We start from the raw sequence: 133,194 nt of genomic DNA, 5'->3' as shown, positions 1-133,194 counted from the left end.
CCGTATGTCCTCCTTCAACTGCTGGTTGTCTAGATGGTGTCCAGCAAACAACGTGGGCTACATAGATAATTGGCAATCTTTCTGGAGAAAACCTGGTCTGATGAGGAGAGACGGCATCCATCCCACTTTGGAAGGAGTTGCTCTCATTTCTAGAAATATGGACACATTTATTTGTGCTTTAAAGCCGACTGCAAGAAAGCTGGAGAGACAGTGGCGTTCCTCTAATTTACAATTAACACAAAAGGAGCAAATCCTCCTAATATCCTAATATTCTCCTGTCAGTTTGGGAGGCAGAGCCTTCAGTTATCAGGCCCCTCTGTGTGGAACCAGCTGCCAGTTTGGGAAACAGAGCCTTCAGTTATCAGGCCCCTCTGTGTGGAACCAGCTGCCAGTTTGGGAAACAGAGCCTTCAGTTATCAGGCCCCTCTGTGTGGAACCAGCTGCCAGTTTGGGAGACAGAGCCTTCAGTTATCAGGCCCCTCTGTGTGGAACCAGCTGCCAGTTTGGGAGGCAGAGCCTTCAGTTATCTGGCCCCTCTGTGTGGAACCAGCTGCCAGTTTGGGAGACAGAGCCTTCAGTTATCAGGCCCCTCTGTGTGGAACCAGCTGCCAGTTTGGGAGGCAGAGCCTTCAGTTATCAGGCCCCTCTGTGTGGAACCAGCTGCCAGTTTGGGAGGCAGAGCCTTCAGTTATCAGGCCCCTCTGTGTGGAACCAGCTGCCAGTTTGGGAGGCAGAGCCTTCAGTTATCAGGCCCCTCTCTTGTGGAATAAGCTGCCAGTTTGGGAGACAGAGCCTTCAGTTATCAGGCCCCTCTGTGTGGAACCAGCTGCCAGTTTGGGAGGCAGAGCCTTCAGTTATCAGGCCCCTCTGTGTGGAACCAGCTGCCAGTTTGGGAGGCAGAGCCTTCAGTTATCAGGCCCCTCTGTGTGGAACCAGCTGCCAGTTTGGGCGGCAGAGCCTTCAGTTATCAGGCCCCTCTCTTGTGGAATAAGCTGCCAGTTTGGGAGGCAGAGCCTTCAGTTATCAGGCCCCTCTGTGTGGAACCAGCTGCCAGTTTGGGAGGCAGAGCCTTCAGTTATCAGGCCCCTCTGTGTGGAACCAGCTGCCAGTTTGGGAGGCAGAGCCTTCAGTTATCAGGCCCCTCTCTGTGGAACCAGCTGCCAGTTTGGGAGGCAGAGCCTTCAGTTATCAGGCCCCTCTCTGTGGAACCAGCTGCCAGTTTGGGAGGCAGAGCCTTCAGTTATCAGGCCCCTCTCTTGTGGAACCAGCTGCCAGTAAATGTCCGGGAAGCAGACACCCTCTCTACTTTTAAGACCAGGCTTAAAACTTTCCTTTCTGATAAAGCTTATAGTTAGGGATGGCTCAGGTGATCCTGAAACATCCCATAGTTCTGCTGCTTTAGGCCCAGACTGCCGGGGGAGCTCATCTGTCACACCAGGGTTCTAGCTAGCGCAAACTTGCGTCACGGCCCGCTACGCTATAATTTTGGACCACTACGCTTATTTCCAATACAGCATAATGACATTTTGTCTGTATTTATTTGTACAATAACGCCAGATCAATGCCATTTTCACCTTTCTGACAAACTTGACACATTTTTCGCGAAGGCAGCCAAGATGGGTTGCGCTGCCTGTCAGTACAACCGCAGACGAAACTGTAGCTCTAGGCAGAGGCACTCCGCGTCCGCGGCTCCTAGAATCTCTGGTAAGAGTGCTCCGTACCCATGGTTACTCACACACGCAGAAGCGCACATGTAAGGGGATTCGGCAGAAATCATGTTAGAATAGCTGTAGCCTATTTTAACTCGTCCCTATTTTAAGTAACCAAAAACGGTCAAGGTTGCTGTGCTTTTTCAAAGCTTCTTACATACAATATGTGATGAGCTGATCAGGTTATCATTTAAGCTGAACGTTATGTCTAAGTTTTAATGTCTTCTGACAAGGTCCGTTATGAAGGTAACACACTGCCAAAAGCAAAGATGGGAACATCTCCCATTAAGACTTTATTGTTTTTAAAGTACAATTTCTCCCTTTGGGTTTGTGGATAACAGAAAATATTGGATATGTAAAGGAAACTGAATAATGAAGCTTTCATGAGACACGTCTGAAGAGGACAGTCAGACTGTCTTTTAATGGGCTTCTGAGTGTAAATCTGAGAAATCAGACACTGATACTGAGGAGAACTGGATTTCTACTTAGGGCTGTCGCGATAACCGCAAAATGCAATCACCGCGGTGCTGAGAGGACCTCCGCGGTGCGTGTCCAGGCCACCGCCACCACCGCCCACCGCACGCCCCCTTGCACGCGCAGAACAACTCGAGAAACTAAAAGAGTTTTTAAGACTGCACAGTAATAATTATACATTGTATATTCCCCGCAAGGCAGGAGAAACACATTAACACAGCGAGGTGCCGCGTCTCTGTCGTCATCTTTGCATATAGGCACCGCACACGCACACACGTCTGCATGCCACTCGTTGTGGTCTCATTCTCCCTCAGCAGCTGATATTACAAGAATATGCCTACTCAGTGTCGTAGCAATAGAAGTTAAAATAAAATGCAGTGGCCTACCTTTATCTCGGCTTTACTCCTCTGCCTAGTCCGGACACTTTATGGCTTTGAATCTTCCCTTATTATCCATGTTTAACGTTGTGCGACCGTCTAATATCAACAAAAAACTAGCTTCCACAGAACCACAGCTTGGTGTGCACATTTGCTGTTGGGAAATACCTGATCATTTCAACAAAACTGTGTAGGTGAAACGTATTCTCAGAGTAGTTTGTGAATTGTCTGTTCGCGGAAACAGTTAAAGTTCAGCTTGGGTTGGTTGGACGGCGGGCAGTCTGTTTAAAACAAAAACTGTATCCCGGACACGTGAGCTCAACTGCTGCACTGATCTGCTTCGTTTTTCTCCGTCATTACTAAAGGAAACGTGCGCAGGTCTGCAACAATGTTGATATTTGCCATGTGGCACTGGCAACAGAACTGGGGTATGCGCTGCTTGATCTCTGCTGTGTTGGTCTGTGAGCGAGTAAATGACACGCAAAGCAAAGTGAAATGTCAGAATCGCTGGGGAAAAAAGACGGATTATGCGCTCAATTTTCATCTAACATTGCATGTCGTGGAAAGTAGCCTAATGAACAAAAATGCGATATCACCGCATACCGCGCTGTTGAGCGGCTATGAGTCACCGCGGTGGGAATTCCCTCACCGCGACAGCCCTATTTCTACTGCTCCTGTGATACTTTCCTGGATCACCAACAAGTCTTTATAATAATGCTATGAGTCCTCTTCACACAACTTAAACTCTTAATGTAATTAAAGTATTTATATTGAGCCTAATTAAGTCATTTTAAGATCTAATCATGAAATATGGCACATTGTGTACGTTAAACACATCAAATCACATGTTTTGGCTGCACATTTCTATCAAAAGGCCAAATAATACTCAGATAAGTCTGGAAAGAACCATTCTACATTTGACATTGATCATCAAACTTTTTAAATCACAAAAGAGTTCAGCAAAACTGCAGAAAGAAGTGAAGAAAACTGCAGCTTTAGTGGACCGGAACGATTTGCTGAAAATAGAGGCTGTGGACATAATGAGCTACCTGGTTCTTCAGACGTCTTACTACACCAAGCAACAAATGAAGGCCCACAAAAGTTTGGAGGCATACAACTCTTACCACAGCGGACGGATCAGCAAACTGGGAGTAAAACGTCTACAGAATGATTGTGTTTTGGTGTTGGCCAGGGTAAGCTTGTTTTCTGTGTTGTTTATGGTGCATTATCTCAATGGGAAATGCAGTGTGTAGTGCAGGGCTGGGCAGTAAAGCAGAACTTAAAGGGGATAGAGAATCAAAATCGTCTTTTTCCCGTTTTTGGTGTTAGTTCTGAGTCTCCCCGCTGTGGGGAGTACACAAGAAGTGCCAGCAAGTGTCAGGACCTCTGTTTCAAGTACTCCCCTTTTTAATATATATCCCCCCATCCGTTTTTGTGAAAAAGTGACGTCACTTTTTCAGAAATCCCCCCCCCCCCACACCCAAGTCCACAGACACTCCCCTTCGGCGAGAAACAGGAACTGGTGTGCCTTCCAAGGCTGTGAAAGCGGACTACGATCGTTAAATATTCTTCCCCCGGAAAGCAATGTTCGCGATCAATGGCTTTTATTTATTTTTAACAGCATCCCCAACCGCCGACTTTTCCTTTGCGCTGCGCATTTCACAGACTACAGTTTCACAAAGCTCCCGAGCAGCTCATGGTCAGCGAGCTGACTGCAGACTGCAGCGAGCTGCGCGCTCGCTGCTGTCTGTGTCTTGCTCCGGTGATCAGCTGCACCTCTCCAGGACTATGGGGCGAGCAGGTCGGATCACAGCTGACCCTTCTCTATTTGCACCACTCTCCTCGGGCAGGAGGCTTCGGTCCATTCGGACCAGAACCTCCCGTCACAAAACCAGTTTTTCCCCCTTGCAGTTGGACTTATGAACACTTCCTAATCACCTCATAACCTGCCCCAGTCACTTTACCATCATTAAAATTGCACTAATGAAGCTGCACTGTTGTTGCTCTGTATATTGGATACTGTGTATTGTTGTACACACCTTGTACATTTTGTATTCATATATTTTTATTCTTTATTTTTTATCCTATGTTACATGTTTGAACCTTACGCCGCAGCAAATTCCTAGTTAGTGAACACTGTTCACTAACAATGGCAATAAAACTTATTCTGATGAGCTTTCTTTTCAGTCGGTGTATTACTAGCTCTGTTTTCAGTGAGAGCAAGGGCAGCCAATCAAGCAACGGCAACCTGCATTTCATAATGAGGTTGCCAGATAAGCTCTGAAACATGGAAAAAGACGCATTCTAAACACAGCATAGTAACAGCTGTTTCAGAGAGCCTTTTAGGGAGGTTCTGAGCCATTACAGACCCAACCAATTTTTTTGGGGCTACATATCACATCACAGAACAATGATTAAAGCTGCAACTCTTTTTCAAGCATAACGCCTGGAACTGTCCGGGGATTCTGAAAGTAGTACATTAAATACCCCAATACAAAAAAAAATGTAAAGGTAGGCTGTCCCCACGCTTATTTATCTGGACTATTGAACTTCATTTCGGGCTAGTCTACTTACTGTGTCTTCCATGATCGCAAATGACAGGTGAGTTGATGAATGAGGAGTCGTGTAGGCGCATCTGGCGTGCACGTCTACGTGCACGAGTTCTCATGTGTTTTGAAGGGGCGGGACAGGAAGTTGAATAACTTTTTATTTTTCGGTTAAAAAATAAGCATTTCTTGCATTTTGCGACTACGGAGGTCACCGTTTTCAACTTCAAGCGTTCTGATAGATCATGTAAACTCTTAAAATGCCAAAAAGTAGGACTTTACGTATGACAACAACAAATCTTGCAGACTGCAGCTTTAATGCCCCATTCAACCATTCTCTATCACCTTTAACATGTTGAATGCCGAGCTGTGAATGTTGGCACTCAAATAACAATAAAAAATGTTTATGTTTTGATAAAATGCCGAGATCCAAATATCCAAATGCTGACATTGTGTCTTTGTTAGCCTAATGCACGAGGCAGAGAGAGAGAGAGAGATTCTGTTGTCAAGAACTTGGGAGCTAATGTGCGCTGTTAGCACTTAAGCACTTCGTGGATACTACTGAAACGTGAAGATTGTGACGACGTGACAAATTTGTTTTGTTTAGATCAGCCACTCTCAGAGATCGCATGAAACACCGCTGGCGGTGTCTTAGCTCTGTGTTTGGGTAACCCAGCCTGACCGTCGGAGCCCAGTCCACTGACTCAGTAGCTAACAACACGCTGGGGCAGCCTTCAAAAGAAAGCCCAAACGTAGCCCGTATTACATTACTGTTGATTAACAACATAATACTTTACTGCACTACTACTAAACAGTTAGATTTCGCACATACCTTTGACGAAGTGGTTACCGCAGACACGAGCATTTGCAGATTCTGCCCCTCCAGTCTGTAAACGTAGGTTAGCTATCCACTTTTTGCGTTGTTGTTCTGTGAGTTTTGTAATATTGTGCTAACGTAATATATGAACGGACACACGGTTGTGACCAAACTCGTTCACTTTGCTTCCAGTTCTTCTTCTACGAACACCTCAGCAGGTTCAATACACAAACACTGGTGACAGACTCCCCCTACTGGTCGGAGTCACAACATACATCACATCTTTCCCCCTAAGATATTCTCCATAACCAATTTACTCAACACTTTCTACTTATTAACTTTACGGTTCACAGATTAACAGTATAAACAACTGCTATGAAGTAGAAACATTTTTTTTTATAGCACACTTTTCTAATGCAATATCATTCAAAACTGTACATTAATTAACAAACCAAAGTTAACTTAACGTGCTTCATTTATACTCATAACTACTTCAAACAACTTAGCAATATTTTATGTCTTTCTTGGTTTAAAGCAAATTACTTTAAATTCCAAATGAAATGCTGCTCATCACTGACAGTAACGTTTTGGTGTTCTAATTAACCTGCCACACCTCGACCCCTTAACTGTTTCTTCTCTGTGCACAGTTGGTGTCACAGTCAGTTTCTCAGGTGCTGTCACAGGGGACTGTGCATGTGATGGCATGGGCCTTTCAGTCTCTGCAGGTGGACATCTCCAGGGCATGGTTGTGTAAAAGTCTCTTCTGGGGTTTTCAGCAGATGCCGGCGGTTTCTCCTGTAGGTGTTTCCATCTCCTGTTTGGATTATTACAGACCGGGGGTTGTCATGTCTTCTCACGACGACTGCTGGCTGCCAGTTGTCTTTGATTCTTACTCTTACTTTCTCCCCTTCCATCAGAAGTGGCAACTGTTTTGCTCCTCGGTCGAAGTACTGCTTTTGTTTCCGCTGTCTCTCCTTGATGCTGTGGTGCACATTGTCAAACAGCTGGGACTTCAGCAGCTGTGCTGATGTTGGCAGTTTGGTTCTCAGTCTCCGACCCATGAGTAGCTGTGCAGGGGAAAGTTTCACTCCATCCAAAGGTGAATTTCTGTATTCCAACAAAGCAATGTACGGATCACTCTGACTCTCTTGTGCTTTCTTCAGTAAATTTTTTACAGTCTGGATTGCTCTCTCACTTTGTCCATTAGACTGGGGGCATCCCGGGCTGGGCGTGGTGTGTACAAACTACCAGCTCTCTGTGAATGACCGCAACTCAGCACTTGAAAATTGAGGACCGTTGTCAGACATGACCTCGTCCGGAATCCCATGTCTCGAAAACATAGATTTGAGTGCTGTTACCACTTGTCTGCTGGTCGTCCCAGTGAGTTTAGCAATTTCCGGATACTTCGAGTAGTAATCCACACACAGCAGATAATCACCTTGCTCATACTCATAGTGGAATAAATCTACTCCAACTTTTGCCCAGGCTCTCTCTGGAATGTCATGGCAGATGAGTGGGTCTTTGGTGTTGCTCCGCCTGAATGTGTTACAGACAGCACACTTTAAAACAAAATCTTCAATCTCTTTAGCCATGTTGGGCCAGAACATGATGTCTCTCGCCCTTTCCTTGCACTTTACAACTCCAAGATGAGCTTCATGGACTCTCGCAAGCATTTCTGCTCTTAGTGTACTTGGAACAACAAGTCGTGTGTTCTTGAAGAGTAAACCATCAAAACATGTGAGTTCCTCTCTGAATGTCCAATATTTTCTGATGACTCTTGGTACCTGTCGTATTTCAGCTGGCCATCCTGCTTGGACCATATCCATGACTCTCTGCAGTTCCTCATCAGCTGCTGTTTGTGTTCTGAATGTGTTCAGCTTCTCTTCTGTGATTGGCAGTTGAGCTGTTAGCAGATGGACCTGTTGGTCATCCTCCAGGAGTTGTTCTGCTTTTTCTTTCAGATAGGCTCGACTCAGCGTATCTGCGATGTAGAGCTCCTTCCCAGGCTTGTAGCCGACCCGCAGATCGTAAGGTTGAAGGCTCATCAGCATCCTCTGGAGTCTTGGAGGAGCCTTCTGGAGTGATTTCTTGAACACAGTCTCTAATGGCTTGTGGTCTGATTCCACATGCACTGTCTTGCCATAAACGTACTGCTTGAACTTTTCACAGCCATACACAATTGCTAAAAGTTATTTTTCAATTTGCGCATACCTTTTCTGGTCAGTCAGCGCTCTCGAGCCATAGGCCACCGGCTGTCCATCCTGGATTAACACTGCTCCCAGCCCTTCAGAGCTCGCGTCGACTGACAGCGTTGTGTCTTTTTTCACATCAAAATATCTGAGAACAGGGGCTGTGCTCACAAGCATCTTCATCTTCTCAAAGCTTTGCTGCTGCTCAGCATCCCAATGCCAAGCCACATCACTCTCCAGGAGTTTCCGGAGCGGCGCGCTCACGTCAGAGAGGTTTGGGACGAACTTAGCCAGATATTGAAGCATCCCTAGAAACCTCAACAGACCTGCCTTGTCTTCTGGTTCGGGCATGCTCTGTATAGCTCTGACCTTCTCCTGGTCTGGTTTCACTCCTTCTGCAGACAGAATGTGACCGACGTATGTGATCTCTTTCTTTCTTATTTTACATTTGTCTTTGTTCAACTTCAAGTTGATGCTCCTGATCCTGTCCATCAGCGCTCTCAGCCTCTTGTCATGCTGTTCCTCATTTTCACCCCACACCAAGATATCATCCACTATATTCACAACTCCCTCCAAACCTTCCAGTCTCTGTGCAATGCACTTTTGAAACACTTCTGGAGCTGACGACACTCCAAAAGGAAGTCGCAGGAAGCGGTAACGTCCGTACGGGGTGTTGAACGTACATAACTTGGAACTCTCCTCGTCCAACTGTACTTGCCAAAACCCGTGATTGGCGTCCACTACAATGAAAACCTTTGCATCTGGCATCTCTGCGGCGATCTCTTCAACCATGCGTAGTGGATAGTGTTCTCTTTTTATAGCTTTATTGAGGTCTTGGGGATCGATGCAGATTCTCAGTTTGTTGGGCTTCACCACAGTAATCATGCTGTTCACCCAGTCTGTGGGCTCAGTCTGCTTTACTATAACTCCAAGATCCTCCATTCTATCCAGTTCCGCTTTTATTCTGTCCTTTAGTGCTATTGGCACTTTCCTTGGTGCGTGGATGACAGGGTTGACATCTGGGTTGAGCTGGATGTGGTGCAGTCCTGGCACGCACCCTAGCCCAGTGAACACATCTTCATAATCACTCAGAATGTCAGCGTTGTCTTTGTCATTTACACTGTACACTCTTCTGAGTAATCCTAGCTCTGTGCAGGATTCTCTTCCAAGGATAGCAGGTGAGTCTCTCTCTATGATCTGGAATTCTAACTCGTATTCATTGTCTTTGAAATCACATTTGAGCTTTGCCTTGCCTTTTGTGGTGATCATGTGGGCGGAGTAAGTGACGAGCTTACATCCTGACTTCTGTAGCACTGCGTCCTCTTTTGTGATTTTCTCAAAGTCTCTCATCGACAGCACGTTGCACTCTGCTCCTGTATCAAGCTTCACAGTTAGCACACTGTTGTTTATTTTGAGCTTTTGAGTCCATTTCTCATTGTCATTGTTCATTGTTGAGACTGCATCCAGTTGCAGTTCTGCACCTGTTTGCTCACTTTGTCTGATCTCGATACATTCCATAAACATGACATCATCTTCTAGTTGTTGTTCTATCTCATGTACCTTTTTCTCAGTTTTCCTGTGTTTAAACTGTTGTTTTTATGACCTACACATGCGACTGAAGTGGTTCTTTAATTTGCACTGGTTGCATATTTTCCCATATGCTGGACACTTCTTTGGCTCGTGGATGTAGCCACACCTGTTACATTCTCCTTTCTCTTTGTCAGTGTCAAACTGCTTGTTACTCTCTTTCTTCACTTTGGTAACTTTTATTTTATTCACGGCTACATCAGCTTCCTTGTGTAGTGCTTTCATGTGACTTTGTGTTACCTCACTTGCTCGACAGATTCCCACAGCCCTTGTCCGGTCTAAATCCGTTTCCCTGAGCAACCTTGCTCTCACAGCGTCGTTGTTTATGCCACAGACTACGCGATCTTTTATCAGTTCATCTGTTAGCTGTGCAAACTCACAACCCTTTGCTTTGTTCTTGAGGTCCGTCACATAAGCATCAATTTCATTCGGTCCTTGGACTCGGGTAAAGAACACGTGTCTCAGGTAAGTGATGTTCTTCCGTGGCTCACAGTAGTCTCTGAACATTTCTTTCAGTCCGCTAAAACCGTCCACATCTTCGTCAAAGTCCATAGTATTGAATACCTTTATCGCTTCATCTCCAGCCACGTGAAGGAATGTCGCACATTTCACCTTCTCACTCTTCTCCTCGATGCCCGTCGCAATGAGATAGAGTTCAAACTTTTGAATCCACGTTCGGCAGTTTTCTGCCAGATTTCCCTCGAAGCTCAGACTGTTCGGAGGTTTTAACTGCTCCATTTTTGACTTCTGACACCATGTAATATTGTGTTAACGTAATATATGAACGGAGACACGGCTGTGACCAAACTTGTTCACTTTACTTCCAGTTCTTCTTCTACGAACACCTCAGCAGGTCGGAGTCATATATACAACATATATCACAAGTTTTTTCCATTTCTCACCTCTATGGGCGATTACCTTAGGTACTCGATAGTAACCCTTTCCCTTCTCTCGGTTAGACCAATTGCTAGTGATGTTACCTCCAACACCGAAGCTCCGAAGCACGCTTCAAACTCGACAGGGTAGTTATAGTGAAGCAGTGGGCCGGAGCTTGCTTCATGTGACGTCACTGATGACGTTTGAACCACTTCACTGCTTCATTCAGACCGAGTCAGCTGACTGCTTCGAGTTGATAGCGGAGCTTTGAAAATTTGCCGCGATTCAGTGTATTCAAGATGGCTGAAGCCCCGGTTCATGTCCCCGTTCTACACGTATTATACGTTATGAACAGCTCTCGTTTTTTGATATTCAGAATTTTGGATTATTCTCTCATGGAGCAACCATCGAGGAAGCGTTCTAAAGTGTGGGAATATTTCCACCCAAACAGTTCCTTCAGCACACCAGCCTCCTCTGTTCCCTGTGATAGAGTATTTTCCAAAGCTGGAGAAATTGACTCAAAAAAAAAAGAAACTGTTTGAGTCCTTCTACTGTGCAAAAACTACTTTTCTTTAATAAAAACACCTGAAGTAACACAAGCACCCTCTTTATTACACCAAGCACACTCCCAAAGAAAATATGAATGACAAACCAAAAATTTTCACATTGTTTTTAAATTATTATTCCATCCATCATCTTCCGCTTCTCCGGGGATCGGGTCGCGGGGGCAGCAGCTTAAGCAGAGAAACCCAGGCGTCCCTGTCCCCGGCCACTTCCTCCAGCTCTTCTGGGGGGACCCCGAGGCGTTCCCCTGCCAGAGATCCAACGTGTCCGGGGTCTTCCCCGGGGTCTCCTCCCAGTGGGACGTGTCTCACCAGGCGTCCAGGAGGCATCCTAACCAGATGCCCGAGCCACCTCATCTGACTCCTCTGGATGCAGAGGAGCAGCGGTTCTACTCCGAGCCCCTCCCGGATGACCGAGCTTCTCACCCTGTCCACCTACTGTCCTGGCGGTGAATCGCCACGCAGCACACGCAACCGCCGGCAAAGCAAAATGAAGCATAAACGTCTCGAGCCATTAACACAAGTGCAAGACGCAAACGCAAGAGCAGTTAAAAGAGGTATAACTCAGCCTTAAGGGAGAGCCCAGACACCCTGCGGAGGAAACTCATTTCGGCCGCTTGTATTGGCGATCTCGTTCTTTCGGTCACTATCCACAGCTCGTGACCATAGGTGAGGGTAGGAACACAGATTGACCGGTAAATCGAGAGCTTCTCCTTCTGGCTCAGCTGATGGCGCACCGATCCGCCTGTCAACCTCCCGCTGCATTCGTCGCTCACTCGTGAACAAGACCCCGAGATACTTGAACTCCTCCACTTGGGGAAGGATCTCATTCCCGACCCGGAGAGGGCAAATTATTATTTCATGGGTAAATTAATCAATCTTTAATGAGGTACTACAAACCCATGTACAAACCTACAAAATATGTACAACACACATACATACATAAGTGTTATTATATGCATCACATTCGCAGGGCTTCATAAGGTGCAACAATCGCTACGCCAGTAGATGTCACCCAAGGGAACTGAATGAAGCTTCGGGTAGTGAACCACTTTATGACACAATGATTAAAAAAGATTCAATGCTTCAAAAAGCCTCGTTTTGCCATCATTACAAAACAACCCTCAATAAAACATAAAAGAAACTTACCTAACTCTGACAAAAGAAACAGATACACAATCCTACAAAATAACCCCTCCTAACAAACACCAAAACAGGAGAAAACCAGAATCAAACAAACAGTCTGACTAAGTTTCACATATACAACAAGTCAAGGTGTATGACAATCAAGTGGCCAAAGGCACTGAAATGCTGCTCCACAGCCATTAAATAACAGCCAGATGATTGCTAATTGGATGCCTTCTGGGGGGAAGCAGCAGCCAGGCTTGGAGGAGGTGGAGCCTACAACAAAGCAGGACATTACTTCACATCATGCAAACAACATTCACACTGGGTAATGTAACAATGATAATAATAATAATCATCATCATCATCATCATCATCATCACAATAATAATAATAATAGCTTTAACAAATATGCCACAGTTTAAATAATGGGCTATTAGGGCAACATGACTGAAAGTGTTGTAACATGGAAATGACTTATTGGTAAAAAATAATAGCTATCTTAATACCTGCTGATTTAGTACAAACCGCTTAAAAATAAAATGTGAACAGTTTTTAAGATTTTTCAATAACATTAACCCAAAGGAGCAGATCAATAGCATACAAGGCGCTAAACAGTTAACGTGATTGTGACCATGACTCTGACCTTTCATCATTTGGCTTTGCTTTCATCCAGGAGAGCAGAGAGCTGCTTCCCTGGGCTGCCTGCTGTAGCTCCTTTACCTTTTTCTCTCTTCAGCCTCTCCTTTCTTGGCATTGTGCTGCAATTAGTAAATCAATATACAGACAGAGACAAAGACAATAAAGAGACCAAAAAGTACGAGAAGGAGTTATAGGCTACTGACTGTTGTCATTACATGAAGGCAGATGGGCATTTTTTGATTTGGGCTAGAGCGTTAAACTAGTTTATCAGGTGACCAGTCGGCTAAAAATGCTTATTTGTTTGGTGCTGTATGAGACATTTTACTGCACAACAAAATGATTACACGTTGGGCTTAGAGGGCAAACGGTACGATTTTACTTGATCTGTATGTTACCTGGCTGGTGGGGCACGGGAGAAGAAGCCTGCCTGCGACCTGCCTGCTAAGCTGCTAAGCTGCTGCAGCGCATCTGGTGCGCCCTGCAAACGACCGCGCGAGTTCACGTGACAAAGGAAGAGAGATAGAGGTCGGGTGTGCGTGAGGAGGTGGCTCATTTCGGGGCATTGTTTTCAGTCGTTTTTAATCGCTCAGGTTTTCAAAACATCATTTCAAAACCGGACTCAGTAAAATGTTAATAATAATAATAATTAAAAAAAAAAAAAAAAAGTTTCAAAAGGGGGTATCGTTTTGCTATATGTGGCACGCGGCGCTCATATGACATCTAAAGTTGCAAACCCTGGCTCTTTGGTCTAGGGGTATGATTCTCGCTCTGGGTGCGAGAGGTCTCAGGTTCAAATCCCGGACGAGCCCTTCCCTGGTTTATTAGCCTTGTGTCTCTGCTTTGCTGTGAAATCAGAGAATGATTGAATCAATGACGATAACATTGAATGCATTTGGAATCAAAGCCCCAAATAGGGAAATACAGCTCAAACCTCCATCACTCATTCTGAAGTTGCTTCAAGTCCTTCCTTTTTTTTAAAAAGTATTTTAAAAGGGAAAGACACGCAGCACAGAGCCACTCGGTGCGGGAGTCGAGCCAGGGCCAGCTGCAGCGAGGACTGTAGCCTCTGTACATGGGGCGGCTGCTTAACCCACTACGCCACCAACCGCCCCTACTTCAAGTCCTTCTTAAATGAATTTCTTATCTGGAATTTGAAAGACAGATCCACGCATAAATACCTGTATCATGTTAGCACACCCTCTGCAGTATTATCTAAAGCAGTTTTGGTATTTGTTCTATAAATCCAGATTGAAACGCTTTCAAGTCAATGGTAGAGAAATGGAGATATAGGCCTGTTCTGTCTTAAAGTTGGGCTTCTTCATAAAATGTGATGTGAATTGGTGGAACCTGGCGGTGAGTATTGACTCATTGGTCTCAGGAGTTTTTGTGGGCTGTTCAGTGTATGTGCCTAATAACTTCACTCATGTTGAGTGAAGGGAGAGCCAACTCCAAACAATATAGGCTCATTGCTCTGGAAAAGTCAAAGAAGAAAGAAAGCAATCACAAATTCCCAGGATTCCATGGCTACGTCAGCTGTCCGCGCGCTCTCACGAAACGCAAAAAGACCACCTTTTGGCTCGTTGGTCTAGGGCAGGGGTCTCCAACAGGTCGCTCGCGAGCTACCAGTAGCTCGCCGCCCCTTTCCAAGTAGCTCGCCAAAGGGCCAATGAATCATACATTAATTTGAAAACTTAATTGGTCTCTCAGCAAACCAGCGACTGGTCACTGACCAGCGACCGCAAATTGAATTTGCTCCCGGGCTAGTCTAGTCACTTGTGGTCGTTTTGCGAGGCTGAAAATCAAAACTTAATCAGGCCAATCAAATCGTGAGGAGCGGGGTCGGAGGCCAGGCTACCCAGTGACGACAGAGGTGCTACGTTTCAGTGTGTAGTTCCAGAGAGAGGTAAACAGTGGCTGCGCCCAGCGAACAGGCTTTCGAGTTGGCTTTGGTAGCGACTCTAGAAGATTTTAATATAAAATTTTCTTTGCGAGACGAACAGATAACTGCACTTAAGTTTTTCTTGAAAAAAAAGGACGTTTTCGGAGTTTTGCTCACCGGGTACGGTAAAAGTTTAATTTACCAGCTTGCTCTGTTGGTGGGACGACGCTCTGATTGGTTGTTGCGCCATCCTATTGCGTGGCGTTGAGTGCAGACGCAACTTGACAGACAACCGTTTATCCCGCCCACACTGCTATCCAGCGTCAATAAAAGCTGTACAGGTCTGGCTTGCTAGGCCAGTGAGAAGGAGTTTACGATGGCGACAACATGATCAGTGTTGTCGTTCAGTGCAAAACTGTCATTGTACATTCAGCAAGTGAAAAGCAGAAGATTTCAGCACTTCCCCTCGATCTCAAAGATGCTGGACAGTCACACAGGTGCAGCCAACGTTTTAAATGTGTCCAAGTATTGTGACCTCTTATCAAGGCTTGGACAGGAGTTTGCTGACAGATTCAGTGACTTTGAGAAACTTGAGCCCTGTGTGACATTTATGCCCAACCCTTTCATGAATGTGGACATAAGTGAGATTTCAGGACAGATGGCTGAACTTTTCTGAGTCGATCCTGTGGAAATGGAAATGGAGGTTATAAACCTTCAGAACAATGTGCAGTTAAAGTCTCAGCAGCATTCACAGCATTTCTGGAGGTTGGTAGAGCCATATGATTATGAAAATCTTCACCAAGCAGCTCTGAAAATGTCTGCTTTGTTTGGGTCTACATACCTCTGTGAGTCAGCTTTTTCTGACATGAATGTCCTGAAATCAAAGCTCAGAACGAGACTGACCGATGAACATTTAAATGACTCCATAAGAGTGAACTTAAGTGGATACACTCCAGCATACACCTCTCTTGTTGACTCCTTGCAGTGTCAGTCATCTCAATAGCTAAAAAGGCTGAACTTCTGAACACACACACACACACACACACACACACACACACACACACACACACACACACACACACACACACACCTTCACTGCTCAATATTGAACTGAACTAAATGGTTTTTATTGTGAATGCAATTTTTGTTCTTTATTTTTTATGTTTTAATACAGAATGTGAGATGTGGACAGTAACATATTGCAAATGTTCAGGAAAAGAAGGCTTATTGAGTTTGTTTGTTCAAAATGAGCGATGACAATAAATGTTACAAAACACGAGTAGCTCTCGGCCATTTTTATTTTGTGAAAGTAGCTCTCAGAGGGGAAAAGGTTGGAGACCCCTGGTCTAGCGGTATGATTCTCGCTTAGGGTGCGAGAGGTCCCAGGTTCAAATCCCAGACAAGCCTTCCTACTTTAAGAAACCAATACAGAAAGCTTGATGGTTAACTTTGGGTACCTTCCTTGATCTCAAATGCGTCTCTCTTTGCTCACCCAAATTGTTAATTAAGAGTGCTGATAACAATTGCAAAAATGTCCTGTCTTACTATATTGTTTGGAGCTGGAGCAGCTGGCTCTCCCTTCACTCAACATGAGTGAAGTTATTGAGGACATAGACTGAACATCCCCAACATTAAAGCCACTGACAGTTAAGTGAACCGCTCATCTTTTTTTACAATGCAATTTTTAGCTAGACAAACCGTTATCCCGGCTTTTACTTGGAGTTTACGTTGACCCTCCACAAGTTTACACTCACAGCTGGGATTTGTAGTGTTACAGATTCATTTACACATACTTTTGGCAACTAATCTCCACTTTAGAATAAGAGAACTTTGAAATAAAAAAGATGGAAGCAACACTGACAATGAGTGAGCTGAACTGAAAGTTGTAGGATGTTTCTATTCGATGATCGAATGTACCTTCCGAGGATATCGTTTTGCTATCTGTGGCCTGCGGCGCTCGTACAACGCCTAAAGTTGCAAACCCTTGCTTGTTGGTCTAGGGGTATGATTCTCGCTTTGGGTGCGAGAGGTCCCGGGTTCAAATCCTGGACAAGCCCTTCCCTGGTTTACTGGCCTTGTGTCTCTGCTTTGCTGTGAAATCAGAGAAGGATTGAATCAATGACTATAACATTTACAGTAATGCATTTGGAATCAAAGCCCCAAATAGGGAAATACAGCTCAAACCTCCGCCACTCATTCCGAAGTTGCTTCAAGTCCTTCTTAAATGAATTTCTTATCTGGAATTTGAAAGACAGATCCACTCATAAGTACCTGTATCATGTAAGCACACCCTCTGCAGTATTATCTAAAGCAGTTTTGGTATTTGTTCTATAAATCCAGATTGAAACGCTTCAAGTCAATGTTAGAGAAATGGAGATATAGACCTGTTCTGTCTTAAAGTTGGGCTTCTTGATAAAATGTGATGTGAATTGGTGGAACCTGGCGGTGAGTATTGACTCATTGGTCTCAGGAGTTTTTGTGGGCTGTTCAGTGTATGTGCCTAATAACTTCACTCATGTTGAGTAAAGGGAGAGCCAACTCCAAACAATATAGGCTCATTGCTCTGGAAAAGTCAAAGAAGAAAGAAAGCAATCACAAATTCCCAGGATTCCATGGCTACATCAGCTGTCCGCGCGCTCTCACAAAACACAAAAAGACCACCTTTTGGCTCGTTGGTCTAGGGGGTATGATTCTTGCTTAGGGTGCCAGAGGTTCCAGGTACAAATCCTGGACAAGCCCTCATACTTTAATAAACCTATACGGAAAGCTTGATGGTTAACTTTGGGTACCTTCCTTGATCTCAAATGCGTCTCTCTTTGCTCACCCAAATTGTTAATTAAGAGTGCTGATAACAACTGCAAAAATGTCCTGTCTTCCTATATTGTTTGGAGCTGGAGCAGTTGGCTCTCCCTTCACTCAACATGAGTGAAGTTATTGAGGACATAGACTGAACATCCCCAACATTAAAGCCACTGACAGTTAAGTGAACAGCTCTTCTTTTTTTTTTACAATGCAATTTTTAGCTAGACAAACCGTTATCCCGGCTTTTACTTGGAGTTTACGTTGACCCTCAACAAGTTTACACTCACAGCAGGGATTTGTAGTGTTACAGATTCATTTACACATACTTTTGGCAACTAATCTCCACTTTAGAATAAGAGAACTTTGAAATAAAAATAAAAGATGGAAGCAACACTGACTGAACATAGACTGAACATGCCCAACATTAAAGGAGTCTTGGCCCTGTGGTGAAGTGGTGGTTGATTGACGCTGTGACGCTTTGCTTTGCGGTAAGACGTATTGCATCACTTCCTGTTACCTTGCTTGTGTACTGTGGAATTTATTTCTCCTCTTGGACTACTGATAATCACTTTATTTCTACCTATAACTTACACAATTTTGCATAGTTAACTCTATAGCTTACCATTCTTTTCTAACACACTCCTACAGATCTTTAATCTTTATTCTCACTTTTTAGTGGTGTGTCTGGCTCTCTAGCTTAGCATGGCTACCAGTTCTCTCCCTTCATCTCCTGCTTTCACCTGCTCCGTGTGTCAGATGTTTAGTTACTCCTCTGCCTCCTTTAGCGATAATGTACATGTAACAAATGTAGTCTTTTTGTAGTTTTCGAGGCGAGGTTATCTTAATTGGAAGCTCGGCTCTGCACTGTTGAAAATCAACCGATAGCGAGCCAGGTCCCTTTAGCCAGTGTGGAGCCACCTAGCGTAGCTAGCTCCATTAGCCTCCCCCTAGCAGAACCTGAGCAGCCGGGATTACACGGTGGCTGGGTGACTGTCAGGAAGAGGCATAGCTCTAAAGTCAAGCCCGTTGTTCACCATCACCCTGTCCATGCTTCAAATAGATTTTCCCCACTCAGCGACACACCCGCTGAGGACAAAACCCTGGTAACTGGCAGCTCTATAGTCAGAAACGTGGCATTAGAGACACCAGCGGCCATAGTCAAATGCATTCCAGGGGCCAGAGCGGGCGACATAGAATCCTATTTAAAACTGCTGGCTAAGGATAAACGTAAATACGGTGAAACTGTTATTCACGTCAGCGTTAATGACACCCGGTTACGCCAATCGGAGGTCACTAAAATTAATGTTGCATCGTTGTGTAATTTTGCCAAAACAATGTGGGACTCCGTAGTTTTCTCTGGACCCCTGCCAAATCTGACCAGTGATGACATGTTTAGCCGCATGTCCTCCTTCAACCGCTGGTTGTCCAGATGGTGTCCAGCAAACAACGTGGGCTACATAGATAATTGGGAATCTTTCTGGAGAAAACCTGGAGAGACGGCATTCATCCCACTTTGGAAGGAGCTGCTCTCATTTCTAGAAATATGGACGTGGTGTCCCTGCAGAAAGTCTTTGAAGCAGGTATGGCTTATGTAGCTCTCAGCAGGGTGACGTCTCTCAGCTGCATGTGTTGTGAGGCCCTGGGTTTTATGGACAGTGAAGGAGAACGCCAGCCTCACAGGAAACTGTCTGCGTAGCACTCCGTTCTGTTTCAGCTTCTCCTCTGCTCTCTCCATGTAAACCAGATTGGCAGATTCTGGAGCTCCACTCTGGATTCTTGCTACACCTGTCTGATTATCCATCCTCAGGCCCAGCTTAGTGATGTGTTGATCATCCTCAGAAGTCACTATGCACATCAGTGTGGCAGAAGCACCGTTAACCAGACCGTTCTGAATGTCAAAGTTTCTGGTGAGCATGACACGAGCCCCTGCAGCAGCTTTCAGAGTGTGGGCTAAATCATTTCGGCCTCCCTTACATGGTGTGTCTTTACGGGCCATTCTGCCTGTTCGGGATCTTTCTGGAAGTCATCTGCATCCATCGTGATAATGTTGGAATGGAACAAAGCTAGTGCTGCTGAGTTGTGTTCATCAACCAACTTATTGGTGGGCAAAATGTGCAGAAGCTCAGTGGGACAAAGAGCTGGTTCAGTGATGGCCTGTGACAACAAATCTCTGTCAGCCTGAGACAGCTCATCTGCCTTTGGTTTCACCCCAATCCTGTTCAGCACGTCTGCAAAGGCAACATCATCCTTCTGTCTCATGATCTCAGTCAGAGTGATCATCTGAAAATGTTCCTGCCACAGGTCAGTATCTGCTGGGTCGTGTACACACAGAGGTTTAGACTGGCGCACAGGCGGCAGCTGATAGAAATCTCCAACAGCTAAAACTGACATTCCACCAAACGCTCTCTGATTGCCTTTGATCTGTTTCAGTCCTGCGTCCACATAAGCAAAAAGAGGCTTTGAAACCATGGAGATCTCATCGATAATGAGGATTTGAGCATTAAAAAGTTCAGATGTGAGTTCATCCAGTTGGTTAGCGAGTCCTTGGATTGGTGCTTTCAGACTGCGTGGAAGCTTCAGCAGAGAGTGCAGTGTTGTGCCACAGATGCTGAAAGCTGCAGTTCCAGTGAAAGAAGAGAGTAAAACAGTTGGCTTTGATATGTCAAACTCCTCTGCATGTAGCTGCAGTTTGCTCAGTATCTTAGATGCCTCTGAGTAAATGCATTTCATCAGGTGGGACTTTCCTGTTCCTGCACCACCGTTGACATAAAAGAAAAACTGCTCTGGATTTAGGCCACACACAAGTTTAATGCAGCAGTCTCTGATAGCATGGAACACACAGGCCTGCTTCTGCTTCAGGTTCTGATACATCTGCCGCCGCACAGCTGGATCCACAGCTGGGGGTTCTCTGATGGCTCTCATTTCTGTCACAGCAGCAGACTGAGGACAATAGTCGGGCACATTTTCCTGCTCATCGTCTGGCTCTCTTTGCTGCAGCTCATCATCACAACTTCAGATTCAGGAGCCAGATTACACCATTCATCCATCACATGCTCTCTGCTCTCCTCAAACTCTACAAGTGCATTCTCAATCTCCTCAGTGTGTTTCTCATATTAGTCTCTGTGTGTTTGTGTAATGTTTTTCACGCTCTCAGGACGGTTTGAGCCTGGGAGCTGCACCCAGCCAGAGTTGTACAAAGACTCGTAGGTGGGAAGATGGGCACTTGGTATTTCATACTCGGATCGGTGAGGAAGGTACAGTCTCAGTAATCTGGCATAAAACTGCTCGGGGTGCTTCTCCTTGGAACATTGGTTATATCTGATGACAGAGGGCTTATCATTTTTCCGCCTTTGGACAAATCCCAGCTCATTCAGAAGTGGTGAAACACCATCACGCTTTGAGTGGTCTGCACTGACAAACCTGCAGCTAGCAGCAAAATCAGCCGAGCACATCTCCTCATACTCTGGGGTCTCGGGTCTGGCTTTGTATTTGTCACTCAAACTCGTCATCCAGACATTACGAGACTCTGACGGGGTGTCCTCCAAGAATGACATGGGGCGACTCATTTTCACTGGACTGTCATCAGTAGGAATGAACACAACACTGCGTGAGCACTTCTTCATCTTTATTGATATATGTGTAACCTGGACATCTTGTAGCTTTTATTTAAGAGTCGTAACCTTTCATTTTATCACAATAACATGGTGTGTTAGACTTAAATGTTATAAAATGTAATCTCAGCAAGAGACATTCTTAAAACTTTAATCAGAGTTCCCCAAAATGACTAATACGGTGCATGATTCTATCATAAGTTCAATGGATACAGTCAAATTTGCATGAGCTATATACTGACCAAGGGAACGGACCTGTCCTGCATAATGTTAATCTCAGCCTTTTGTGTAAATGGCAGAGCAGAGCCTTCCGTTATCAGCCCCTCTCTGTGGAACCAGCTGCCAGTTTGGCTTCAGGAAGCAGACACCCTCTCTACTTTTAAGATCAGGCTTAAAACTTTCCTTTCTGATGAAGCTTATAGTTAGGGATGGCTCAGCTGAGCCTGAAACATCCCATAGTTCTGCTGCTATAGGCCCAGCCTGCTGGGGGAGCTCCCATGATGCACCTCTCCTCTCCATGTACATGTGACATCATTGTTGTCATTAACTTGTTCCTCTCTCAGCAGGTGTCCCTGGCCTGGTGTTACGCTGCTTGTTGTCCCCTCTTTTCTGTCCTCTCAGCCCCAGCTGCTCCAGGCAGATGGCCGCCCTTCCTGGTTCTGGTTCTGATGGAGCTTTCTTCCTGTTAAAACTCAGTTTTTTCTTCCCACACTTCTGTGCGTGCTCGGGATTGAACAGAAGTTACGGTGCATTTTGTAGGATTCCTTAGCTAAGCTACTTCTTTTAATTGTGTCTGTGTTAATAAAACTGAACTGAAATGACAAATAAATGAACATGTACATCTGTACTGTTATATGTTACGTTAAAACAGAGTACTGAAATATATCTTTATTGAATAGATTAATAAATCTGAAGTCTGATTGTGTCCAGGGTTTCTTCCAGGTGTCCTCCCTCTGTCACCATCTCACATCTGAAATTCCTGTCAGTAGCATTTCAGAGCTGAGCCTCGGTTGGGAGAGTTTTTATCTTCACTTCATCTTCACAGACTATATTACCACAGCAATACAACTGAGCCAAATGCTGGATTTAAATTCATTTTTATTATATTTTCAAAGAAACGTCATTAATAAAAATAGAACATAAAACAATATTAACTATGTGTAAACTATATACATATATATGAAATTTATTCTGCCAGAGGGCAGGGTCTTTCCACTGCCTCAATGTTAATGATTTTTTTCCCAATATATTTTATATTTAGAAAGACTTTACCCTTTTCAAGGGCTCCCACAAGTCCTGGGAAATATAAAATACTTCGGTGCTGGACATGAGGAGCTCCAGCTCTCCCCTTGTGCTGCTCTCCATCACGCCCATCACCTCCACTCCAGCTGCCTCATCAGTCACAATCAGCACCTGCCAAAACAAACAGCACTTATGTCCCATAATACCTTGCAGCTAGATATTAAACCCCTTTCTTACTCCTTGTTTATTTCTTTAATCTCTTTCTCAATTGTGTCAGATCATTTGCCATTTCATGTCTGTATAATATACACTAGATTGCCAAAAGTATTCACTCACTCATCCAGATAATTAAATTCAGGTGTTCCCATCACTTCCATGGCCACAGGTGTAGAAATTCAAGCCCCTCGGCATGCAGACTGCTTCTACAAGCATCTGTGAAAGAATGGCTCGCTCTCAGGAGCTCAGTGGATTCCAGCGTGGTGCCATGATAGGATGCCACCTGTGCAACAAGTCCAGTGGAGACATTTCCTCGCTCCTAAATATCCCACAGTCAGCTGTCAGTGGTGTTAGAACAAAGTGGAAGCGACTGGGAACGCCAGCAGCTCAGCCACCAAGTGGTCGGCCACGTAAAATGACAGAGCGGGTTTGGAGGTCTGTAGCAATGGACTCTGCAGAAGGTTGGCGACCTTTCTGCAGAGTCAATTGCTGCAGACCTCCAAACTTCATGTGGCCTTTTACATGTTTAAACCAGAGAAAACAACTCCTTGTATGTGCCTACCGACTTGGCAAATAAAGCTCATTCTGATCCTGATTAGAATGTGTTTTTAGATTAGATGAATTAGAATGCTTTTTACTTCTACATTGCTGTAGGGTGTTGTGTGCAGGAAGTCCCCTCCTGCATCCATGTTGGACTTTAAGTGGGTAATCCTGCACTGGCTGCCGAGGTCCAGCTCCTGGACTGCAGCTTCCCGCCACAGCGTGAGGGAGGCAGAAGCTTTATCCTGTACAGAACACAGTATGAGATGTCAGAACTATAAAGGCACCAGAGATTACTCTGTAATGTGCAGCCTACAAGTGACCACAGTAAACATATAAACAACCAGCGCCACAGAAAGAGACAGTTAGCACACTCCCATAGACTACTAAGGTACTCACAGAATATGAAAGTTATCTTATTTTATCTTCCCTTATCTAGAAACCACAGAGGTTGTCCCTCCTCTCCAATCCTCCCGTTCTCTGGTCTTACCTGCTGCAGCTTCACCTCACGCAGCGGGACCTCCTCTCTCCCACTGCGGACCTTTTTCACAGCTGAGAGCTAAATAAGAACAAGTTCAGTCACTTAGTGATCTAATTAGACCTAAACATGTCATTGCAACAGCTTTTCTGTAATAAAACATTTCAAATACTGGTAGGCATTACTTTGTCTACCTAAAATGTTTGTATCTCTGAATTACAATTAAGCACGGTAATTTATCTGAGTGTATTAGTGTGTTCTTCTGATGAAGACAAATCAACATACCTGAACAACTTTGCCCTCCAGTGTGAGGAGGCCCTTTGTCCCCTTCACATTCTTTATAGTTGTGTGTAGGGACGGGGGACAGAGGAGGGCTTTCCTGCAAAGGGGTCCATCCTGCAAACCTTGCAGCACCAACCCCGCTCCATGCTGTCAGAGGTGGAGAAGATCATTAGGCTTTCCCTTGCCCTGCCCATATCTGTCAAAGCATCTGAGCGCTCTTTCTCAGCCTGAAAACCTGGCTGCGCAGCACCATGACGCAGGAGAGACTAATACATTTGGCCATTATGAACACTCACAGTGACCTTACGGATAAATTGGCTTAAACAATTTATCAAGAACACATCTTCAATTTGGAACTTTATACCGAATTTAATTTTCTCCAAATTAGGAGGCCTAAATTTCTTTTTACTTTGTAATTATAATGTTGAAAAAATCCCCTCAAAACTATCCTACTTTCATAAACAGATGCTTCTTTCTTGGTCATTGATCTACAAACATAATTTTCCCCCACATAGATACTACATATGGAACAATATTGGTATGAAGTTCCAAATTTAAAATGGGTTCTTGATAAATTGTTGCCAATTGCCAATTTATTTTGAAAATAGTAATACCACCTCAAACCAACTGGGTTATGTGTCGCACACGGAGCAAGACACCTGAGCTCAGCCACTCTGCTGGGAAATAATATGGGCACGGAGCGCAAAAAGAGCGAGATGAGGAGGTAACTGGGCTATATAGTCCATCCCACCAGCAGTAAATGGCTATTTACCCTTATTGCGGTGTGCAATTAGGGCCGTCATGACTCATAGGATGCGAAAGCATCTATGCTACTACACCAGCCTTCACCATTTCCCCAAGGAAAGACAGCGCCAGTGCATTATGAACCTCATTTATCCTCCTCTCTGCATCAAACACATTCATGCTGCCTTAACTGAAAACTGTCATTTCCACGTTGCAAATTTGAAAGTCAGGCCAAAATGCCATCGCTGTCAATTTGGGGAAAACGGAAAACTCATGCTACAACATTTCAAATGTGCGACTTTCAAAGTAATTAGGCTTTGGAACTTTTCTAAGGTTTTAAGATAATCACAGGACTGGGAAACCGCCCAAACTCGCCTTAACCATGGCCTGAACAGGCTAACGTTATGCCTGTTTGGTTCGTTAGCTAGCTAACTAATGCTAACGTTAGCTAGTGAACGCTAACTGTCAGAGCAGTAATTAAAACATATTAACAAACATACTTGCTTGATAACTTACCTTATTTATTCTTCTTCAAAAGAATAAAAAAAAGTGGACTCAGCAGGCTGCCCTCAGTGCCCCGGCCTGTGTGCTGGACTGCTGCGTTGCTGACATAGACCTAATATACTTTGCTGAGCGGGAGAGACTGAATGTTGCACCATGCACACTTCTTCTTCTTTGAATGCGCAGTGGGAGTGAGACTGTGTTGCTACTTATTGTTGAATGAGCTTCACTCTAAATAAAGTCATCTTCCCTCTAAACACTAAGTTTTTTGCATTTTTCACCATGCAACTAACTTTTACTTCATAAAAATCAGTCATAAGTGCATATGGTAATTAACCTAGTAAAGTTAAGGAATGTATGTATGTCAGGACAGCTATTGGACTTTACAGTGAAGATGTATTGTATATAGATAATCCATGAGCCTAGTCAAGCGGTGAAGTTGTAAAGCAATGAGATTGCTGAGATTTTCTCATGAGAATGAGAAAAAAGTGATCAGAGCTTCATCCTCTGTGGCTGGTTGACTGTTAGAGCTTCCAGCTGCCTCTAACTCCCACACCTCAAAAAACAAATGTCCCTTACAGGGTAGACATCTCAGGTGATGTTCTGACTGGGGTGGTTTATATAATCTATGTGTAGAACTGTTTGTGTTCTACCACCCAGGTATAGACAATAGTGATCCATCAGCTACTATTTCTAACACTCTCATGCTCTCTCCTTCACAGTGACGGTGCTGCTGTCAACACAAATAATTATTAACTTCCGTCACAGAAATGGATGTTAATGACGTGATTTTTATCCACAAGGACAATTCTTTCCAATTCTTCAAAAAAATACAGTTATATTTACTTCTGCGTCCTGCATGTCTTGTGTTGAAAAATTTGCCGATCACCCCATGACACACACACACACACACACACACACACAGACACACACAGACACACAGACACGAGGAAGTTAACCAGCTTCGGCTGCTGCTGATTGGTTGGCAGACACCTCTGTTTCTATTGGCCCTCAGTCTCCATGTTTCTGATCCTGGACCTGCTGAGATGTCCCAGGCCATTGTTGGTTTTGATCCTCATACATTTAACTTTGTCCTGAGCGGGCGGGAGTGCAAAGTTGTACCATCTGAAACGGCTGAAGAGTGCTCACTGCAGCGGGTGGGCGGAGGTGCAAAGTGACGCTTTGTAGGCAACAAAAGAGCACCGCCACAAGTGCGCATTGTGCCAGGAAGGGCTCTCGGACGTGAAACAGTGGAGGGTTATCGCTTCTCGGCCTTTTGGCTAAGATCAAGTGTAGTATCTGTTCTTATCTAGTCAGTACCGGGAGCAGTACCACGAGTGGCAGACCCTTCAAGACTTTAACGATACACGTGCACACTGGTGGGAAATGGTGAAGGAAAAGACCCAGACTTTCTTTAGACAGGCAGGTAGGAGAAAAAAGAATAGGGAAAACAGACGCATGATGGGACTGCAGAAGCGACTACAGCGCTATTTTAAATTAAACCAACAAGGGATGGATTTTAATGATGAAATAAAACAAGTGAAAACAGAGATGTCGATTTTAGCAGATATTAAAAGTAAGGGTGTCATTTTAAGAAGCAGGGAACGAGAAATAGAGGAAGGAGAGAAGTGCACAAGGTATTTTTTTAAGAAAATTGTGAATAAAGGGGGGGCCATTTTAAAGCTAACAAAAGAGAACGGGTGCACAGTTGATTCAATGGAAGAAATTAAACAAGCTGTTGAACAATTTTATCGTGAATTGTACGAACAAAAACCTGTTGAAATGGACACCATGACAGAAGTTTTAAATTTCATAGAAAAAACAGTAAAAGACAGTGTGCTTTTAACCCAAGATTTTACAATTTCAGAGTTAAATAAATGTTTTACAAATTTTAAGAAAGGGAAGTCCCCAGGACAAGATGGACTTCCCTTGGAATTTTATTTGACCTTTTGGGATATTTTAGCACCTGACTTGTTTACTGTTTTTATGGAATTTGAGCAACTTGAGCGACTTCCTGACAGTTTTAGAGCAGGGATAGTGACTCTTCTTCACAAAAAAAAAGACAAGACTGACTTGAAGAATTGGAGACCGATTACACTTTTAAACTTTGACTGTAAACTTTTTAGTAAACTTTTAGCTTCACGTATGTCCTTGTTTTTAGAAGACCTGATTCACCCGGATCAAGCCTGTGCCATCCCGGGGAGGAAGATAACCGACAGCCTCGTACTGATCCGAGACACCATCTGTTATGCGAGAGACAGAAACATTCGGCTAGCAGTCCTAAATTTAGACTTTGAGAAAGCCTTTGATCGGGTCTCGCACCAGTACCTTTTCCAGGTACTGCAAAAAATGGGGTTCCCAGAAAGGTTTATAGCTTGGGTGGGTCTGCTGTACCGGGGCATTACCAGCAAATTCCTTGTTAACGGGCATCTGACAAAAGCAGTAAACATCCACTGCGGTGTCCGTCAGGGTTGTCCGTTATCTGCCCTCCTCTACATCATCTGTGTGGAACCACTCGCACAGAGCTTGAGAAGGGACCACCGAATCAATGGGGTGAGAGTCCCGGGGAGCGGGGGACTATCGACAAAGTGTGTTTTATATATGGACGACGTAAACATTTTATGTACAGACCTAATATCCATCAATAGGACTCTGGACTTGACTGACTGGTATGGACGGGCCTCTGGGGCAAAACTAAACAGAAACAAGACCCAAGCCCAATTTTACGGGCCATGGACAGCGACTGAGACTGCAGGACTCCCCGTGACTATAACCCAGACCAAACAGAAAATACTGGGGATTAATTTTGACAAGGAAGGGGGAGGGACATCAAACTGGCCAGACGTGGTAGGGAAAGTAAAGCAAAGACTAGGATACTGGGGACTTAGAGGACTGACCATTGAAGGAAAGGTTTTAATCATCAAAGCCGTGATTTTACCTTTGCTTTTACTAATCAGTTCTGTTTTTATCCCACCTAGAAAAGTGCTTTTAGACCTGGACCGAGCCATTTTTTATTTTCTGTGGGGCTCCAAGTGGGAAAGACTGAGGAGAGATGTAATGAAGAAACAAAAAGAGAAAGGAGGAAAAGGAGTGCCTGATTTTTATTTGTTTTTAGGAAGCAGATACACTACACTGCACATCCTACAGGCCACAGACCCATCCGGAAACCCCAAAACTAAAGCAATGACACGATTCTGGATGGGTTCTTACCTCAGAAGACTGAAGATTTTACCCACCGACCTAAAAGTGCCTGTGTCTTTTAGCCTGCCACCATCCTATGCTTTTATCCAGACGTTCTTAAAGCATTTTAACTTGGAGGCAGAGGAGTTGCATGTTTTAACAAACCACCGCTCTTTGATTTCTGTTGTGCAGGAGCGGGAACCAGTGAGTCCAGTGCGTGGGCTCGCGTTCGGCGAGCCCTCAACAGTTTGGTGCAACGTCAACCATTCCGCTCTCCCAAACAGACTCCGGGACCTGTCGTGGATGGTGGCTCATGAGATCCTCCCAGTCAGGTCCGTTATGCACTCCCGGGGCATGTCAGCGATCTCAACCTGCCCGCGACCTGGTTGTGGCGCGCCCGAGTCGGTGAGGCACCTGCTCTGGGAGTGCAGCGCTGCTGCAGACCAGTGGGCAACAGCCGGCTCCTTGCAATTCCCGTACTTGCCAGCAAGGGAGGTCCTCACAGCACAACTCGTGCTCTATGGGGTGAGCCAAACAAAAATAAAAAAGAATGACTTTGCCAAGCAGTGGCTCACCCTAGCCGCTATGAAAGACGCCATGTGGACCTCCAGGAACTTGCTGGTGAGGAAGCGCATGCAGATCCCCCCCGTGGCTGTGATCCGGATGGCCGCAGCGGCGGCTCAAGCGGCCGGAGCTGCAGGCGGCGGGCCTAGGACACATCCAAAAAGAAGAATCGCCTCTGTGCCCATTCGGATGAAGGAGCCGGAGCTACACACAAAAAGGTCAAAGCAGCGACGGCCTGGCTCTCCGGGCGAGGCAGGTGGGAAGGAGCAACAGGGTGGGGATCTCCTCTGAGCACCACGACAGGATCCCGAGAGACCTACTGTTTGGGGGAGCGAAATGAGTTTCCCTGGGTAGGGACTCACTGCGCCCCTGCACAAAAAATGGACTTGGAAGAGAGCATTTTAACTAATGCACTCCTTTTTAAAGACACTCAATACAAACTGCTACTCGCATGAGAACTACTTCACATGTAACTTTTACCTTAGAGAACATTGACCTTATCTGTAATATCCCATGGAAAACTTGTTTTATTGTTGTTGTTTTAAATGTGGTTATACAGATTACACTTATTTATTGATGTTTTTATTCATAGGTAAAACATATGTCTTAAATATGAAGTTTTTATGAAAATGTGATGTATTAGTGTCAATAAATTTTTTCAAAAGAAAAAAAAATCTGTTCTTATCAGTTTAATATCTGATACGTCCTCTATATGAGGACTACATATTAAATGGATTTTTAGGCACAGGGGATGAAAAAGGGGCTTGCTCCGTTCACTCCACGCATCGTCCCGGTACTGCAGTGCCGCCGGGAATGGTGCACTCTTCCCAACTCTTGTGAAATAACAAAACCAGCGGTACATGGTGGTAGTTTCAGGGAGCCATTGTATTCTGACTTCTAAAATACAACTATAATCTTTAGAAAAGACGCAGTTTATGAGCACGTCGTGGGATTGAGCTTCCCTGGTTTCTCTGTATGACCATGAACACCAAACTACACACAGAGAACAGAGGAGCTTGACAGACACACACTAAGTTATCTGAGAGTCCCATTTTCAGCTGCAGAGAAAAAACACATCAGGGAAGTCGACGTGCAGGCTCAACATCAGCCTCTCAAGCCAACTCTCTGGTAAAATAGGGGAAACGTATGGTTCCAGCACCTATGTAACACATATTTGTCACGAGGACTGTGGCTTACGGCCACACCGCCCTGAACACGCCTGATCTCGTCCGAACTCGGAAGCCAAGCAGGGTCGGGCCTGGTTAGTACTTGGATGGGAGACCGCTTGGGAATACCAGGTGCTGTAAGCATTTTTCTCTCTTCTCTCTGCATGTCTTTTGTTGAAACATCTGTTGATCACCCTGTGATCCATCTTGCTGATCCTGGATCTGCTAAGGTGTCCCAGGTCATGGTTGCCTTTGATCCTCATACATTTAACTTTGTCCTGACAAAGGAGCAGTTCCAAAAAGTCAAACAGGGACTGCCTTTGCATTTGACGCAGTCAAACTGCATGCGCCTGGAGAAGCCAAAAGGCTTACAGCACCTGGTATTCCCAGGCGGTCTCCCCATCCAAGTACTAACCAGGCCCGACTCTGCTTAGCTTCTGAGATAAAACTCTGGCTTTTAGTCTGCGAAAAGAGAGTGAAAGTGAACTCCACTTTGAGATGGCTCTGGGATTGGGCCGACTGGGAGAATTGCTTGAAAAAAACCTCTACACCCAATGAGCGGTCAGAACAAAGCCTCAAGACCCCTAGTCTTTTGCACAGAGTAAAAGACAAAGCAGCCATTGAATAGGGCCCGATTGTTCCTACCTGGTCGGCCGAGGAGCCAGCGTCTCAACCAAGCAAAGCTCACCGTGGGGAAGGTGGCTATGCCAACTAGCCTGATGCACTGCTCCCGCAGTGTCAAATCCTCGTACTCTGGTTTCTCTTCATAACGTACAAGTCTTTCGCCTTTTACTAAAGACTTCCGTGGAGAGCAGCATTAATGAGTTGTTTCTATTTTTGGAAGGCTTTACCTTTGCGGGTGAAGCCCATTCTGTCTGTGCAAAGGAAATCTTCTTGCTGTGCCAAGTGACTTCTCGGAGTAGAGTCACCTTATTTCTTGAGACCGTGCCCATGTTCAAAGCCTGGAGCGCTAAATTGTTGTTGTTTGAACGGTGCTCAGTGGAGCGGGCGGGAGTGCAAAGTTGTACCATCTGAAACGGCTGAAGAGTGCTCACTGCAGCGGGTGGGCGGAGGTGCAAAGTGACGCTTTGTAGGCAACAAAAGAGCACCGCCACAAGTGCGCATTGTGCCAGGAAGGGCTCTCGGACGTGAAACAGTGGAGGGTTATCGCTTCTCGGCCTTTTGGCTAAGATCAAGTGTAGTATCTGTTCTTATCAGTTTAATATCTGATACGTCCTCTATATGAGGACTACATATTAAATGGATTTTTAGGCACAGGGGTTGAAAAAGGGGCTTGCTCCGTTCACTCCACGCATCGACCCGGTACTGCAGTGCCGCCGGGAACGGTGCACTCTTCCCAACTCTTGTGAAATAACAAAACCAGCGGTACATGGTGGTAGTTTCAGGGAGCCATTGTATTCTGACTTCTAAAATGGAACTATAATCTTTAGAAAAGACGCAGTTTATGAGCACGTCGTGGGATTGAGCTTCCCTGGTTTCTCTGTATGACCATGAACACCAAACTACACACAGAGAACAGAGGAGCTTGACAGACACACACTAAGTTATCTGAGAGTCCCATTTTCAGCTGCAGAGAACAATCACATCAGGGAAGTCGACGTGCAGGCTCAACATCAGCCTCTCAAGCCAACTCTCTGGTAAAATAGGGGCAACGTATGGTTCCAGCACCTATGTAACACATATTTGTCACGGGGACTGTGGCTTACGGCCACACCGCCCTGAACACGCCCGATCTCGTCCGAACTCGGAAGCCAAGCAGGGTCGGGCCTGGTTAGTACTTGGATGGGAGACCGCTTGGGAATACCAGGTGCTGTAAGCATTTTTCTCTCTTCTCTTCTCTCTGCATGTCTTTTGTTGAAACATCTGTTGATCACCCTGTGATCCATCTTGCTGATCCTGGATCTGCTAAGGTGTCCCAGGTCATGGTTGCCTTTGATCCTCATACATTTAACTTTGTCCTGACAAAGGAGCAGTTCCAAAAAGTCAAACAGGGACTGCCTTTGCATTTGACGCAGTCAAACTGCATGCGCCTGGAGAAGCCAAAAGGCTTACAGCACCTGGTATTCCCAGGCGGTCTCCCCATCCAAGTACTAACCAGGCCCGACTCTGCTTAGCTTCTGAGATAAAACTCTGGCTTTTAGTCTGCGAAAAGAGAGTGAAAGTGAACTCCACTTTGAGATGGCTCTGGGATTGGGCCGACTGGGAGAATTGCTTGAAAAAAACCTCTACACCCAATGAGCGGTCAGAACAAAGCCTCAAGACCCCTAGTCTTTTGCACAGAGTAAAAGACAAAGCAGCCATTGAATAGGGCCCGATTGTTCCTACCTGGTCGGCCGAGGAGCCAGCGTCTCAACCAAGCAAAGCTCACCGTGGGGAAGGTGGCTATGCCAACTAGCCTGATGCACTGCTCCCGCAGTGTCAAATACTCGTACTCTGGTTTCTCTTCATAACGTACAAGTCTTTCGCCTTTTACTAAAGACTTCCGTGGAGAGCAGCATTAATGAGTTGTTTCTATTTTTGGAAGGCTTTACCTTTGCGGGTGAAGCCCATTCTGTCTGTGCAAAGGAAATCTTCTTGCTGTGCCAAGTGACTTCTCGGAGTAGAGTCACCTTATTTCTTGAGACCGTGCCCATGTTCAAAGCCTGGAGCGCTAAATTGTTGTTGTTTGAACGGTGCTCAGTGGAGCGGGCGGGAGTGCAAAGTTGTACCATCTGAAACGGCTGAAGAGTGCTCACTGCAGCGGGTGGGCGGAGGTGCAAAGTGACGCTTTGTAGGCAACAAAAGAGCACCGCCACAAGTGCGCATTGTGCCAGGAAGGGCTCTCGGACGTGAAACAGTGGAGGGTTATCGCTTCTCGGCCTTTTGGCTAAGATCAAGTGTAGTATCTGTTCTTATCAGTTTAATATCTGATACGTCCTCTATATGAGGACTACATATTAAATGGATTTTTAGGCACAGGGGTTGAAAAAGGGGCTTGCTCCGTTCACTCCACGCATCGACCCGGTACTGCAGTGCCGCCGGGAACGGTGCACTCTTCCCAACTCTTGTGAAATAACAAAACCAGCGGTACATGGTGGTAGTTTCAGGGAGCCATTGTATTCTGACTTCTAAAATGGAACTATAATCTTTAGAAAAGACGCAGTTTATGAGCACGTCGTGGGATTGAGCTTCCCTGGTTTCTCTGTATGACCATGAACACCAAACTACACACAGAGAACAGAGGAGCTTGACAGACACACACTAAGTTATCTGAGAGTCCCATTTTCAGCTGCAGAGAACAATCACATCAGGGAAGTCGACGTGCAGGCTCAACATCAGCCTCTCAAGCCAACTCTCTGGTAAAATAGGGGCAACGTATGGTTCCAGCACCTATGTAACACATATTTGTCACGGGGACTGTGGCTTACGGCCACACCGCCCTGAACACGCCCGATCTCGTCCGAACTCGGAAGCCAAGCAGGGTCGGGCCTGGTTAGTACTTGGATGGGAGACCGCTTGGGAATACCAGGTGCTGTAAGCATTTTTCTCTCTTCTCTTCTCTTCTCTCTGCATGTCTTTTGTTGAAACATCTGTTGATCACCCTGTGATCCATCTTGCTGATCCTGGATCTGCTAAGGTGTCCCAGGTCATGGTTGCCTTTGATCCTCATACATTTAACTTTGTCCTGACAAAGGAGCAGTTCCAAAAAGTCAAACAGGGACTGCCTTTGCATTTGACGCAGTCAAACTGCATGCGCCTGGAGAAGCCAAAAGGCTTACAGCACCTGGTATTCCCAGGCGGTCTCCCCATCCAAGTACTAACCAGGCCCGACTCTGCTTAGCTTCTGAGATAAAACTCTGGCTTTTAGTCTGCGAAAAGAGAGTGAAAGTGAACTCCACTTTGAGATGGCTCTGGGATTGGGCCGACTGGGAGAATTGCTTGAAAAAAACCTCTACACCCAATGAGCGGTCAGAACAAAGCCTCAAGACCCCTAGTCTTTTGCACAGAGTAAAAGACAAAGCAGCCATTGAATAGGGCCCGATTGTTCCTACCTGGTCGGCCGAGGAGCCAGCGTCTCAACCAAGCAAAGCTCACCGTGGGGAAGGTGGCTATGCCAACTAGCCTGATGCACTGCTCCCGCAGTGTCAAATACTCGTACTCTGGTTTCTCTTCATAACGTACAAGTCTTTCGCCTTTTACTAAAGACTTCCGTGGAGAGCAGCATTAATGAGTTGTTTCTATTTTTGGAAGGCTTTACCTTTGCGGGTGAAGCCCATTCTGTCTGTGCAAAGGAAATCTTCTTGCTGTGCCAAGTGACTTCTCGGAGTAGAGTCACCTTATTTCTTGAGACCGTGCCCATGTTCAAAGCCTGGAGCGCTAAATTGTTGTTGTTTGAACGGTGCTCAGTGGAGCGGGCGGGAGTGCAAAGTTGTACCATCTGAAACGGCTGAAGAGTGCTCACTGCAGCGGGTGGGCGGAGGTGCAAAGTGACGCTTTGTAGGCAACAAAAGAGCACCGCCACAAGTGCGCATTGTGCCAGGAAGGGCTCTCGGACGTGAAACAGTGGAGGGTTATCGCTTCTCGTCCTTTTGGCTAAGATCAAGTGTAGTATCTGTTCTTATCAGTTTAATATCTGATACGTCCTCTATATGAGGACTACATATTAAATGGATTTTTAGGCACAGGGGTTGAAAAAGGGGCTTGCTCCGTTCACTCCACGCATCGACCCGGTACTGCAGTGCCGCCGGGAACGGTGCACTCTTCCCAACTCTTGTGAAATAACAAAACCAGCGGTACATGGTGGTAGTTTCAGGGAGCCATTGTATTCTGACTTCTAAAATGGAACTATAATCTTTAGAAAAGACGCAGTTTATGAGCACGTCGTGGGATTGAGCTTCCCTGGTTTCTCTGTATGACCATGAACACCAAACTACACACAGAGAACAGAGGAGCTTGACAGACACACACTAAGTTATCTGAGAGTCCCATTTTCAGCTGCAGAGAACAATCACATCAGGGAAGTCGACGTGCAGGCTCAACATCAGCCTCTCAAGCCAACTCTCTGGTAAAATAGGGGCAACGTATGGTTCCAGCACCTATGTAACACATATTTGTCACGGGGACTGTGGCTTACGGCCACACCGCCCTGAACACGCCCGATCTCGTCCGAACTCGGAAGCCAAGCAGGGTCGGGCCTGGTTAGTACTTGGATGGGAGACCGCTTGGGAATACCAGGTGCTGTAAGCATTTTTCTCTCTTCTCTCTGCATGTCTTTTGTTGAAACATCTGTTGATCACCCTGTGATCCATCTTGCTGATCCTGGATCTGCTAAGGTGTCCCAGGTCATGGTTGCCTTTGATCCTCATACATTTAACTTTGTCCTGACAAAGGAGCAGTTCCAAAAAGTCAAACAGGGACTGCCTTTGCATTTGACGCAGTCAAACTGCATGCGCCTGGAGAAGCCAAAAGGCTTACAGCACCTGGTATTCCCAGGCGGTCTCCCCATCCAAGTACTAACCAGGCCCGACTCTGCTTAGCTTCTGAGATAAAACTCTGGCTTTTAGTCTGCGAAAAGAGAGTGAAAGTGAACTCCACTTTGAGATGGCTCTGGGATTGGGCCGACTGGGAGAATTGCTTGAAAAAAACCTCTACACCCAATGAGCGGTCAGAACAAAGCCTCAAGACCCCTAGTCTTTTGCACAGAGTAAAAGACAAAGCAGCCATTGAATAGGGCCCGATTGTTCCTACCTGGTCGGCCGAGGAGCCAGCGTCTCAACCAAGCAAAGCTCACCGTGGGGAAGGTGGCTATGCCAACTAGCCTGATGCACTGCTCCCGCAGTGTCAAATACTCGTACTCTGGTTTCTCTTCATAACGTACAAGTCTTTCGCCTTTTACTAAAGACTTCCGTGGAGAGCAGCATTAATGAGTTGTTTCTATTTTTGGAAGGCTTTACCTTTGCGGGTGAAGCCCATTCTGTCTGTGCAAAGGAAATCTTCTTGCTGTGCCAAGTGACTTCTCGGAGTAGAGTCACCTTATTTCTTGAGACCGTGCCCATGTTCAAAGCCTGGAGCGCTAAATTGTTGTTGTTTGAACGGTGCTCAGTGGAGCGGGCGGGAGTGTAAAGTTGTACCATCTGAAACGGCTGAAGAGTGCTCACTGCAGCGGGTGGGCGGAGGTGCAAAGTGACGCTTTGTAGGCAACAAAAGAGCACCGCCACAAGTGCGCATTGTGCCAGGAAGGGCTCTCGGACGTGAAACAGTGGAGGGTTATCGCTTCTCGGCCTTTTGGCTAAGATCAAGTGTAGTATCTGTTCTTATCAGTTTAATATCTGATATGTCCTCTATATGAGGACTACATATTAAATGGATTTTTAGGCACAGGGGTTGAAAAAGGGGCTTGCTCCGTTCACTCCACGCATCGACCCTGTACTGCAGTGCCGCCGGGAACGGTGCACTCTTCCCAACTCTTGTGAAATAACAAAACCAGCGGTACATGGTGGTAGTTTCAGGGAGCCATTGTATTCTGACTTCTAAAATGGAACTATAATCTTTAGAAAAGACGCAGTTTATGAGCACGTCGTGGGATTGAGCTTCCCTGGTTTCTCTGTATGACCATGAACACCAAACTACACACAGAGAACAGAGGAGCTTGACAGACACACACTAAGTTATCTGAGAGTCCCATTTTCAGCTGCAGAGAACAATCACATCAGGGAAGTCGACGTGCAGGCTCAACATCAGCCTCTCAAGCCAACTCTCTGGTAAAATAGGGGCAACGTATGGTTCCAGCACCTATGTAACACATATTTGTCACGGGGACTGTGGCTTACGGCCACACCGCCCTGAACACGCCCGATCTCGTCCGAACTCGGAAGCCAAGCAGGGTCGGGCCTGGTTAGTACTTGGATGGGAGACCGCTTGGGAATACCAGGTGCTGTAAGCATTTTTCTCTCTTGTCTTCTCTTCTCTCTGCATGTCTTTTGTTGAAACATCTGTTGATCACCCTGTGATCCATCTTGCTGATCCTGGATCTGCTAAGGTGTCCCAGGTCATGGTTGCCTTTGATCCTCATACATTTAACTTTGTCCTGACAAAGGAGCAGTTCCAAAAAGTCAAACAGGGACTGCCTTTGCATTTGACGCAGTCAAACTGCATGCGCCTGGAGAAGCCAAAAGGCTTACAGCACCTGGTATTCCCAGGCGGTCTCCCCATCCAAGTACTAACCAGGCCCGACTCTGCTTAGCTTCTGAGATAAAACTCTGGCTTTTTAGTCTGCGAAAAGAGAGTGAAAGTGAACTCCACTTTGAGATGGCTCTGGGATTGGGCCGACTGGGAGAATTGCTTGAAAAAAAGCTCTACACCCAATGAGCGGTCAGAACAAAGCCTCAAGACCCCTAGTCTTTTGCAGAGAGTAAAAGACAAAGCAGCCATTGAATAGGGCCCGATTGTTCCTACCTGGTCGGCCGAGGAGCCAGCGTCTCAACCAAGCAAAGCTCACCGTGGGGAAGGTGGCTATGCCAACTAGCCTGATGCACTGCTCCCGCAGTGTCAAATACTCGTACTCTGGTTTCTCTTCATAACGTACAAGTCTTTCGCCTTTTACTAAAGACTTCCGTGGAGAGCAGCATTAATGAGTTGTTTCTATTTTTGGAAGGCTTTACCTTTGCGGGTGAAGCCCATCACTGCACGAAAAGAGGGATTTGTGTCACTGTGGACGGCAGTGAACTTCCGCGAATTTGCCTAATTTTCGGACGCACCTGGGCGCTTGCAGGCAGACAAACTTTAAGTTTGTTGAGCCCGAAAATCGTCAGAAACGAACCCGACTCGCGGCGGGCTCTCACAGCGGGGTGCTAATGGCCCAGCGATTAGCACCCCGCTGTGAGAGTGCCTGGACCTCTCACTGGCCTCACTGGTATTGGACGAAAAAGGCACGTGATTACATAAAAAAGCTCCTGTAAAGCTGTCCGCCCATTGGCCAATAAGGTTAATATATGCATACTTTATATGGGCATATCATTCAGTAATTATGATTAATAATTGTGATTATGATTACTAATATTCCTGGGATGTTTGTGTACTTCATATATTCACGTCATTCTTATAAGCTGCACTATGACTAGGCTAATGCAGGCATGAATGACGTGATTCTATTGAGAATGAAAAAGGAAACTTTTTTTTTTTTAAAGCGCTTTTATTGCCACACCACACAATGTACATAGCTTACATTGTAATAAGAACCATGTTGATAATAAAGAATTGAAAACTATATACACACACTGCTGTAGCCTACAATATACACAATAAGCCTAAACGCCGCCGTTTGGAATCCGCATTCTTCGCATCACTCCGGTCCCTGCAGGGTCTGCGGGAGTTGTCAGACGTCCTCATCCTGGATCAGAAGCTGGCTTCTGGGAGCTGTTGGAATAACCAATAAATAATCCATGCACAGCATATTGACAACTTGTCTATAAAGTAACAAAAGTCATATTGACAGCGTATATGTTCTTACTCTCTTTCACTCTTCTGTGGTGAGACTGTGAGTATTTCGGGTTGGCTTCAAGACGCGCCTGTAGCACAGCACACAGGTCCGTCACGCAGCTGAAAAAAACAAACAAGAGGAATGAATAAAATGACCAGTGCTTAAAAGTGTCAGTGCCAGCCGTGGTAAAAGCCAGCGCCGCTCACCCTCGATAGTGTCCCCGTCTGCCTCTCTGAAGTTCGGACTGTTTGACACCGCCTCCTTCAAGCGACTCGTTACATCCATATTGTGAGGTGACAGTAGCCTGTAAAAACAAAAGGCCTATGGTTAATAAAAAAAACTGCATTAACGTAACATCGGGTCCAACTCAACTAGATATTGGGAGAACATTCACTTATTCTTACCCTTGACCTGGATTATAATGCCACGGTGAGTTATGCAGGCGGCGAACTGCTTCCTATAAATTGAAAACACGAAATTCATTTTTTTAAATAAAGCAACTCACACTGGTTTTCACGTGATGGACACAATTAAGTTGAGTTTAGCCTAAAGCCACAGTCAATAACCTACTCTTACCGCGATTTTCGGATTCTGTATCCGCCTTCTCTTGCGCTCTTCAACTTCTCTGGAATGTAACTTCAGTCCGTTCTCGACGGCCATCTTACCTCCAACCTAGCGAATCTCTGGTCGATTCCCCCCAGCACCCTCTCCACGACCATATCCACAGTGCTGGCCACCATACGAGACATCCCGGTCATAGCATTCAACAAGACTTTCATTTTATCTGCCTGTAAGCAAGTGAGTAAGTAAGTTTAATATACAGCACATTTAAAATCAGCGAGAACTGTCCCAAGTGCTGTACAGTGTCAACAAGACTAAAATTAAACAATCAAATGGTCATGTGCAAGTAGAAAAAAACACACAAACCTGTAGACCCGCAGAGAGTTGCTGGGGAGTTGAAAGCTAGTCGTCTTCCAGCCATTGTATTGCACAAACCAGGGCAGTTTTCACAGTACGGGACTCTGTCTGCCTTTCTGTCTGTCTTTCTGCCGCCAGATCTGCTCCTTAAACTTTTTGTTTACACTGCACGACACAATGTTTCTCATACGTGATTGAACGAGAGCTTATGCGAGCCGTTAAGCTCCACCAATCATATGCGTATACGTCATTACACGGAATACTCGCGAGACAACCTCCCGTCCTTTTGCTATTTAATGTTGTCTGACCACAGCTGGCAATTTGCACTGTTTTGACACAAAAATGGACTCTGCAAGGACAAAGAAAAGACCTCGGCGATATTGTGACCATTGTGACACCGAATTAAGCCATACACAATAAAACACTGAGCGCACTACTGCACATTATGTATACAGGCCAGATTTCTATATTTTTATTTCTATATTTCTATTTTATTTAAGAAACCTTTTAGAATATTGCTGTTGCATGCTTATTTTATCTTTATCTTATCTTTATTATTATACATTTGGACATCCAGTGCGGGCAACAAAGAAAATAATTTCATTGTTCAGGGAAACACGTTTCTAACTGCACACATGACAATAAACCTTTGAAACCTTGAATCCTTGAATTTTGCCCACAAAAAGCGGTTACAAAAGAGGTGTTTGGGAGAAAAAAAAAACAGATATGCATCACCTGTCACCAGCAGACAGCGTGCACCTCTTCTTTTTCAAGACAACACAGCAACAAACTTGGCTGGAGTTGGAGGTGATAGTGAACGTGTAGAAACAGGCCTGCCCACCCCCCACCTCACCTCACCCCACCCCACTTGAAAATGACTGTGGCAGCTCCTGACCTGATCACTGGCATTTACATATTAAAGGCTCTCCTAAGTAGGGGAGGGGAGGGGGGCATGGGGGAGCAGTTGCCAGGTCAATTTGCGACAATTTGGGCCAAGTTTTCACTTTTACCACCGCAAATGCAGGGGCTTAACGTATGCGGACATGTAAGGGGCCACATACATCCACAAATCCCTCTTTTCATGCAGTGCATTCTGTCTGTGCAAAGGAAATCTTCTTGCTGTGCCAAGTGACTTCTCGGAGTAGAGTCACCTTATTTCTTGAGACCGTGCCCATGTTCAAAGCCTGGAGCGCTAAATTGTTGTTGTTTGAACGGTGCTCAGTGGAGCGGGCGGGAGTGCAAAGTTGTACCATCTGAAACGGCTGAAGAGTGCTCACTGCAGCGGGTGGGCGGAGGTGCAAAGTGACGCTTTGTAGGCAACAAAAGAGCACCGCCACAAGTGCGCATTGTGCCAGGAAGGGCTCTCGGACGTGAAACAGTGGAGGGTTATCGCTTCTCGGCCTTTTGGCTAAGATCAAGTGTAGTATCTGTTCTTATCAGTTTAATATCTGATACGTCCTCTATATGAGGACTACATATTAAATGGATTTTTAGGCACAGGGGTTGAAAAAGGGGCTTGCTCCGTTCACTCCACGCATCGACCCGGTACTGCAGTGCCGCCGGGAACGGTGCACTCTTCCCAACTCTTGTGAAATAACAAAACCAGCGGTACATGGTGGTAGTTTCAGGGAGCCATTGTATTCTGACTTCTAAAATGGAACTATAATCTTTAGAAAAGACGCAGTTTATGAGCACGTCGTGGGATTGAGCTTCCCTGGTTTCTCTGTATGACCATGAACACCAAACTACACACAGAGAACAGAGGAGCTTGACAGACACACACTAAGTTATCTGAGAGTCCCATTTTCAGCTGCAGAGAACAATCACATCAGGGAAGTCGACGTGCAGGCTCAACATCAGCCTCTCAAGCCAACTCTCTGGTAAAATAGGGGCAACGTATGGTTCCAGCACCTATGTAACACATATTTGTCACGGGGACTGTGGCTTACGGCCACACCGCCCTGAACACGCCCGATCTCGTCCGAACTCGGAAGCCAAGCAGGGTCGGGCCTGGTTAGTACTTGGATGGGAGACCGCTTGGGAATACCAGGTGCTGTAAGCACTTTTCTCTCTTGTCTTCTCTTCTCTCTGCATGTCTTTTGTTGAAACATCTGTTGATCACCCTGTGATCCATCTTGCTGATCCTGGATCTGCTGAGATGTCCCAGGTCATGGTTGCCTTTGATCCTCATACATTTAACTTTGTCCTGACAAAGGAGCAGTTCCAAAAAGTCAAACAGGGACTGCCTTTGCATTTGACGCAGTCAAACTGCATGCGCCTGGAGAAGCCAAAAGGCTTACAGCACCTGGTATTCCCAGGCGGTCTCCCCATCCAAGTACTAACCAGGCCCGACTCTGCTTAGCTTCTGAGATAAAACTCTGGCTTTTAGTCTGCGAAAAGAGAGTGAAAGTGAACTCCACTTTGAGATGGCTCTGGGATTGGGCCGACTGGGAGAATTGCTTGAAAAAAACCTCTACACCCAATGAGCGGTCAGAACAAAGCCTCAAGACCCCTAGTCTTTTGCACAGAGTAAAAGACAAAGCAGCCATTGAATAGGGCCCGATTGTTCCTACCTGGTCGGCCGAGGAGCGAGCGTCTCAACCAAGCAAAGATCACCGTGGGGAAGGTGGCTATGCCAACTAGCCTGATGCACTGCTCCCGCAGTGTCAAATACTCGTACTCTGGTTTCTCTTCATAACGTACAAGTCTTTCGCCTTTTACTAAAGACTTCCGTGGAGAGCAGCATTAATGAGTTGTTTCTATTTTTGGAAGGCTTTACCTTTGCGGGTGAAGCCCATTCTGTCTGTGCAAAGGAAATCTTCTTGCTGTGCCAAGTGACTTCTCGGAGTAGAGTCACCTTATTTCTTGAGACCGTGCCCATGTTCAAAGCCTGGAGCGCTAAATTGTTGTTGTTTGAACGGTGCTCAGTGGAGCGGGCGGGAGTGCAAAGTTGTACCATCTGAAACGGCTGAAGAGTGCTCACTGCAGCGGGTGGGCGGAGGTGCAAAGTGACGCTTTGTAGGCAAAAAAAGAGCACCGCCACAAGTGCGCATTGTGCCAGGAAGGGCTCTCGGACGTGAAACAGTGGAGGGTTATCGCTTCTCGGCCTTTTGGCTAAGATCAAGTGTAGTATCTGTTCTTATCAGTTTAATATCTGATACGTCCTCTATATGAGGACTACATATTAAATGGATTTTTAGGCACAGGGGTTGAAAAAGGGGCTTGCTCCGCTCACTCCACGCATCGACCCGGTACTGCAGTGCCGCCGGGAACGGTGCACTCTTCCCAACTCTTGTGAAATAACAAAACCAGCGGTACATGGTGGTAGTTTCAGGGAGCCATTGTATTCTGACTTCTAAAATGGAACTGTAATCATTAGAAAAGACGCAGTTTATGAGCACGTCGTGGGATTGAGCTTCCCTGGTTTCTCTGTATGACCATGAACACCAAACTACACACAGAGAACAGAGGAGCTTGACAGACACACACTAAGTTATCTGAGAGTCCCATTTTCAGCTGCAGAGAACAATCACATCAGGGAAGTCGACGTGCAGGCTCAACATCAGCCTCTCAAGCCAACTCTCTGGTAAAATAGGGGCAACGTATGGTTCCAGCACCTATGTAACACATATTTGTCACGGGGACTGTGGCTTACGGCCACACCGCCCTGAACACGCCCGATCTCGTCTGAACTCGGAAGCCAAGCAGGGTCGGGCCTGGTTAGTACTTGGATGGGAGACCGCTTGGGAATACCAGGTGCTGTAAGCATTTTTCTCTCTTGTCTTCTCTTCTCTCTGCATGTCTTTTGTTGAAACATCTGTTGATCACCCTGTGATCCATCTTGCTGATCCTGGATCTGCTAAGGTGTCCCAGGTCATGGTTGCCTTTGATCCTCATACATTTAACTTTGTCCTGACAAAGGAGCAGTTCCAAAAAGTCAAACAGGGACTGCCTTTGCATTTGACGCAGTCAAACTGCATGCGCCTGGAGAAGCCAAAAGGCTTACAGCACCTGGTATTCCCAGGCGGTCTCCCCATCCAAGTACTAACCAGGCCCGACTCTGCTTAGCTTCTGAGATAAAACTCTGGCTTTTAGTCTGCGAAAAGAGAGTGAAAGTGAACTCCACTTTGAGATGGCTCTGGGATTGGGCCGACTGGGAGAATTGCTTGAAAAAAACCTCTACACCCAATGAGCGGTCAGAACAAAGCCTCAAGACCCCTAGTCTTTTGCACAGAGTAAAAGAAAAAGCAGCCATTGAATAGGGCCCGATTGTTCCTACCTGGTCGGCCGAGGAGCCAGCGTCTCAACCAAGCAAAGCTCACCGTGGGGAAGGTGGCTATGCCAACTAGCCTGATGCACTGCTCCCGCAGTGTCAAATACTCGTACTCTGGTTTCTCTTCGTAACGTACAAGTCTTTCGCCTTTTACTAAAGACTTCCGTGGAGAGCAGCATTAATGAGTTGTTTCTATTTTTGGAAGGCTTTACCTTTGCGGGTGAAGCCCATTCTGTCTGTGCAAAGGAAATCTTCTTGCTGTGCCAAGTGACTTCTCGGAGTAGAGTCACCTTATTTCTTGAGACCGTGCCCATGTTCAAAGCCTGGAGCGCTAAATTGTTGTTGTTTGAACGGTGCTCAGTGGAGCGGGCGGGAGTGCAAAGTTGTACCATCTGAAACGGCTGAAGAGTGCTCACTGCAGCGGGTGGGCGGAGGTGCAAAGTGACGCTTTGTAGGCAAAAAAAGAGCACCGCCACAAGTGCGCATTGTGCCAGGAAGGGCTCTCGGACGTGAAACAGTGGAGGGTTATCGCTTCTCGGCCTTTTGGCTAAGATCAAGTGTAGTATCTGTTCTTATCAGTTTAATATCTGATACGTCCTCTATATGAGGACTACATATTAAATGGATTTTTAGGCACAGGGGTTGAAAAAGGGGCTTGCTCCGCTCACTCCACGCATCGACCCGGTACTGCAGTGCCGCCGGGAACGGTGCACTCTTCCCAACTCTTGTGAAATAACAAAACCAGCGGTACATGGTGGTAGTTTCAGGGAGCCATTGTATTCTGACTTCTAAAATGGAACTGTAATCATTAGAAAAGACGCAGTTTATGAGCACGTCGTGGGATTGAGCTTCCCTGGTTTCTCTGTATGACCATGAACACCAAACTACACACAGAGAACAGAGGAGCTTGACAGACACACACTAAGTTATCTGAGAGTCCCATTTTCAGCTGCAGAGAACAATCACATCAGGGAAGTCGACGTGCAGGCTCAACATCAGCCTCTCAAGCCAACTCTCTGGTAAAATAGGGGAAACGTATGGTTCCAGCACCTATGTAACACATATTTGTCACGGGGACTGTGGCTTACGGCCACACCGCCCTGAACACGCCCGATCTCGTCCGAACTTGGAAGCCAAGCAGGGTCAGGCCTGGTTAGTACTTGGATGGGAGACCGCTTAGGAATACCAGGTGCTGTAAGCATTTTTCTCTCTTGTCTTCTCTTCTCTCTGCATGTCTTTTGTTGAAACATCTGTTGATCACCCTGTGATCCATCTTGCTGATCCTGGATCTGCTAAGGTGTCCCAGGTCATGGTTGCCTTTGATCCTCATACATTTAACTTTGTCCTGACAAAGGAGCAGTTCCAAAAAGTCAAACAGGGACTGCCTTTGCATTTGACGCAGTCAAACTGCATGCGCCTGGAGAAGCCAAAAGGCTTACAGCACCTGGTATTCCCAGGCGGTCTCCCCATCCAAGTACTAACCAGGCCCGACTCTGCTTAGCTTCTGAGATAAAACTCTGGCTTTTAGTCTGCGAAAAGAGAGTGAAAGTGAACTCCACTTTGAGATGGCTCTGGGATTGGGCCGACTGGGAGAATTGCTTGAAAAAAACCTCTACACCCAATGAGCGGTCAGAACAAAGCCTCAAGACCCCTAGTCTTTTGCAGAGAGTAAAAGACAAAGCAGCCATTGAATAGGGCCCGATTGTTCCTACCTGGTCGGCCGAGGAGCCAGCGTCTCAACCAAGCAAAGCTCACCGTGGGGAAGGTGGCTATGCCAACTAGCCTGATGCACTGCTCCCGCAGTGTCAAATACTCGTACTCTGGTTTCTCTTCATAACGTACAAGTCTTTCGCCTTTTACTAAAGACTTCCGTGGAGAGCAGCATTAATGAGTTGTTTCTATTTTTGGAAGGCTTTACCTTTGCGGGTGAAGCCCATTCTGTCTGTGCAAAGGAAATCTTCTTGCTGTGCCAAGTGACTTCTCGGAGTAGAGTCACCTTATTTCTTGAGACCGTGCCCATGTTCAAAGCCTGGAGCGCTAAATTGTTGTTGTTTGAACGGTGCTCAGTGGAGCGGGCGGGAGTGCAAAGTTGTACCATCTGAAACGGCTGTAGAGTGCTCACTGCAGCGGGTGGGCGGAGGTGCAAAGTGACGCTTTGTAGGCAAAAAAAGAGCACCGCCACAAGTGCGCATTGTGCCAGGAAGGGCTCTCGGACGTGAAACAGTGGAGGGTTATCGCTTCTCGGCCTTTTGGCTAAGATCAAGTGTAGTATCTGTTCTTATCAGTTTAATATCTGATATGTCCTCTATATGAGGACTACATATTAAATGGATTTTTAGGCACAGGGGTTGAAAAAGGGGCTTGCTCCGCTCACTCCACGCATCGACCCGGTACTGCAGTGCCGCCGGGAACGGTGCACTCTTCCCAACACTTGTGAAATAACAAAACCAGCGGTACATGGTGGTAGTTTCAGGGAGCCATTGTATTCTGACTTCTAAAATGGAACTATAATCTTTAGAAAAGACGCAGTTTATGAGCACGTCGTGGGATTGAGCTTCCCTGGTTTCTCTGTATGACCATGAACACCAAACTACACACAGAGAACAGAGGAGCTTGACAGACACACACTAAGTTATCTGAGAGTCCCATTTTCAGCTGCAGAGAACAATCACATCAGGGAAGTCGACGTGCAGGCTCAACATCAGCCTCTCAAGCCAACTCTCTGGTAAAATAGGGGCAACGTATGGTTCCAGCACCTATGTAACACATATTTGTCACGGGGACTGTGGCTTACGGCCACACCGCCCTGAACACGCCCGATCTCGTCCGAACTCGGAAGCCAAGCAGGGTCGGGCCTGGTTAGTACTTGGATGGGAGACCGCTTGGGAATACCAGGTGCTGTAAGCATTTTTCTCTCTTGTCTTCTCTTCTCTCTGCATGTCTTTTGTTGAAACATCTGTTGATCACCCTGTGATCCATCTTGCTGATCCTGGATCTGCTAAGGTGTCCCAGGTCATGGTTGCCTTTGATCCTCATACATTTAACTTTGTCCTGACAAAGGAGCAGTTCCAAAAAGTCAAACAGGGACTGCCTTTGCATTTGACGCAGTCAAACTGCATGCGCCTGGAGAAGCCAAAAGGCTTACAGCACCTGGTATTCCCAGGCAGTCTCCCCATCCAAGTACTAACCAGGCCCGACTCTGCTTAGCTTCTGAGATAAAACTCTGGCTTTTAGTCTGCGAAAAGAGAGTGAAAGTGAACTCCACTTTGAGATGGCTCTGGGATTGGGCCGACTGGGAGAATTGCTTGAAAAAAACCTCTACACCCAATGAGCGGTCAGAACAAAGCCTCAAGACCCCTAGTCTTTTGCACAGAGTAAAAGACAAAGCAGCCATTGAATAGGGCCCGATTGTTCCTACCTGGTCGGCCGAGGAGCCAGCGTCTCAACCAAGCAAAGCTCACCGTGGGGAAGGTGGCTATGCCAACTAGCCTGATGCACTGCTCCTGCAGTGTCAAATACTCGTACTCTGGTTTCTCTTCATAACGTACAAGTCTTTCGCCTTTTACTAAAGACTTCCGTGGAGAGCAGCATTAATGAGTTGTTTCTATTTTTGGAAGGCTTTACCTTTGCGGGTGAAGCCCATTCTGTCTGTGCAAAGGAAATCTTCTTGCTGTGCCAAGTGACTTCTCGGAGTAGAGTCACCTTATTTCTTGAGACTGTGCCCATGTTCAAAGCCTGGAGCGCTAAATTGTTGTTGTTTGAACGGTGCTCAGTGGAGCGGGCGGGAGTGCAAAGTTGTACCATCTGAAACGGCTGAAGAGTGCTCACTGCAGCGGGTGGGCGGAGGTGCAAAGTGACGCTTTGTAGGCAAAAAAAGAGCACCGCCACAAGTGCGCATTGTGCCAGGAAGGGCTCTCGGACGTGAAACAGTGGAGGGTTATCGCTTCTCGGCCTTTTGGCTAAGACTGCGATCGCCTCCTTTGGGTGGACTATTTTATGCCTCTTCGGCATTAAATTTTTCTCGCTTTGGAGGTTCTTTTTTGCGTTCGATCAAAGTATTCCAAGTCGTTTGTAGTTGGAGTTCTTTCTCTTTAAATTTTCTTGTATTACCCTTTTTTTTCCCAGGTTTTTGCTTTTTTGAACGAGTTTCAGCTGACACAGGGTCGGTGTCGGTGTTCCATTTTTTTTAGAGGAAGGTAAGTATCCATTTTTAGTACCTTTTCATCCACTTTTTACTCTTTTATTGGGCTTTTAGTGTGATATTTATTTTTGTTCTTTTAAGCATTTTATTTAAAAACTGTTTGTGGTGCCTCCATCATGTCGGCAAACTATGCTGGCATGAGGAGGCACCACAGCGCTAGATTTTTATTTAAAGAAAAAGAAGGAAAGCTTATAGAGATGTCCAGATTGGACTTCTCTCAGAAGCTAATTCAAAACATATTGAACTTCAAGCCAGACGATTTGAATTGCATCCTGTCATTGCCTTTTAACAAAGGTTTCGATGTAAGTTTTCGCACTGCAGCTTTGCTGCAGGAGTTTTGGACGAGATTTGGTAATGTGCAAGCCCAGTTTTCTGTGTTTACTGTTGAGAAACTTACTGACAATACTCTGAAGACAGTAATTGTCAGAATGTTCAATGAAATGGTGAACGCAGAAGATATCTGTATATGGTTGGGAAGATTCTGCACTGTTAAAGGCCAGGCAATGAAGGTGAGGGATGTTGACGGCATCTGGAACTGCGCCTGGAGGGTTCCCATCCAACAATGGCAAGACCCCCAGGGCTTCCAGGGCCTGAAACATCTCCCATCAATGATTGTCTTGGGAGAAAACAGAGGCTACATCCACTACCAGGGACAGCCCAAACTCTGCCGCAAATGTGGGGAGCACGGGCACCTGGTGGAGGCCTGCACGAAGGTGTTTTGTGGCAAATGTAGAGGAATCGGTCACACCTTCGAAGAGTGTACGAATGGCAGAAAGTGCAATCTCTGTGGAGAATCAAACCACCTCTTCAGAGATTGCCCAAAATCCTTTGCCAACAAATTGAAATCCAAAAAAACGCGGGAAGGAAATGGAGGGCAGACCGAGGCAGTTAACGAGCTACTTGAAACAGCTGGGCTGGAAAATTCAAACTTCCCGCCAAAATCCCTGAATGGTGGACAGCAGTCAGGTGAGGCCGAGGAGGGGGAGGGGCCTGCTACACCCCCACCAATGGAGAGTTCTGGAGAGGAGGAGGAGGAGGTGGTGCAGGCAGAAGGCGGAGCTAGTTCAGAATGTGAAGAAGTCCAATCACAGGATGATAGTGAGGATGCCTCCCTCCCAGATGCCCAGCAAACAAAGAGGCTTGCATCAGAATTGTCCTCTGATTCTCCTATAGTCTCAGAGAAGAGGGGAAGAGCTGGGACTACCTCAGACAGTTCATCTGTGGAGGAGCCCAGAGTCTTCCCCTCCAATTCACCAAATGAGGTCTCTTTTTTAAATGTAGTTCTGCAATCAACCCCTAGAGACTCAAAGTTTAACAAAACCTTGCAACAGAGGCCGACCCCCAGAGTCCGACCGGGGAATAGAGCTCAACACCCTCGCCTCTCACCTGTAGAAGTGAAGGAAGAGCTCCGTTCACAAGAAATTACATAACTGCTTTTAAGACATTTTAAATGTTTTAACCCTCATTTAGTCTTTTAAGATGTCATACCTGTTGTTTTTAACCATACTCATGACACTCACTCTCTCAACTATTAATGTGAGAAGTGTAAAGTCAAAAGTTAGAGCCCAGAGTGTTTTATCCTTTCTTAGTTCTTTTAAGTCAGATGTTCTTTTAATACAGGAATGCGGCCTACCGTTTTTAAAGCACTACAGACAGTGGGAGGAGATGTGGCCACAGACATCATTGTGGAGTGGATCCAACCAAAACAAAAATGATGGAGTGGCCATTTTGATCAAAAACCCTCAGGTTCTGGTGAAGGGCAGCACTGTGGTGAGAGACGGACGGGCACTTTTAGCACATTTGACTTTTATGGGACAAGATTTTAACCTCTTAAATATTTATGGCTTTAACGGAAAAAATGACCGGTATGACCTTTTAGAAGACCTGCAGTCCCACATGCTAGGCAGGGCACCACTAGTTTTAGGGGGTGATTTTAACTGTATTTTAAGCAGGAGTGACAGAAAAAGAGCAGGGGAATTTTTTAAAGTTGACAAAACATCGGTTTTATTACAGGGCATATGCAAGGATTTTAAACTTCAGGACTGTTTTAAAACCATGCATCCCAGAGAGGAGGGCTTCACCTGGTTCAGTGGTGATGGCACCAGAGCCTCTCGTATAGACTACCTTTTTACACGGGACTGCCCACCAACCGATGCTAGATTGAGCCCCGTTTTCTTTTCTGATCACCTAATGCTTTCCTGCACCCTATCACTCTCTTCGGGTGTGACTTCCGGAAGTGGTCTGTGGAAACTAAACTGCTCCCTTTTAAAAGAAAATGAAATAGTTAGTCAGTACCGGGAGCAGTACCACGAGTGGCAGACCCTTCAAGACTTTTACGATACACGTGCACACTGGTGGGAAATGGTGAAGGAAAAGACCCAGACTTTCTTTAGACAGGCAGGTAGGAGAAAAAAGAATAGGGAAAACAGACGCATGATGGGACTGCAGAAGCGACTACAGCGCTATTTTAAATTAAACCAACAAGGGATGGATTTTAATGATGAAATAAAACAAGTGAAAACAGAGATGTCGATTTTAGCAGATATTAAAAGTAAGGGTGTCATTTTAAGAAGCAGGGAACGAGAAATAGAGGAAGGAGAGAAGTGCACAAGGTATTTTTTTAAGAAAATTGTGAATAAAGGGGGGGCCATTTTAAAGCTAACAAAAGAGAACGGGTGCACAGTTGATTCAATGGAAGAAATTAAACAAGTTGTTGAACAATTTTATCGTGAATTGTACGAACAAAAACCTGTTGAAATGGACACCATGACAGAAGTTTTAAATTTCATAGAAAAAACAGTAAAAGACAGTGTGCTTTTAACCCAAGATTTTACAATTTCAGAGTTAAATAAATGTTTTACAAATTTTAGAAAAGGGAAGTCCCCAGGACAAGATGGACTTCCCTTGGAATTTTATTTGACCTTTTGGGATATTTTAGCACCTGACTTGTTTACTGTTTTTATGGAATTTGAGCAACTTGAGCGACTTCCTGACAGTTTTAGAGCAGGGATAGTGACTCTTCTTCACAAAAAAAAGGACAAGACTGACTTGAAGAATTGGAGACCGATTACACTTTTAAACTTTGACTGTAAACTTTTTAGTAAACTTTTAGTCTCACGTATGTCCTTGTTTTTAGAAGACCTGATTCACCCGGATCAAGCCTGTGCCATCCCGGGGAGGAAGATAACCGACAGCCTCGTACTGATCCGAGACACCATCTGTTATGCGAGAGACAGAAACATTCGGCTAGCAGTCCTAAATTTAGACTTTGAGAAAGCCTTTGATCGGGTCTCGCACCAGTACCTTTTCCAGGTACTGCAAAAAATGGGGTTCCCAGAAAGGTTTATAGCTTGGGTGGGTCTGCTGTACCGGGGCATTACCAGCAAATTCCTTGTTAACGGGCATCTGACAAAAGCAGTAAACATCCACTGCGGTGTCCGTCAGGGTTGTCCGTTATCTGCCCTCCTCTACATCATCTGTGTGGAACCACTGGCACAGAGCTTGAGAAGGGACCACCGAATCAATGGGGTGAGAGTCCCGGGGAGCGGGGGACTATCAACAAAGTGTGTTTTATATATGGACGATATAAACATTTTATGTACAGACCTATTATCCATCAATAGGACTCTGGACTTGACTGACTGGTATGGACGGGCCTCTGGGGCAAAACTAAACAGAAACAAGACCCAAGCCCAATTTTACGGGCCATGGACAGCGACTGAGACTGCAGGACTCCCCGTGACTATAACCCAGACAAAACAGAAAATACTGGGGATTAATTTTGACAAGGAAGGGGGAGGGACATCAAACTGGCCAGACGTGGTAGGGAAAGTAAAGCAAAGACTAGGATACTGGGGACTTAGAGGACTGACCATTGAAGGAAAGGTTTTAATCATCAAAGCCGTGATTTTACCTTTGCTTTTACTAATCAGTTCTGTTTTTATCCCACCTAGAAAAGTGCTTTTAGACCTGGACCGAGCCATTTTTTATTTTCTGTGGGGCTCCAAGTGGGAAAGACTGAGGAGAGATGTAATGAAGAAACAAAAAGAGAAAGGAGGAAAAGGAGTGCCTGATTTTTATTTGTTTTTAGGAAGCAGATACACTACACTGCACATCCTACAGGCCACAGACCCATCCGGAAACCCCAAAACTAAAGCAATGACACGATTCTGGATGGGTTCTTACCTCAGAAGACTGAAGATTTTACCCACCGACCTAAAAGTGCCTGTGTCTTTTAGCCTGCCACCATCCTATGCTTTTATCGAGACGTTCTTAAAGCATTTTAACTTGGAGGCAGAGGAGTTGCATGTTTTAACAAACCACCGCTCTTTGATTTCTGTTGTGCAGGAGCGGGAACCAGTGAGTCCAGTGCGTGGGCTCGCGTTCGGCGAGCCCTCAACAGTTTGGTGCAACGTCAACCATTCCGCTCTCCCAAACAGACTCCGGGACCTGTCGTGGATGGTGGCTCATGAGATCCTCCCAGTCAGGTCCGTTATGCACTCCCGGGGCATGTCAGCGATCTCAACCTGCCCGCGACCTGGTTGTGGCGCGCCCGAGTCGGTGAGGCACCTGCTCTGGGAGTGCAGCGCTGCTGCAGACCAGTGGGCAACAGCCGGCTCCTTGCAATTCCCGTACTTGCCAGCAAGGGAGGTCCTCACAGCACAACTCGTGCTCTATGGGGTGAGCCAAACAAAAATAAAAAAGAATGACTTTGCCAAGCAGTGGCTCACCCTAGCCGCTATGAAAGACGCCATGTGGACCTCCAGGAACTTGCTGGTGAGGAAGCGCATGCAGATCCCCCCCGTGGCTGTGATCCGGATGGCCGCAGCGGCGGCTCAAGCGGCCGGAGCTGCAGGCGGCGGGCCTAGGACACATCCACAAAGAAGAATCGCCTCTGTGCTCATTCGGATGAAGGAGCCGGAGCTACACACAAAAAGGTCAAAGCAGCGACGGCCTGGCTCTCCGGGTGAGGCAGGTGGGAAGGAGCAACAGGGTGGGGATCTCCTCTGAGCACCACGACAGGATCCCGAGACCTACTGTTTGGGGGAGCGAAATGAGTTTCCCTGGGTAGGGACTCACTACGCTCCTGCACAAAAAATGGACTTGGAAGAGAGCATTTTAACTAATACACTCCTTTTTAAAGACACTCAATACAAACTGCTACTCGCATGAGAACTACTTCACATGTAACTTTTACCTTAGACAACATTGACCTTATCTGTAATATCCCATGGAAAACTTGTTTTATTGTTGTTGTTTTAAATGTGGTTATACAGATTACACTTATTTATTGATGTTTTTATTCATAGGTAAAACATATGTCTTAAATATGAAGTTTTTATGAAAATGTGATGTATTAGTGTCAATAAATTTTTTCAAAAGAAAAAAAATCTGTTCTTATCAGTTTAATATCTGATACGTCCTCTATATGAGGACTACATATTAAATGGATTTTTAGGCACAGGGGTTGAAAAAGGGGCTTGCTCCGCTCACTCCACGCACCGACCCGGTACTGCAGTGCCGCCGGGAACGGTGCACTCTTCCCAACTCTTGTGAAATAACAAAACCAGCGGTACATGGTGGTAGTTTCAGGGAGCTATTGTATTCTGACTTCTAAAATGGAACTATAATCTTTAGAAATGACGCAGTTTATGAGCACGTCGTGGGATTGAGCTTCCCTGGTTTCTCTGTATGACCATGAACACCAAACTACACACAGAGAACAGAGGAGCTTGACAGACACACACTAAGTTATCTGAGAGTCCCATTTTCAGCTGCAGAGAACAATCACATCAGGGAAGTCGACGTGCAGGCTCAACATCAGCCTCTCAAGCCAACTCTCTGGTAAAATAGGGGCAACGTATGGTTCCAGCACCTATGTAACACATATTTGTCACGGGGACTGTGGCTTACGGCCGCACCGCCCTGAACACGCCCGATCTCGTCCGAACTCGGAAGCCAAGCAGGGTCGGGCCTGGTTAGTACTTGGATGGGAGACCGCTTGGGAATACCAGGTGCTGTAAGCATTTTTCTTTCTTCTCTTCTCTCTGCATGTCTTTTGTTGAAACATCTGTTGATCACCCTGTGATCCATCTTGCTGATCCTGGATCTGCTAAGGTGTCCCAGGTCATGGTTGCCTTTGATCCTCATACATTTAACTTTGTCCTGACAAAGGAGCAGTTCCAAAAAGTCAAACAGGGACTGCCTTTGCATTTGACGCAGTCAAACTGCATGCGCCTGGAGAAGCCAAAAGGCTCACAGCACCTGGTATTCCCAGGCGGTCTCCCCATCCAAATACTAACCAGGCCCGACTCTGCTTAGCTTCTGAGATAAAACTCTGGCTTTTAGTCTGCGAAAAGAGAGTGAAAGTGAACTCCACTTTGAGATGGCTCTGGGATTGGGCCGACTGGGAGAATTGCTTGAAAAAAACCTCTACACCCAATGAGCGATCAGAACAAAGCCTCAAGACCCCTAGTCTTTTGCACAGAGTAAAAGACAAAGCAGCCATTGAATAGGGCCCGATTGTTCCTACCTGGTCGGCCGAGGAGCCAGCGTCTCAACCAAGCAAAGCTCACCGTGGGGAAGGTGGCTATGCCAACTAGCCTGATGCACTGCTCCCGCAGTGTCAAATACTCGTACTCTGGTTTCTCTTCATAACGTACAAGTCTTTCGCCTTTTACTAAAGACTTCCGTGGAGAGCAGCATTAATGAGTTGTTTCTATTTTTGGAAGGCTTTACCTTTGCGGGTGAAGCCCATTCTGTCTGTGCAAAGGAAATCTTCTTGCTGTGCCAAGTGACTTCTCGGAGTAGAGTCACCTTATTTGTTGAGACCGTGCCCATGTTCAAAGCTGGAGCGCTAAATTGTTGTTGTTTGAATGGTGCTCAGTGGAGTGGGCGGGAGTGCAAAGTTGTACCATCTGAAACGGCTGAAGAGTGCTCACTGCAACGCCAGAACAAAAACCAAGGTAGAGTTGCCCAGGGATATTTACATTATACAGTCAAATCAGGGGAGAGCGCGAACGCAGTCCCCCACTACCAGAAATTATGCAGTCGAGATTCCCACATTTGGGGAATTCGCAAGGGTCAGTACAGCCGGTGTGCAATGGCTGAGCCTCGTCCTGGGTGAATCACCTTCTTGATCATGGTATCTCCCCTGCCAGGTAAGTATGAGTTGGAACTGTCAGAGGCTGACACCTCTTTTCCAGGTGCTTCACTCGGCAGGACGGTGCAGCAAATTCAACTGTCTGCAGTGCCATGCCAGCAGCTAACCTGAATCTGAAAAGCTTGCAGATTAAAACAGTCCGGCTTTTCTTCATCTTTCTGATCAGTTCTTGTTTCAACAACCAAGGAATTTGGAGCACAAATTGATTTAGTTTTTCCACTCTCCCCGTCTCTAGAGCCACACCCACCCACACTGGGAAAATTCTTAGTTGAGGCAAACCCTCACGGCTTAATATCTCCAGTGCAGAAATGCTGCCGTATTCTCATCTCGTTGTTGCCATCACTAAGGCAACGCCCACCTGCCTGGGGTGACTGCACCGTATGACCTCACCTGACAACTGCGCAGCTGCATATCAGCTGTGCAGACCTGCCGCAGCATTCAGCAAACCTTGCAAAACATGGGTTTTAAAGATGGAAAGGTGTCGTTAAATCAGAACCGCCAGGACAAAAACCAAGGTAGAGTTGCCCAGGGATATTCACGTTATACAGTCAAATCAGGGGAGAGCGCGAACGCAGTCCCCCACTACCAGAAATTATGCAGTCGAGATTCCCACATTTAGGGAATTCGCAAGGGTCAGTACAGCCGGTGTGCAATGGCTGAGTCTCGTCCTGGGTGAACCACCTTCTTGATCATGGTATCTCCCCTGCCAGGTAAGTATGAGTTGGAACTGTCAGAGGCTGACACCTCTTTTCCAGGTGCCTCACTCGGCCGGACGGTGCAGCAAATTCAACTGTCTGCAGTGCCATGCCAGCAGCTAACCTGAATCTGAAAAGCTTGCAGATTAAAACAGTCCGGCTTTTCTTCATCTTTCTGATCAGTTCTTGTTTCAACAACCAAGGAATTTGGAGCACAAATTGATTTAGTTTTTCCACTCTCCCCGTCTCTAGAGCCACACCCACCCACACTGGGAAAATTCTAAGTTGATGCAAACCCTCACGGCTTAATATCTCCAGTGCAGAAATGCTGCCGTATTCTCATCTCGTTGTTGCCATCACTAAGGCAACGCCCACCTGCCTGGGGTGACTGCACCGTATGACCTCACCTGACAACTGCGCAGCTGCATATCAGCTGTGCAGACCTGCCGCAGCATTCAGCAAACCTTGCAAAACATGGGTTTTAAAGATGGAAAGGTGTCGTTAAAGCAGCAACGTCAGAACAAAAACCAAGGTAGAGTTGCCCAGGGATATTCACATTATACAGTCAAATCAGGGGAGAGCGCGAACGCAGTCCCCCACTACCAGAAATTATGCAGTCGAGATTCCCACATTCGGGGAATTCGCAAGGGTCAGCACAGCCGGTGTGCAATGGCTGAGCCTCGTCCTGGGTGAACCACCTTCTTGATCATGGTATCTCCCCTGCCAGGTAAGTATGAGTTGGAACTGTCAGAGGCTGACACCTCTTTTCCAGGTGCCTCACTCGGCCGGACGGTGCAGCAAATTCAACTGTCTGCAGTGCCATGCCAGCAGCTAACCTGAATCTGAAAAGCTTGCAGATTAAAACAGTCCGGCTTTTCTTCATCTTTCTGATCAGTTCTTGTTTCAACAACCAAGGAATTTGGAGCACAAATTGATTTAGTTTTTCCACTCTCCCCATCTCTAGAGCCACACCCACCCACACTGGGAAAATTCTTAGTTGAGCCAAACCTTCACGGCTTAATATCTCCAGTGCAGAAATGCTGACGTATTCTCATCTCGTTGTTGCCATCACTAAGGCAACGCTCACCTGCCTGGGGGGACTGCACCGTATGACCTCACCTGACAACTGCGCAGCTGCATATCAGATGTGCAGACCTGCCGCAGCATTCAGCAAACCTTGCAAAACATGGGTTTTAAAGATGGAAAGGTGTCGTTAAAGCAGCAACGCCAGGACAAAAACCAAGGTAGAGTTGCCCAGGGACATTCACGTGATACAGTCAAATCAGGGGAGAGCGCGAACGCAGTCCCCCACTACCAGAAATTATGCAGTCGAGATTCCCACATTTGGGGAATTCGCAAGGGTCAGCACAGCCGGTGTGCAATGGCTGAGCCTCGTCCTGGGTGAACCAACTTCTTGATCATGGTATCTCCCCTGCCAGGTAAGTATGAGTTGGAACTGTCAGAGGCTGACACCTCTTTTCCAGGTGCCTCACTCGGCCGGACGGTGCAGTAAATTCAACTGTCTGCTGTGCCATGCCAGCAGCTAACCTGAATCTGAAAAGCTTGCAGATTAAAAAAGTCCGGCTTTTCTTCATCTTTCTGATCAGTTCTTGTTTCAACAACCAAGGAACTTGGAGCACAAATTGATTTAGTTTTTCCACTCTCCCCATCTCTAGAGCCACACCCAACGAACACTGCGCAGCTGCATTTCAGCTGTGCAGACCTGCCGCAGCATTCAGCAAACCTTGCAAAACATGGGTTTTAAAGATGGAAAGGTGTCGTTAAAGCAGCAACGCCAGGACAAAAACCAAGGTTGAGTTGCCCAGGGATATTTACATCATACAGTCAAATCAGGGGAGAGCGCGAACGCAGTCCCCCACTACCAGAAATTACGCAGTCGAGATTCCCACATTTGGGGAATTCGCAAGGGTCAGTACAGCCGGTGTGCAATGGCTGAGCCTCGTCCTGGGTGAACCACCTTCTTGATCATGGTATCTCCCCTGCCAGGTAAGTATGAGTTGGAACTGTCAGAGGCTGACACCTCTTTTCCAGGTGCCTCACTCGGCCGGACGGTGCAGTAAGTTCAACTGTCTGCAGTGCCATGCCAGCAGCTAACCTGAATCTGAAAAGCTTGCAGATTAAAAAAGTCCGGCTTTTCTTCATCTTTCTGATCAGTTCTTGTTTCAACAACCAAGGAACTTGGAGCACAAATTGATTTAGTTTTTCCACTCTCCCCGTCTCTAGAGCCACACCCACCCACACTGGGAAAATTCTTAGTTGAGGCAAACCCTCACGGCTTAATATCTCCAGTGCAGAAATGCTGCTGTATTCTCACCTCGTTGTTGCCATCACTAAGGCAAAGCCCACCTGCCTGGGGTGACTGCACTGTATGACCTCACCTGACAACTGCGCAGCTGCATATCAGCTGTGCAGACCTGCCGCAGCATTCAGCAAACCTTGCAAAACATGGGTTTTAAAGATGGAAAGGTGTCGTTAAAGCAGCAACGCCAGGATAAAAACCAAGGTTGAGTTGCCCAGGGATATTCACGTTACACAGTCAAATCAGGGGAGAGCGCGAACGCAGTCCCCCACTACCAGAAATTATGCAGTCGAGATTCCCACATTTGGGGAATTCGCAAGGGTCAGCACAGCCGGTGTGCAATGGCTGAGCCTCGTCCTGGGTGAACCACCTTCTTGATCATGGTATCTCCCCTGCCAGGTAAGTATGAGTTGGAACTGTCAGAGGCTGACACCTCTTTTCCAGGTGCCTCACTCGGCCGGACGGTGCAGTAAATTCAACTGTCTGCAGTGCCATGCCAGCAGCTAACCTGAATCTGAAAAGCTTGCAGATTAAAACAGTCCGGCTTTTCTTCATCTTTCTGATCAGTTCTTGTTTCAACAACCAAGGAACTTGGAGCACAAATTGATTTAGTTTTTCCACTCTCCCCATCTCTAGAGCCACACCCAACGAACACTGGGAAAATTCTTAGTTGAGGCAAACCCTCACGTCTTAATATCTCCAGTGCAGAAATGCTGCCGTATTCTCATCTCGTTGTTGCCATCACTAAGGCAAAGCCCACCTGCCTGGGGGGACTGCACCGTATGACCTCACCTGACAACTGCGCAGCTGCATATCAGCTGTGCAGACCTGCCGCAGCATTCAGCAAACCTTGCAAAACATGGGTTTTAAAGATGGAAAGGTGTCGTTAAAGCAGCAACGCCAGGACAAAAACCAAGGTTGAGTTGCCCAGGGATATTCACGTTATACAGTCAAATCAGGGGAGAGCGCGAACGCAGTCCCCCACTACCAGAAATTATGCAGTCGAGATTCCCACATTTGGGGAATTCGCAAGGGTCAGCACAGCCGGTGTGCAATGGCTGAGCCTCGTCCTGGGTGAACCACGTTCTTGATCATGGTATCTCCCCTGCCAGGTAAGTATGAGTTGGAACTGTCAGAGGCTGACACCTCTTTTCCAGGTGCCTCACTCGGCCGGACGGTGCAGTAAATTCAACTGTCTGCAGTGCCATGCCAGCAGCTAACCTGAATCTGAAAAGCTTGCAGATTAAAACAGTCCGGCTTTTCTTCATCTTTCTGATCAGTTCTTGTTTCAACAACCAAGGAACTTGGAGCACAAATTGATTTAGTTTTTCCACTCTCCCCATCTCTAGAGCCACACCCAACCCACACTGGGAAAATTCTTAGTTGAGGCAAACCCTCACGGCTTAATATCTCCAGTGCAGAAATGCTGCCGTATTCTCATCTCGTTGTTGCCATCACTAAGGCAACGCCCACCTGCCTGGGGTGACTGCACTGTATGACCTCACCTGACAACTGCGCAGCTGCATATCAGATGTGCAGACCTGCCGCAGCATTCAGCAAACCTTGCAAAACATGGGTTTTAAAGCTGGAAAGGTGTCGTTAAAGCAGCAACGCCAGGACAAAAACCAAGGTAGAGTTGCCCAGGGACATTCACGTGATACAGTCAAATCAGGGGAGAGCGCGAACGCAGTCCCCCACTACCAGAAATTATGCAGTCGAGATTCCCACATTTGGGGAATTCGCAAGGGTCAGCACAGCCGGTGTGCAATGGCTGAGCCTCGTCCTGGGTGAACCACCTTCTTGATCATGGTATCTCCCCTGCCAGGTAAGTATGAGTTGGAACTGTCAGAGGCTGACACCTCTTTTCCAGGTGCCTCACTCGGCTGGACGGTGCAGCAAATTCAACTGTCTGCAGTGCCATGCCAGCAGTTAACCTGAATCTGAAAAGCTTGCAGATTAAAACAGTCCGGCTTTTCTTCATCTTTCTGATCAGTTCTTGTTTCAACAACCAAGGAACTTGGAGCACAAATTGATTTAGTTTTTCCACTCTCCCCATCTCTAGAGCCACACCCAACGAACACTGGGAAAATTCTTAGTTGAGGCAAACCCTCACGGCTTAATATCTCCAGTGCAGAAATGCTGCCGTATTCTCATCTCGTTTTTGCCATCACTAAGGCAACGCCCACCTGCCTGGGGGGACTGCACTGTATGACCTCACCTGACAACTGCGCAGCTGCATATCAGATGTGCAGACCTGCCGCAGCATTCAGCAAACCTTGCAAAACATGGGTTTAAAACATGGAAAGGTGTCCTTAAAGCAGCAACGCCAGGACAAAAATCAAGGGAGAGTTGCCAAGGGATATTTACGTTATACAGTCAAATCAGGGGAGAGCGCGAACGCAGTCCCCCACTACCAGAAATTATGCAGTCGAGATTCCCACATTTGGGGAATTCGCAAGGGTCAGTACAGCCGGTGTGCAATGGCTGAGCCTCGTCCTGGGTGAACCACCTTCTTGATCATGGTATCTCCCCTGCCAGGTAAGTATGAGTTGGAACTGTCAGAGGCTGACACCTCTTTTCCAGGTGCCTCACTCGGCCGGACGGTGCAGTAAATTCAACTGTCTGCAGTGCCATGCCAGCAGCTAACCTGAATCTGAAAAGCTTGCAGATTAAAACAGTCCGGCTTTTCTTCATCTTTCTGATCAGTTCTTGTTTCAACAACCAAGGAACTTGGAGCACAAATTGATTTAGTTTTTCCACTCTCCCCATCTCTAGAGCCACACCCAACGAACACTGGGAAAATTCTTAGTTGAGGCAAACCCTCACGTCTTAATATCTCCAGTGCAGAAATGCTGCCGTATTCTCATCTCGTTGTTGCCATCACTAAGGCAAAGCCCACCTGCCTGGGGGGACTGCACCGTATGACCTCACCTGACAACTGCGCAGCTGCATATCAGCTGTGCAGACCTGCCGCAGCATTCAGCAAACCTTGCAAAACATGGGTTTTAAAGATGGAAAGGTGTCGTTAAAGCAGCAACGCCAGGACAAAAACCAAGGTAGAGTTGCCCAGGGACATTCACGTTATACAGTTAAATCAGGGGAGAGCGCGAACGCAGTCCCCCACTACCAGAAATTATGCAGTCGAGATTCCCACATTTGGGGAATTCGCAAGGGTCAGCACAGCCGGTGTGCAATGGCTGAGCCTCGTCCTGGGTGAACCACCTTCTTGATCATAGTATCTCCCCTGCCAGGTAAGTATGAGTTGGAACTGTCAGAGGCTGACACCTCTTTTCCAGGTGCCTCACTCGGCCGGACGGTGCAGCAAATTCAACTGTCTGCAGTGCCATGCCAGCAGCTAACCTGAATCTGAAAAGCTTGCAGATTAAAACACTCCGGCTTTTCTTCATCTTTCTGATCAGTTCTTGTTTCAACAACCAAGGAACTTGGAGCACAAATTTATTTAGTTTTTCCACTCTCCCCATCTCTAGAGCCACACACACACACACAGTGGGAAAATTCTTATGTAACCCGGAGGTATCCCCGAGTCACGTGATTTCAGTTCAGTATATCAATTTATTCTCAGTAATAAATAAATAGTTACACTTATGATAAATAATTTATTTTTACTTTTTTTGTTTATTTTTACTTGTAAAAACATGGTAAAAACACACTATATAGGATATAATGTGAAATATTGAATTTGAACATAACTGTGAAATATATGCGAGTTCAGGAGGGTATCGCGGGAATTGGGGAAAAAGAGAGGGAGAGAACGGGAGGAAGAAGCTCCAGGCAGGTTTGCTAGGAGAAGTGTTTGAGAGTTACACGATTAGTTTCCTCTGTTAAGTCGTCATTTATCATTTATTGTGACACTTTGTTTTTTATGGCGCAAGCTCAATCCGGGTTTTTGAATTTGATTTATAACATTGTTTTTACTATTGGTGAAGTACTACGAGTGTAGACACCACGATAAGGCAACGCACATGACCGAGTGGTGCATGATAGCTAGCTAAAGTAAAAGAAGTGTACACCAGCGCGCCGATTGTTGCTGATTATTTTGATAGCAGGACAAAGTAGTGAATGTTTCTTGGTTAGCGCCTCAGACTACCAGGGACGTCTGAGGTTCCACCAGGTTAACCTTCGAGGGATCAACGCGCCCTGGATAGCGCCACTGGCGACCAGGATAAAGTCAGTGGTTCCTCCGGGCACCGAGGGATCAACGCGCCCCGGATAGCACCACTGGCGACCAGGATAAAGTCAGTGGTTCCTCCGGGCACCGAGGGATCAACGCGCCCCGGATAGCACCACTGGCGACCAGGATAAAGTCAGTGGTTCCTCCGGGCACCGAGGGAGGCTCGCGCTTCGTGTCTCCACGTTTGCATGGGAGACGTGTGACACCACGGACAACCCACCGCAGCTCGCTGGGGTCGTGAGTAAAGGCAGACTTTGACGGGAATAAACTTGAGAGAATTAACAGGCTTGCAACGTTTGTTGTTTTCATAGCCGGCTTTTTGTTTCTTTTATTTGGTGCACCGGTGCAGTTTTGTATGAGTGTTGTGACTAGAAGGGTGACGTAAGCCTCACGCTCTACTTTCGGGAGTGTGGGTAACATTTGGTTTTATACTGTGGGGCTACTGTCTGCAATAGTAGCCTAGTCTAAGGGAAGTATTGGCCAACTGTTTTTGTTTTGTCTTTGATTAAGGGGGAGAGGTTTTTTGTCAATGTTTATGTTGAGTTACAGGGACAACGTTGTGCTGGGTTAGAGGAGGAGGAGCCTACTCTTCCATGCTCTTTTGAAGTTGAAGGGGCTGGTACTTAAATTTAGGTACTGAAAGGCTTATAATTATGCAGAGTGTGGCCACGGTTTAGAGGTGTGGTCGGTAAAAGCAGTGAATATAGTGACATATAGTTTGAAGTGTACTATTGAGTACCTTTGATTTATTGTTTTTTCATTTTGAGAGCTTATACGGGGGCAACATAGTAGTTGAGAGTGGGAGATTACCCATTTGTGCATTTTTTGTTTGAACTATTACATAAATGGTGCTTAAATAAATATTTTCTTTTGGAAATTCATTGTATAACTTGTCAGACTCCACTCACTTTAGGGTAACTGCATTACCAGGTACACATACTTACTATAGCTCAGCACGAACCCACTTTTGTCCACTTATTTATCTGAACGGTAATAGGAAGGGCTACATAAAATGGCGACGAGGATGGGATTTGTTTAGCAGTGGGTGTATTATTTATGTTTATGTTTAAGTGAGTGGAGTAGTCTAAGTTTAACATAATAACTTATCAGTAGACATGTCAGTGTTAATTAATTGGTGTAAGCGTGAGGGGCTAGACCTCAAACATGCCTTAGTTGTCGGCCAAGTTCCAGCTGATGTCAGCATGGACACATTAGAAGAAACACTCAATTCCCTTAAACGTCTTGGTCGAGTTAAAGTGAAGGGAAGGATGTTCGATCCTCAAAGTAATGGATTGATGGTGCTTTGTTCTTGCAGTCAGGTAGTGAATATAAAAGCAATTCCTCTTGATGTGATACCTAGTACGGGAGGGGAGCCCTGGACACTCAGTGTGCCTGAGCCCGAGTGCTCTACTGGGGAAAAACGCAAGCGCATCATTGAGAGCTTAAAAGGCCCTGCATTAGAGATCGCACAAGCAGTTAGGTCTAGTGACCCCAACGCCACACCCAAGGATTATCTCGAGGCCTTAGAGCGTGCCTTTGGGTCTTCTGTATCAGGAGAAGACTTGTATTATGCATTCAGATTGCTGCGCCAAAATCAAGGAGAGAGGTTGTCGGATTTCTTGCGTCGCATTGAACATGCATTAACTAAGGTCGTTCTTAGGGGTGGGGTGACAGCTACCCAAAGAGACAGGTGCGTATTGAACAACTTCTACGGGGCGCGATTGAGTCAGACCTTGTGTTAGTACAACTACGTCTCCGTGAACGCAAAGTCAACCCCCCTTCATTCTTACAACTTGTAACTGAGATACGTGAAGAGGAAGACCAGCAGTCAGTGAGACAGAAGTCAACAACACTGAATGCTAAAGCTACCGTACGGCAAGTTAAAACAACTGAGGATGAGCCGCTGAGTTCCACTGATGCAGCTAAGCTACGGGCAGAATTGGACAAGCTCAGAGTGGTAGTTGCTAAATTGACAGCCAATGAAGCACGACACACAGCACCGAGCAGGGAGACTGAGACTACCGTAGCCCCACACAGTAATCCTATGGACAACGACAGTGAGGTCAGGGCCCTACAGAGACAGGTAGCTGACCTTCAGCAACAACTGCAGATTATGACTGTGAACCACCGCAGTGTGCCTTACAGTGCATCCCCAGCATGGAAGCCTCAGTGTGGGGGTGACACTTATCCCAAACCAGTGTCTGCTAACAGCAGGATGGCTCAGCCTTCTAGTGGATTAGGGGAGTATTTCTGCTATCATTGTGGGCAGGATGGACATATAGCCACGGTGCACTGCTGAAGAAGATTCGGGTAAAGTCATCACTCGACTAATTCGCAGCTTGCGTAAACAAAAAGGGGAAGACTCCTCTCAGAACAACCCTGACTCAGCTGATACAAATTGCCCGGTGAAGAAAAGCCAAGTGGAAACCCCAGTAGCCTCCCTCCTTCCTGACGGATTAGTGGGAAAACCGTCTCTGAGCCCTGTGAAGATCGATGGATAGCGGGTCTACTGTTACCATTATTTTCGAGAAGAGGTACCGTGAGCATTTGTCTCATCTCACCATCCAGCCTATTTCAAGGTTATGCATCTGGGGCCTAAGTGACAGTAGCTACCCTTACCTGGGTTACGTGGCAGTCTCCATGCAGATCCAAGATGGTGAAGGCCGTTTCCTTACCCAGACAGTCCTGGCGTTGGTATGCCCTGACCCCCAAGGACCAGACCAAGTTTCAGTGATTATAGGTACTAATGCAAGGGCATTTCACCATGAACTGGTGACAAATAGCAGAGCAGCGGGACACCACTCTGCGATGGCCTGGAGAGTGACTGCTGGTCTCCCGACACCAAACCCTGAAACACTGAAGAGTCTTACTTCAGATCATGTGGGGCAGGTTAAGTGGGTGGGCCCAGGGCCACTTACTTTGACGCCAGGGGAATCCTGTGTAGCTGTCGGCAAAGCTACCCTTGACGGGGCAGGGAATCCTGGGATACTGGTTGTGGATAGCTCAAGTGCCTTACCACAAGGGGTGGCCTTGCCTCCCTGTGTGTTGTTACCAGCTGACCTGAATAAAGACCGTTGTAAAGTTCTCCTAAAGAATGTCTCCCTGAAAACAAAATCCATCCCCAAAGGGACGGTCATAGCGCAGATCCATAGAGCCGACGTGGTGACTGGTCTTGCACAGGCCCCATCCGTCCAGGATGACATTGATCCAGCTTTGTTTGATTTCGGAGACTCCCTGTTACCTCAGAAGTGGCGGGACAGACTAGCTCAGAAGTTAGCAGAAAGGACTAAAGTGTTCTCTGTGGAGGAATGGGATGTAGGATTGGCTAAAGATGTGGAGCACCACATTAGGCTTTCAGACTCCCGACCTTTTAGAGAACGATCCAGACGCATTGCTCCTGGAGATATTGATGATGTACGGCGACATCTACAGGAGTTGTTGGCCGCCGGAATAATCAAGGAATCACGCAGCCCGTACGCATCGCCCATTGTCGTAGCAAGGAAAAAGAGTCGCAAAATTTTCATGTGTATCGATTACAGAACCCTAAACACACACACTATCCCAGATCAGTACACAGTACCTAGGATAGATGATGCCCTTGACTGTCTATCTGGGAGCAAGTGGTTTTCTGTTTTGGATTTAAGAAGCGGTTATTACCAAATTCCTATGTGTGACGAGGACATGGAGAAGACCGCTTTTATCTGTCCACTGGGTTTCGATCAATTCAAACGAATGCCGCAGGGCATCATGAGCGCTCCTGCGACGTTCCAACGTTTGATGGAGAAAGCAGTGGGAGATATGCACTTGTTGCGGTGCTTAGTGTACCTGGATGACATAATTGTGTTCAGCCACACAATCGAAGAGCACGAAGAGCGGTTGCTTAAAGTCTTGGACCGCCTGGAGGAATTTGGGCTGAAAGTATCCATTGACAAGTGTCAGTTCTTTCGAACTTGTGTTAAGTATGTAGGGCACATTGTATCTGAAGATGGGGTCTCCACAGACGCAGACAAGATTAAGGCGGTGGCCCAGTGGCCACAACCCACAAACCTGAAGTCATTGCAGTCATTTTTAGGGTTTTGTGGTTATTACAGACGATTTATCGCCAACTACTCTGCAATTGTGCGCCCCCTGACTGACCTAACAAGAGGTTATGAGCCCCCCAGACGGGGATGACCAAAACAAAACGAACAGGGAAAACACTACTTGAGCAAGGCTGAGCCATTTGGGGAACGATGGACTCCCGCCTGTACCGAGTCATTCCAAAAAATTAAGACTTGCTTGATTCAGGCCCCAGTGTTAGCATTCGCTGATCCAACCCACCCTTACATACTGCATGTGGATGCCAGTTTCGATGGCCTGGGAGCTGTGCTCAACCAAGAATACCCAGACGGCCTGCGACCGGTAGCATTTGCAAGCAGAAAGCTCAGTGTTTCAGAACGCAACTACCCAGTTCATCAACTTGAATTTCTAGCCCTAAAATGGGCCGTAGTGGATAAATTTCATGACTACCTTTATGGCCTTCGCTTTACTGTACGCACAGACAATAATCCATTAACCTACGTCCTGACTAGTGCTAAGCTGAATTCCTGTGGCCATAGGTGGTTGGCGCCCTTGTCTGTGTATGATTTCTGCATAAAATACAGACCAGGGCGCAAAAATGTAGACGCTGACCTTTTGTCCCGAAATGTAGTTGAGCAGGTCGGGTGTATTACCCCTGCTGGGGTCAAAGCCATCTGTGAGCCCATTCACACCCCTGTGCTCAATGACCCTGCAACCAGATGGATTGATCAGTTGGGTGCCCCACCCCAGTGCGTCCCGCAGGCATACTTTCACTCCATACAAGTCAGCGAAGGGAATTTGGAGCCTTTTAGTTTAGGTGAGCTGCGTGTGGCACAGGATGCCGATAACACCATTAGTAAAATGAAACAAGCCCTACTAGCTGGTAGACCAATTGCCTCCCCACGAGATTCCCCAGAACTCAGTGCCCTACAAAGGGAGTGGCCACGTCTTATTATCAAGAAGGGAAATGCTATATCGAAACACTGTCAGGAAATTAGGGAAACAGATTTCCCAGTTCGTGCTACCCAAGCAGTTGAGAGTCCCTGCCCTACAGTCACTACATGATGAGGGAGGGCACTTGGGCATTGAACGTGTCATTGAACTGATGAGGGAGAGATTCTTCTGGCCCAAGATGGCAAATGACATAGCCAACTACATAAAGAACTGTGGCAGATGTGTAGTTAGGAAGACTCTCCCTGGACGTGCCGCTCCATTAAACCAGCTTACCAGTAGTGGACCACTCGAGCTGGTTTGCATGGACTTTTTATCAATAGAGCCAGATTCCCGCGGAGTCACGAATGTTTTAGTAGTGACAGACCACTTCACAAGATACGCCCAAGCCTATCCCACTCGGGATCAGAAGGCCCCTACGGTTGCAAAAGTACTGGTTGAGAAGTTTTTTTGTCAACTGTGGGTTGCCTGCTCGGCTCCATTCCGATCAGGGGAGGGATTTTGAAAGCCGACTAATCAAAGAGATGCTCAAAGTGTTGGGTATACGGAAGTCTAGAACGACCCCTTACCATCCTCAGGGAGACCCTCAGCCTAAGAGGTTTAACCGTACTTTGCTCTCCATGTTGGGTACTCTAGATTCTGGAAAGAAACAAAGGGGGAGTCAGCAAATATCCACTCTTGTTAATGCGTACAATTGCACACAAAATGATGCCACTGGTTACTCCCCCTATTTCTTAATGTTTGGGAGGGAGGCCCGCCTTCCCATAGATGTGTGTTTTCGGGCAGTGTTTGACAGTGAGGAGGCAGTCACTCACCAGAAGTATGTTGACAACTTGAGAGGTGACCTCAAGAACGCATACCAGTTGGCCATGGAAGCCTCTACTAAAAACCATCAAAAGAACAAACGGGCTTATGACCGAACTGTACGCCAACAGGCTCTTGAAAAGGGGGACAGAGTACTTGTGCGGGCATTAGGGGGAACTGGTTAACAGAAGCTGAAAGACAAATGGAGTTCACTGCCCTATGTAGTTCTTGAAAAGTTGCCGAACTTACCTGTTTATCGGGTACAACCTGAAATGGGAGCAGGGGTAGTGAAAACCTTACACAGGGATCATTTATTACCAATTGGCGAGGTGGTAAGATTGCCCTATTCCAAGAATAATGACAAAGAGGAGCCAGAGCCACACACAAAGGGGGTGGCTACACGGCACAAACACCGGGGAACACGAAACAGTCACCATACCCAACATACTGATCATGAATCCAGTTCCTCTGATGAGGATAGGGACTATTATTCTCCTAGAGTCACTGTAAGTTTAGATCCTGATATCCCACCATCCATGGAAGTGGCTGCAAGTATGGAGAATAGAGGTCAAGATGTGTTGGAAGCAATTTCCCCACCGTCAGCACAGCTTACTGCAGAGAGTAGTGGGGCTGATAATAGCGGCGAAGAGAATCCTCCTATCATAGAGACAGATGCAGGGTTGGCATTAGATAATGGTGATGTGGATATGCAACCAGCTCACGTAGAACCAACAGAAGGTTCTGCAAATGACACGGACAGTGTCATTGTGTCTATTGACTGTGAAGGTATAGGACAGTATGCCCCTAGAGGGAGGCGACAGCCAAAGCCAGTGCTGCGGTTCACCTATGATGAATTGGGGAAACCTTCAGATTGCCCGGTAGTTATTCAACACAAGGGCATACGGGTATCAGTCAGCAAAGACAGGGTCAGCCCCAATACTGCATGTTTGATGATTCGTATCGTTCCCATGGTCTGATGGGGACATACAGACCATTTGAAGGGGGAGGGTGTAACCCGGAGGTATCCCCGAGTCACATGATTTCAGTTCAGTATGTCAATTTATTCTCAGTAATAAATAAATAGTTACACTTATGATAAATAGTTTATTTTTACGTTTTTTTTGTTTATTTGTACTTGTAAAAACATGGCAAAAACACACCATATGGGATATAAAGTGAAATATTGAATTTGAACATAACTGTGAAATATATGCAAGTTCAGGTGGGTATCACGGGAATTGGGGAAAAAGAGAGGGAGAGAACGGGAGGCAGCTCCAGGCAGGTTTGCTAGGAGAAGTGTTTGAGAGTTACACGATTAGTTTCCTCTGTTAAGTCGTCATTTATCATTTATTGTGACACTTTGTTTTTTATGGCGCAAGCTCAATCCGGGTTTTTGAATTTGATTTATAACATTGTTTTTACTATTGGTGAAGTACTACGAGTGTAGACACCACGATAAGGCAACGAACATGACCGAGTGGTGCATGATAGCTAGCTAAAGTAAAAGAAGTGTACACCAGCGCGCCGATTGTTGCTGATTATTTTGATAGCAGGACAAAGTAGTGAATGTTGCTTGGTTAGCGCCTCAGACTACCAGGGACGTCTGAGGTTCCACCAGGTTAACCATCGAGGGATCAACGCGCCCTGGATAGCGCCACTGGCGACCAGGATAAAGTCAGTGGTTCCTCCGGGCACCGAGGGATCAACGCGCCCCGGATAGCACCACTGGCGACCAGGATAAAGTCAGTGGTTCCTCCGGGCACCAAGGGAGGCTCGCGCTTCGTGTCTCCACGTTTGCATGGGAGACGTGTGACACCACAGACAACCCACTGCAGCTCGCTGGGGTCGTGAGTAAAGACAGACTTTGACGGGAACAAACTTGAGAGAATTAACAGGCCTGCAACGTTTGTTGTTTTCATAGCCGGCTTTTTGTTTCTTTTATTTGGTGCACCGGTGCAGTTTTGTATGAGTGTTGTGACTAGAAGGGTGACGTAAGCCTCACGCTCTACTTTCGGGAGTGTGGGTAACATTTGGTTTTATACTGTGGGGCTACTGTCTGCAATAGTAGCCTAGTCTAAGGGAAGTATTGGCCAGCTGTTTTTGTTTTGTCTTTGATTAAGGGGGAGAGGTTTTTTGTCAATGTTTATGTTGAGTTACAGGGACAACGTTGTGCTGGGTTAGAGGAGGAGGAGCCTACTCTTCCATGCTCTTTTGAAGTTGAAGGGGCTGGTACTTAAATTTAGGTACTGAAGGGCTTATAATTATGCAGAGTGTGGCCACGGTTTAGAGGTGTGGTCGGTAAAAGCAGTGAATATAGTGACATATAGTTTGAAGTGTAGTATTGAGTACCTTTGATTTATTGTTTTTTCATTTTGTGAGCTTATACGGGGGCAACATAGTAGTTGAGAGTGGGAGATTACCCATTTGTGGATTTTTTGTTTGAACAATTACATAGTTTTATTTTTTCTATTGAACATATAAATGGTGCTTCAATAAATATTTTCTTTTGGAAATTCATTGTATAACTTGTCAGACTCCACTCACTTTAGGGTAACTGCATTACCAGGTACACATACTTACTATAGCTCAGCACGAACCCACTTTTGTCCACTTATTTATCTGAACTGGAATAGGAAGGGCTACACTTAGTTGAAGCAAACCCTCACGGCTTAATATCTCCAGTGTAGAAATGCTGCCGTTGTTGCCATCACTAAGGCAACGCCCACCTGCCTGGGGTGACTGCACTGTATGACATCACCTGACAACTGCGCAGCTGCATATCAGCTGTGCAGAACAGCCGCAGCATTCAGCAAACCTTGCAAAACATGGGTTTTAAAGATAGAAAGGCGTTATTGAAGCAGCAACGCCAGGACAAAAACCAAGGTAGAGTTGCCCAGGGATATTCACTTTAAACAGTCAAATCAGGGGAGAGCGCGAACGCAGTCCCCCACTACCAGAAATTATGCAGTCGAGATTCCCACATTTGGGGAATTCGTAAGGGTCAGTACAGCCGGTATGCAATGGCTGAGCCTCGTCCTGGGTGAACCACCTTCTTGATCATGGTATCTCCCCTGCCAGGTAAGTATGAGTTGGAACTGTCAGAGGCTGACACCTCTTTTCCAGGTGCCTCACTCGGCCGGACACATGCCAACTAACAAGTAAGCCCAATCAGACTCTAAAACCTGCTCCTCTATTACCAATTCCAGCAGTCAATCAACCTTTTGAGCACGTGATCGTGGACTGTTTGGGCCCCCTCCCTCGCTCGAAATCCGGTACTATCTATCTTCTCACTGTAATGTGCCAAGCCACTCGCTATCCAGCAGCATACCCGTTGCGTACCATCACTGCTAGGTCGGTGGTGAGAGCGTTGTCACAATTCATCTCTATATTTGGCATTCCAAAAATCATTCAAAGTGACCAGGGTTTGAATTTCTCCTCACACCTTTTCTCTCAAGTGTTGAAGCAGCTTAACATCAAACATAACAAAGCATCTGCGTACCATGCACAAAGTCACGGAGCATTAGAACGTTTCCATCAAACGTTGAAGTCGTTGCTACGTTCTTATTGCATTCAAATGGAAGGTGACTGGGAGGAGGGTTTGCCCTGGTTAATGCTTGCGGCTAGGGAAGTAGTTCAAGAGAGTACAAGGTTTAGTCCAAATGACTTGGTGTTCGGCCATACTGTACGAGGTCCGTTAGCCATTTTGAGGGACCAGTGGATGGGGGAGGACCCTCCCCAGAACCTGTTAGACTATGTGAATGGTTTTCGGCGTAGACTTTATGCAGCTGGCGAACTGGCCAGGGAGAAAATGGAGCATGTGCAGGGAAAAATGAAAAAGCTCTATGATAGACGTACGGAACGGTGGGTTTTCAGTCCTGGTGATCGAGTACTGGCGCTGTTGCCCATCATAGGCTCGCCATTTCAAGCCAAATTTAATGGCCCACACACAGTTTTAAGGAAGCTTTCTGATTTAAATTATTTGATTTCGACTCCAGAGCGCAGGAAAACCACCCAATTGTGTCATGTGAACCTGTTAAAACCATATTATGAGCGTGCGTCAAAATCACCTGGGTATGGTGCACAGGTTATCGCGGTGAATTTTCATCCAGCATGTTTAGCAACTAGAGCATCAGCGGTCACTACACCTTTGTTGGTGAGTGAGGTGGAGGCGGATGGGTTACCAGCTGTTGATCAAGCATTAACACATGGGCGGCTGAAAAACTCTGAGGCTCTCTGTAACCTTGAGGCATTGTTGCAACATCTGCCAGAGTTAGAAAGGGCAGAGTTGGCAGAGTTGATTAGGTCTTTTCCATGTTTGTTTGGTGATACGCCTACTCAGACCCTCCTTATTGAACACGATATTGAGGTGGGAGATGTTCAGCCTATTCGTCAACGTTTTTTTCGTCTCAATGCTGAAAAACGCAGGTATCTGGATGCCGAAATTAAGTATATGTTGGAGAATGGAATAGCTGAGCCATCCTCCTCAAGCTGGGCATCGCCTTGCATCACGGTACCCAAAGCAGACGGCACACCAAGGTTTTGCACTGACTTCAGGAAAGTTAATGCTGTCACCAGACCTGACTCGTTCCCACTTCCTAGTATGGAAGATTGTGTAGATGAGGTTGGTTATGCTAAGTTTGTAAGTAAGTTTGATATATTGAAAGGGTACTGACAGGTCCCTTTAACTCAGCGGACCCATGAAATTTCTGCATTTGTGACACCGCACAGTTTGTTTTCTTACAAGGTTATGCCTTTTGGCTTGAGAAATGCGCCAGCGACATTTCAACGCCTTATGACTTGTGTTCTGGGGGACCTGGAGGGTTGCGCTGTCTATTTGGATGACGTGGTGGTGTTTTCTGACTCTTGGCGTCAGCATGTCGAGCGCATCAGGGCGCTGTTCGGTCGCTTGGCTGAGGCCTGTCTCACCGTGAACCTCTCAAAATTTGAGTTTGCCAAGGCGACAGTGACTTATCTTGGCCGAGTTGTGGGTCAGGGGTGCGTCCGTCCTGTGGCTGCTAAAGTGAGCCCGGTTGAAAATTATCCGGTACCAACCACGAAAAAGGAACTGTTGCGGTTTCTTGGATTAGTGGGTTACTACAGGTGTTTTTGTCGCAATTTTTCCACTGTTGCATCGCCACTCACTAACCTTTTGAAGGCAAAGGCAGTGTATATATGGACCCCTGAATGTCAACAGGCTTTTGAGAACATTAAAGCCTTGTTATGTACAGCTCCTGTTCTTGAGGCACCACGGTTTGACCGCCCTTTTTCACTGCAGGTAGATGCGAGTCACGTGGGTGCAGGTGCTGTTCTATTGCAAGCTGATGATCTGGGTGTTGATAAGCCAGTGAATTTTTTTTTTCAAAAAAGTTTAACTCCTACCAACTAAATTATTCAATCATCGAAAAGGAGGCACTAGCTTTGATATGGGCTTTGAAACATTTTGACGTGTATGTAGTTTCAGGCACTACACCCGTGGTGGTCTACACGGATCACAATCCACTAACCTTTTTGAACTCCTTGCAGTGTCCAAACCAGAGACTGATACGATGGTCTCTGATGTTGCAGTCTTATGGGTTGGACATCCGATACATAAAAGGATCAGAGAATGTGGTGGCGGATGCCCTCTCTCGGGCCCATTAGAAGTATGGGTTGGCGAGGGACCTGGTGTGCTAGGACAACTTTGATCGGTTGATGTCCCCTTCCAGTTCCGCTTGCGGTGTCTGTTCCTGCCTCCTGTCTTTCTCCTCTTAAATGCTCACAGAAATCCTAGGCAAATCTCTGTTGCTGAGGAGCAAGAGTTTGGTGTGCTGGGGGCAGATGGCAGTGGTTGGACTTTAAACTGCTAATGGGGCAAGTGTTTTTTCTCTGATTTGTTTTTTTTGATAACTTTTCATTGAGCATTTAATAGTGCTGGTTGTGTGTTGTACCTACTAGGTTTTTTACATATTTCGGTTCCCTATGTTGAACCTCTTTTTAGGGGGAGGGTGTCACAGCCCCTGGGGCTTGTGCTGGGCATGTCTCTCTCCTCCCTCTTTCTTTGGCTGTGTTCGAAACCGCCTACTACACACTTGAAAATGGCATACTCATCGATCTGACAGTATGCAGAGCGTTTACACACAGTGCACTTCACTCCTGCCTGAGCCAAAATCAGCCGGCCTGAAAAGCTGATTTCGCTTAAGCTATAAACTCTGTAAATATATAACTTTAGCAACATTTGAAACATTTTCAGGGGAGAAAGTAGTCATTTAGACCCCCAAGGTGTTAAAAATCTGACAAAATACCGGCTATTTATAATTTTGTTCCCATGAATTCGGCGCTACAAAAGCTAGCCGCAGTGAGCAACGCACTTCCGGTTTCGCCGTTTTGACTGCTCTCGTCCCGTTAACGGAATTTGACTGTTCAAATGGCGATGGGTCACATTACGTTGCATCTTGGGTATTTTGAGTGTGACAAGTAACCTCATGATGAATACTCAACATTTCGGCGAATCTAGTATGTATCTAGTGTACATCCGGGAACTTAAAAAAGTATGACTAGTAGGAATAGTAGGAGAAGTAGGCGGTTTTGAACACAGCCTTTGTCTCCTCCCTCAGACCAGGAAGCTGATTGGAGTGTGCAGCAGTGATTGCGGCAGCTCGTACACCTGGCCGTCTGTGGGAGTGGATTTAAGCCGCCTTATTTTGTTAATTCTTCCCTTTTGGTTCCTGGCTGGGTTTGTGAGAACAGCATTATGTTTTGGGATTGTTTGCTTTATCCTTTTGATATGTTTCGCACCATACAACACCTTTGCCGCACATTTATGCTCCATAACACCACTACACTACTGATGACTGATTGCCACATCCCATTGTTTTACTTTTGTTGAATTCGTAGCTTAAGTTCGAATTGTTTTAAATAAATTTGATTTCCTTATAACTTACAAACCGTGTGCTTCCTCCTTTTTGATACGGCTTTTGAGCCAGGTCGCGTCATTAGTAAAAGCAAAGGTAAAATCACGGCTTTGATGATTAAAACCTTTCCTTCAATGGTCAGTCCTCTAAGTCCCCAGTATCCTAGTCTTTGCTTGACTTTCCCTACCACGTCTGGCCAATTTGATGACCCTCCTCCTTCCCTGTCAAATTTAATCCCCAGTACCCCGGGACTCTCACCCCATTGATTCGGTGGTCCCTTCTCAAGCTCTGTGCCAGTGGTTCCACACAGATGATGTAGAGGAGGGCAGATAACGGACAACCCTGACGGACACCGCAGTGGATGTTTACTGCTTTCGTCAGATGCCCATTAACTAGGAATTTGCTGGTAATGCCCCGGTACAGCAGACCCACCCAAGCTATAAACCTTTCTGGGAACCCCATTTTTTGCAGTACCTGGAAAAGGTACTGGTGCGAGACCCGATCAAAGGCTTTCTCAAAGTCTAAATTTAGGACTGCTAGCCGAATGTTTCTGTCTCTCGCATAACAGATGGTGTCTCGGATCAGTACGAGGCTGTCGGTTATCTTCCTCCCCGGGATGGCACAGGCTTGATCCGGGTGAATCAGGTCTTCTAAAAACAAGGACATACGTGAGGCTAAAAGTTTACTAAAAAGTTTACAGTCAAAGTTTAAAAGTGTAATCGGTCTCCAATTCTTCAAGTCAGTCTTGTCTTTTTTTTTGTGAAGAAGAGTCACTATCCCTGCTCTAAAACTGTCAGGAAGTCGGTCAAGTTGCTCAAATTCCATAAAAAAAGTAAACAGGTCAGGTGCTAAAATATCCCAAAAGGTCAAATAAAATGCTACGGGAAGTCCATCTTGTCCTGGGGACTTCCCTTTCTTAAAATTTGTAAAACATTTATTTAACTCTGAAATTGTAAAATCTTGGGTTAAAAGCACACTGTCTTTTACTGTTTTTTCTATGAAATTTAAAACTTCTGTCATGGTGTCCATTTCAACAGGTTTTTGTTCGTACAATTCACGATAAAATTGTTCAACAGCTTGTTTAATTTCTTCCATTGAATCAACTGTGCACCCGTTCCCCTTTGTTAGCTTTAAAATGGCCCCCCCTTTATTCACAATTTTCTTAAAAAAATACCTTGTGCACTTCTCTCCTTCCTCTATTTCTCGTTCCCTGCTTCTTAAAATGACACCCTTACTTTTAATATCTGCTAAAATCGACATCTCTGTTTTTACTTGTTTAATTTCATCATTAAAATCCATCCCTTGTTGGTTTAATTTAAAATAGCGCTGTAGTCGCTTCTGCAGTCCCATCATGCGTCTGTTTTCCCTATTCTTTTTTCTCCTACCTGCCTGTCTAAAGAAAGTCTGGGTCTTTTCCTTCACCATTTCCCACCAGTGTGCACGTGTATCGTAAAAGTCTTGAAGGGTCTGCCACTCGTGGTACTGCTCCCGGTACTGACTAACTATTTCATCTTCTTTTAAAAGGGAGCAGTTTAGTTTCCACAGACCACTTCCGGAAGTCACACCCGAAGAGAGTGATAGGGTGCAGGAAAGCATCAGGTGATCAGAAAAGAAAACGGGGGTCAATCTAGCATCGGTTGGTGGGCAGTCCCGTGTAAAAAGGTAGTCTATACGAGAGGCTCTGGTGCCATCACCACTGAACCAGGTGAAGCCCTCCTCTCTGGGATGCATGGTTTTAAAACAGTCCTGAAGTTTAAAATCCTTGCATATGCCCTGTAATAAAACCGATGTTTTGTCAACGTTAAAAAATTCCCCTGCTCTTTTTCTGTCACTCCTGCTTAAAATACAGTTAAAATCACCCCCTAAAACTAGTGGTGCCCTACCTAGCATGTGGGACTGCAGGTCTTCTAAAAGGTCATACCGGTCATTTTTTTCGTTAAAGCCATAAATATTTAAGAGGTTAAAATCTTGAAATCTTAAAATGTCTTAAAAGCAGTTATGTAATTTCTTGTGAATGGAGCTCTTCCTTCACTTCTACAGGTGAGAGGCGAGGGTGTTGAGCTCTATTCCCCGGTCGGACTCTGGGGGTTGGCCTCTGTTGCAAGGTTTTGTTAAACTTTGAGTCTCTAGGGGTTGATTGCAGAACTACATTTAAAAAAGAGACCTCATTTGGTGAATTGGAGGGGAAGACTCTGGGCTCCTCCACAGATGAACTGTCTGAGGTAGTCCCAGCTCTTCCCCTCTTCTCTGAGACTATAGGACAGGGGTGTCGAATTCATTTTCACCGAGGGCCACATCAGCATAATTGTTGCCCTCAAAGGGCCAGATGTAACTTATAAATGTAACTACTCCTAAATGTTAAATAACTCTGAATTTATTACTTATTCAAGTTACAAATATTACATATATATTTGCATAGATGTAAAAAAAATACATGTTTGCTTGTTGTTCTGTTATTATATCATAAATCCTTTTAATTTGTCAGGTGATGAAACCCACATCAACTCCATCCATCAATGATCAAACTATCCAAGTGAATAAAGAAAAGTTATGACATTTGCTTTGTTCCAAACTTGAAATATCAAACAAAGCTAGCTTTTACTGCCGCATTGTTTCCAGTTTTAGCGAACACATTCTGCTGCGATTGCAGTTTGCCTTTTAATTCTTTGGCAGTTTGTTGTTTTTCTTGATGCCTGATGTTGGCTCTGAGCTCCGTGTTTGGTCTCAGAATGCGGACGTAGATCGTACTCTTTGACAACAGGCACCGCCTCACAACACAAAAGACATACCGTTTCTTCTCCTTGAAGCAAAAACATGTATTTGCCTTCCAATCTTTCTTGAAACAGAAAAATTGATGCAGATGGAAGGGCATCTGCATCAATATTTCTCTTCCTGGACATTTTGGGAACATTATTTGTATTTCTCAATTCAGCTTGTTGGGAAAATCACATCGATTTAGAAACATTGCAGTCCAGTTTGCGCGTAACATAATCAGCATGCATTGTGGGAAATGTAGCTTTTGGTCACTGCACGTATTTGACTTTATTTTGATTTTATTTTTAGACAATCAGACCTTTTAAGCTCTCGCAGGCCACATTTGGCCCGCGGGCCTTGAGTTTGACACTATATGCTATAGGAGAATCAGTGGACAATTCTGATGCAAGCCTCTTTGTTTGCTGGGCATCTGGGAGGGAGGCATCCTCGCTATCATCCTGTGATTGGACTTCTTCACATTCTGAACTAGCTCCTCCATAACTCTCCATTGTGGGGGGTGTAGCAGGCCCCTCCCCCTCCTCGGCCTCACCTGACTGCTATCCACCATTCAGAGGTTTTGGCGGGAAGTTTGAATTTTCCAGCCCAGCTGTTTCAAGTAGCTCGTTAACTGCCTCGTCTGCCCTCCATTTCCTTCCCGCGTTTTTTTGGATTTCAATTTGTTGGCAAAGGATTTTGGGCAATCTCTGAAGAGGTGGTTTAATTCTCCACAGAGATTGCACTTTCTGCCATTAGTACACCAGGTGCCTGTGCTCCCCATATTTGCGGCAGAGTTTGGGCTGTCCCTGGTAGTGGATGTAGCCTCTGTTTTCTCCCAAGACAATCATTGATGGGAGATGTTTCAGGCCCTGGAAGCCCTGGGGGTCTTGCCATTGTTGGATGGGGACCCTCCAGGCGCAGTTCCAGATGCCATCACATCCCTCACCTTCATTGCCTGGCCTTTAACAGTGCAGAATCTTCCCAACCATATACAGATATCTTCTGCGTTCACCATTTCATTGAACATTCTGACAATTACTGTCTTCAGAGTATTGTCAGTAAACGCAGAAAACTGGCTTGCACATTTACAAATCTCGTCCAAAACTCCTGCAGCAAAGCTGCAGTGCGAAAACCAAATTCCTTGTTAAAAGGCAATTACATGATGCAATTCAAATCGTCTGGCTTGAAGTTCAATGTTTTTTGGATTAGCTTCCGGGAGAAGTCCAATCTGGACATCTCTATAAGCTTTCCTTCTTTTTCTTTAAATAAAAATCTAGCGCTGTGGTGCCTCCTCATGCCAGCATAGTTAGCCGACATGATGGAGGCACCACAAACAGTTTTAAACAAAAAGCTTAAAAGAACAATAATAAATATCACACTAAAAACCCAATAAAAGAGTAAAAAGTGGATAAAAAAGTACTAAAAGGGATACTTACCTTCCTCTCCTAAAAAAACGGGACACCGACCTTGTTTCAGCTGAAACTCCTTGGACGAGTTCAAAAAAGTAAAAACTTGAAAAAAGGGGGTAATACAGGAACATTTTTTGATAAAGAACACCAAATACAAAGAGTTGGAATAATTTGACCAAACACAAAATTAACCTCCAAAGCGCGAGAATTTAATGCTGAAATGCATAAAATCATCCACCCAAAGGTGGCGATCGCAGTCTTAGCCAAAAAGCCGAGAAGCGATTTTAGAAGTCAGAATACAATGGCTCCCTGAAACTACCACCATGTACCGCTGGTTTTGTTATTTCACAAGAGTTGGGAAGAGTGCACCGTTCCCGGCGGCACTGCAGTACCGGGTCGATGCGTGGAGTGAACGGAGCAAGCCCCTTTTTCAACCCCTGTGCCTAAAAATCCATTTAATATGTAGTCCTCATATAGAGGACGTATCAGATATTAAAGTGATAAGAACAGATTTTTTTTTTCTTTTGAAAAAATTTATTGACACTAATACATTGAAACAAAAAGAGAAGGGAGGAAAAGGAGTGCCTGATTTTTATTTGTTTTTAGGAAGCAGATACACTACACTGCACATCCTACAGGCCACAGACCCATCCGGAAACCCTAAAACTAAAGCAATGACACGATTCTGGATGGGTTCTTACCTCAGAAGACTGAAGATTTTACCCACCGACCTAAAAGTGCCTGTGTCTTTTAGCCTGCCACCATCCTATGCTTTTATCCAGACGTTCTTAAAGCATTTTAACTTGGAGGCAGAGGAGTTGCATGTTTTAACAAACCACCGCTCTTTGATTTCTGTTGTGCAGGAGCGGGAACCAGTGAGTCCAGTGCGTGGGCTCGCGTTCGGCGAGCCCTCAACAGTTTGGTGCAACGTCAACCATTCCGCTCTCCCAAACAGACTCCGGGACCTGTCGTGGATGGTGGCTCATGAGATCCTCCCAGTCAGGTCCGTTATGCACTCCCGGGGCATGTCAGCGATCTCAACCTGCCCGCGACCTGGTTGTGGCGCGCCCGAGTCGGTGAGGCACCTGCTCTGGGAGTGCAGCGCTGCTGCAGACCAGTGGGCAACAGCCGGCTCCTTGCAATTCCCGTACTTGCCAGCAAGGGAGGTCCTCACAGCACAACTCGTGCTCTATGGGGTGAGCCAAACAAAAATGAAAAAGAATGACTTTGCCAAGCAGTGGCTCACCCTAGCCGCTATGAAAGACGCCATGTGGACCTCCAGGAACTTGCTGGTGAGGAAGCGCACGCAGATCCCCCCCGTGGCTGTGATCCGGATGGCCGCAGCGGCGGCTCAAGCGGCCGGAGCTGCAGGCGGCGGGCCTAGGACACATCCACAAAGAAGAATCGCCTCTGTGCCCATTCGGATGAAGGAGCCGGAGCTACACACAAAAAGGTCAAAGCAGCGACGGCCTGGCTCTCCGGGTGAGGCAGGTGGGAAGGAGCAACAGGGTGGGGATCTCCTCTGAGCACCACGACAGGATCCCGAGAGACCTACTGTTTGGGGGAGCGAAATGAGTTTCCCTGGGTAGGGACTCACTGCGCTCCTGCACAAAAAATGGACTTGGAAGAGAGCATTTTAACTAATGCACTCCTTTTTAAAGAAACTCAATACAAACTGCTACTCGCATGAGAACTACTTCACATGTAACTTTTACCTTAGACGACATAGACTTTATCTGTAATATCCCATGGAAAACTTGTTTTATTGTTGTTGTTTTAAATGTGGTTATACAGATTACACTTATTTATTGATGTTTTTATTCATAGGTAAAACATATGTCTTAAATATGAAGTTTTTATGAAAATGTGATGTATTAGTGTCAATAAATTTTTTCAAAAGAAAAAAAAAATCTGTTCTTATCAGTTTAATATCTGATACGTCCTCTATATGAGGACTACATATTAAATGGATTTTTAGGCACAGGGGTTGAAAAAGGGGCTTGCTCCGTTCACTCCACGCATCGACCCGGTACTGCAGTGCCGCCGGGAACGGTGCACTCTTCCCAACTCTTGTGAAATAACAAAACCAGCGGTACATGGTGGTAGTTTCAGGGAGCCATTGTATTCTGACTTCTAAAATGGAACTATAATCTTTAGAAAAGACGCAGTTTATGAGCACGTCGTGGGATTGAGCTTCCCTGGTTTCTCTGTATGACCATGAACACCAAACTACACACAGAGAACAGAGGAGCTTGACAGACACACACTAAGTTATCTGAGAGTCCCATTTTCAGCTGCAGAGAACAATCACATCAGGGAAGTCGACGTGCAGGCTCAACATCAGCCTCTCAAGCCAACTCTCTGGTAAAATAGGGGCAACGTATGGTTCCAGCACCTATGTAACACATATTTGTCACGGGGACTGTGGCTTACGGCCACACCGCCCTGAACACGCCTGATCTTGTCCGAACTTGGAAGCCAAGCAGGGTCGGGCCTGGTTAGTGCTTGGATGGGAGACCGCTTGGGAATACCAGGTGCTGTAAGCATTTTTCTCTCTTCTCTCTGCATGTCTTTTGTTGAAACATCTGTTGATCACCCTGTGATCCATCTTGCTGATCCTGGATCTGCTAAGATGTCCCAGGTCATTGTTGCCTTTGATCCTCAGACATTTAACTTTGTCCTGACAAAGGAGCAGTTCCAAAACGTCAAACAGGGACTGCCTTTGCATTTGACGCAGTCAAACTGCATGCGCCTGGAGAAGCCAAAAGGCTTACAGCACCTGGTATTCCCAGGCGGTCTCCCCATCCAAGTACTAACCAGGCCCGACTCTGCTTAGCTTCTGAGATAAAACTCTGGCTTTTAGTCTGCGAAAAGAGAGTGAAAGTGAACTCCACTTTGAGATGGCTCTGGGATTGGGCCGACTGGGAGAATTGCTTGAAAAAAACCTCTACACCCAATGAGCGGTCAGAACAAAGCCTCAAGACCCCTAGTCTTTTGCACAGAGTAAAAGACAAAGCAGCCATTGAATAGGGCCCGATTGTTCCTACCTGGTCGGCCGAGGAGCCAGCGTCTCAACCAAGCAAAGCTCACCGTGGGGAAGGTGGCTATGCCAACTAGCCTGATGCACTGCTCCCGCAGTGTCAAATTCTCGTACTCTGGTTTCTCTTCATAACGTACAAGTCTTTCGCCTTTTACTAAAGACTTCCGTGGAGAGCAACATTAATGAGTTGTTTCTATTTTTGGAAGGCTTTACCTTTGCGGGTGAAGTACTTGAGGTGGTTTAATCCACCTCAAGTACTTCATTTTATGAACTAAACCACCTGAAATGCCTAATTATATCAACTAAACCACCTGAAATGCTTAATTTTATCAACTAAACCACCTGAAATGCTTAATTTTATCAACTAAACCACCTGAAATGCTAAACTTTCTGAACTAAACCACCTGAAATGCTTCATTTTATCAACTAAACCACCTGAAATGTTTCATTTTCATGATCTAAACCACCTCAAATGTTTCATTTTCATGATCTAAACCACGTCAAATACTTAACGAGCCAAAAATGCTCAAAAAAAAAAAAGCTCTGTTTTGGAGGCCTCATAACTCAGTCATACGACATCACAGAGACCTCATTCAATGTTTATATGTGACAGGAGACTCTCAACTTTATAGGGGTTGTTCAAGATATTTCTATCACGATTAATACCCATGGTTATAGGAGTGAAAAAGAAGGCACTTTTGCCTAAATGCCAGAAACTGCCCTATTTTGGAGTTGCCATAACTCAGCCATCCGACATCACAGAGACCTCATTCAAAGTTTATGTGACAAGAGACTCTCGACTTTAACTAAACTAAAAAAAAAATTTATTGGGCGGGCAGTAGATTGGCACCCATCAAATTTCTTTAGGAATTTTCTAGAAGATCAGAAAGATGAAGAAAAGCCGGATTGTCTCAACCAAGCAAAGCTCATCATGGGGAAGGTGGCTATGCCAACTAGCCTGATGCACTGCTCCCGCAGTGTCAACTACTCGTACTCTGGTTTATCTTCATAACGTACAAGTCTTTTGCCTTTTACTAAAGACTTCCGTGGAGAGCAACATTAATGAGTTGTTTCTATTTTTGGAAGGCTTTACCTTTGCGGGTGAAGTACTTGAGGTGGTTTAATCCACCTCAAGTACTTCATTTTATCAACTAAACCACCTGAAATGCCTAATTTGATCAACTAAACCACCTGAAATGCCTAATTTGATCAACTAAACCACCTGAAATGCTTTATTTTATCAACAAAACCACATCAAATGTTTCATTTTCATGGATTTAACCATCTCAAGTACTTCATTTTATCAACTAAACCACCTTAAAGCGGCAGTCGGCAACTTTTTTTTAGTCATATTAGCTTGAACTGTCATGGGATTCTGGAAGTAGAATATTAAATAGTCTGTTTAGGAAAAATAACGAAATCTGTAGCTCCCTCTGAAGCCTGTAATCATGCTTACAAAAACCGAGCGCTCCCGGCTGTTTTTTAACCAATCAAGTTAGGGTGGAGGAATCCTACCTGTCAATCACAGCTTGTGCACACGCTGCTGAGCGTGAGTCTGCCCCAGCTTGTGTGCGCTCAAACTGGTGTGAACTCACGTGCACAACCTCGTCCACAGAGGGGGAAGGGTTTGGGGGGCAATTCGGAGCTTGTTAGAGGTTGGGGGAGGGACCTGAAAGTTGTATCAGTTCGAATTTTCCGACTTTAGACTCGGAATTTTGAAAACTTGCCGACTGCAGCTTTAAATGCTTAATTTTATGAACTAAACCACCTGAAATGCTTTATTTTATCATCTAGAAGATCAGAAAGATGAAGAAAAGCCGGACTGTTTTAATCTGCAAGCTTTTCAGATTCAGGTTAGCTGCTGGCATGGAACAGCAGACAGTTGAATTTGCTGCACCGTCCGGCCGAGTGAGGCACCTGGAAAAGAGGTGTCAGCCTCTGACAGTTCCAACTCATACTTACCTGGCAGGGGAGATACCATGATCAAGAAGGTGGTTCACCCAGGACGAGGCTCAGCCATTGCACACCGGCTGTACTGACCCTTGCGAATTCCCCAAATGTGGGAATCTCCACTGCATAATTTCTGGTAGTGGGGGACTGCGTTCGCGCTCTCCCCTGATTTGACTGTATAATGTGAATATCCCTTGGCAAGGCCCTCAGCTCGTACAAAGTGCAAAATTGGATTTAGACTTTAGGACAAATAAGGCATATTATTGGGTAAAAGATTTGTCAATCAAATCCATGGAGAGGGAGGGATGGGAAATCATGGGCATGCTGTACTATTGGTCAATTAGCTGTCAAAAGCTGCCAGGCCATGTGGTGAAGTGTTGTGGCAGGGTGAATCTAGGGAAATGTACAAAATACGACTTAAATGATCGTTTTATACAAGTGTTTTGTCTAATTGGGAGTGTTGGACATTGAATCGTGTTTTAATGTTTGCATTGCTGTCTATTGATCACTTCATTTGAGTGATTTATTAATTTTCACCCACCAGCTGGTACTTGGTATTGTATGAAAAAAAGAAAAAGGTGGTTAAAAAAAGACATGAGACTAATTGGTGTGGCTATTTTCAGAAACATTTGGATGTGAATGTAAACAAAACCTCTAAAGCTCTTATTTTTGTCTTTCCATAGGTCGACCCGCTGGTTTGAGGCCTACATGGTGATGGAGACATTGATTATGGGGGAAATGACACACTGTTACCTCTGCAACATTGTCTATTAAGTCAATAAACTTTTTTTATTTCTTCACAGTTGTATGCTGTTCATGTGTTTATTATTACAGATGATGGTATATCATGAATGATTATAATTACTGGTAGGTTACATTATAATGAATAGATTGAAGGAGAACATTGAAAGTGTTGACTTGGAAATGACACAACACACTGCTACTGCGATTCAAGGCACTTTAAGGGCTGAAGTGCATTTATTCAAGTGCATTCTCATTTAGTAAACAAAGTTAAGACATGTATAGTGCACATTTTTCATGACAAGACATTTGAAATTAAGTGTGTGAGGGGGAGAGAGAGAGAGAGGGGGGGGGGGGGTGAGGTGGAGGTGGAGGTGGAGGGAGAGTGTGTGTGTGTGAGACAGAGACAGACTGATTGACCAGGAGCAGTGGGCAGACAGGAGACAGAGCCATGTGCAACAGCAGATATGGGAACAAACAAGAAATCAAGTGTAAGTGAACAATACAAATGAGAACTATATACATGTGCATGTAGGAGTGCAATCAGGAAACTATATACACAAACAACAACATAGGGACATCAAAGATAAGAGAAAAAAAAAGTTCAGACAAGTCAAGATCAGTCACTGGGCCTCAGTATCAGTCATTTACCAGCCGTTGATGTCACAGATGGGCCTCACCGTGTTGCCGTAGCCACAGCGGTACAGGAAAGCCTTCGGGTTGTCCTTGGCAGGACAGCCGGGCTCGGTGCAGCGGACGCTGTAGCGCCACACACCAACTGGCCTCCAGAAGAAGACGCGGTGTCGGAAGAAACTGTCTGCCACGGGGACAGTGCTGCCATCCACCACACCGGGCATCTCGGGAGGGTGGAACCACATCTTTTCACTCTTCAGGACCTTCCTCCACCTATTCCTGCCGTACATGTCAGAGAAGGGCCGCGGCTTCAGAAAGAGCCCCCTCTCCTCATCCTCCTTCAGCCACTTAATGTCTTGCTCGGGCAGCCCGCTGTCCTCAGCCTCCCAGGATTTGTGCCATCCTTCAAACAGGATGGCGTCTTCACCACCAACTGCCTCCTGTGACTGGCTCTCTGTAAATACAAAAAAACCCAAAACACATTGATTATAGTATATCCACACTGTCGAATGAGGCTTTTCATTACAGCAGCCCACTGGATGTGACATGCACGATCTGTGTGCTATTAGCCAGTAAACTAATACAACTTGTGTTAAATGAATATGTACCTTGTGTTTCGTAGGTGGACAGAGCCTCCACAAGCAGAGCGTCGTCTTCCCAGCTGGGGTCTGCTGAGCTGGGAGTGGTGGCTGATGGACGGGGCGCAAAGAAGGAGGGTACCGGTGAAGAGGTAGGCACAGCTGCACGGGGTGCTGGGGCAGCCGACTTGGAGGAGGCCTTCTTCTTCGGCTTCGCGGTGGAGGTGGGGGATGCTGCTGCTGCTGCTGGTGCTGAAGGGGGCTTTGTGGTGGAGGTAGGTGTGGCTGATGGACGAGCCTTGCTGGTGATGGAGGGAGATGCAGGAGGAGGAGGTGATGGAGGGGCCTTGCTGGTGGTGGGTGGTGCTGCTGCTGCTGCTGCAGATGCTGCTGGGGGCTTGCTGGAGGAAGCAGACGCGGTGGAAGGAGTGGCTACACCCTGCTGAGGTATTAGGAGGAATATTACATTTCAGTTTTGCTGAATACATTTGTTATGTTATACCTTTATACACATGTTCACCTGCACACATACCTCCTTGTCCAGAATGTACTTTCTGAACCTCTTCAGGGCCTTTGAATTGATGTCATCCTCCTTCATGATGAGCCACTGTGTCACCGACGTGTAGGCCTCCTGCGCCCTCTTCCTCTCAGCGTCGCTGCCAACCTGAGGATCCGCCAGGAGCCTCTTGTGCAGGCTGTACCACTGCCACATCTCCAGGTAGGTGAACGGCTTGAACCTCCCCTGTCCATAGATGGCCCGGTCCACATTCACCTCCAGGTGGCACGAGACGGTGGTGAAGAGGTGCGCGTACTTGACCAGCTGCTCCTTCAGCCACTCGTCGTTGATGGTCTTCCTCTTCTCAGGGTGCCTCATCTCCTTCATGTGGCGGTCGACGATGCTGAAATGGCATAGTAATGTAACATAGTGATACAGTACTATTAAGTTATAACACTATTCACATGGCCATCACTTACTATTTGCAGTAGCCGACATCATTCTCGACCAGCCACTTGAAGCTCTTGCTGGTGTACTGGCCAAAGGTCGTCACCAGCTGCCCCAGGACTTGCGCCTCAGTTGGAGAGGGTGTGACGATCTGGCATTTCTTCAAAGCTGTAGACAGATAAATAAGGGGGAACAAAATTAAAGTAATCATGTCTAGACAGTAGTGCAGTTGTAAGCACAGGGTTGTGCATGCACTCTTCTCACCTTCTTTGTAAGCCTTGTCTGAGTCTCTCAGCCTACTGTCCACTGTCTCACGGTCCCGTGCATGTGCCTTAAGGAAGTCCTTGGCCTCCTTGGTCATCCCAAGCACACACTGCTGCCTGTCCTTAGGGAAGCTTGTGTCCAGGATGGACAGCACAGGCATCAGAGGATCCATTTGCTTCTATAAACACACACAGACAGACAGACACACACACACACACACACACACACACAGCCTGTCTGTATAGTATAACCAGTTGTTTAGTTTACAAGTTATAGAGGGGAAAAAATCACAGATGCTGACACGATTGCATTACTGTAGTTATAAATCTGTATAACTATGGGATATTAATAGTAAATTGTTCCATGTAGTAATGGCATGAGACTAGTATAAAAGCTTTGTATTAGAATAGGATGCATATTATTCAGAAATCTGTGTCACAACAGATGTTTCAACAAAAGACATGCAGAGAGAAGAGAGAAAAATGCTTACAGCACCTGGTATTCCCAAGCGGTCTCCCATCCAAGTACTAACCAGGCCCAACCCTGCTTGGCTTCCGAGATCGGGCGTGTTCAGGGCGGTGTGGCCGTAAGCCACAGTCCCTGTGACAAATATGTGTTACATAGGTGCTGGAACCATACGTTTCCCCTATTTTACCAGAGAGTTGGCTTGAGAGGCTGATGTTGAGCCTGCACGTCGACTTCCCTGATGTGATTGTTCTCTGCAGCTGAAAATGGGACTCTCGGATAACTTAGTGTGTGTCTGTCAAGCTCCTCTGTTCTCTGTGTGTAGTTTGGTGTTCATGGTCATACAGAGAAACCAGGGAAGCTCAATCTCACGACGTGCTCATAAACTGCGTCTTTTCTAAAGATTATAGTTCCATTTTAGAAGTCAGAGTACAATGGCTCCCTGAAACTACCACCATGTACCGCTGGTTTTGTTATTTCACAAGAGTTGGGAAGAGTGCACCGTTCCCGGCGGCACTGCAGTACCGGGTCGATGCGTGGAGTGAATGGAGCAAGCCCTTTTTTCAACCCCTGTGCCTAAAAATCCATTTAATATGTAGTCCTCATATAGAGGACGTATCAGATATTAAACTGATAAGAACAGATACTACACTTGATCTTAGCCAAAAGGCCGAGAAGCGATAACCCTCCACTGTTTCACGTCCGAGCGCCCTTCCTGGCACAATGCGCACTTGTGGCGGTGCTCTTTTTTTGCCTACAAAGCGTCACTTTGCACCTCCGCCCACCCGCTGCAGTGAGCACTCTTCAGCCGTTTCAGATGGTACAACTTTGCACTCCCGCCCGCTCCACTGAGCACCATTCAAACAACAACACTTTAGCGCTCCAGCTTTGAACACGGGCACGGTCTCAACAAATAAGGTGACTCTACTCCGAGAAGTCACTTGGCACAGCAAGAAGATTTCCTTTGCACAGACAGAATGGGCTTCACCCGCAAAGGTAAAGCCTTCCAAAAATAGAAACAACTCATTAATGCTGCTCTCCACGGAAGTCTTTAGTAAAAGGCGAAAGACTTGTACGTTATGAAGAGAAACCAGAGTACGAGTATTTGACACTGCGGGAGCAGTGCATCAGGCTAGTTGGCATAGCCACCTTCCCCACGGTGAGCTTTGCTTGGTTGAGACGCTGGCTCCTCGGCCGACCAGGTAGGAACAATCGGGCCCTATTCAATGGCTGCTTTGTCTTTTACTCTGTGCAAAAGACTAGGGGTGTTGAGGCTTCGTTCTGACCGCTCATTGGGTGTTGAGCTTTTTTTCAAGCAATTCTCCCAGTCGACCCAATCCCAGAGCCATCTCAAAGTGGAGTTCACTTTCACTCTCTTTTCGCAGACTAAAAGCCAGAGTTTTATCTCAGAAGCTAAGCAGAGTCGGGCCTGGTTAGTACTTGGATGGGGAGACCGTCTGGGAATACCAGGTGCTGTAAGCCTTTTGGCTTCTCCAGGCGCATGCAGTTTGACTGCGTCAAATGCAAAGGCAGTCCCTGTTTGACTTTTTGGAACTGCTCCTTTGTCAGGACAAAGTTAAATGTATGAGGATCAAAGGCAACCATGACCTGGGACACCTTAGCAGATCCAGGATCAGCGAGATGGATCACAGGGTGATCATCAGATGTTTCAACAAAAGACATGCAGAGAGAAGAGAGAAAAATGCTTACAGCACCTGGTATTCCCAAGCGGTCTCCCATCCAAGTACTAACCAGGCCCGCCCCTGCTTGACTTCCGAGTTCGGACGAGATCGGGCGTGTTCAGGGTGGTGTGGCCGTAAGCCACAATCCCTGTGACAAATATGTGTTACATAGGTGCTGGAACCATACGTTTCCCCTATTTTACCAGAGAGTTGGCTTGAGAGGCTGATGTTGAGCCTGCACGTCGACTTCCCTGATGTGATTGTTCTCTGCAGCTGAAAATGGGACTCTCAGATAACTTAGTGTGTGTCTGTCAAGCTCCTCTGTTCTCTGTGTGTAGTTTGGTGTTCATGGTCATACAGGGAAACCAGGGAAGCTCAGTCCCACGACATGCTCATAAACTGCGTCTTTTCTAAAGATTATAGTCCTATTTTAGAAGTCAGAATACAACGGCTCCATGAAACTACCACCATGTACCGCTGGTTTTGTTATTTCACAAGAGTTGGGAAGAGTGCACCGTTCCCGGCGGCACTGCAGTACCGGGTCGATGCGTGGAGTGAATGGAGCAAGCCCTTTTTTCAACCCCTGTGCCTAAAAATCCATTTAATATGTAGTCCTCATATAGAGGACGTATCAGATATTAAACTGATAAGAACAGATACTACACTTGATCTTAGCCAAAAGGCCGAGAAGCGATAACCCTCCACTGTTTCACGTCCGAGCGCCCTTCCTGGCACAATGCGCACTTGTGGCGGTGCTCTTTTTTTGCCTACAAAGCGTCACTTTGCACCTCCGCCCACCCGCTGCAGTGAGCACTCTTCAGCCGTTTCAGATGGTACAACTTTGCACTCCCGCCCGCTCCACTGAGCACCATTCAAACAACAACACTTTAGCGCTCCAGCTTTGAACACGGGCACGGTCTCAACAAATAAGGTGACTCTACTCCGAGAAGTCACTTGGCACAGCAAGAAGATTTCCTTTGCACAGACAGAATGGGCTTCACCCGCAAAGGTAAAGCCTTCCAAAAATAGAAACAACTCATTAATGCTGCTCTCCACGGAAGTCTTTAGTAAAAGGCGAAAGACTTGTACGTTATGAAGAGAAACCAGAGTACGAGTATTTGACACTGCGGGAGCAGTGCATCAGGCTAGTTGGCATAGCCACCTTCCCCACGGTGAGCTTTGCTTGGTTGAGACGCTGGCTCCTCGGCCGACCAGGTAGGAACAATCGGGCCCTATTCAATGGCTGCTTTGTCTTTTACTCTGTGCAAAAGACTAGGGGTGTTGAGGCTTCGTTCTGACCGCTCATTGGGTGTTGGGCTTTTTTTCAAGCAATTCTCCCAGTCGACCCAATCCCAGAGCCATCTCAAAGTGGAGTTCACTTTCACTCTCTTTTCGCAGACTAAAAGCCAGAGTTTTATCTCAGAAGCTAAGCAGAGTCGGGCCTGGTTAGTACTTGGATGGGGAGACCGTCTGGGAATACCAGGTGCTGTAAGCCTTTTGGCTTCTCCAGGCGCATGCAGTTTGACTGCGTCAAATGCAAAGGCAGTCCCTGTTTGACTTTTTGGAACTGCTCCTTTGTCAGGACAAAGTTAAATGTATGAGGATCAAAGGCAACCATGACCTGGGACACCTTAGCAGATCCAGGATCAGCGAGATGGATCACAGGGTGATCATCAGATGTTTCAACAAAAGACATGCAGAGAGAAGAGAGAAAAATGCTTACAGCACCTGGTATTCCCAAGCGGTCTCCCATCCAAGTACTAACCAGGCCCGCCCCTGCTTGACTTCCGAGTTCGGACGAGATCGGGCGTGTTCAGGGTGGTGTGGCCGTAAGCCACAATCCCTGTGACAAATATGTGTTACATAGGTGCTGGAACCATACGTTTCCCCTATTTTACCAGAGAGTTGGCTTGAGAGGCTGATGTTGAGCCTGCACGTCGACTTCCCTGATGTGATTGTTCTCTGCAGCTGAAAATGGGACTCTCAGATAACTTAGTGTGTGTCTGTCAAGCTCCTCTGTTCTCTGTGTGTAGTTTGGTGTTCATGGTCATACAGGGAAACCAGGGAAGCTCAGTCCCACGACATGCTCATAAACTGCGTCTTTTCTAAAGATTATAGTCCTATTTTAGAAGTCAGAATACAACGGCTCCATGAAACTACCACCATGTACCGCTGGTTTTGTTATTTCACAAGAGTTGGGAAGAGTGCACCGTTCCCGGCGGCACTGCAGTACCGGGTCGATGCGTGGAGTGAATGGAGCAAGCCCTTTTTTCAACCCCTGTGCCTAAAAATCCATTTAATATGTAGTCCTCATATAGAGGACGTATCAGATATTAAACTGATAAGAACAGATACTACACTTGATCTTAGCCAAAAGGCCGAGAAGCGATAACCCTCCACTGTTTCACGTCCGAGCGCCCTTCCTGGCACAATGCGCACTTGTGGCGGTGCTCTTTTTTTGCCTACAAAGCGTCACTTTGCACCTCCGCCCACCCGCTGCAGTGAGCACTCTTCAGCCGTTTCAGATGGTACAACTTTGCACTCCCGCCCGCTCCACTGAGCACCATTCAAACAACAACACTTTAGCGCTCCAGCTTTGAACACGGGCACGGTCTCAACAAATAAGGTGACTCTACTCCGAGAAGTCACTTGGCACAGCAAGAAGATTTCCTTTGCACAGACAGAATGGGCTTCACCCGCAAAGGTAAAGCCTTCCAAAAATAGAAACAACTCATTAATGCTGCTCTCCACGGAAGTCTTTAGTAAAAGGCGAAAGACTTGTACGTTATGAAGAGAAACCAGAGTACGAGTATTTGACACTGCGGGAGCAGTGCATCAGGCTAGTTGGCATAGCCACCTTCCCCACGGTGAGCTTTGCTTGGTTGAGACGCTGGCTCCTCGGCCGACCAGGTAGGAACAATCGGGCCCTATTCAATGGCTGCTTTGTCTTTTACTCTGTGCAAAAGACTAGGGGTGTTGAGGCTTCGTTCTGACCGCTCATTGGGTGTTGAGCTTTTTTTCAAGCAATTCTCCCAGTCGACCCAATCCCAGAGCCATCTCAAAGTGGAGTTCACTTTCACTCTCTTTTCGCAGACTAAAAGCCAGAGTTTTATCTCAGAAGCTAAGCAGAGTCGGGCCTGGTTAGTACTTGGATGGGGAGACCGTCTGGGAATACCAGGTGCTGTAAGCCTTTTGGCTTCTCCAGGCGCATGCAGTTTGACTGCGTCAAATGCAAAGGCAGTCCCTGTTTGACTTTTTGGAACTGCTCCTTTGTCAGGACAAAGTTAAATGTATGAGGATCAAAGGCAACCATGACCTGGGACACCTTAGCAGATCCAGGATCAGCGAGATGGATCACAGGGTGATCATCAGATGTTTCAACAAAAGACATGCAGAGAGAAGAGAGAAAAATGCTTACAGCACCTGGTATTCCCAAGCGGTCTCCCATCCAAGTACTAACCAGGCCCGCCCCTGCTTGACTTCCGAGTTCGGACGAGATCGGGCGTGTTCAGGGTGGTGTGGCCGTAAGCCACAATCCCTGTGACAAATATGTGTTACATAGGTGCTGGAACCATACGTTTCCCCTATTTTACCAGAGAGTTGGCTTGAGAGGCTGATGTTGAGCCTGCACGTCGACTTCCCTGATGTGATTGTTCTCTGCAGCTGAAAATGGGACTCTCAGATAACTTAGTGTGTGTCTGTCAAGCTCCTCTGTTCTCTGTGTGTAGTTTGGTGTTCATGGTCATACAGGGAAACCAGGGAAGCTCAGTCCCACGACATGCTCATAAACTGCGTCTTTTCTAAAGATTATAGTCCTATTTTAGAAGTCAGAATACAACGGCTCCATGAAACTACCACCATGTACCGCTGGTTTTGTTATTTCACAAGAGTTGGGAAGAGTGCACCGTTCCCGGCGGCACTGCAGTACCGGGTCGATGCGTGGAGTGAATGGAGCAAGCCCTTTTTTCAACCCCTGTGCCTAAAAATCCATTTAATATGTAGTCCTCATATAGAGGACGTATCAGATATTAAACTGATAAGAACAGATACTACACTTGATCTTAGCCAAAAGGCCGAGAAGCGATAACCCTCCACTGTTTCACGTCCGAGCGCCCTTCCTGGCACAATGCGCACTTGTGGCGGTGCTCTTTTTTTGCCTACAAAGCGTCACTTTGCACCTCCGCCCACCCGCTGCAGTGAGCACTCTTCAGCCGTTTCAGATGGTACAACTTTGCACTCCCGCCCGCTCCACTGAGCACCATTCAAACAACAACACTTTAGCGCTCCAGCTTTGAACACGGGCACGGTCTCAACAAATAAGGTGACTCTACTCCGAGAAGTCACTTGGCACAGCAAGAAGATTTCCTTTGCACAGACAGAATGGGCTTCACCCGCAAAGGTAAAGCCTTCCAAAAATAGAAACAACTCATTAATGCTGCTCTCCACGGAAGTCTTTAGTAAAAGGCGAAAGACTTGTACGTTATGAAGAGAAACCAGAGTACGAGTATTTGACACTGCGGGAGCAGTGCATCAGGCTAGTTGGCATAGCCACCTTCCCCACGGTGAGCTTTGCTTGGTTGAGACGCTGGCTCCTCGGCCGACCAGGTAGGAACAATCGGGCCCTATTCAATGGCTGCTTTGTCTTTTACTCTGTGCAAAAGACTAGGGGTGTTGAGGCTTCGTTCTGACCGCTCATTGGGTGTTGAGCTTTTTTTCAAGCAATTCTCCCAGTCGACCCAATCCCAGAGCCATCTCAAAGTGGCGTTCACTTTCACTCTCTTTTCGCAGACTAAAAGCCAGAGTTTTATCTCAGAAGCTAAGCAGAGTCGGGCCTGGTTAGTACTTGGATGGGGAGACCGTCTGGGAATACCAGGTGCTGTAAGCCTTTTGGCTTCTCCAGGCGCATGCAGTTTGACTGCGTCAAATGCAAAGGCAGTCCCTGTTTGACTTTTTGGAACTGCTCCTTTGTCAGGACAAAGTTAAATGTATGAGGATCAAAGGCAACCATGACCTGGGACACCTTAGCAGATCCAGGATCAGCGAGATGGATCACAGGGTGATCATCAGATGTTTCAACAAAAGACATGCAGAGAGAAGAGAGAAAAATGCTTACAGCACCTGGTATTCCCAAGCGGTCTCCCATCCAAGTACTAACCAGGCCCGACCCTGCTTGACTTCCGAGTTCGGACGAGATCGGGCGTGTTCAGGGCGGTGTGGCCGTAAGCCACAATCCCTGTGACAAATATGTGTTACATAGGTGCTGGAACCATACGTTTCCCCTATTTTACCAGAGAGTTGGCTTGAGAGGCTGATGTTGAGCCTGCACGTCGACTTCCCTGATGTGATTGTTCTCTGCAGCTGAAAATGGGACTCTCAGATAACTTAGTGTGTGTCTGTCAAGCTCCTCTGTTCTCTGTGTGTAGTTTGGTGTTCATGGTCATACAGGGAAACCAGGGAAGCTCAGTCCCACGACATGCTCATAAACTGCGTCTTTTCTAAAGATTATAGTCCTATTTTAGAAGTCAGAATACAACGGCTCCATGAAACTACCACCATGTACCGCTGGTTTTGTTATTTCACAAGAGTTGGGAAGAGTGCACCGTTCCCGGCGGCACTGCAGTACCGGGTCGATGCGTGGAGTGAATGGAGCAAGCCCTTTTTTCAACCCCTGTGCCTAAAAATCCATTTAATATGTAGTCCTCATATAGAGGACGTATCAGATATTAAACTGATAAGAACAGATACTACACTTGATCTTAGCCAAAAGGCCGAGAAGCGATAACCCTCCACTGTTTCACGTCCGAGCGCCCTTCCTGGCACAATGCGCACTTGTGGCGGTGCTCTTTTTTTGCCTACAAAGCGTCACTTTGCACCTCCGCCCACCCGCTGCAGTGAGCACTCTTCAGCCGTTTCAGATGGTACAACTTTGCACTCCCGCCCGCTCCACTGAGCACCATTCAAACAACAACACTTTAGCGCTCCAGCTTTGAACACGGGCACGGTCTCAACAAATAAGGTGACTCTACTCCGAGAAGTCACTTGGCACAGCAAGAAGATTTCCTTTGCACAGACAGAATGGGCTTCACCCGCAAAGGTAAAGCCTTCCAAAAATAGAAACAACTCATTAATGCTGCTCTCCACGGAAGTCTTTAGTAAAAGGCGAAAGACTTGTACGTTATGAAGAGAAACCAGAGTACGAGTATTTGACACTGCGGGAGCAGTGCATCAGGCTAGTTGGCATAGCCACCTTCCCCACGGTGAGCTTTGCTTGGTTGAGACGCTGGCTCCTCGGCCGACCAGGTAGGAACAATCGGGCCCTATTCAATGGCTGCTTTGTCTTTTACTCTGTGCAAAAGACTAGGGGTGTTGAGGCTTCGTTCTGACCGCTCATTGGGTGTTGAGCTTTTTTTCAAGCAATTCTCCCAGTCGACCCAATCCCAGAGCCATCTCAAAGTGGCGTTCACTTTCACTCTCTTTTCGCAGACTAAAAGCCAGAGTTTTATCTCAGAAGCTAAGCAGAGTCGGCCTGGTTAGTACTTGGATGGGGAGACCGTCTGGGAATACCAGGTGCTGTAAGCCTTTTGGCTTCTCCAGGCGCATGCAGTTTGACTGCGTCAAATGCAAAGGCAGTCCCTGTTTGACTTTTTGGAACTGCTCCTTTGTCAGGACAAAGTTAAATGTATGAGGATCAAAGGCAACCATGACCTGGGACACCTTAGCAGATCCAGGATCAGCGAGATGGATCACAGGGTGATCATCAGATGTTTCAACAAAAGACATGCAGAGAGAAGAGAGAAAAATGCTTACAGCACCTGGTATTCCCAAGCGGTCTCCCATCCAAGTACTAACCAGGCCCGACCCTGCTTGACTTCCGAGTTCGGACGAGATCGGGCGTGTTCAGGGCGGTGTGGCCGTAAGCCACAATCCCTGTGACAAATATGTGTTACATAGGTGCTGGAACCATACGTTTCCCCTATTTTACCAGAGAGTTGGCTTGAGAGGCTGATGTTGAGCCTGCACGTCGACTTCCCTGATGTGATTGTTCTCTGCAGCTGAAAATGGGACTCTCAGATAACTTAGTGTGTGTCTGTCAAGCTCCTCTGTTCTCTGTGTGTAGTTTGGTGTTCATGGTCATACAGGGAAACCAGGGAAGCTCAGTCCCACGACATGCTCATAAACTGCGTCTTTTCTAAAGATTATAGTCCTATTTTAGAAGTCAGAATACAACGGCTCCATGAAACTACCACCATGTACCGCTGGTTTTGTTATTTCACAAGAGTTGGGAAGAGTGCACCGTTCCCGGCGGCACTGCAGTACCGGGTCGATGCGTGGAGTGAATGGAGCAAGCCCTTTTTTCAACCCCTGTGCCTAAAATCCATTTAATATGTAGTCCTCATATAGAGGACGTATCAGATATTAAACTGATAAGAACAGATACTACACTTGATCTTAGCCAAAAGGCCGAGAAGCGATAACCCTCCACTGTTTCACGTCCGAGCGCCCTTCCTGGCACAATGCGCACTTGTGGCGGTGCTCTTTTTTTGCCTACAAAGCGTCACTTTGCACCTCCGCCCACCCGCTGCAGTGAGCACTCTTCAGCCGTTTCAGATGGTACAACTTTGCACTCCCGCCCGCTCCACTGAGCACCATTCAAACAACAACACTTTAGCGCTCCAGCTTTGAACACGGGCACGGTCTCAACAAATAAGGTGACTCTACTCCGAGAAGTCACTTGGCACAGCAAGAAGATTTCCTTTGCACAGACAGAATGGGCTTCACCCGCAAAGGTAAAGCCTTCCAAAAATAGAAACAACTCATTAATGCTGCTCTCCACGGAAGTCTTTAGTAAAAGGCGAAAGACTTGTACGTTATGAAGAGAAACCAGAGTACGAGTATTTGACACTGCGGGAGCAGTGCATCAGGCTAGTTGGCATAGCCACCTTCCCCACGGTGAGCTTTGCTTGGTTGAGACGCTGGCTCCTCGGCCGACCAGGTAGGAACAATCGGGCCCTATTCAATGGCTGCTTTGTCTTTTACTCTGTGCAAAAGACTAGGGGTGTTGAGGCTTCGTTCTGACCGCTCATTGGGTGTTGAGCTTTTTTTCAAGCAATTCTCCCAGTCGACCCAATCCCAGAGCCATCTCAAAGTGGCGTTCACTTTCACTCTCTTTTCGCAGACTAAAAGCCAGAGTTTTATCTCAGAAGCTAAGCAGAGTCGGGCCTGGTTAGTACTTGGATGGGGAGACCGTCTGGGAATACCAGGTGCTGTAAGCCTTTTGGCTTCTCCAGGCGCATGCAGTTTGACTGCGTCAAATGCAAAGGCAGTCCCTGTTTGACTTTTTGGAACTGCTCCTTTGTCAGGACAAAGTTAAATGTATGAGGATCAAAGGCAACCATGACCTGGGACACCTTAGCAGATCCAGGATCAGCGAGATGGATCACAGGGTGATCATCAGATGTTTCAACAAAAGACATGCAGAGAGAAGAGAGAAAAATGCTTACAGCACCTGGTATTCCCAAGCGGTCTCCCATCCAAGTACTAACCAGGCCCGACCCTGCTTGACTTCCGAGTTCGGACGAGATCGTTGCGTGTTCAGGGCGGTGTGGCCGTAAGCCACAATCCCTGTGACAAATATGTGTTACATAGGTGCTGGAACCATACGTTTCCCCTATTTTACCAGAGAGTTGGCTTGAGAGGCTGATGTTGAGCCTGCACGTCGACTTCCCTGATGTGATTGTTCTCTGCAGCTGAAAATGGGACTCTCAGATAACTTAGTGTGTGTCTGTCAAGCTCCTCTGTTCTCTGTGTGTAGTTTGGTGTTCATGGTCATACAGGGAAACCAGGGAAGCTCAGTCCCACGACATGCTCATAAACTGCGTCTTTTCTAAAGATTATAGTCCTATTTTAGAAGTCAGAATACAACGGCTCCATGAAACTACCACCATGTACCGCTGGTTTTGTTATTTCACAAGAGTTGGGAAGAGTGCACCGTTCCCGGCGGCACTGCAGTACCGGGTCGATGCGTGGAGTGAATGGAGCAAGCCCTTTTTTCAACCCCTGTGCCTAAAAATCCATTTAATATGTAGTCCTCATATAGAGGACGTATCAGATATTAAACTGATAAGAACAGATACTACACTTGATCTTAGCCAAAAGGCCGAGAAGCGATAACCCTCCACTGTTTCACGTCCGAGCGCCCTTCCTGGCACAATGCGCACTTGTGGCGGTGCTCTTTTTTTGCCTACAAAGCGTCACTTTGCACCTCCGCCCACCCGCTGCAGTGAGCACTCTTCAGCCGTTTCAGATGGTACAACTTTGCACTCCCGCCCGCTCCACTGAGCACCATTCAAACAACAACACTTTAGCGCTCCAGCTTTGAACACGGGCACGGTCTCAACAAATAAGGTGACTCTACTCCGAGAAGTCACTTGGCACAGCAAGAAGATTTCCTTTGCACAGACAGAATGGGCTTCACCCGCAAAGGTAAAGCCTTCCAAAAATAGAAACAACTCATTAATGCTGCTCTCCACGGAAGTCTTTAGTAAAAGGCGAAAGACTTGTACGTTATGAAGAGAAACCAGAGTACGAGTATTTGACACTGCGGGAGCAGTGCATCAGGCTAGTTGGCATAGCCACCTTCCCCACGGTGAGCTTTGCTTGGTTGAGACGCTGGCTCCTCGGCCGACCAGGTAGGAACAATCGGGCCCTATTCAATGGCTGCTTTGTCTTTTACTCTGTGCAAAAGACTAGGGGTGTTGAGGCTTCGTTCTGACCGCTCATTGGGTGTTGAGCTTTTTTTCAAGCAATTCTCCCAGTCGACCCAATCCCAGAGCCATCTCAAAGTGGCGTTCACTTTCACTCTCTTTTCGCAGACTAAAAGCCAGAGTTTTATCTCAGAAGCTAAGCAGAGTCGGGCCTGGTTAGTACTTGGATGGGGAGACCGTCTGGGAATACCAGGTGCTGTAAGCCTTTTGGCTTCTCCAGGCGCATGCAGTTTGACTGCGTCAAATGCAAAGGCAGTCCCTGTTTGACTTTTGGAACTGCTCCTTTGTCAGGACAAAGTTAAATGTATGAGGATCAAAGGCAACCATGACCTGGGACACCTTAGCAGATCCAGGATCAGCGAGATGGATCACAGGGTGATCATCAGATGTTTCAACAAAAGACATGCAGAGAGAAGAGAGAAAAATGCTTACAGCACCTGGTATTCCCAAGCGGTCTCCCATCCAAGTACTAACCAGGCCCGACCCTGCTTGACTTCCGAGTTCGGACGAGATCGGGCGTGTTCAGGGCGGTGTGGCCGTAAGCCACAATCCCTGTGACAAATATGTGTTACATAGGTGCTGGAACCATACGTTTCCCCTATTTTACCAGAGAGTTGGCTTGAGAGGCTGATGTTGAGCCTGCACGTCGACTTCCCTGATGTGATTGTTCTCTGCAGCTGAAAATGGGACTCTCAGATAACTTAGTGTGTGTCTGTCAAGCTCCTCTGTTCTCTGTGTGTAGTTGGTGTTCATGGTCATACAGGGAAACCAGGGAAGCTCAGTCCCACGACATGCTCATAAACTGCGTCTTTTCTAAAGATTATAGTCCTATTTTAGAAGTCAGAATACAACGGCTCATGAAACTACCACCATGTACCGCTGGTTTTGTTATTTCACAAGAGTTGGGAAGAGTGCACCGTTCCCGGCGGCACTGCAGTACCGGGTCGATGCGTGGAGTGAATGGAGCAAGCCCTTTTTTCAACCCCTGTGCCTAAAAATCCATTTAATATGTAGTCCTCATATAGAGGACGTATCAGATATTAAACTGATAAGAACAGATACTACACTTGATCTTAGCCAAAAGGCCGAGAAGCGATAACCCTCCACTGTTTCACGTCCGAGCGCCCTTCCTGGCACAATGCGCACTTGTGGCGGTGCTCTTTTTTTGCCTACAAAGCGTCACTTTGCACCTCCGCCCACCCGCTGCAGTGAGCACTCTTCAGCCGTTTCAGATGGTACAACTTTGCACTCCCGCCCGCTCCACTGAGCACCATTCAAACAACAACACTTTAGCGCTCCAGCTTTGAACACGGGCACGGTCTCAACAAATAAGGTGACTCTACTCCGAGAAGTCACTTGGCACAGCAAGAAGATTTCCTTTGCACAGACAGAATGGGCTTCACCCGCAAAGGTAAAGCCTTCCAAAAATAGAAACAACTCATTAATGCTGCTCTCCACGGAAGTCTTTAGTAAAAGGCGAAAGACTTGTACGTTATGAAGAGAAACCAGAGTACGAGTATTTGACACTGCGGGAGCAGTGCATCAGGCTAGTTGGCATAGCCACCTTCCCCACGGTGAGCTTTGCTTGGTTGAGACGCTGGCTCCTCGGCCGACCAGGTAGGAACAATCGGGCCCTATTCAATGGCTGCTTTGTCTTTTACTCTGTGCAAAAGACTAGGGGTGTTGAGGCTTCGTTCTGACCGCTCATTGGGTGTTGAGCTTTTTTTCAAGCAATTCTCCCAGTCGACCCAATCCCAGAGCCATCTCAAAGTGGAGTTCACTTTCACTCTCTTTTCGAGACTAAAAGCCAGAGTTTTATCTCAGAAGCTAAGCAGAGTCGGCCTGGTTAGTACTTGGATGGGGAGACCGTCTGGGAATACCAGGTGCTGTAAGCCTTTTGGCTTCTCCAGGCGCATGCAGTTTGACTGCGTCAAATGCAAAGGCAGTCCCTGTTTGACTTTTTGGAACTGCTCCTTTGTCAGGACAAAGTTAAATGTATGAGGATCAAAGGCAACCATGACCTGGGACACCTTAGCAGATCCAGGATCAGCGAGATGGATCACAGGGTGATCATCAGATGTTTCAACAAAAGACATGCAGAGAGAAGAGAGAAAAATGCTTACAGCACCTGGTATTCCCAAGCGGTCTCCCATCCAAGTACTAACCAGGCCCGACCCTGCTTGACTTCCGAGTTCGGACGAGATCGGGCGTGTTCAGGGCGGTGTGGCCGTAAGCCACAATCCCTGTGACAAATATGTGTTACATAGGTGCTGGAACCATAACGTTTCCCCTATTTTACCAGAGAGTTGGCTTGAGAGGCTGATGTTGAGCCTGCACGTCGACTTCCCTGATGTGATTGTTCTCTGCAGCTGAAAATGGGACTCTCAGATAACTTAGTGTGTGTCTGTCAAGCTCCTCTGTTCTCTGTGTGTAGTTTGGTGTTCATGGTCATACAGGGAAACCAGGGAAGCTCAGTCCCACGACATGCTCATAAACTGCGTCTTTTCTAAAGATTATAGTCCTATTTTAGAAGTCAGAATACAACGGCTCCATGAAACTACCACCATGTACCGCTGGTTTTGTTATTTCACAAGAGTTGGGAAGAGTGCACCGTTCCCGGCGGCACTGCAGTACCGGGTCGATGCGTGGAGTGAATGGAGCAAGCCCTTTTTTCAACCCCTGTGCCTAAAAATCCATTTAATATGTAGTCCTCATATAGAGGACGTATCAGATATTAAACTGATAAGAACAGATACTACACTTGATCTTAGCCAAAAGGCCGAGAAGCGATAACCCTCCACTGTTTCACGTCCGAGCGCCCTTCCTGGCACAATGCGCACTTGTGGCGGTGCTCTTTTTTTGCCTACAAAGCGTCACTTTGCACCTCCGCCCACCCGCTGCAGTGAGCACTCTTCAGCCGTTTCAGATGGTACAACTTTGCACTCCCGCCCGCTCCACTGAAACCATTCAAACAACAACACTTTAGCGCTCCAGCTTTGAACACGGGCACGGTCTCAACAAATAAGGTGACTCTACTCCGAGAAGTCACTTGGCACAGCAAGAAGATTTCCTTTGCACAGACAGAATGGGCTTCACCCGCAAAGGTAAAGCCTTCCAAAAATAGAAACAACTCATTAATGCTGCTCTCCACGGAAGTCTTTAGTAAAAGGCGAAAGACTTGTACGTTATGAAGAGAAACCAGAGTACGAGTATTTGACACTGCGGGAGCAGTGCATCAGGCTAGTTGGCATAGCCACCTTCCCCACGGTGAGCTTTGCTTGGTTGAGACGCTGGCTCCTCGGCCGACCAGGTAGGAACAATCGGGCCCTATTCAATGGCTGCTTTGTCTTTTACTCTGTGCAAAAGACTAGGGGTGTTGAGGCTTCGTTCTGACCGCTCATTGGGTGTTGAGCTTTTTTTCAAGCAATTCTCCCAGTCGACCCAATCCCAGAGCCATCTCAAAGTGGCGTTCACTTTCACTCTCTTTTCGCAGACTAAAAGCCAGAGTTTTATCTCAGAAGCTAAGCAGAGTCGGGCCTGGTTAGTACTTGGATGGGGAGACCGTCTGGGAATACCAGGTGCTGTAAGCCTTTTGGCTTCTCCAGGCGCATGCAGTTTGACTGCGTCAAATGCAAAGGCAGTCCCTGTTTGACTTTTTGGAACTGCTCCTTTGTCAGGACAAAGTTAAATGTATGAGGATCAAAGGCAACCATGACCTGGGACACCTTAGCAGATCCAGGATCAGCGAGATGGATCACAGGGTGATCATCAGATGTTTCAACAAAAGACATGCAGAGAGAAGAGAGAAAAATGCTTACAGCACCTGGTATTCCCAAGCGGTCTCCCATCCAAGTACTAACCAGGCCCGACCCTGCTTGACTTCCGAGTTCGGACGAGATCGGGCGTGTTCAGGGCGGTGTGGCCGTAAGCCACAATCCCTGTGACAAATATGTGTTACATAGGTGCTGGAACCATACGTTTCCCCTATTTTACCAGAGAGTTGGCTTGAGAGGCTGATGTTGAGCCTGCACGTCGACTTCCCTGATGTGATTGTTCTCTGCAGCTGAAAATGGGACTCTCAGATAACTTAGTGTGTGTCTGTCAAGCTCCTCTGTTCTCTGTGTGTAGTTTGGTGTTCATGGTCATACAGGGAAACCAGGGAAGCTCAGTCCCACGACATGCTCATAAACTGCGTCTTTTCTAAAGATTATAGTCCTATTTTAGAAGTCAGAATACAACGGCTCCATGAAACTACCACCATGTACCGCTGGTTTTGTTATTTCACAAGAGTTGGGAAGAGTGCACCGTTCCCGGCGGCACTGCAGTACCGGGTCGATGCGTGGAGTGAATGGAGCAAGCCCTTTTTTCAACCCCTGTGCCTAAAAATCCATTTAATATGTAGTCCTCATATAGAGGACGTATCAGATATTAAACTGATAAGAACAGATACTACACTTGATCTTAGCCAAAAGGCCGAGAAGCGATAACCCTCCACTGTTTCACGTCCGAGCGCCCTTCCTGGCACAATGCGCACTTGTGGCGGTGCTCTTTTTTTGCCTACAAAGCGTCACTTTGCACCTCCGCCCACCCGCTGCAGTGAGCACTCTTCAGCCGTTTCAGATGGTACAACTTTGCACTCCCGCCCGCTCCACTGAGCACCATTCAAACAACAACACTTTAGCGCTCCAGCTTTGAACACGGGCACGGTCTCAACAAATAAGGTGACTCTACTCCGAGAAGTCACTTGGCACAGCAAGAAGATTTCCTTTGCACAGACAGAATGGGCTTCACCCGCAAAGGTAAAGCCTTCCAAAAATAGAAACAACTCATTAATGCTGCTCTCCACGGAAGTCTTTAGTAAAAGGCGAAAGACTTGTACGTTATGAAGAGAAACCAGAGTACGAGTATTTGACACTGCGGGAGCAGTGCATCAGGCTAGTTGGCATAGCCACCTTCCCCACGGTGAGCTTTGCTTGGTTGAGACGCTGGCTCCTCGGCCGACCAGGTAGGAACAATCGGGCCCTATTCAATGGCTGCTTTGTCTTTTACTCTGTGCAAAAGACTAGGGGTGTTGAGGCTTCGTTCTGACCGCTCATTGGGTGTTGAGCTTTTTTTCAAGCAATTCTCCCAGTCGACCCAATCCCAGAGCCATCTCAAAGTGGCGTTCACTTTCACTCTCTTTTCGCAGACTAAAAGCCAGAGTTTTATCTCAGAAGCTAAGCAGAGTCGGGCCTGGTTAGTACTTGGATGGGGAGACCGTCTGGGAATACCAGGTGCTGTAAGCCTTTTGGCTTCTCCAGGCGCATGCAGTTTGACTGCGTCAAATGCAAAGGCAGTCCCTGTTTGACTTTTTGGAACTGCTCCTTTGTCAGGACAAAGTTAAATGTATGAGGATCAAAGGCAACCATGACCTGGGACACCTTAGCAGATCCAGGATCAGCGAGATGGATCACAGGGTGATCATCAGATGTTTCAACAAAAGACATGCAGAGAGAAGAGAGAAAAATGCTTACAGCACCTGGTATTCCCAAGCGGTCTCCCATCCAAGTACTAACCAGGCCCGACCCTGCTTGACTTCCGAGTTCGGACGAGATCGGGCGTGTTCAGGGCGGTGTGGCCGTAAGCCACAATCCCTGTGACAAATATGTGTTACATAGGTGCTGGAACCATACGTTTCCCCTATTTTACCAGAGAGTTGGCTTGAGAGGCTGATGTTGAGCCTGCACGTCGACTTCCCTGATGTGATTGTTCTCTGCAGCTGAAAATGGGACTCTCAGATAACTTAGTGTGTGTCTGTCAAGCTCCTCTGTTCTCTGTGTGTAGTTTGGTGTTCATGGTCATACAGGGAAACCAGGGAAGCTCAGTCCCACGACATGCTCATAAACTGCGTCTTTTCTAAAGATTATAGTCCTATTTTAGAAGTCAGAATACAACGGCTCCATGAAACTACCACCATGTACCGCTGGTTTTGTTATTTCACAAGAGTTGGGAAGAGTGCACCGTTCCCGGCGGCACTGCAGTACCGGGTCGATGCGTGGAGTGAATGGAGCAAGCCCTTTTTTCAACCCCTGTGCCTAAAAATCCATTTAATATGTAGTCCTCATATAGAGGACGTATCAGATATTAAACTGATAAGAACAGATACTACACTTGATCTTAGCCAAAAGGCCGAGAAGCGATAACCCTCCACTGTTTCACGTCCGAGCGCCCTTCCTGGCACAATGCGCACTTGTGGCGGTGCTCTTTTTTTGCCTACAAAGCGTCACTTTGCACCTCCGCCCACCCGCTGCAGTGAGCACTCTTCAGCCGTTTCAGATGGTACAACTTTGCACTCCCGCCCGCTCCACTGAGCACCATTCAAACAACAACACTTTAGCGCTCCAGCTTTGAACACGGGCACGGTCTCAACAAATAAGGTGACTCTACTCCGAGAAGTCACTTGGCACAGCAAGAAGATTTCCTTTGCACAGACAGAATGGGCTTCACCCGCAAAGGTAAAGCCTTCCAAAAATAGAAACAACTCATTAATGCTGCTCTCCACGGAAGTCTTTAGTAAAAGGCGAAAGACTTGTACGTTATGAAGAGAAACCAGAGTACGAGTATTTGACACTGCGGGAGCAGTGCATCAGGCTAGTTGGCATAGCCACCTTCCCCACGGTGAGCTTTGCTTGGTTGAGACGCTGGCTCCTCGGCCGACCAGGTAGGAACAATCGGGCCCTATTCAATGGCTGCTTTGTCTTTTACTCTGTGCAAAAGACTAGGGGTGTTGAGGCTTCGTTCTGACCGCTCATTGGGTGTTGAGCTTTTTTTCAAGCAATTCTCCCAGTCGACCCAATCCCAGAGCCATCTCAAAGTGGCGTTCACTTTCACTCTCTTTTCGCAGACTAAAAGCCAGAGTTTTATCTCAGAAGCTAAGCAGAGTCGGGCCTGGTTAGTACTTGGATGGGGAGACCGTCTGGGAATACCAGGTGCTGTAAGCCTTTTGGCTTCTCCAGGCGCATGCAGTTTGACTGCGTCAAATGCAAAGGCAGTCCCTGTTTGACTTTTTGGAACTGCTCCTTTGTCAGGACAAAGTTAAATGTATGAGGATCAAAGGCAACCATGACCTGGGACACCTTAGCAGATCCAGGATCAGCGAGATGGATCACAGGGTGATCATCAGATGTTTCAACAAAAGACATGCAGAGAGAAGAGAGAAAAATGCTTACAGCACCTGGTATTCCCAAGCGGTCTCCCATCCAAGTACTAACCAGGCCCGACCCTGCTTGACTTCCGAGTTCGGACGAGATCGGGCGTGTTCAGGGCGGTGTGGCCGTAAGCCACAATCCCTGTGACAAATATGTGTTACATAGGTGCTGGAACCATACGTTTCCCCTATTTTACCAGAGAGTTGGCTTGAGAGGCTGATGTTGAGCCTGCACGTCGACTTCCCTGATGTGATTGTTCTCTGCAGCTGAAAATGGGACTCTCAGATAACTTAGTGTGTGTCTGTCAAGCTCCTCTGTTCTCTGTGTGTAGTTTGGTGTTCATGGTCATACAGGGAAACCAGGGAAGCTCAGTCCCACGACATGCTCATAAACTGCGTCTTTTCTAAAGATTATAGTCCTATTTTAGAAGTCAGAATACAACGGCTCCATGAAACTACCACCATGTACCGCTGGTTTTGTTATTTCACAAGAGTTGGGAAGAGTGCACCGTTCCCGGCGGCACTGCAGTACCGGGTCGATGCGTGGAGTGAATGGAGCAAGCCCTTTTTTCAACCCCTGTGCCTAAAAATCCATTTAATATGTAGTCCTCATATAGAGGACGTATCAGATATTAAACTGATAAGAACAGATACTACACTTGATCTTAGCCAAAAGGCCGAGAAGCGATAACCCTCCACTGTTTCACGTCCGAGCGCCCTTCCTGGCACAATGCGCACTTGTGGCGGTGCTCTTTTTTTGCCTACAAAGCGTCACTTTGCACCTCCGCCCACCCGCTGCAGTGAGCACTCTTCAGCCGTTTCAGATGGTACAACTTTGCACTCCCGCCCGCTCCACTGAGCACCATTCAAACAACAACACTTTAGCGCTCCAGCTTTGAACACGGGCACGGTCTCAACAAATAAGGTGACTCTACTCCGAGAAGTCACTTGGCACAGCAAGAAGATTTCCTTTGCACAGACAGAATGGGCTTCACCCGCAAAGGTAAAGCCTTCCAAAAATAGAAACAACTCATTAATGCTGCTCTCCACGGAAGTCTTTAGTAAAAGGCGAAAGACTTGTACGTTATGAAGAGAAACCAGAGTACGAGTATTTGACACTGCGGGAGCAGTGCATCAGGCTAGTTGGCATAGCCACCTTCCCCACGGTGAGCTTTGCTTGGTTGAGACGCTGGCTCCTCGGCCGACCAGGTAGGAACAATCGGGCCCTATTCAATGGCTGCTTTGTCTTTTACTCTGTGCAAAAGACTAGGGGTGTTGAGGCTTCGTTCTGACCGCTCATTGGGTGTTGAGCTTTTTTTCAAGCAATTCTCCCAGTCGACCCAATCCCAGAGCCATCTCAAAGTGGCGTTCACTTTCACTCTCTTTTCGCAGACTAAAAGCCAGAGTTTTATCTCAGAAGCTAAGCAGAGTCGGGCCTGGTTAGTACTTGGATGGGGAGACCGTCTGGGAATACCAGGTGCTGTAAGCCTTTTGGCTTCTCCAGGCGCATGCAGTTTGACTGCGTCAAATGCAAAGGCAGTCCCTGTTTGACTTTTTGGAACTGCTCCTTTGTCAGGACAAAGTTAAATGTATGAGGATCAAAGGCAACCATGACCTGGGACACCTTAGCAGATCCAGGATCAGCGAGATGGATCACAGGGTGATCATCAGATGTTTCAACAAAAGACATGCAGAGAGAAGAGAGAAAAATGCTTACAGCACCTGGTATTCCCAAGCGGTCTCCCATCCAAGTACTAACCAGGCCCGACCCTGCTTGACTTCCGAGTTCGGACGAGATCGGGCGTGTTCAGGGCGGTGTGGCCGTAAGCCACAATCCCTGTGACAAATATGTGTTACATAGGTGCTGGAACCATACGTTTCCCCTATTTTACCAGAGAGTTGGCTTGAGAGGCTGATGTTGAGCCTGCACGTCGACTTCCCTGATGTGATTGTTCTCTGCAGCTGAAAATGGGACTCTCAGATAACTTAGTGTGTGTCTGTCAAGCTCCTCTGTTCTCTGTGTGTAGTTTGGTGTTCATGGTCATACAGGGAAACCAGGGAAGCTCAGTCCCACGACATGCTCATAAACTGCGTCTTTTCTAAAGATTATAGTCCTATTTTAGAAGTCAGAATACAACGGCTCCATGAAACTACCACCATGTACCGCTGGTTTTGTTATTTCACAAGAGTTGGGAAGAGTGCACCGTTCCCGGCGGCACTGCAGTACCGGGTCGATGCGTGGAGTGAATGGAGCAAGCCCTTTTTTCAACCCCTGTGCCTAAAAATCCATTTAATATGTAGTCCTCATATAGAGGACGTATCAGATATTAAACTGATAAGAACAGATACTACACTTGATCTTAGCCAAAAGGCCGAGAAGCGATAACCCTCCACTGTTTCACGTCCGAGCGCCCTTCCTGGCACAATGCGCACTTGTGGCGGTGCTCTTTTTTTGCCTACAAAGCGTCACTTTGCACCTCCGCCCACCCGCTGCAGTGAGCACTCTTCAGCCGTTTCAGATGGTACAACTTTGCACTCCCGCCCGCTCCACTGAGCACCATTCAAACAACAACACTTTAGCGCTCCAGCTTTGAACACGGGCACGGTCTCAACAAATAAGGTGACTCTACTCCGAGAAGTCACTTGGCACAGCAAGAAGATTTCCTTTGCACAGACAGAATGGGCTTCACCCGCAAAGGTAAAGCCTTCCAAAAATAGAAACAACTCATTAATGCTGCTCTCCACGGAAGTCTTTAGTAAAAGGCGAAAGACTTGTACGTTATGAAGAGAAACCAGAGTACGAGTATTTGACACTGCGGGAGCAGTGCATCAGGCTAGTTGGCATAGCCACCTTCCCCACGGTGAGCTTTGCTTGGTTGAGACGCTGGCTCCTCGGCCGACCAGGTAGGAACAATCGGGCCCTATTCAATGGCTGCTTTGTCTTTTACTCTGTGCAAAAGACTAGGGGTGTTGAGGCTTCGTTCTGACCGCTCATTGGGTGTTGAGCTTTTTTTCAAGCAATTCTCCCAGTCGACCCAATCCCAGAGCCATCTCAAAGTGGCGTTCACTTTCACTCTCTTTTCGCAGACTAAAAGCCAGAGTTTTATCTCAGAAGCTAAGCAGAGTCGGGCCTGGTTAGTACTTGGATGGGGAGACCGTCTGGGAATACCAGGTGCTGTAAGCCTTTTGGCTTCTCCAGGCGCATGCAGTTTGACTGCGTCAAATGCAAAGGCAGTCCCTGTTTGACTTTTTGGAACTGCTCCTTTGTCAGGACAAAGTTAAATGTATGAGGATCAAAGGCAACCATGACCTGGGACACCTTAGCAGATCCAGGATCAGCGAGATGGATCACAGGGTGATCATCAGATGTTTCAACAAAAGACATGCAGAGAGAAGAGAGAAAAATGCTTACAGCACCTGGTATTCCCAAGCGGTCTCCCATCCAAGTACTAACCAGGCCCGACCCTGCTTGACTTCCGAGTTCGGACGAGATCGGGCGTGTTCAGGGCGGTGTGGCCGTAAGCCACAATCCCTGTGACAAATATGTGTTACATAGGTGCTGGAACCATACGTTTCCCCTATTTTACCAGAGAGTTGGCTTGAGAGGCTGATGTTGAGCCTGCACGTCGACTTCCCTGATGTGATTGTTCTCTGCAGCTGAAAATGGGACTCTCAGATAACTTAGTGTGTGTCTGTCAAGCTCCTCTGTTCTCTGTGTGTAGTTTGGTGTTCATGGTCATACAGGGAAACCAGGGAAGCTCAGTCCCACGACATGCTCATAAACTGCGTCTTTTCTAAAGATTATAGTCCTATTTTAGAAGTCAGAATACAACGGCTCCATGAAACTACCACCATGTACCGCTGGTTTTGTTATTTCACAAGAGTTGGGAAGAGTGCACCGTTCCCGGCGGCACTGCAGTACCGGGTCGATGCGTGGAGTGAATGGAGCAAGCCCTTTTTTCAACCCCTGTGCCTAAAAATCCATTTAATATGTAGTCCTCATATAGAGGACGTATCAGATATTAAACTGATAAGAACAGATACTACACTTGATCTTAGCCAAAAGGCCGAGAAGCGATAACCCTCCACTGTTTCACGTCCGAGCGCCCTTCCTGGCACAATGCGCACTTGTGGCGGTGCTCTTTTTTTGCCTACAAAGCGTCACTTTGCACCTCCGCCCACCCGCTGCAGTGAGCACTCTTCAGCCGTTTCAGATGGTACAACTTTGCACTCCCGCCCGCTCAGGACAAAGTTAAATGTATGAGGATCAAAGCCAACAATGGCCTGGGACATCTCAGCAGGTCCAGGATCAGAAACATGGAGACTGAGAGCCAATAGAAAGAGAGGTGTCTGCCAACCAATCAGCAGCAGCCCAAGCTGGTTAACTTCCTCGTGTCTGTGTGTCTGTGTGTGTGTGTGTGTGTGTCACAGGGTGATCTCAGATGTTTCAACAAAAGACCTGCAGGACGCAGAAGTAAATATAACTGTATTTTTTTTTAGAATTGGAAAGAATTGTCCTTGTGGATAAAAATCATGTCATTAACATCCATTTCTGTGACGGAAGTTAATAATTATTTGTGTTGACAGCAGCACCGTCACTGTGAAGGAGAGAGCATGAGAGTGTTATAAATAGAAGCTGATGGATAGCTATTGTCTATACCTGGGTGGTAGAACACAAACAGTTCTACACATAGATTATATAAACCACCCCAGTCAGAACATCACCTGAGATGTCTACCCTTTGAGGGACATTTGTTTTTTGAGGTGTGGGAGTTAGAGGCAGCTGGAAGCTCTAACAGTCAACCAGCCACAGAGGATGAAGCTCTGATCACTTTTTTCTCATTCTCATGAGAAAATCTCAGCAATCTCATTGCTTTACAACTTCACCGCTTGACTAGGCTCATGGATTATCTATATACAATACATCTTCACTGTAAAGTCCAATAGCTGCCCTGACATACATACATTCGTTAACTTTACTAGGTTAATTACCATATGCACTTATGACTGATTTTTATGAAGTAAAAGTTAGTTGCATGGTGAAAAATGCAAAAAACTTAGTGTTTAGAGGGAAGATGACTTTATTTAGAGTGAAGCTCATTCAACAATAAGTAGCAACACAGTCTCACTCCCACTGCGCATTCAAAGAAGAAGTGTGCATGGTGCGACATTCAGTCTCTCCCGCTCAGCAAAGTATATTAGGTCTATGTCAGCAACGCAGCAGTCCAGCACACAGGCCGGGGCACTGAGGGCAGCCTGCTGAGTCCACTTTTTTTAAATCTTTTGAAGAAGAATAAATAAGGTAAGTTATCAAGCAAGTGTGTTTGTTAATATGTTTTAATTACTGCTCTGACTGTTAGCGTTCACTAGCTAACGTTAGCATTAGTTAGCTAGCTAACGAACCAAACAGGCATAACGTTAGCCTGTTCAGGCCATGGTTAAGGCGAGTTTGGGAGGTTTCCCACCATAGTCCTGTGATTATCTTAAAACCTTTGAACAGTTCCAAAGCCTAATTACTTTGAAAGTCTCACATTTGAAATGTTGTAGCATGAGTTTTCCGTTTTCCCCAAATTGACAGCGATGGCATTTTGGCCTGACTTTCAAATTTGCAAGGTGGAAATGACGGTTTTCAGTTAAGGCAGCATGAATGTGTTTGATGCAGAGAGGAGGATAAATGAGGTTCATAATGCACTGGCGCTGTCTTTCCTTGGGGAAATGGTGAAGGCTGGTGTAGTAGCATAGATGCTTTCGCATCCTATGAGTCATGACGGCCCTAATTGCACACCGCAATAAGGGTAAATAGCCATTTACTGCTGGTGGGATGGACTATATAGCCCAGTTACCTCCTCATCTCGCTCTTTTTGCACTCCGTGCCCATATTATTTCCCAGCAGAGTGGCTGAGCTCAGGTGTCTTGCTCCGTGTGCTACACATAACCCAGTTGGTTTGAGGTGGTATTACTATTTTCAAAATAAATTGGCAATTGGCAACAATTTATCTAGAACCCATTTTAAATTTGGAACTTCATACCAATATTGTTCTATATGTAGTATCTGTGTGGGGGAAAATTATGTTTGTAGATCAATGACCAAGAAAGAAGCATCTGTTTATGAAAGTAGGATAGTTTTGAGGGGATTTTTTCAACATTATAATTACAAAGTAAAAAGAAATTTAGGCCTCCTAATTTAGAGAAAATTAAATTCGATATGAAGTTCCAAATTGAAGATGTGTTCTTGATAAATTGTTTAAGCCAATTTATCCGTAAGGTCACTGTGAGTGTTCATAATGGCCAAATGTATTAGTCTCTCCTGCGTCATGGTGCTGCGCAGCCAGGTTTTCAGGCTGAGAAAGAGCGCTCAGATGCTTTGACAGATATGGGCAGGGCCAGGGAAAGCCTAATGATCTTCTCCATCTCTGACAGCATGGAGCGGGGTTGGTGCTGCAAAGTTTGCAGGATGGACCCCTTTGCAGGAAAGCCCTCCTCTGTCCCCCGTCCCTACACACAACTATAAAGAATGTGAAGGGGACAAAGGGCCTCCTCACACTGGAGGGCAAAGTTGTTCAGGTATGCTGATTTGTCTTCATCAGAAGAACACACTAATACACTCAGATAAATTACCGTGCTTAATTGTAATTCAGAGATACAAACATTTTAGGTAGACAAAGTAATGCCTACCAGTATTTGAAATGTTTTATTACAGAAAAGCTGTTGCAATGACATGTTTAGGTCTAATTAGACCACTAAGTGATTGAACTTGTTCTTATTTAGCTCTCAGCTGTGAAAAAGGTCCGCAGTGGGAGAGAGGAGGTCCCGCTGCGTGAGGTGAAGCTGCAGCAGGTAAGACCAGAGAACGGGAGGATTGGAGAGGAGGGACAGCCTCTGTGGTTTCTAAATAAGGGAAGATAAAATAAGATAAGTTTCATATTCTGTGAGTACCTTAGTAGTCTATGGGAGTGTGCTAACTGTCTCTTTCTGTGGCGCTGGTTGTTTATATGTTTACTGTGGTCACTTGTAGGCTGCACATTACAGAGTAATCTCTGGTGCCTTTATAGTTCTGACATCTCATACTGTGTTCTGTACAGGATAAAGCTTCTGCCTCCCTCACGCTGTGGCGGGAAGCTGCAGTCCAGGAGCTGGACCTCGGCAGCCAGTGCAGGATTACCCACTTAAAGTCCAACATGGATGCAGGAGGGGACTTCCTGCACACAACACCCTACAGCAATGTAGAAGTAAAAAGCATTCTAATTCATCTAATCTAAAAACACATTCTAATCAGAATCAGAATGAGCTTTATTTGCCAAGTCGGTAGGCACATACAAGGAGTTGTTTTCTCTGGTTTAAACATGTAAAAGGCCACATGAAGTTTGGAGGTCTGCAGCAATTGACTCTGCAGAAAGGTCGCCAACCTTCTGCAGAGTCCATTGCTACAGACCTCCAAACCCGCTCTGTCATTTTACGTGGCCGACCACTTGGTGGCTGAGCTGCTGGCGTTCCCAGTCGCTTCCACTTTGTTCTAACACCACTGACAGCTGACTGTGGGATATCTAGGAGCGAGGAAATGTCTCCACTGGACTTGTTGCACAGGTGGCATCCTATCATGGCACCACGCTGGAACCCACTGAGCTCCTGAGAGCGAGCCATTCTTTCACAGATGTTTGTAGAAGCAGTCTGCATGCCGAGGGGCTTGAATTTCTACACCTGTGGCCATGGAAGTGATGGGAACCCCTGAATTTAATTATCTGGATGAGTGAGTGAATACTTTTGGCAATCTAGTGTATATTATACAGACATAAAATGGCAAATGATCTGACACAATTGAGAAAGAGATTAAAGAAATAAACAAGGAGTAAGAAAGGGGTTTAATATCTAGCTGCAAGGTATTATGGGACATAGGTGCTGTTTGTTTTGGCAGGTGCTGATTGTGACTGATGAGGCAGCTGGAGTGGAGGTGATGGGCGTGATGGAGAGCAGCACAGGGGGGGTGCTGGAGCTCCTCATGTCCAGCACCGAAGTCTTTTATATTTCCCAGGACTTGTGGGAGCCCTGCAAAAGGGTAAAGTCTTTCTAAATATAAAATATATTGGGAAAAAAATCATTAACATTGAGGCAGTGGAAAGACCCTGCCCTCTGGCAGAATAAATTTCATATATATGTATATAGTTTACACATAGTTAATATTGTTTTATGTTCTATTTTTATTAATGACGTTTCTTTGAAAATCTAATAAAAATGAATTTAAATCCAGCATTTGGCTCAGTTGTATTGCTGTGGTAATATAGTCTGTGAAGATGAAGTGAAGATAAAAACTCTCCCAACCAAGGCTCAGCTCTGAAATACTACTGAGAGGAATTTCAGATGTGAGATGGTGACAGAGGGAGGACACCTGGAAGAAACCCTGGACACAATCAGACTTCAGATTTATTCATCTATTCAATAAAGATATATTTCAGTACTCTGTTTTAACGTAACATATAACAGTACAGATGCACATGTTCATTTATTTGTCATTTCAGTTCAGTTTTATTAACACAGACACAATTAAAAGAAGTAGCTTAGCTAAGGAATCCTACAAAATGCACCGTAACTTCTGTTCAATCCCGAGCACGCACAGAAGTGTAGGAACAAAAAACTGAGTTTTAACAGGAAGAAAGCTCCATCAGAACCAGAACCAGGAAGGGCGGCCATCTGCCTGGAGCAGCTGGGGCTGAGAGGACAGAAAAGAGGGGACAACAAGCAGCGGAACACCAGGCCAGGGACACCTGCTGAGAGAGGAACAAGTTAATGACAACAATGATGTCACATGTACATGGAGAGGAGAGGTGCATCATGGGAGCTCCCCCAGCAGGCTGGGCCTACAGCAGCAGAACTATGGGATGTTTCAGGCTCAGCTGAGCCATCCCTAACTATAAGCTTCATCAGAAAGGAAAGTTTTAAGCCTGATCTTAAAAGTAGAGAGGGTGTCTGCTTCCTGAAGCCAAACTGGCAGCTGGTTCCACAGAGAGGGGCCTGATAACGGAAGGCTCTGCTCTGCCATTTACACAAAAGGCTGAGATTAACATTATGCAGGACAGGTCCGATCCCTCGGTCAGTATATAGCTCATGCAAATTTGACTGTATCCATTGAACTTATGATAGAATCATGCACCGTATTAGTCATTTTGGGGAACTCTGATTAAAGTTTTAAGAATGTCTCTTGCTGAGATTACATTTTATAACATTTAAGTCTAACACACCATGTTATTGTGATAAAATGAAAGGTTACGACTCTTAAATAACAGTACAACAGCTACAAGAGGTCCAGGTTACACATATAACAGGGCTAAAATTGACAGGATTTCAGGTGAAAAACACTTTGAAAGATGGAAGTTGTAATAATCCTAAACCTGTCACTTGATTTCATTGTAAGACACAATTTTTTTTTGTACTATTAACAAAATTTCAACAAACTTCTATAACTGCTTAACTTTAAAAATTTCACAAAAATGTGCACAGTCGTCACTTGACGGATAAATATAAATTTATATTTATATATAAATATCTGTTGTTGTAATATAATGTAATTGTAATATAAATATCTCAAGTGTTTCCAGTTAAAGCGAGTCTGCCATGTCAGCAGAAAGTATTACCTTATTGCTGAATATACTGTCCTGTTCCTGTGGGCAGTGTCAGTGATTGACAGATAAAGCAGCCAATCAGCACATGATGTTCACTGCAGGGCAGCTGCTTACTCGTGTGTACAGTATCTGACTAAATACATCCCAAAGAAGGAAAGTGGTCTGTCAGAGTACCTGCAAACTGTCATGGAGAATTCCAACATGGACAGAGTTAATGAGTGTGATGAGATGAGAGCTGTCATGCAGGCTTACTCCAGAAAGAGAGAGATCAGTGCTCAGGAGTGTGTGACTCGTGCATGTGGAATAAAGATGAAGAAGTGCTCACGCAGTGTTGTGTTCATTCCTACTGATGACAGTCCAGTGAAAATGAGTCGCCCCATGTCATTCTTGGAGGACACCCCGTCAGAGTCTCGTAATGTCTGGAGGACGAGTTTGAGTGACAAATACAAAGCCAGACCCGAGACCCCAGAGTATGAGGAGATGTGCTCGGCTGATTTTGCTGCTAGCTGCAGGTTTGTCAGTGCAGACCACTCAAAGCGTGATGGTGTTTCACCACTTCTGAATGAGCTGGGATTTGTCCAAAGGCGGAAAAATGATAAGCCCTCTGTCATCAGATATTACCAATGTTCCAAGGAGAAACAGCCCGAGCAGTTTTATGCCAGATTACTGAGACTGTACCTTCCTCACCGATCCGAGTATGAAATAAGTGCCCATCTTCCAACCTACGAGTCTTTGTACAACTCTGGCTGGGTGCAGCTCCCAGGCTCAAACCGTCCTGAGAGCGTGAAAAACATTATACAAACACACAGAGACTAATATGAGAAACACACTGAGGAGATTGAGAATGCACTTGTAGAGTTTGAGGAGAGCAGAGAGCATGTGATGGATGAATGGTGTAATCTGGCTCCTGAATCTGAAGTTGTGATGATGAGCTGCAGCAAAGAGAGCCAGACGATGAGCAGGAACATGTGCCCGACTATTGTCCTCAGTCTGCTGCTGTGACAGAAATGAGAGCCATCAGAGAACCCCCAGCTGTGGATCCAGCTGTGCTGCGGCAGATGTATCAGAACCTGAAGCAGAAGCAGGCCTGTGTGTTCCATGCTATCAGAGACTGCTGCATTAAACTTGTGTGTGGCCTAAATCCAGAGCAGTTTTTCTTTTATGTCAACGGTGGTGCGGGAACAGGAAAGTCCCACCTGATGAAATGCATTTACTCAGAGGCATCTAAGATACTGAGCAAACTGCAGCTACATGCAGAGGAGTTTGACATATCAAAGCCCGTAGAAGAATGGCCCGTAAAGACACACCATGTAAGGGAGGCCGAAATGATTTAGCCCACACTCTGAAAGCTGCTGAAGGGGCTCGTGTCATGCTCACCAGAAACTTTGACATTCAGAACGGTCTGGTTAACGGTGCTTCTGCCACACTGATGTGCATAGTGACTTCTGAGGATGATCAACACATCACTAAGCTGGGCCTGAGGATGGATAATCAGACAGGTGTAGCAAGAATCCAGAGTGGAGCTCCAGAATCTGCCAATCTGGTTTACATGGAGAGAGCAGAGGAGAAGCTGAAACAGAACGGAGTGCTACGCAGACAGTTTCCTGTGAGGCTGGCGTTCTCCTGCACTGTCCATAAAACCCAGGGCCTCACAACACATGCAGCCGTGGTGTCCCTGCAGAAAGTCTCTGAAGCAGGTATGGCTTATGTAGCTCTCAGCAGGGGGACGTCTCTCAGTGGGCTGGATTTACTGGATTTGGATGAAAAGAAAATATACGCCAATGCTGAAGTGAGCGCAGCGCTCCAGACCATGAGACGAGCCGATGTGGATCACATGATGCCTCTTCTTCAGGTGAGAGAAACAGTAAACAGGCCCGACACTCTGAGCCTTGTTCAGCACAACACAGAGGGACTGCCGTCTCACATCGGTGACATCAGGAGACATCATGAGCTGTGCCTGGCAGATGTCCTGTGTCTGACAGAAACTCACCTGCAGGGCTCCTTTGTTGCAGACAGGCTGCATCTGGACGGCTACAACATGTTCAAGCGCAACAGACACACGTCCTACACTCAGTATCCTCAGATGGCCAGCAGAGCAGGTGGCGGGGTTGCTGTCTATGTGAGAAAGCACATTCAGGTGCGTGAGAGACAGTATTTGCAGAATGTGACTGATCTGGAGTTTGTGGCTTTGAAGGTTGAGGCTCCAGTCTGTGCAGTGATTGCAGCTGTGTACAGACCTCCTGACTACAGTCTGAGACCGTTCCTGGAGAACCTGGGAAGCCTTTTGGATGGACTGTCACCCTGTTATTGTGTGTGGAGACTTCAATGAGAATCAGGTACTCAGGTCAACAAAGCCAGTTGTAGATGTGTTTCAGTCTAAGGGATATGTACAGCTGATCACCTCTGCCACCACAGACAGGAACACGCTGCTTGACCTTATTTTCATTTCCCAGCCACAGCGATGTCTCCACTCAGGTGTCATGAGAACGTATTACAGCTATCACAACCCAGTGTTCTGTGTCCTGTCCACCAGGGAACCATGAAGAGGTCGCTGAGTCTTAAAAATCATGACAAATGTAAACAATTACTGCCTGAAGTTCGTAGTTTTGGTGAAGAGATAATAATGTTTTCTTCAGAAAAGTATAAGAAAAGTTTTATCACAAAATCTGAAGAGCTGAAATATGCTATTGATATTTAACTGAATCGGATAATGACTTTTTTCCAAATACTTTATTTTTTCTCAATATTGGACGTTTCTCCTCATAAAATATTATTGACAGCTAATATAATACTTATAATATAACCCTCATACCTGATTTAAAACACAACTTAATTTCAGAAAAGGGACATTTTTGTCCCCTTTTAAAACCACCTAAAAACATCATATATTAATATTTTTTTCCACTTTATTTTTCATAAATCTTTTATTCCACTTCAGTTCTAATCATAACTACCAAGTTTTCAATTATTTAAAGAAAATGAACCCTTTAGATGCCAATTTGAACTTTTTAGCCCAAATTTTCAGCCTTTAGGTGCCAGTATTTTCAAAATATGTAATGCAAAGTGGAATTATTGAGTAGGGATAATTATGGTCTGGGATATAGCTAAAGCGGAACAAGTCAAATATTCTCTCTGCCTTCTGCTTCTGCACAAGAGAAACAACAAAGAAAGCAGAGTGCTGCTGAGATAACAGCAGCTGAGTCCAGAACTCATTAATACAACATGAATAACAGGAAAGTCTCTGAGGACATTAAACAGCTTTGGCTTGTTGTCAGATTCTGATCCATTCATGAAGCTAAACTGGTGGTTTGGTGCAGCAAACTGGTCCCAGCAGCTGGACATCAGTGGTTGGACTGGTGGACTACCTCAGTGAAGAGTAGAGGACATCTGGCTCTGCTGGAGACTCTGAAAACAAACACACACAGTTCCAGCTGCAGGAAACACAACTCCAGGAGAAAGGATTGAAGCTGATTATCTCTGGGACGTTCAGGATCAGAGGCTCCCGCATACCTGCAGCTCCCCCTTTCATCCAGGCAGGAAAAGCCAAAGGACTGAGGCCAAAATACATCAAATGTTGCTGCATACTTGAAATGAAAGTGTTTCTGCAGCCAAAGACATTTGTACTATATTTGCACTTTATATAACTGGATGAGAATCGATAAGCGACATCGATAATGGAACCGGAATTGGTCAATTTCTAACAATTCCCATCCCAAGTCCTGGGAACCTGGTGAGTGTGAAAATGATGCACTGATGGTGGATAAAGCAGTGGGACACGTCCAGCAGTGGAGCTGCAGCAGAGCTGGAGTCCGGTTGGGTTATCTGAGCATAGAGGCTGGAAGCAGGGTGAACAGCTGAGCTGCTTCTGTGCAGAGTTGGGAATAAAGAGCAGCTGTACCTCTGGTCCTGTTGGATCTGATGACTGTTTGTCCAGAAGTGAGGTGGTCTGTCCTGACTGCAGAGTAGACTGCAGCTGGATGGCTTTCTGCAACATGAAATACATCCAGATTATATCCCTGCAGGTAAAACTTTAACATCACTGCTGCTGGGGAAAACATTAGATTTTCCTCATGCAGCAGGATGAAGAAGACGGGACAAACAGCAACACTTTTGCACAGTTTGCTCCTCTTCTTAACACCTCTGCTGAGAGCAGTAAATAACCAAATATAGATGGTGAGAATCAGCCTGAAAGCGGAGAGTGGACGACCACGAAGCTGCAGCTTCTGTTTCTACAAGAGAACAGCTTTGAGCACAGGGTGGAAAACAGATCTGCTGTCACACTATCAGCAACCACAGCAGAGCTCTGTGCAGAGAGAAGTCTCAGCATCAGAGAACAGACGGGCATCTGCAGGAGGAAGCTGCAGCTGTGCTTTCACATGCACACTTTCTAACTCCACAGGACTATTCTGGCAAAGTTCAGAATACAACTTTAGGCAATACAGTAACATTTGCTTGTTGTGTGGAAATAAACCGTCTAACATGGTCCCAAACCAGCTCAAACTTCATCTCCAAACTAAACATCCGTCACTTCAGAACAAGAACACCAAGTATTTGGTTTGCCTGCATCAACACACTGAGGAACAGGCAACTTTTATGAGAAAAACCTCTGAGGTTTCTCTGAATGTTTGCTACGTGGAAGCTGAACTCAAAGCAAATAAAAGCAGCCACACAGGAGCAGAGGCGTGAATACTACCTGCCTGCAGAGCCTTTGTAATGAGATGCTCGGGCCTAACGCTGCTTAACAAGCAGCTAAAGTTCCTCCGTCAGAGAACACAGTTTCAGACATATTGATGACGGAGTTTTAGAGCATCTGAATGAACTGAACACTGACATGAAAACCCGCTCACAAGCACAACAATGGATTCTGCCCAAAGATGCACCTCTGGAAACAACACCTGGAACGGGCCAACCTTGACATGTTCCCCCTCTGAAATGACTGAAATGAAGTGTTGCAGCACTTTGGGGGATAATCAGGTCAGGCCTAGAGAAGGAGCTCACCTCCCAGGAAGGTTTACTCCAGGAGCCTCCAGCCCACTGTTGATCCTGCGGTTCAGAGGAACAACGGACCAGATATTCATCAACGCAGTTACTGAAGGGGTCGTGGGAGTTTGAACACACAGTCCACATGTTTTTGTTGACTTAGAGAAGGCGTATAACCACGTCCCCCGAGGGATCCTGTGAGAGGTGCTGAGTGTGACGTCATGAGGGCGAGTAGAAAGCATGATTTACAGACTAAGACGTGCTGTGTGAGTGTGGCTGAATGTGGCAGGTAGTGTTGAAGCTCTGAGTGCTCATTAAGATCAGAAAAGTGCTGTACAGGAACAGTCCATTTCTACTTTCTGATAAGGTTCTGTGTGGGCGTGGCCTAAAGCCCATCTCTATCTGACACCACCGTCTCTTAGAGTTCCTCAAACATTTCCTGCTGTCGACTTTAGCAGAAAACACCTGAGCTGAAACAAGGTGGGGCGAGCAGTGGTAAAGCCCTGCTGCCCCCCCCACAGACCACTCACACCGTTTATTCTTTACACGCTCAGCTGCAGGAGTTTGGATCAAACTGAGCATTTATTTTGCATTCTTTTCACTTAGTTTCTGTCCGCTCTGAGTTGTGTAAAGTTCCTCCTGAAGCAGCTCATCATCATGTGTTTTCCATCCGACCTCAGCCTGACCTGTTTTAATGTCCCCTCCACTATCAGAAGTTCTCCACAGAGCAGGAACAGTTAAAGGATTTCAGCTGAAGCAGAAAAACACAGCTTCTCTACTTACAGAGCAGCTGCTGAACACTTGTTTCCAGCGTTGTGTCTCTCACTCATTTGGCCAGTTTGAGCTGGTTGTTGAAGCCCCAAATAAAGCCCGCCCTCTTCCTGAGTGGGTCCCTGTGGTTTCTTCTTCTCTTCATACACCAGGGGGCAAAGTTTTTAAAGATACAAGCCATAAACCATTAATTCCAGAAATATGTCCAAAGCTGAATGAACATGTTGTAAATAATCAGATCAGATAAATCATCTGCCTTTAACTGATGTATAACTGAGCATCTGGACGCACGGCTTGGGCTGCGAGCTGAAAGACAGCTGTGACTCAGAGCATCTGAGGGAACTGAACCCATGATGAGTCCAACCCCAGGCAGCATCCCATCATCCTGAGCTGCTCCTTGTGAGCGGCGTTGTTGAACTTTAAAAGTCGTCTGGTCGTAGTTTCCACGTTCTCTGAGGCTCAGAGCTTTCAGCCGACAGCCTGAGCTGTTCAAGGGTTGGATCCTAAAGTTTCTCTTTTCATTTTGGCTTGATAAATCCCAGCCTGCTCTGAGCTGAACAACCTGCCCTTCCTTTCCTAACAGCCATCAGCATCCACAGGAGCTGAAGCCCCTCCCTCTGCTTCCAGAAGCTGCTCTGCATCTGCCTGAACCGCCCAATCACAGCTTCAGCCTCCTTTCTGAGCTGCTTCCATTCTTCTGTTGGGATGCTGAACTGCAGACTTTATTTCTTTAGGAGCTTTCATCCCTCATCCTGACAAACTAAAAGCTGTTCAGTACCAGTTTGAGCCATTAAATTAAGCCATTAAAGTTTATTGACCCTCTGAGCGATGCCTCTGCTGCTTTGTGCTGCTTTCTTGGCACTTTTTACCTGAGACTGATGACCACAGACACCATCTTTTAGTCTTCCAACATGTTTCCTGTGAAGCAGCTTTGCTCATCAACTGTCTCTGGTTTGTTCAGCTGCTTGGTGTTCTGTCTCATGCTCTGTATCCCAATAAAGTCTCCGACTTGTTGGTTTCAAACTTTGAAGACTGAGAAAAATTGAGTGGAACCTGGAAAAGGCTTGAACTCAGTCCCTATGAAAAGAAAATGAAAATAGAAAGTTTAGGATTCAACCTTTCAGTGTGTAGTTGATCCATGTAGTTGTCTTATCCACCAGTGACCTCACATTTCCCCTGATGATCGAGGTAAGAAATGCTTTAAACTTCCTCCTCCTTTTCCTCCATGTTGTTCCTGCTCTGCATCCTAGACGTCTCCTCTTCAGCACTCCAGATTTGGGGTATTTTTCCAGCCATTTCTTGGGCTTTTGTGAAGCTCAGGCCGTTTCTCAATATACGTTCTTGTCCGTACTTGTGTTCTTGTGTTCTTGTGAAACGTCATCAGTCGCAGCCCAAGTACTGTCCCAATACACAAGTTCGCATTTCGCCGAGAACGGTGAAAGTTCCCAGATGTGTTCTCGACACGCCCATTTTACCGAGGATGCATCGGTAGCTAACTTGTGCTAACTTGTCAGCGCAAATATCCCACAATGCACTGCGCTCCTACCCGAGCCGAAATCAACAGGCTGAAGCTGATTTCATTTTAGCTCTAAACTCTTTAAATATATCACTTTATCCACGTTTAAAACATTTTGAGGCGAGAAAGTAGCACTTTAGATCCCGAGTTTATCGTTAATTTGTCTTAATACCAGCTATTTACAATTTTGTTCGGAAGAATTCTGCACCTCAAACTTGTCAGCGCTTGGATGAAAAAGCCCAGCTGTTTAATCAGAGCAGGCTGCCTCGGGCACGAAGAACGCATCGTCTCAAAACTGAAAACGGAGCATGTGTACTTGTGATCTCCCGAGTTCATTCTTCCGAGGTTGACTAACAAGAACATTCTCCTCAAGAACACAAGTCTGTTCTTTGCATTCTTGGTATTGAGAAACGGCCTCAGTTACCTGCACCAACAGGTGAACAACTTTCCCGTTGCTACGGTTACGCATCATAACAGATGTGAAAAACTACCAGAGTGACCAGCAGAAGTCCCTCCAGCAGCATCCACACCAGCTCAGAAACATGTTTTAGAAGTCTCTGTTTTCACAGAGAAAATCTGAAGAAGATGCAAAGAATTCTGGAATAATGGTGCTGACCTGGTTCGGTTCCACCTGAACCCAAAACATTTCATCCGGAGCCAAAAGCTTCCATCCAATATGCATCATCAATTTACATTTATAAATAACTAAAGCTGACATATGAGTTTATTATTTTATTTTTTTAACTAAAGAGGAAAACCTCCATTTAACCAGGAGTTACAGCAGATTAAATCTATAAGTTAGTGTAAATATAAATATATATGGCGAAAAACACTAACTTCATGGTCGCACTGGAGGAAACTCAGGTATTCTGCAGAAGCACAGGAGTTCATCCCCTTCAGATATCTGACGAAATCCCCACCAGTGAAACGACACTGCCACCAGGAGGTCATATTGGAACATTACACTATTGTTTGGATCCAGCACTGTGTTCTTCAACAACCTTCAGTTTTACAGATCATTACGGAGGTGGAAAAAGTGAACACAAACTACTGAAAAACACTGAAGCACAGAAGCAGCGCTCAGTGTGCTTTGGGAGCAGGAACCCCAGAAAGACTTCTGGGGACTGAGGGTATTTTCCTCATTTTTACGTCCCTTCATTCATTTGCCTTTTTCAAGCACTTGTTATTACTTCTTTGAATTGGCTGATGTGACAATTCTTCTTGCTGCTTCCTGATTTTGATTAGTTTCAGGTGTAGTCTGAGTAAGAGGAGAGAATAATGCAAAACAAGAAACTGCAGCACTGATCAGACACGGCTGGATCTCAACAGGAAACACTCACTGAGAACCAGATCTAACGTGTGACTTCCACTGTGAGTCAGCTCAGTTACAAATTGGGTTTAACTTCTGAGGTTCGTCTCTGACTGAGGGACTGTCTCTGTCACGCTAACAGCCCCCCCGGCTGCCTCGCCATGTTTTGCCACATATACACAACATGACGTGGTTCATTCGGGGGAGGTGACTTCACTGATGACCATCTGCATACAGGAAGACAGTCCTGCGTAACATTCAGTCGCTACAGCGACTGTCTTGCATTTCTGGTGGCTACTTCCTGTTCAGCCAGGACCGTAGCGCCAGTCGCTAACACACAAAAGTCACCGTGATCACATCTTTAGGCCAAAGTGGGATTTGTCGGTGAGATTCTCCCACTGTGAGCCGCAGAAAGCGTTTTCTAAGAAACTCTTAAGGACATAATAGCTGTGGGGACGTAGTTACCACAAGAACACAATACAACTCCAAGTCTGTGCTGAACATTTTCCACTGAAATGCTCAGGGTACGCCAAACACAGTCAGCTTAAAGCTAAAGGGAACAAAAACAGCCTGAAGCAGGTTTAAATCATCAGCGTTTGAGTTTGTAGATACAATCCAATAAAGTATAAGGGTGTCGTGTGCACACTCTGCCACCGGGTGTTCTGGGTAAGTTGTGTAGCCGTCGGGGCAGAAGAAGAAGAAGAAGAAGAAGAAGAAGCGTTGTGGACTAAAACAATGTGAGCAGCGCGACTGAGAGCATCTGAGATTACAGTAGAATGTCTGTTTGGTAAATCTGCTCAGTACCTGATTGTGTGAGTAACTGAGCAGTTGTAGAAGCAACAAACAGATCAGTTCAGTTTTCTCGTGTTAAACGGTTCAATTCAAAGTACCGTTAGCCTGCTTAGCTGCCTTTTCCCTCAGTGCAGCCATGACGTTTGGACTAAAATCCGTTCACACGTCTGAGTCCAACACAACAGACATTTGAAAGAGTTTCACAGCTTGAAGTTGAGCCTCGTGCCCTTTTAGTGTTGGAACAGCGTTAACTTTCAGCTTCAGTCATGAGCATCATACAGCTGTCTGGGAAGTACAGGGAACAACTCCAAACCTTTTTCAGACTGCGTTAAAGATTTCTGGGTCTTTGGGGAAGATGATAAGGGTCAACTTTCCCTCGTAACCAAACACACATTTTCTTCAAAAATATCAGTGTAGCAAGAACAGGAAAAGCATGAGAAAAGTTAACATCTGACCTTTAATGAACTGCAGAACAATAAAATACAGAGGATACATAAGATTTTTAATCTGAACAAATGCAAGGCTTCTGATTGGTAGTTCCTCTTGCTGCTCTCAGGTGAATGTTTGCTTGTCTGCCGTGAAAATTGTTGTTGATTTAAGCCAATCATTTCTCTGCAGTGTGACTACGTTGGTGTCTCTTTAGACTACCTAATCCAGTGAAAGCTGCCCCACACTGACCACAGATGAAAGGTTTCTCTCCTGTGTGAATATGTTGGTGTGTCGTTAGATTACCTAATCTAGTGAAAGCTGCCCCACACTGGTCACAGCTGAACGGCTTCTCTCCTGTGTGAATACGTTGGTGCGTCTTTAGATTACCTAATTGAGTGAAAGCTGCCCCACACTGACCACAGCTGTATGGCTTCTCTCCTGTGTGAATACGTTGGTGTTTCTTTAGATCAGATAATTGAGTGAAAGCTGCCCCACACTGACCACAGCTGTAAGGCTTCTCTCCTGTGTGTATACGTTGGTGTCTCTTTAGACTACCTAATCCAGTGAAAGCTGCCCCACACTGACCACAGCTGAAAGGTTTCTCTCCTGTGTGAATAAGTTGGTGCGTCTTTAGACTACCTAATGTAGTGAAAGCTGCCCCACACTGACCACAGCTGAACGGCTTCTCTCCTGTGTGAATAAGTTGGTGCGTCTTTAGACTACCTAATGTAGTGAAAGCTGCCCCACACTGGTCACAGCTGAAAGGTTTCTCTCCTGTGTGAATAAGTTGGTGTGTCTTTAGATTAGATAATCTAGTGAAAGCTGCCCCACACTGACCACAGCTGAAAGGCTTCTCTCCTGAGTGAATACGTTGGTGTCTCTTTAGATTAGCTAATGCAGTGAAAGCTGCCCCACACTGGTCACAGCTGTATGGCTTCTCTCCAGTATGAAGCCTCTGATGATACCTCAGATTTGATTGTTTGAAAACTTTCCCACAGTCCTTACAGCAGTGCCATCTGGATCCCTCTTGGGCTCCATGTTTCTGCAATGACAGAGAGGAAGAAGACTTAGATCCTTTTGAAGTTCACACAAAAGATTTATCTAAGCTAACCTACGCTAACCAACATATTCTAACTGGAGCTGGACAGACCGAGCCACACAGGTCTCAATATCTCAGATCAAACGTGAACGCTGAGGATGTGTTTATAAGTGCCCTCAGCTATCAGCACTGTGCTCTGATGTGTTCTGCACACGTTCAGCTTTTTAAGCAGTAAACTCTTGCTTTTTGCTCTTTCACTAATTCTTTTTGTCATGATGAAACTCTGAAAAGGAACTTGAGCTACAATATTTCTAAATGATGGAAGGAACCAGAGTCTTGTCCAAGTTGTTCACTTAAACACCATGTAGAGGTTGGGCTGAAAAAGGTTGATGACCGCTGGTTTAAAGGAATAAAAGTAACAGTGGTGGTAATACATGACATTCTTTACACTTAACCTACTTGATGTGGTTCAACACTTTAAGTACCTCGGGGTAATCTTTGATTCTAATCTTAATTTTAAGCAACACGTTAAAAAAGTCACAAATACAATTAAATTTAACTTATCAAATTTCAAACATGCGAGACCCTTCCTGACTATGGAGTCAGCGAAGACTTCTACGCATGCAGTGATACTTCCTCGTATTTCCTGCTGTTATACAACATGGTCACATACATCAGACTGCAAAATCTTGGACTTTGATAGCTATCAGCTGTTTTTGGATGTCTGTCTCATCTTTCAGGTTTCCAAAGGATTAGCCCCTCCACTATTACAGGATTTCATAAAGACAGAATCCTCTAGAGTAAACCCCAGAGCACTAGAGGAGACTGATGTGCAATGATGCAGGACTAAGTTTGGCCAAGTGGTGGAGTCCATCAGAGGAACAGTGCTGGAACACACTGCCAACTCGTGTTAGAAACTGGGACAATTCCACCACCTTTAAAAAGACCCTTAAACAGTGGTTGAAAACAGCCAGAGGTGCTCTCATGGGTCACCTCTCCGTCTTTTCTCTTTTGTGTACGGACTCTTAACTTTGATGTGAATCTTTCTTAATATTTTCTGTTTGTTTGTTTTTTAGTTTTTGTCATGGTGTATTGTCTGTATGTTTTTATGATACCTGCCTGAGGACAACGGATGAAATTTAGCAACTGTGCTAACTCCGGCATATTTACATGCCTTGCTGATATGTTGATTAATGTGCAGTGTCAGTGTTTCCCACACATAGACTAATTCGTGGCGGTGCGCCACAGATTCAACACCGGCCGCCACATATTGCGTTTCGTTATTATTATTTTTTTTAATGCTATTTAAAAAATACTCGTATTCGTTAAGCTGCATTTCCTTTCCCTGCTCTCCCTCCGTCTCTGTCAGTCATGCGTCTCTCTCGCATAGCCTACACACACACACAGCCTCTCCCCTCCGTGCACACCGCGTGTGTCTCCATCAGCGAGATCATCCCTGGAAGCATCGCTAGCTTCAGCGTCGCGTTAGATTAGCTCAACCGAAAGAAGACGGCTGGCGAAATTCACGAAAGGTTGGTATTACGTGCACCGTCCTTTATAAAATCACACATTAAAAAGTCCTATAAAAATATTTTATATTTTTAATACAATGTTGTCCCGTCCCAACCCGACCCATAGCAAACAAGCGATTACGCCTTCTTTATAAAGTTGACTAGTCGCAAGTTTGCCGTAAAAAAATAAAAAAAGTAGTTGGGTTGTCGAGGTCAGAACACTAGCAGCTGTGAATCAAATAAAGTAGGTTTTTTAAACTCTTACACTGAATGTTTGCTGCTTCAATCCAGATGAGTATTCAAAAATATTTTCCGCGATTGAAAAAGAGACGTGCGTGTTGAGGATGAGGACCAGCCTGAACCGGAGGTATCAGTCTGAAACAGCTGAACAGTCCGACCAGTGTAATTAGCTATGTTATTCATTTGTTTACAATGAAGATGTGAATATTAATACAATAAAGTTCTGTGTGACCAATTATTAACAAAGGAATTATTTTGAAGAATTTTTATTTCTAAACCCCCCCGTGGCCCACCACCACACATTGCCTTCACATCTGTGGGAAACACTGAGTGTCCTAACCAAATAAATAAGACATAAAATAAAAACGTCCTCCACACTGACCTGTGGCCCGGTGGACCCAGAGGATGAGCGGGCTCGTTTCCTGGTGGAGGGGTTCTGCTCCTGGTTCAGCTCCTGGTTCTGCTCCTGTTTCTGCTCCTGGTTCTGCTCCTGGTTCAGCTCCTGGTTCAGCTCCTGTTTCTGCTCCTGTTTCAGCTCCTGCTTCAGCTCCTGGTACTGCTCCTGGTTCTGCTCCTGGTTCAGCTCCTGGTTCTGCTCCTGGTTCTGCTCCTGGTTCTGCTCCTGTTTCTGCTCCTGGTTCTGCTCCTGCTTCAGCTCCTGCTTCAGCTCCTGGTACTGCTCCTGGTTCTGCTCCTGGTTCAGCTCCTGGTTCTGCTCCTGGTTCTGCTCCTGGTTCTGCTCCTGTTTCTGCTCCTGGTTCTGCTCCTGCTTCAGCTCCTGCTTCAGCTCCTGGTTCAGCTCCTGGTTCAGCTCCTGGTTCAGCTCCTGGTTCTGCTCCTGGTGCTCCATTCTGGTTCTCCGACTGATGGACTCTGCAACAGTCAGCACATACGATAAGATCCAGCTGTGGCGTGCAGCGTGTTAAACCACACCCACTTTTCTTCTTCTCTTGATAACCTTTCTGCACAGTTTTTAACCATCCAGTCACATTCCATTAAACTCATTACTGTGCTTTTTATTTAAATCCCTGTGAACTGTAAAATGCTTCTTTAAAGACCCACTAAGGTCACAGTTCAAAATATTTGTAGCTTTTTGATCAAATTCAGAAAAAAATGTAATAATAACTCTGTAAACCGACACCCACTGTGTGCAATATCCCATAAATCTCATCTGAGTCAGTGGAACACCATCAGCTTAAATCATTTTACTACATTAAGACAATGGCCCTGTTTGAGGAAAGGGTCCCAATATCATCCCAAAGACTGAGGTTCAGATTCTCTCCGTTTCTAAACCTGTTCTCATTTCCAGAACCTTTTCATCATGTGCTCAGTCCTTGTTGATTCGTGGATAAAAGAAAATATTGGATATGTAAAGGAAAGTGAATAATGAAGCTTTCATGAGACACTTCTGAAGAGGACAGTCAGACTGTCTTTTAATGGGCTTCTGAGTGTAAATCTGAGAAATCAGACACTGATACTGAGGAGAACTGGATTTCTACTGCTCCTGTGATACTTTCCTGGATCACCGACAAGTCTTTATAATAATGCTATGACTCCTCTTCACACAACTTAAACTCTTCATGTAATTAAAGTATTTATATTGACCATAATTAAGTCCTATTTTAAGATCTAATCATGAAATATGGCATATTGTGTACATTAAACACATCAAACACATCGCTGCACACTTCTATCAAAAAGCCAAATGATACTCAGATAAGTCTGGAAAGAACCATTCTACATTTTACATTGATCATCAAACTTTTTAAATCACAAAAGATTTCAGCAAAACTACAGAAAGAAGTCAAGAAAACTGCAGCTTTAGTGGAAAATATGACAGGATGGTCAAAAACTGCCCCAAAAGGTTAAAAAAGAGGAAGAAAAGGGCCCAGAAGTATGTTTCACACACAGCTAAAAGGATAAAGCTCCATCTTATTTGGCGGTTAACGGTTAACGATCGTTAGCATTAGCATTAGCGGGACGTGCTAACTGTGAATAGCAGCTAGGTTACAGTATTTGAACTTTTTACTCTCTGCTGCATGTTCTGACTGCCCGTGTCCAGGAGCAGGAATCAAACCAATGACACAGAGCACTTTGAAGACATTTCTGCTAACGTCTGACCGCTAAATTCATTCTTTTTCTGGACTCACCTGCTTGTAGCTTTCTGTTGCTATGTTCATAGGTATAGAATGGCTAGATGTCTCGTCCGCGTTGCTGGGCAACGGAGTGGAACGTCCGCAGATGGCCGCCATCTTACCACTTCCAAAATTGTGTTGATGGTGAAACATAATCTCCTCAACTGTTTGCAAATGAAAATATATAAAAATTTTTGGGGGAGCCTGTGTTCCTTTACCTTCTTTGTCACCTGTCCCTCTGTGTTCTCAGCAGCACTTTAACCAGGACTCCATTGTTTGTGTTGTCAAGGCGACAGTGATTTATTTTCTATCATGTAAAAGGCAAATGCCGCGATTCATGGTTATCAGTCCCGTCACTGTTACGTAGCGCTCTAGTAGCCAGTAGAACGCCGCCATTTGGGTACCTGCCCCGCTGCCAGCTGTGTTTGTAAACATACCTGAACATACATGAACTTATATTAATTGATATTTATAATGACTTTTGAATTGATGCTATTTTTTAAATATATTTTTCAAAACCTCAAGTACCCCCTGGAGTGCCTCCAAGTACCCCAAGGGGTACACGCACCCCCATTTGAGAACCACTGTCATAGAGGACCCAGACTCTGCTGGAGTTGGGTTAGATGGTCATGTTGATAATTTCCATCAATCACCAGTGAGTGGGATCAGGTCTGAGTCACTGAAAACTCAGTTTCAGGAACACAACTTTGTCATTCTTAGTCTCCTCCATAAAAGTAGATTTTTACATCTTCAGCTTCTTGGTAGTTCCCAGAACAACCATCTTCCACCATGTCCCACCCTCTGACTTTATCACCCGCAGCCATGTTAGTAAGATGGAAATGTCTCTTCTACCAGAACATCATCTGCTTCTTAGATAAAACTGCACCTCACAGATTCCACTTATTCAGCTCCTCTTAGTCACAGCACCCTCTGCTGGATTGTAGGGGAACTACAGCAGACTGGCATTTATGTGGATCTTAGCAGTGTGGTGTGAGGACAGGATGGTGGAACTACATATTTATTGTTCTCACTGTTTTCCCCAGAGATTCTTAGTGGGAGACTTATGACACCATCTTCAACTGAAGCCTCTTGGTCTCATCCTGTTCCGTCTTTGTTCCCAAGATACTTTCATCAGTCAGATTAACCTTCAGTTAGTGCATCATTTAAGTCCAACAGAATCATGTCAGCATCACTATGGGGTATCATGTATATATTTATTTATGATATCTTCAAAGTAATTAAATATAAACTCCATTAGTCAAGCAAACTTGATTGGAATTTCGCATACCAGCCCCGACTAGGAGTTGAGGATGCTATCATCTACCTGCTCAACCGTGTCTACGCTCACCTGGACAAGCCAGCGAGCACTGTGAGAATCACGTTTGTTGATTTCTCCAGTGCATTCAACACCATCAGGCCGGCTCTGCTGGGTGAGAAACTGACGACGATGCAGGTGGATGCCCCCATAGTGTCCTGGATTGTGGATTTCCTGACTGGCAGACCACAGTACGTGCGCCTGCAGCACTGCGGGTCAGACAAGGTGATCTGCAGCACCGGTGCCCCGCAGGGGACCGTCCTCTCTCCCTTCCTCTTCACCCTGTACACCACAGACTTCAGCTACGGCACAGAGACCTGCCACCTTCAGAAGTTTTCTGACGACTCTGCAGTAGTTGGATGCATCAGTAATGGTGATGAGACGGAGTACAGGGGTGTGGTGGACAACTTTGCCACTTGGTGTGAGCAGAACCATCTGCAGCTCAACGTGGCAAAGACCAAGAAACTGGTGGTGGACTTGAGAAGGAGTAAGGCCCCAGTGACCCCTGTCTCCATCTGTGGGGTCAACGTGGACATGGTGGAGGACTACAAATACTTAGGGGTGCACTTGGACCATAAACTGGACCGGACAAAAAACACAAACGCCCTTTACAGGAAGGGCCAGAGCCGTCTCTTTTTTCTGAGGCGGCTTAGGTCCTTCAACATCTGTCGGACAATGCTGCGGATGTTCTATGAGTCTGTGGTGGCCAGCGCCATCCTCTACGCTGTTGCATGCTGGGGCAGCAGACTGAAGGTGAAGGACGCCAACAGACTGAACAAACTCATCCGCAAAGCCAGCCACGTTGTCGGAGAGGAGCTGGACTCTCTGACAGCAGTGTCAGACAGAAGGATGCTGTCCAGGATCAAATCCATGCTGGACAATCCTGCACATCCTCTTCATAATGTGTTGGGCAGCCACAGAAGCACCTTCAGCCAGAGACTGATTGCACCACGCTGCACCACAGAGCGCCACAGGAAGTCATTCCTACCTGTGGCCATCAAACTGTATAATTCCAGTCTCTGACATCACTTCACCATGTGCAATAACCCGGTCATAACAATAATAATTAGCTACTGAGTAGCA

The 133,194-nt window shown here is 46.2% G+C and overlaps 83 non-coding genes and 6 pseudogenes across 83 annotated transcripts; 36 read left to right on the top strand and 53 right to left on the bottom strand.

Moving 5' to 3' along the window:
- The first annotated feature begins 26,460 nt into the window (after positions 1-26,460).
- On the top strand, positions 26,461-26,551 carry LOC142370751 (U2 spliceosomal RNA; annotated as a pseudogene).
- Positions 26,552-29,592: 3,041 nt separating this feature from the next.
- LOC142370524 (U2 spliceosomal RNA) lies at positions 29,593-29,771 on the top strand (annotated as a pseudogene).
- Positions 29,772-30,135: 364 nt separating this feature from the next.
- LOC142375337 (5S ribosomal RNA) lies at positions 30,136-30,254 on the top strand. The gene has a single exon (XR_012768931.1). It is a non-coding gene; the product is annotated as a 5S ribosomal RNA (ribosomal RNA).
- A 604-nt stretch (positions 30,255-30,858) lies between these two features.
- On the top strand, positions 30,859-30,971 carry LOC142373773 (U5 spliceosomal RNA). The gene has a single exon (XR_012768570.1). It is a non-coding gene; the product is annotated as a U5 spliceosomal RNA (small nuclear RNA).
- A 305-nt stretch (positions 30,972-31,276) lies between these two features.
- Positions 31,277-31,467, top strand: LOC142368104 (U2 spliceosomal RNA). Its single transcript, XR_012767258.1, has one exon. It is a non-coding gene; the product is annotated as a U2 spliceosomal RNA (small nuclear RNA).
- A 364-nt stretch (positions 31,468-31,831) lies between these two features.
- LOC142374388 (5S ribosomal RNA) lies at positions 31,832-31,950 on the top strand. Its single transcript, XR_012768705.1, has one exon. It is a non-coding gene; the product is annotated as a 5S ribosomal RNA (ribosomal RNA).
- Positions 31,951-32,559: 609 nt separating this feature from the next.
- Positions 32,560-32,672, top strand: LOC142373766 (U5 spliceosomal RNA). Its single transcript, XR_012768568.1, has one exon. It is a non-coding gene; the product is annotated as a U5 spliceosomal RNA (small nuclear RNA).
- Positions 32,673-32,977: 305 nt separating this feature from the next.
- On the top strand, positions 32,978-33,168 carry LOC142368098 (U2 spliceosomal RNA). Its single transcript, XR_012767254.1, has one exon. It is a non-coding gene; the product is annotated as a U2 spliceosomal RNA (small nuclear RNA).
- Positions 33,169-33,532: 364 nt separating this feature from the next.
- On the top strand, positions 33,533-33,651 carry LOC142374384 (5S ribosomal RNA). Its single transcript, XR_012768704.1, has one exon. It is a non-coding gene; the product is annotated as a 5S ribosomal RNA (ribosomal RNA).
- Positions 33,652-34,265: 614 nt separating this feature from the next.
- LOC142373762 (U5 spliceosomal RNA) lies at positions 34,266-34,378 on the top strand. Its single transcript, XR_012768567.1, has one exon. It is a non-coding gene; the product is annotated as a U5 spliceosomal RNA (small nuclear RNA).
- Positions 34,379-34,683: 305 nt separating this feature from the next.
- LOC142370095 (U2 spliceosomal RNA) lies at positions 34,684-34,874 on the top strand. The gene has a single exon (XR_012767789.1). It is a non-coding gene; the product is annotated as a U2 spliceosomal RNA (small nuclear RNA).
- Positions 34,875-35,238: 364 nt separating this feature from the next.
- On the top strand, positions 35,239-35,357 carry LOC142374378 (5S ribosomal RNA). Its single transcript, XR_012768703.1, has one exon. It is a non-coding gene; the product is annotated as a 5S ribosomal RNA (ribosomal RNA).
- A 604-nt stretch (positions 35,358-35,961) lies between these two features.
- Positions 35,962-36,074, top strand: LOC142373755 (U5 spliceosomal RNA). Its single transcript, XR_012768566.1, has one exon. It is a non-coding gene; the product is annotated as a U5 spliceosomal RNA (small nuclear RNA).
- A 305-nt stretch (positions 36,075-36,379) lies between these two features.
- Positions 36,380-36,570, top strand: LOC142369825 (U2 spliceosomal RNA). Its single transcript, XR_012767715.1, has one exon. It is a non-coding gene; the product is annotated as a U2 spliceosomal RNA (small nuclear RNA).
- A 364-nt stretch (positions 36,571-36,934) lies between these two features.
- Positions 36,935-37,053, top strand: LOC142374368 (5S ribosomal RNA). Its single transcript, XR_012768701.1, has one exon. It is a non-coding gene; the product is annotated as a 5S ribosomal RNA (ribosomal RNA).
- A 615-nt stretch (positions 37,054-37,668) lies between these two features.
- On the top strand, positions 37,669-37,781 carry LOC142373748 (U5 spliceosomal RNA). Its single transcript, XR_012768565.1, has one exon. It is a non-coding gene; the product is annotated as a U5 spliceosomal RNA (small nuclear RNA).
- A 3,114-nt stretch (positions 37,782-40,895) lies between these two features.
- Positions 40,896-41,086, top strand: LOC142368091 (U2 spliceosomal RNA). The gene has a single exon (XR_012767252.1). It is a non-coding gene; the product is annotated as a U2 spliceosomal RNA (small nuclear RNA).
- Positions 41,087-41,450: 364 nt separating this feature from the next.
- On the top strand, positions 41,451-41,569 carry LOC142374358 (5S ribosomal RNA). The gene has a single exon (XR_012768699.1). It is a non-coding gene; the product is annotated as a 5S ribosomal RNA (ribosomal RNA).
- Positions 41,570-42,183: 614 nt separating this feature from the next.
- Positions 42,184-42,296, top strand: LOC142373742 (U5 spliceosomal RNA). Its single transcript, XR_012768564.1, has one exon. It is a non-coding gene; the product is annotated as a U5 spliceosomal RNA (small nuclear RNA).
- Positions 42,297-42,601: 305 nt separating this feature from the next.
- LOC142368686 (U2 spliceosomal RNA) lies at positions 42,602-42,792 on the top strand. The gene has a single exon (XR_012767408.1). It is a non-coding gene; the product is annotated as a U2 spliceosomal RNA (small nuclear RNA).
- Positions 42,793-43,156: 364 nt separating this feature from the next.
- LOC142374596 (5S ribosomal RNA) lies at positions 43,157-43,275 on the top strand. The gene has a single exon (XR_012768753.1). It is a non-coding gene; the product is annotated as a 5S ribosomal RNA (ribosomal RNA).
- A 614-nt stretch (positions 43,276-43,889) lies between these two features.
- Positions 43,890-44,002, top strand: LOC142374210 (U5 spliceosomal RNA). Its single transcript, XR_012768664.1, has one exon. It is a non-coding gene; the product is annotated as a U5 spliceosomal RNA (small nuclear RNA).
- A 305-nt stretch (positions 44,003-44,307) lies between these two features.
- On the top strand, positions 44,308-44,498 carry LOC142368679 (U2 spliceosomal RNA). Its single transcript, XR_012767407.1, has one exon. It is a non-coding gene; the product is annotated as a U2 spliceosomal RNA (small nuclear RNA).
- A 364-nt stretch (positions 44,499-44,862) lies between these two features.
- Positions 44,863-44,981, top strand: LOC142401161 (5S ribosomal RNA). The gene has a single exon (XR_012773087.1). It is a non-coding gene; the product is annotated as a 5S ribosomal RNA (ribosomal RNA).
- A 614-nt stretch (positions 44,982-45,595) lies between these two features.
- On the top strand, positions 45,596-45,708 carry LOC142373738 (U5 spliceosomal RNA). Its single transcript, XR_012768563.1, has one exon. It is a non-coding gene; the product is annotated as a U5 spliceosomal RNA (small nuclear RNA).
- A 305-nt stretch (positions 45,709-46,013) lies between these two features.
- LOC142368584 (U2 spliceosomal RNA) lies at positions 46,014-46,204 on the top strand. The gene has a single exon (XR_012767384.1). It is a non-coding gene; the product is annotated as a U2 spliceosomal RNA (small nuclear RNA).
- Positions 46,205-46,568: 364 nt separating this feature from the next.
- Positions 46,569-46,687, top strand: LOC142374304 (5S ribosomal RNA). The gene has a single exon (XR_012768688.1). It is a non-coding gene; the product is annotated as a 5S ribosomal RNA (ribosomal RNA).
- A 614-nt stretch (positions 46,688-47,301) lies between these two features.
- Positions 47,302-47,414, top strand: LOC142373732 (U5 spliceosomal RNA). Its single transcript, XR_012768562.1, has one exon. It is a non-coding gene; the product is annotated as a U5 spliceosomal RNA (small nuclear RNA).
- Positions 47,415-53,346: 5,932 nt separating this feature from the next.
- LOC142370497 (U2 spliceosomal RNA) lies at positions 53,347-53,524 on the top strand (annotated as a pseudogene).
- Positions 53,525-53,888: 364 nt separating this feature from the next.
- On the top strand, positions 53,889-54,007 carry LOC142375344 (5S ribosomal RNA). The gene has a single exon (XR_012768932.1). It is a non-coding gene; the product is annotated as a 5S ribosomal RNA (ribosomal RNA).
- A 609-nt stretch (positions 54,008-54,616) lies between these two features.
- LOC142373727 (U5 spliceosomal RNA) lies at positions 54,617-54,729 on the top strand. Its single transcript, XR_012768561.1, has one exon. It is a non-coding gene; the product is annotated as a U5 spliceosomal RNA (small nuclear RNA).
- A 256-nt stretch (positions 54,730-54,985) lies between these two features.
- On the bottom strand, positions 54,986-55,149 carry LOC142365982 (U1 spliceosomal RNA). Its single transcript, XR_012766690.1, has one exon. It is a non-coding gene; the product is annotated as a U1 spliceosomal RNA (small nuclear RNA).
- A 548-nt stretch (positions 55,150-55,697) lies between these two features.
- Positions 55,698-55,861, bottom strand: LOC142366209 (U1 spliceosomal RNA). The gene has a single exon (XR_012766744.1). It is a non-coding gene; the product is annotated as a U1 spliceosomal RNA (small nuclear RNA).
- A 548-nt stretch (positions 55,862-56,409) lies between these two features.
- LOC142401859 (U1 spliceosomal RNA) lies at positions 56,410-56,573 on the bottom strand. Its single transcript, XR_012773227.1, has one exon. It is a non-coding gene; the product is annotated as a U1 spliceosomal RNA (small nuclear RNA).
- Positions 56,574-57,121: 548 nt separating this feature from the next.
- On the bottom strand, positions 57,122-57,285 carry LOC142402054 (U1 spliceosomal RNA). The gene has a single exon (XR_012773277.1). It is a non-coding gene; the product is annotated as a U1 spliceosomal RNA (small nuclear RNA).
- A 404-nt stretch (positions 57,286-57,689) lies between these two features.
- Positions 57,690-57,853, bottom strand: LOC142365775 (U1 spliceosomal RNA). Its single transcript, XR_012766648.1, has one exon. It is a non-coding gene; the product is annotated as a U1 spliceosomal RNA (small nuclear RNA).
- A 548-nt stretch (positions 57,854-58,401) lies between these two features.
- LOC142401844 (U1 spliceosomal RNA) lies at positions 58,402-58,565 on the bottom strand. The gene has a single exon (XR_012773223.1). It is a non-coding gene; the product is annotated as a U1 spliceosomal RNA (small nuclear RNA).
- Positions 58,566-59,114: 549 nt separating this feature from the next.
- LOC142402042 (U1 spliceosomal RNA) lies at positions 59,115-59,278 on the bottom strand. Its single transcript, XR_012773272.1, has one exon. It is a non-coding gene; the product is annotated as a U1 spliceosomal RNA (small nuclear RNA).
- Positions 59,279-59,827: 549 nt separating this feature from the next.
- On the bottom strand, positions 59,828-59,991 carry LOC142401837 (U1 spliceosomal RNA). Its single transcript, XR_012773221.1, has one exon. It is a non-coding gene; the product is annotated as a U1 spliceosomal RNA (small nuclear RNA).
- Positions 59,992-60,540: 549 nt separating this feature from the next.
- Positions 60,541-60,704, bottom strand: LOC142402314 (U1 spliceosomal RNA). Its single transcript, XR_012773343.1, has one exon. It is a non-coding gene; the product is annotated as a U1 spliceosomal RNA (small nuclear RNA).
- A 549-nt stretch (positions 60,705-61,253) lies between these two features.
- On the bottom strand, positions 61,254-61,417 carry LOC142402035 (U1 spliceosomal RNA). The gene has a single exon (XR_012773270.1). It is a non-coding gene; the product is annotated as a U1 spliceosomal RNA (small nuclear RNA).
- A 9,669-nt stretch (positions 61,418-71,086) lies between these two features.
- On the bottom strand, positions 71,087-71,250 carry LOC142366016 (U1 spliceosomal RNA). The gene has a single exon (XR_012766696.1). It is a non-coding gene; the product is annotated as a U1 spliceosomal RNA (small nuclear RNA).
- Positions 71,251-79,572: 8,322 nt separating this feature from the next.
- LOC142370641 (U2 spliceosomal RNA) lies at positions 79,573-79,752 on the bottom strand (annotated as a pseudogene).
- A 1,345-nt stretch (positions 79,753-81,097) lies between these two features.
- Positions 81,098-81,277, top strand: LOC142370356 (U2 spliceosomal RNA; annotated as a pseudogene).
- Positions 81,278-81,641: 364 nt separating this feature from the next.
- On the top strand, positions 81,642-81,760 carry LOC142401209 (5S ribosomal RNA). The gene has a single exon (XR_012773098.1). It is a non-coding gene; the product is annotated as a 5S ribosomal RNA (ribosomal RNA).
- A 604-nt stretch (positions 81,761-82,364) lies between these two features.
- On the top strand, positions 82,365-82,477 carry LOC142371177 (U5 spliceosomal RNA). The gene has a single exon (XR_012767979.1). It is a non-coding gene; the product is annotated as a U5 spliceosomal RNA (small nuclear RNA).
- A 767-nt stretch (positions 82,478-83,244) lies between these two features.
- LOC142374266 (U5 spliceosomal RNA) lies at positions 83,245-83,357 on the top strand. Its single transcript, XR_012768679.1, has one exon. It is a non-coding gene; the product is annotated as a U5 spliceosomal RNA (small nuclear RNA).
- Positions 83,358-84,208: 851 nt separating this feature from the next.
- Positions 84,209-84,372, top strand: LOC142366232 (U1 spliceosomal RNA). Its single transcript, XR_012766757.1, has one exon. It is a non-coding gene; the product is annotated as a U1 spliceosomal RNA (small nuclear RNA).
- A 3,474-nt stretch (positions 84,373-87,846) lies between these two features.
- LOC142401230 (5S ribosomal RNA) lies at positions 87,847-87,955 on the bottom strand (annotated as a pseudogene).
- A 364-nt stretch (positions 87,956-88,319) lies between these two features.
- Positions 88,320-88,510, bottom strand: LOC142369231 (U2 spliceosomal RNA). The gene has a single exon (XR_012767551.1). It is a non-coding gene; the product is annotated as a U2 spliceosomal RNA (small nuclear RNA).
- Positions 88,511-88,814: 304 nt separating this feature from the next.
- Positions 88,815-88,927, bottom strand: LOC142373720 (U5 spliceosomal RNA). The gene has a single exon (XR_012768560.1). It is a non-coding gene; the product is annotated as a U5 spliceosomal RNA (small nuclear RNA).
- A 604-nt stretch (positions 88,928-89,531) lies between these two features.
- On the bottom strand, positions 89,532-89,650 carry LOC142374611 (5S ribosomal RNA). The gene has a single exon (XR_012768756.1). It is a non-coding gene; the product is annotated as a 5S ribosomal RNA (ribosomal RNA).
- Positions 89,651-90,014: 364 nt separating this feature from the next.
- LOC142369224 (U2 spliceosomal RNA) lies at positions 90,015-90,205 on the bottom strand. The gene has a single exon (XR_012767548.1). It is a non-coding gene; the product is annotated as a U2 spliceosomal RNA (small nuclear RNA).
- A 304-nt stretch (positions 90,206-90,509) lies between these two features.
- Positions 90,510-90,622, bottom strand: LOC142373714 (U5 spliceosomal RNA). The gene has a single exon (XR_012768559.1). It is a non-coding gene; the product is annotated as a U5 spliceosomal RNA (small nuclear RNA).
- A 604-nt stretch (positions 90,623-91,226) lies between these two features.
- LOC142374607 (5S ribosomal RNA) lies at positions 91,227-91,345 on the bottom strand. The gene has a single exon (XR_012768755.1). It is a non-coding gene; the product is annotated as a 5S ribosomal RNA (ribosomal RNA).
- Positions 91,346-91,709: 364 nt separating this feature from the next.
- On the bottom strand, positions 91,710-91,900 carry LOC142369219 (U2 spliceosomal RNA). Its single transcript, XR_012767547.1, has one exon. It is a non-coding gene; the product is annotated as a U2 spliceosomal RNA (small nuclear RNA).
- Positions 91,901-92,204: 304 nt separating this feature from the next.
- Positions 92,205-92,317, bottom strand: LOC142373701 (U5 spliceosomal RNA). The gene has a single exon (XR_012768557.1). It is a non-coding gene; the product is annotated as a U5 spliceosomal RNA (small nuclear RNA).
- Positions 92,318-92,921: 604 nt separating this feature from the next.
- Positions 92,922-93,040, bottom strand: LOC142374600 (5S ribosomal RNA). Its single transcript, XR_012768754.1, has one exon. It is a non-coding gene; the product is annotated as a 5S ribosomal RNA (ribosomal RNA).
- A 364-nt stretch (positions 93,041-93,404) lies between these two features.
- On the bottom strand, positions 93,405-93,595 carry LOC142369213 (U2 spliceosomal RNA). Its single transcript, XR_012767546.1, has one exon. It is a non-coding gene; the product is annotated as a U2 spliceosomal RNA (small nuclear RNA).
- Positions 93,596-93,899: 304 nt separating this feature from the next.
- LOC142373695 (U5 spliceosomal RNA) lies at positions 93,900-94,012 on the bottom strand. The gene has a single exon (XR_012768556.1). It is a non-coding gene; the product is annotated as a U5 spliceosomal RNA (small nuclear RNA).
- Positions 94,013-94,616: 604 nt separating this feature from the next.
- Positions 94,617-94,735, bottom strand: LOC142402119 (5S ribosomal RNA). The gene has a single exon (XR_012773293.1). It is a non-coding gene; the product is annotated as a 5S ribosomal RNA (ribosomal RNA).
- A 364-nt stretch (positions 94,736-95,099) lies between these two features.
- On the bottom strand, positions 95,100-95,290 carry LOC142369211 (U2 spliceosomal RNA). Its single transcript, XR_012767544.1, has one exon. It is a non-coding gene; the product is annotated as a U2 spliceosomal RNA (small nuclear RNA).
- Positions 95,291-95,594: 304 nt separating this feature from the next.
- On the bottom strand, positions 95,595-95,707 carry LOC142373689 (U5 spliceosomal RNA). Its single transcript, XR_012768555.1, has one exon. It is a non-coding gene; the product is annotated as a U5 spliceosomal RNA (small nuclear RNA).
- A 603-nt stretch (positions 95,708-96,310) lies between these two features.
- LOC142401717 (5S ribosomal RNA) lies at positions 96,311-96,429 on the bottom strand. Its single transcript, XR_012773187.1, has one exon. It is a non-coding gene; the product is annotated as a 5S ribosomal RNA (ribosomal RNA).
- A 364-nt stretch (positions 96,430-96,793) lies between these two features.
- LOC142370093 (U2 spliceosomal RNA) lies at positions 96,794-96,983 on the bottom strand. The gene has a single exon (XR_012767788.1). It is a non-coding gene; the product is annotated as a U2 spliceosomal RNA (small nuclear RNA).
- A 304-nt stretch (positions 96,984-97,287) lies between these two features.
- LOC142373688 (U5 spliceosomal RNA) lies at positions 97,288-97,400 on the bottom strand. The gene has a single exon (XR_012768554.1). It is a non-coding gene; the product is annotated as a U5 spliceosomal RNA (small nuclear RNA).
- Positions 97,401-98,004: 604 nt separating this feature from the next.
- LOC142401080 (5S ribosomal RNA) lies at positions 98,005-98,124 on the bottom strand. Its single transcript, XR_012773067.1, has one exon. It is a non-coding gene; the product is annotated as a 5S ribosomal RNA (ribosomal RNA).
- A 364-nt stretch (positions 98,125-98,488) lies between these two features.
- On the bottom strand, positions 98,489-98,679 carry LOC142369210 (U2 spliceosomal RNA). The gene has a single exon (XR_012767543.1). It is a non-coding gene; the product is annotated as a U2 spliceosomal RNA (small nuclear RNA).
- Positions 98,680-98,983: 304 nt separating this feature from the next.
- On the bottom strand, positions 98,984-99,096 carry LOC142373682 (U5 spliceosomal RNA). The gene has a single exon (XR_012768553.1). It is a non-coding gene; the product is annotated as a U5 spliceosomal RNA (small nuclear RNA).
- A 603-nt stretch (positions 99,097-99,699) lies between these two features.
- On the bottom strand, positions 99,700-99,818 carry LOC142401641 (5S ribosomal RNA). The gene has a single exon (XR_012773172.1). It is a non-coding gene; the product is annotated as a 5S ribosomal RNA (ribosomal RNA).
- A 362-nt stretch (positions 99,819-100,180) lies between these two features.
- Positions 100,181-100,371, bottom strand: LOC142369207 (U2 spliceosomal RNA). The gene has a single exon (XR_012767541.1). It is a non-coding gene; the product is annotated as a U2 spliceosomal RNA (small nuclear RNA).
- A 304-nt stretch (positions 100,372-100,675) lies between these two features.
- Positions 100,676-100,788, bottom strand: LOC142373677 (U5 spliceosomal RNA). The gene has a single exon (XR_012768552.1). It is a non-coding gene; the product is annotated as a U5 spliceosomal RNA (small nuclear RNA).
- A 602-nt stretch (positions 100,789-101,390) lies between these two features.
- Positions 101,391-101,509, bottom strand: LOC142401565 (5S ribosomal RNA). The gene has a single exon (XR_012773158.1). It is a non-coding gene; the product is annotated as a 5S ribosomal RNA (ribosomal RNA).
- Positions 101,510-101,874: 365 nt separating this feature from the next.
- LOC142369203 (U2 spliceosomal RNA) lies at positions 101,875-102,065 on the bottom strand. The gene has a single exon (XR_012767540.1). It is a non-coding gene; the product is annotated as a U2 spliceosomal RNA (small nuclear RNA).
- A 303-nt stretch (positions 102,066-102,368) lies between these two features.
- Positions 102,369-102,481, bottom strand: LOC142373672 (U5 spliceosomal RNA). The gene has a single exon (XR_012768551.1). It is a non-coding gene; the product is annotated as a U5 spliceosomal RNA (small nuclear RNA).
- A 604-nt stretch (positions 102,482-103,085) lies between these two features.
- On the bottom strand, positions 103,086-103,204 carry LOC142401501 (5S ribosomal RNA). Its single transcript, XR_012773145.1, has one exon. It is a non-coding gene; the product is annotated as a 5S ribosomal RNA (ribosomal RNA).
- A 364-nt stretch (positions 103,205-103,568) lies between these two features.
- On the bottom strand, positions 103,569-103,759 carry LOC142369197 (U2 spliceosomal RNA). Its single transcript, XR_012767539.1, has one exon. It is a non-coding gene; the product is annotated as a U2 spliceosomal RNA (small nuclear RNA).
- Positions 103,760-104,063: 304 nt separating this feature from the next.
- On the bottom strand, positions 104,064-104,176 carry LOC142373668 (U5 spliceosomal RNA). The gene has a single exon (XR_012768549.1). It is a non-coding gene; the product is annotated as a U5 spliceosomal RNA (small nuclear RNA).
- Positions 104,177-104,780: 604 nt separating this feature from the next.
- Positions 104,781-104,899, bottom strand: LOC142401445 (5S ribosomal RNA). Its single transcript, XR_012773125.1, has one exon. It is a non-coding gene; the product is annotated as a 5S ribosomal RNA (ribosomal RNA).
- Positions 104,900-105,263: 364 nt separating this feature from the next.
- On the bottom strand, positions 105,264-105,454 carry LOC142369190 (U2 spliceosomal RNA). The gene has a single exon (XR_012767538.1). It is a non-coding gene; the product is annotated as a U2 spliceosomal RNA (small nuclear RNA).
- Positions 105,455-105,758: 304 nt separating this feature from the next.
- On the bottom strand, positions 105,759-105,871 carry LOC142373663 (U5 spliceosomal RNA). Its single transcript, XR_012768548.1, has one exon. It is a non-coding gene; the product is annotated as a U5 spliceosomal RNA (small nuclear RNA).
- A 604-nt stretch (positions 105,872-106,475) lies between these two features.
- On the bottom strand, positions 106,476-106,594 carry LOC142401388 (5S ribosomal RNA). Its single transcript, XR_012773114.1, has one exon. It is a non-coding gene; the product is annotated as a 5S ribosomal RNA (ribosomal RNA).
- Positions 106,595-106,958: 364 nt separating this feature from the next.
- Positions 106,959-107,149, bottom strand: LOC142369183 (U2 spliceosomal RNA). The gene has a single exon (XR_012767537.1). It is a non-coding gene; the product is annotated as a U2 spliceosomal RNA (small nuclear RNA).
- A 304-nt stretch (positions 107,150-107,453) lies between these two features.
- Positions 107,454-107,566, bottom strand: LOC142373656 (U5 spliceosomal RNA). The gene has a single exon (XR_012768547.1). It is a non-coding gene; the product is annotated as a U5 spliceosomal RNA (small nuclear RNA).
- A 604-nt stretch (positions 107,567-108,170) lies between these two features.
- Positions 108,171-108,289, bottom strand: LOC142401125 (5S ribosomal RNA). The gene has a single exon (XR_012773077.1). It is a non-coding gene; the product is annotated as a 5S ribosomal RNA (ribosomal RNA).
- A 364-nt stretch (positions 108,290-108,653) lies between these two features.
- LOC142369172 (U2 spliceosomal RNA) lies at positions 108,654-108,844 on the bottom strand. The gene has a single exon (XR_012767534.1). It is a non-coding gene; the product is annotated as a U2 spliceosomal RNA (small nuclear RNA).
- A 304-nt stretch (positions 108,845-109,148) lies between these two features.
- Positions 109,149-109,261, bottom strand: LOC142373647 (U5 spliceosomal RNA). The gene has a single exon (XR_012768545.1). It is a non-coding gene; the product is annotated as a U5 spliceosomal RNA (small nuclear RNA).
- Positions 109,262-109,865: 604 nt separating this feature from the next.
- Positions 109,866-109,984, bottom strand: LOC142375483 (5S ribosomal RNA). Its single transcript, XR_012768966.1, has one exon. It is a non-coding gene; the product is annotated as a 5S ribosomal RNA (ribosomal RNA).
- A 364-nt stretch (positions 109,985-110,348) lies between these two features.
- LOC142369166 (U2 spliceosomal RNA) lies at positions 110,349-110,539 on the bottom strand. Its single transcript, XR_012767532.1, has one exon. It is a non-coding gene; the product is annotated as a U2 spliceosomal RNA (small nuclear RNA).
- Positions 110,540-133,194: the final 22,655 nt, after the last annotated feature.

This window comes from Odontesthes bonariensis, chromosome 2 (genome assembly GCF_027942865.1).
Source record: "Odontesthes bonariensis isolate fOdoBon6 chromosome 2, fOdoBon6.hap1, whole genome shotgun sequence".
Lineage (NCBI taxonomy): Eukaryota > Metazoa > Chordata > Actinopteri > Atheriniformes > Atherinopsidae > Odontesthes > Odontesthes bonariensis.
Note: the sequence above shows the minus strand (reverse complement) of the source record. Positions and strands in the feature narration are given on the sequence as shown.